The sequence below is a fragment of the Sus scrofa genome, chromosome 10, assembly GCF_054392235.1.
Source record: "Sus scrofa isolate SSC_HxYL_T2T_F1_AM1 chromosome 10, Sscrofa_HxYL_maternal_Yorkshire_Landrace_v2.0, whole genome shotgun sequence".
Lineage (NCBI taxonomy): Eukaryota > Metazoa > Chordata > Mammalia > Artiodactyla > Suidae > Sus > Sus scrofa.
Genome location: NC_139392.1, coordinates 1,313,960 through 1,458,138, shown reverse-complemented (window position 1 = coordinate 1,458,138; position 144,179 = coordinate 1,313,960). Strand labels below are relative to the sequence as shown.

Here is a 144,179-nt window from a genome sequence, read left to right as displayed (position 1 = left end):
CCTCATTATTAGAGAAATGCAAATCAAAACTACCATGAGATACCACCTCACACCAGTCCGAATGGCCATCATTAAGAAGTCCACAAATAACAAGTGCTGGAGGGGCTGTGGAGAAAAGGGAATCCTCTTGCACTGCTGGTGGGAATGGTAAGTTGATACAACCCCTAAGGAAAACAGTATGGAGGTACCTTAAAAACTGTACATAGAACTACCATATGACCCCAGCAATCCCACTTCTGGGCATATATCTGGACAAAACTTTCCTTAAAAAAGACACATGCACCCGCATGTTCACTGCAGCATTATTCACACTAGCCAAGACATGGAAACAACCCAAATGTCCATCAACAGATGAATGGATTAAGATATGGTTTATATAGACAATGGAATACTACTCAGCCATAAAAAGGAACAAAATAATGCCACTTGCATCAACATGAATGGAAACAGACACTCTCACACTAAGTGAAGTAAGTCAGAAAAAGAAAGACAAATACCGTATGATACCATTTACATCTAGAATCTAATATACAGCACAAATGAACCTTTCCACAGAAAAGAAACTGATGGACTTGGAGAACAGACTTGTGGTTGCCAAGGGGGAGGGGGAGAGAGTGGGGTTGACTTGGAGTTTGGAGCTAACAGATGCAAACTATTGCCTTTGGAATGGATAAGCAATGAGATCCTGCTGTATATCACTGGAAACTATATCTAGTCACTTGTGATGGAACATGATGGAGGATAATGTGAGAAAAAGAATGTGTATATATATATATGTGTGTGACTGGGTCACCTTGCTTTATAGTAGAAAATTGACAGAAGACTATAAACCAGTTATAATGGAAAAAATAAAAATTATTTTAAAAAATTTCCCTACCAATGTTGATTTAAGATAGTAATCAGTTTGTATATACAATAATGAGTTAGGTAAATTATTTGAAATCTACTGGTGCCACCACGTGGCCACCTTGGGAGTGCCAGAGATTATCTAAGTATATGGTTGAACTAGCCATTTTCCCTTCTTCCTTCTCAAAATGAGGAGATAAAGACTGACAATTTTTAAGTGATAACCCTGACGTCTTCCAGAGATTCATCATTTGAGGGCTTAGACAGAATCATAACTTTGGTTTAACTTACCTAGTTGGCATAACTATCCACTAGATTTTTTTTTAGTGGGCCTCAATCTTTGTTGTAGCTGTCTCTTGGTGTTCTGTCTAGTATTGCATCCAAAAGTTTCTTAACTTGTCCAGTTTTAATGTGGATTCCTAAAGAGGTTAGAAGTCCAGTGTTTCTAAAACAAACTTGTGTAATACTCCAAAAGCATACCTTATTTATCTGCATTAACCTTACAGAGCTGCTATAACGAAACAGAACATACGAGATGATTTAAACAGCAGAAATTTATTTTCTCACAGGTTAGAGACCGGGAGTCCCCTCCGAGTGTCCGCATGGTTGGTCTCTCCCAAGTCTTCGATTTGTGGATGCTGTCTGTTTGCTCTGTCCTCCTACGACCTTTCCTTTCTGTGCTGGACTCTGGTGTGTCTTCCTCTTCTTACAAGGACACCAGTCCTATTAGTTTAGGCCCCTCTATTATAACCTCAGTTAATTAAGCTTAATGAGCCCCTGCGTGGCCCTGTCTCCAAGTACAGCCACACTGAAGGTTAGGGTTTAACTCATGAGGGAGGGGCACATTTCAGTCTCTCACACCGTATTTATGATTTCTCTCCAGTCTTTAGCTAATTGACAACCTCCAGAAATGCAATAAATTCTTCCACCTAGGTTGACTGTACCTCAGGTAAAGGCCTATATGCTAAAGAAGGACTTGGACGAGCCTGCCCTGCCTGACAAGCTCCAGTTTCAGTTCTGAAGTAGGATGCACCAATAAATAAGACGAGGTGAGGTTTTTCCTTAGACTCTTGAATAAAACTGAGTGTGGTGCAGAAAGTTCCCTAACTGATGTCAGAGAATCCTAAAGGTCCCCCTCTTTTGGTAGTGGATGGCGGATAATGGAGAGATTTAAGGTGTTGTGGTGGTGAGTACTGATGAGGCGGGAGACAGTAACAGTTCCATTAGAGGTTAATTAGCTGGCTGAACTTTGTAAGGTTCTCAGTCAGCAGCAGGGCCTGTAATGAATCAGGAATCTTGAGTCCAAGCAGGGAACCTAGAACTGGTTCACCAGCAGTACCAGCAAGTTCTGCAGTGGCACTACTGCCCAAAGAAAAGTGAGGAAAGCCATTGTACACAGGTGGTGGGAGGCTACAGTAAGCAGCAGATATTTGATAGTTTAACAAAAATTGAGTTCAAACTCCAAGGGCTTGCCCAGATGTCTCATCCACTAACAGACAAAAGGCTTTTTGTCATGTGGGAAGGATACTAAAGAAGGTTATTTAACAGTTTTCTTTGAGTTACCCTGTTCCTGTTTGGGCTTGCAGAGGAGAGGGAGTCTTCTTGAGGATGAGTCAGTTCATAAAGTCACCATGCCATCTCAGAAAAATTTGGCACCTGTTGTCTGTAATATTCAGCTGAACTGAGAAAATTTGTTAATTGTTTTGTGAGGGGTCTGGGATAAGTCTGCATAGGACTTAGCCTTTCAGGAGAGAGTATGTTTCTCTCCTTGGATTTGTCACACACTAAATAATGGACTCTCTTGGCTAAATTGTAATCTGACTTGTGAGATTTATGTCTTTTTTCTGCTTAGGTTGAGAGCAATTAACAGAATCTTTTTTATAGGCTTCCTTGTTCTTTGAAGGCAGTAGAAGCTTGTGTATGTATTAGAACAGAATTACACAGAAAATCTAGATGTTTAATTTTTGATATGGGGCCGAGGATGTTTCAGTGACCCTTGGGTCATGACTGCCAAGGTGTATTGCTGTCCTCTCCTGGGTGAAGACTATATCGACCAAAAAAAAAAAAACCTAAAGTGCGTGGTTTACTTCAGGGTTTCACTTTGGTGCTGCCTGTTCTATGGGTTTGGTGCTGCATGTTCTATGGTTTTGGACAAAAGTATAATGACATATATCCACGGTTATAATGACTTACAGAGTATTTTCACTACCCCCAAAATTCTGTGTTCTTCCTATTTCTTTACCCCCACACTCCAATGCCTGGCAACCATTAATCTCTTTATTGTCTCCACAGCTTTGACTTTTCTAGAATATCATATAGTTGTAATCATACAGTAAATAGTCTTTTCAGATCGGCTTCTTTCACTTAGAGATATGTACTTCAGTTTTCTCCATGTCTGTTCATGGCTTAATTAGTTAATTTATTTCTACCACTGAATAATACTCCGATGCCTGGATATACCGTAGGACGTTTATCCATTCACCATCCTGAAGGACATCTTGGCAGCTTCTGAGTTTTGACAATTAAGAATAAATTCTTTAAACATCTCTGTGCAGCGTTTTGTACGAAAATGAGGTGTCTTTTTTTTTTTTTAATTCCTTTGGGTAAATAGCAAGGATTAAGATGCCTAAATCATATGATGAGGGTGTGTTTCATTTTGTAAGATGACATTACACTGTCTTCCAACCAAACTGCCTTCCATTTTGCATTTCAACCAGCATTATATAAGCTTCCTATCGATCAATAACCTCACCAACATGTGGGGGTGTCAGTGTTCCAGCCTCTGGACATTCCAGTAGGTATGGAGGGGTATTTCATTGTTATTTCAATTTGCATGTCCCTGATAACATGCCATGTGGAGCATCTTTTAATATGCTTATGTGCCATCTGTATGCCTTCTTTAGTGAGTTATCTGTTAAGATCTATAGCTCATTTTTAAACCAGGTTACTTATTTTCTTATAGTTGAGTTTAAGTGTTATTTGTGTGTTTTGGATAGCAAAACTTTAAAGATGAGTCTTTTTCTCAGTCTGTGGTTTATCTCCTAATTCTTTTGACATTGTCTTTTGCATAGAAGAAGTTGTTTTTTAACTTTAATAAAGTCCAGTTTATCAGTTATTTCTCTCATAGATCATGTCTTTTGTTTTACATCTAAAAAGGCATCATGACATGCAAGGTCGTATAGGTTTTCTCCATGTTATTATCTTCTAGGAGTTTTAGAGATTTGCATTTAATTTTACATTTACGTATGTGATCCATTTTAGGTTAATTTTTGTAAAAGATATGAGGTCAAGGTCTAGTTTCTTTCTCTTTTCTTTTTTTTCTTTTTGGCATGTGAATGTCCAGTTGCTCCAGCACAATTTGTTGAACACACTATATTTATTGCATTGTATTGCTTTTGGATTTTATCAAAGATCAGCTGATTATATTTAGAGGGGTCTGTATCTTGGCTTTCTATTTTGTTTCATTATCTATGTGTTCATTTTTTCACCAATACCACACAGTTTTGATTACTGTAGCTTTAGAGTAAGTCTTGAAGATGGGCAGCAGCAGTCCCCAAACTTTGTTTTTCTCCATCAATATTATGTTGGCAATTCTGAGTTTTTAATCAATAATTTTTTTTTTTTGTACATAGAATATAAACATTGTCAGCTTTATCTGGAGTGTGCATCAATTATAATAGAGAAGACAGTGATATATTCAAGATAGACACAACTTTGTTGTGAAGAGAAGAATTACCTGGAACTTCAAAACATTGTCCTGCTGCTGTGCACTGAACATTAAATTCCATCCGCAAAGTAAATCCTTATTAAATTTTCAGTGATAAGAACACATAGTGGGAATAAATGTATTTCTGCCAAGACCTCAAGTGCTTTAATTAAGGGCTATAAGATAGGGAAAATCTGAGTTGAAACATCCAAGACAGGTGTGGTATGTTTCTTCAGGAAGAGGTTAAGCAAGTTGGCACTGTAAACTAGGCACAAAAGCACCCGTATCTACTGGGAACTGATGAGGTCAACATTCTCTATTTAGAGTTGACTTGCCTTGAGTGTTTAAGGATAAGGCAAGGTATTGAGCTTTTTTTTTTTCTCCTTTTCTTGTATCACCCTCACTGATTTTTAATTGAGGCATTTTTCTGTGTTTCTTCTTTTTTAAGATGGGCAATATTTTTTTTAGTGCCCTTTCTCCTTACAGTATCCTTAAGAGTCTGTGTTAGGAGTTCCCGTCGTGGCGCAGTGGTTGACGAACCTGACTAGGAACCATGAGGTTTCGGGTTCGATCCCTGCCCTTGCTCAGTGGGTTGACAATCTGGCGTTGCCGTGAGCTGTGGTGTGGGTTGTGGACGTGGCTCGGATCCCGCGTTGCTGTGGCCCTGGTGTAGGCCGGTGGCTACAGTTCCACTTCGACCTCTGGCCTGGGAACCTCCATATGCCGTGAAAGCAGCCCAAGAAATGGCAAAAAGACAAAAAAAAAAAAAAAAAAAAAAAAAAAAAAAAGAGTCTGTGTTAACACATGGTTTGTTAAGAAGTACAACACTTGGCTGTTGGATCAGCAGGACCACAGTCTGTTTGGGGTCATGTGTCTAATGCCCTTTCAAAATGTCTTGTCAAGCGATGTCATTCAGATAAAGACCTGTTTCCTATTCTAATTCCATTTCTGAATTAGGTATCCAATTTCAGCTGAAACTATTGACAAAATAAGATGAAAGTATTACTGCTACATAAGTACTTTCTTGAACTTTCACGTATCATTGGAAAGTATTTTCCAGTCTATCATGAAAATTTATAGTTTCAATCTTTCTGTTTGCATGATCGAATTATGGTCCAATCTATTGTCAGAGACAATCAATTACTTGAAATGCCTCTGGAATTATAGACTGGGACTCAAACAGGAGCTATGTTTATTTTTTTAGACATTATGTACTACATGTGGGTTTTTAAGAATTAGTTTGCAAGTTGTTATTCCAGAATCCATATATTTTTCTGTTGAGACTGCATGCAAAGATATATATGTTGATTACATTGGCCATGAAACTGCCCATGTAAATAAAACCTTCTTGATTATAATGCCAAAACATAAAATTTTGTCTCTTGTTTGGCTGCAAACTAAGTTTTTATTTATAAACTTAGAGTAATAAAAATTCCTTGATGATGTCTTTTGAATAAGTTAATTTTAGTCAATTTCCACTATCAAGGTTACGGGGAAATAAAAACTACACAATTCTGATCAGATTTTTTATGCTTCATTGATCTAATATAAAACAAAATAATGATCTGGTAAAATTTTACAAACTTAAATAAAAGTTGCAGGAGGTGCTAGAATCTTGAACTAGACTCTTTCACTAAGGAAAGGAAGAATCAATGACCATAGTTTTTAGGAATTACCAACCAGATATGTATACCCTCATACACACACAAAGAAAGGATTACAGCTATTCATTTTCTTTAAGTATGCTATTTGGGGTCAGGGGATATATGTCATTTTCCCTTTCCATAGCTCTGCTTTCTAGTCTAGAGAATATTGTTCTCCGTGTTTGGCCAAGAAAATGCAAACTCTCTTTACACCTTACCGACAGCATAAAGTATGAGGATACTGAAAATAGCAAGGAGAGAATGGAATGAGGAGAGATTAAACATGAGTCTTTCTCGTGATCCCCCCACCCCGCACCCAGCACATCCTTAACTCTCTAGACAACATTTTTCCCTTGGTGACTTTCCTGTTATTATGCAGGTGTTTAAAAGAATTCATTGATATCCTCCAGATACCCTCTGACATGTAGGTTAATGGCGCCTTTTTATGCAAACCCAAATGCACTCAAATTGCCCATGTGGACACTTCCATTGAGGGTTCAAAATACATAACAGCGAGGCAAAGTGGAATAGGAGAGTGCACAGACTTCCCGGCAGGATCTCCTTCGCAAGTCTCAGTGCCCTCTGTGCAACTCCCTAACATCTTCATCCTGTTGGGTTCGAGGTTTCTCCACATCCACATGTCCAAATATAAATCTTTCTTCTCCTAAAGGAATGCTTCTCTCAACTTTTCCCTTCCCCTTAAATACATGGACTCAGTTCTCAAGCTAAAGGTTGAAAATCCTAATTGGTTCCTCCTTGTGCTTCCTCCTCTATATCCAGAGATAGTTTGTAGGCATGGCAGGGACACCTTGGAGAAAGGATGCTGGCCTTTCTGATGATCAAGACATTAATGCTTTCTTGATGAAGGATGGAGACACCTGGAGTGCTCCGGAGGAGAAAGTTCAATTTGATTGAGGGGAGGCACTTGGGAAGCTAAGGACAGTGATTATACATCACCCGGTATGAATGCATTTTACTGTTACCAATGTGATTGTGAATGATGGATGTTATTGCTAAAGGCCATCTACCTGAAGCCCTTCTGGCCTTACCTGTTCGAAACACCATGAATCTCTACTTCTCTCCATCATGATGGACACCGTCCTGGCCGAGCCCATCATCCTGTGTCACTGATTCGATCCCTGCCTGCTTCATGCTACCACAGAGTAGCAAGAATAGTCTTCTCAATAAACAAATCAGATTGTGTCATTCTCCTGATCAAAACCTTTCTATGACTTTCCTTTGAAATCAGAATAAAATACAAACTTTACCTATGCCAACAAATTTCTACATTACATCAACCTGGTTATGTTTCACATTTCACATCTACCATTGCCCCCCTGTTCACTCTTACTCAGTCACCTAATGTTACTTCTCTTTCTGGATCAAACCAAATCCATTCTTACTTTGTGACCTTCTATGCCTCCTCAGGTCCTTTAATGAGCTGGCTGTTTCTCTACTTTGGAGTCATACATAAATGCCACTGCTCTAGAGGACATACTTCTGAACAACTCAGGAGTTATTTACTATCACATCTAGCTGTTTATTTCATTCATGGTATTTATCAAAAAGCATTCTTTAGTCTTGTGTTTTCATTTGTATTGTCTGTGTTTCGCAAGAACATGTAGACAAATCTATGTGACAGAACTTGCATTACTTTCACAGCTCTGCTCTCAGCTTAACCACATGGTCAAACCTCAGCAAATTCTTGTTTAATAAAAGAATGATCACTGTTGTCAACAGTATAGAAAAAATCTTCTCAAGCCTCCAAAGGAGCCAAATTATGTAATAATGACATATTACCAGACAGTAAAAATTGCAATCTCCATTATTTTCACTTCCAACGGAAATTCTAGCAAGTGTCTCTTGTAATAAAGTTACACTTGTGAGAAACAACTGAATAGATATTTGTAGGGAGAAGTGAGATAAAAATTAGGACCCTTGAAATCTATACCCAACAGATTTTTAAATGGTGCCTAAACTACAGTCAATTCTCCTTCACAGGATAATTATTCAGAGAGAGTGACTGTTCACTGAATCAAATTCTTTCCATCTGGTCCAAACTCACTGACTTTAGAAATGATTTTGAACATAGTTACTGAGAATTATGGGGAGAAGGAAAGCAAGATTTCTGTCATAATGTTCAAAGCACTTTCAGCTCTTCCACTGCCCCACCTTGTCCTGCTGGATTTAAAAGTAAAAGTAAAAGGATTCACCAGGTTAGAAATAAACATGCTCATCATTCTATGGCGACCAAGAGAAACATTTAAAAATCAATTGTGGTTGATTTTTTTCTGCACAAAAGAAGTTGATACATTGTATAGATTGGATTTTATATTGCTTTTGAATGATTCATAAAGGCAACATGTGGCAAAGTTACCATATATTCAGGACTTTGGGCCACTGACTTTTCTCATTTACTTCTGACAACTATTAAATAATACTGAATTATCAGTTTTACAATGAGACCCTGAAGTATAAAAAAGTTAGGCAACTCATTCAAGGTAATACAGCTCTGAGTAATAGTGATGGACCTTACTCCCAGGTTTATCTGGCTATAATAAAGCCTGTGACTTAATCTGTAAAGTTATCTCACATTTTTTCACCTATAGAGCCAGAGTAATATATTCTTTAGTACTTATCGATGACTTTCCTCTTTATAATATTAAGCATTGTTATTATATCCTATTTTAAGAGAGGTTATTTTTAAGTTTCACAGTCATTAAGTTTAGAATAAAAAAAAGAGTTAAAAATGAACCTCTAAGGAGTTCCTGTCATGGCTCAGTGAAAACGAATCTGACTAGTATCCAGGAGGACCAATTCTTGGCCTTATTCAGAGGGTTAAGTCTCCAGTGTTGCCCTGAGCTGTGATGTAGGTCACAGGTGTGGCTCGGATCTGGAGCCTAAAACCCTAAAAAAAATGAACCTCTAAGATAGTCTCATTACAGCCTATTGCTGGAAGTATATATTGGAAAACAACATATAAATGATCACAATACAGCTACTTCTATAAATATAACTTTTTTTTTTTTTTTTTTTTTTTTTGTCCTTTAAGGGCTGCATCCTTAGCATATGGAAGTTCCCAGGTTAAGAGTCAAATCAGAGCTGCAACTGCCTGCCTACACCACAGCCACAGCAATACCAGATACAAGCTGCATCCTTGACCTACAGTGCAGCTTGTGGCAATGTCAAATCTTTAACCCACTGAGTGAGGCCTGGGATCAAACCCAAATCCTCATGGATAGCAGCTGGGTTCTGAATCTGCTGAGCCACAATGGGAACTCATAGAAATATAATCTTAAAAAAATCTTCAGGGAGTTCCCATCATGGCTCAGTGGAAACGAACCCGACTAGGAACCATGAGGTTGTGGGTTCGATCCCTGGCCTTGCTCAATGGGTTGAAGATTCGGCATTGCCATGAGCTGTGGTGTAGGTTGCAGACGTGGCTCAGATCTGGAGTTGCAGTGACTGTGGTGTACACTGGTGGCTACAGCTCCAATTAGACCCCTAGCCTGGGAATCTCCATATGCCATAGGTGTGGCCCTCGAAAGACAAAAAAAAAAAAAAAAAAAACCTTCAGGAAAATCTAATTTTATTATATCAGTATTTATGAAAGAAGAATTATAAAAACCTAAGTATAATCAACTAATAGAAGACAGGTTAAATAAATGATAGAATGTTATGTAGCCATGGGGAAACTGTGTCTTTGAAGAGTACTTATTTACATGACAAAAATTCACATATTTGACTAAAATAGGACTATGGAATTGAACAAAGGATACAGTACCAATTACAGTACCATATATGGAACCATACATTAGAAAGGAGAGAAATAAATATGTCCATTAAAGATGAATTTTCTCATCCAAAAAATAATCTAAAACTGAGTAGTTTCTGCATCAGATTGTTTCTTAGATAAACAAATCTTTTTTTTTTAGTGCCGCACCCACGGCATATGGAGGTTCCCAGGCTAGGGGTCCAATCGGAGCTACAGCTGCCAGCCTGCACCACAGCTACAGCCACACGGAATCCGAGGTGCGTCTGTGACCTGCACCACAGCTCATGGTATTGACTAATCCTTAACCCACTGAGCGAGGCCACGGATTATAGTCACAACGTCATGGTTCCTGGTCCGATTCGTTTCGGCTGCCCCACGACGGGCACAACGATAAATGAATCTTTAGAGAAAACCATAGATTGCTGGAGTTTAAAGAAAAAGAAACAGCAAAAAACAAAAACAAAAACAAAACACAGGTAGGCTCTAATATTGTCTTCATTTGCTGAGATAACATGGGAAAGATTTGCAATGGATCCTCAACCAAAGAAAAGAGGTGAGTTACTAATTCTACACTAAGCAGATTCTAGCGCCTTCCTACCATTGAGATGGGGGTGGAGCACTGGTGAAATCTGAGTAAAGCTGGCATTTTTAGAGTGATAAACTCTACCTCTCTGGTTTCAGCATCAAAGGCTGATAAAAGGGAAAAATACCATGTCCTCCCCCACTCTCGCTCTTTCCAAAACATAGAAAAAAATGAATTAAATGTGTGAGCTGAGTGGACTCTTATCCTTTCCGTAATATCAAGGCATTTGGAAGCAGACTTTTTAATCTTATAGAGGTGACCAGTGTTACACACACACACACACACACACACACACACACACACACACACACACGACAGTGGCTGTACTGTTATCTCAATGTTTTATGATGATAGGATATAACAAAATCACCCCAGGGTATATGAAAGGCAAAAAGCAGAATTTTTTTTTTTTTTTTTTTTTCTGTTCAGGACTTTTTTTTTTTTTCTTTCAAAATACAGGCAAATGAACCACCTGACTAATAATTTCCAGAAAGAGCAATATGGCTGAACAACACCAAAAGAAAAATTTATCAATTGATAAAACTATCTTCCTCAGCTAATTGAAATATGAAAAAAACTACATCAAATAAATTTTTAATTTATTAATGTGTTTTTTTCTTCCATCAATAACCCTGAGTTCCTTTGCTCTGGCCTTGATGTGAATACTAGGTGGCAGTTTGTCATGTTAATTTTTGGCATGTTTTTCTTCTAATCAATCCTGCCTAACCTATCAAAGAAACAAATTTTGGAAAATTAGAGCTATTTTTCAGAAGACTTAGTAAGGTTTATTCATGGTCAAGGTAGTCAATTGCTAACACCTATTTCTACTTAATATTTTTTATGTCAAACTCATGTTTTCTGTGTTGACACAATTCTACAGTGTCAACCAAATATCCATCTACAGGGAGAGATTCAAAGATTTTCTTTTGGAAAAATATTAGCCTAACTGTTGGGAACACTCTTAGCTTTTGCCAGTACTGAAGAGGAATAACTTTCTCCCTGGCCGCCACTGAATGAATTCTTCCCCATTCCAGCTTTCTCAAGTGCCTGACTAAAATTTCCTGTAGTCACAAATTCCCTCCCTCATACCACGCACAAAAATAAACTCAAAATGGCTTAAAGACCTAAACATAAGACAAGACACCATAAAATTTCTAGAAGAGAACGTAGGCAAAAAATTCTCTGACATCAACCCTACAAATGTTTTCTTAGATCAGTCACTCAAGGCAATTGAAGTAAAAACAAAAATAAACCAATGGGACCTAGTCAAACTTACAAGCTTTTGCACAGCAGAGGAAACTATTAAAAAAAAAAAAAAAGACAACCTACGGAATGGGAAAAAAATAGTTGCAAATGATACAACCAACAAGGGTTAATATCTAAAATGTACAAACAACTCATAAAACTCAACAGCAAAAAAACAAAACAACCCAACTGTAAAATGGGCAGAGATGTCTCCAAACAAGCCATACAGAGGGCCAACAGGCACATGAAAAAATGCTCAACATCACTAATTAATAGAGAAATGCAAATCAAAACCACAATGAGGTACCACCTCACAATGGTCAGAATGGGCATCATTAAAAAGTCACAAATAACAACTGCTGGAGAGGGTGTGGAGAAGAGGGGACCCTCCTACACTGTCGGCGGGAGTGTAAAGAGGAAAACAGTATGAAAAACAGTATGGAGGTACCTCAGAAAACTAAATATAGATCTAGCATGTGACCCAGCAATCCCACTCCTGGGCATATATATCCGACAAAACTTTCATTCAAAAAGATACATGCACCCCTGTGTTCAGTGCAGCACTATTCACAATAGCCAAGACATGGAAACAACCTAAATGGCCTCGAGAGGTGAACCGACTAAGATGTGGTACATATACACTATGGAATACCACTCAGTGATAAAAGAGAACAAAATAATGCCATCTGCAGCAACATGGATGGAACTAGAGGTTCTCATACTGAGTGAAGTAAGGAGGAGAAACACAGATACCATATGATATCACTTATATGTGGAAGTGATAATATGGCACAGATGTACTTATCTACAGTGCCGAAACAGACGTACAGAAATGGACAGCAGACTTGTGGCTGCCAAGGCTGAAGGGGAGGGAGGGAGAGATTGGGAGTTTGGGGTTAATAAATGCAATGCTACATTCAGAATGGCAGACAGTGAGGTCCTGTTGTACAACACGAGGAACTATGTCTAATCTCTTGTGATGGAATATGATGGAAGATAATACGAGAAAGAGAGTGTGTATAGATTTATGACTGGATCACTTTGCTGTACAGCAGAAATTGACAGAACTAGTTAAATCAACTATAATAAAAGTTTAAAAACATACAGAAGTAAAAAATAGTAACTCATACTTTCCAGTGTCAGAAAATGCCCTTCTGGAGTTCCCGTCGTGGCGCAGTGGTTAACGAATCCGACTAGGAACCATGAGGTTGCGGGTTCGATCCCTGCCCTTGCTCAGTGGGTTAAGGATCCGGCGTTGCCGTGAGCTGTGGTGTAGGTCGCAGACGCGGCTTGGATCCCGCGTTGCTGTGGCTCTGGCGTAGGCCGGTGGCTACAGCTCCGATTCAACCCCTAGACTGGGAACCTCTATATGCCGCGGGAGCGGCCCAAGAAATAGCAACAACAACAACAACAAAAAGACAAAAGGACAAAAAGACAAAAAAAAAAAAAAAAAAAAAAAAGAAAATGCCCTTCGATAGTTTCCAAGATTTCCCTTGAGACATCTGATAATTGAAAGGGACAGTCCAAAGATGCTACCTGGTTCTTCCTCTAGGTGAAAGCAGAATTTTCTATTACTTACAGCTTTGGAAGTGGGGGAAGCTGCTAAACAGGGCCACACAAGGGTTGCTGTGAGGAAAGGGTTAACAGCGAGCTAGAACTGTAGGAACTGGTTATGTACTCCAAGATGGATTGGTTATATTAAATATTCCTATGGGTTTAAAAAAGAAGTGTCCATCTGTAGATGTTTGGGATCTGAGATTCCTATCAGCTGAGTGTGTAAATAAATTGTAATCCAGGAGTTAGGGACCAGGAAGGGAAGTGGTTGGAGTGCAGGTTTAGCAAACTGCCTGCAACATAGAATTAGAGTGCTTGTTTGTTTATTTGGGGCTGCACCCACGGCATATGGAAGCTCCCAAACAAGGGGTCAAATCAGAGCTATAGCTGCCTGTCACAGCACATGCCACAGCAACATGGGATCTGAGCCCCCTCTGCAATCTACATCACAGCTCACGGCAACGCTGGACTCCTGACCCACTGAGCAAGGCCAGGGATCAAACGCGCATCCTCATGGATACTAGTCAGATTCGTTTCCGCTGTGCCATAACAGAAACGCCCAAAAACAAGAGTTTTTAAGCCATGATCTCAAAGCTGTGTCAAGACAGCACCTGGGAAATATATTACAGCTTTTCCAGGACAATATATTTTTAAAACAGAATCAATAATATAACAAACATAACTTAGATTCCAAAGTTCAAACTGCTTTATTCCAAGTAATTTGCATCTACAGATCTTAGAGGGCCGTGTGTGTGTGTTTGTGTGCGTGTGTGTGTGTGTGTGTAAAATTTTTCAATCTTTAACTGCTTTAGAGACACTTACCAAGAGATAGCAAAGTGTTTTTCAAAGAAGCAAGAAAAAGACAAGACCCTAGAAATGGATTATCTCAAAGCTTCATTATAAGACATTCACTGATATTGTAAGAATATTACCACTAGACTTCTTGAATGATTTTTTTTTATACATACTTATTTTTATGAAATTTTCAGCAATGTGTATGTTTAGTTTTTTATAATATGCCAAAAGAGTCACAGATAACATGATCCAATTTAAAAGATTATGATATTCATACATACGCTAAGCAATCTACTAAATATTAGCTTTCATATTAAAATGTTAATGTTTTCTGAAAGACTGCTCATTTTTACAGATTATCTGACATTTCAGTAATCCTCATTATCGTATTCTTTATTAAACATTTTCCATGGTCATAAACTCTGTTCATAAGGACAGGAGCTCCCTTCCAAAGAGATTTGACCTTTCTTTCTTTACGAAAGTTTTTATTTATCATTTGGACTTTTCATGTATTAATTTTCAGGTGATCTGAATGTATGATGACCTTTAAGATTTTGTTGATTATAAATCCTAGCTTCTAACTATCTTTTACGTTTAATTTCCCTAGAGAAGCACAGATACGTGTTAAGGCACTAGGATACGATAGCAGGGTTTTACTACTTCTTCGGTAAATAGGAAAGAAGATCTAACAACTATAGATAGTTGTCAAAACGAGGCAAATTTAGTTTCAGCATAAAACATTGTGACAATTGGAAAATTTGAAACACAGAATGGACTTGCTCAAGTTAAAAGTTAAATTATTCCATACACCCAAAAAGAGTGAAAGTTGGATGGTTGTCTTTAAGGTATATTTCATAAGAAATTCTTATGTGGAGGGAGAAGAATCAGATTATTTTTAAGATTAATTTCAAGTATGCTATTTTGTAATTTTAAGAGTTTTAGAGATTTGAAATATTTATCCTTTGAAAAGAGTGACTCACTAACACCTAAGAAATGATTTCACTAATAAGGCCTTTTGTTTTCAAATGTTTCTACCCTGATTATGATGCCAATGATGTGATATGTGTAGAGATCCAAATCATAAGAATAACATATCGATTATACTGCCAGATGCTTGCATTTACATCATCTTAAGCTAGCCCTCAGGAAACTGCATGTAAATTCTGCACTGATCCTGCTACCTGTTCACTTTTAGGTTGGTGTCGCTATTGATTTTGTTGTTGCTGTTAGTTGGGTTGTTTTCTTGCACATTCACATGACTTATGTTGACACTAAAGGTTAAACACAGTGACCTCACAGAGCGGTATTCACTGCATACAGTTCAGGGAATCTTGTATGCACGGCAATTCACTAAGCTGTACCTGTCACTCATTTACATCTCACTAATAATGAACCAGCTTTGCCTTAACCAACAGGAGCTGAAACAAGGAAAGCAAAAAAGGTTCAAAATACATCATATCGAATGGCCAGGTGGAGATTCTGGACAGACACCTGCTGGGCAGGTTTACCCCCTTCAAACCAAAATTTGACTGAGTGGCAACTTGAACTGGAGAGAAGAGGCAGAGAAACAATGATCCTAGAAGTGGCAAAAGCATGAAACACAAAAGAGCAGGGAGCAAAGCCTCAGGGACACAGTGGAGGCTCCTAGGTTCCACACCTGGAATTTTACCTGGAAAATCAAAATCGCATGCGGATGGTATGTCAGCCAGCAGTCCCGACACTCACATGACCCCCGGAATGGAGAGTAAGGACAATGTGAACCTCTTCTTAAGCTTTCGCTGGAGCCTCCTTACATTCTTGGCTGCGATGGATCTACTATATATAAGCTAATATATGATATTGTTTTGCTTTCGATTAGCTTATGAAAACATTATCAAACTGCGTATATACTTCTGTAATTTTCTTCATAACATTGATAATTTTAAGGAGATTCATACCTATTGACATATGCCATAGCAATTCATTTTCACTGTTGTACAGTATTTCATTGCATAAACACATCATGACTTAACTGTATATTCTTACATTAATAGCTAGCTGTTTCCCAATTACTTACTTGCTTCCCAAGTTGAATAATTCTTAAACAAGCATTTTTGTTTAAGTTTTAATTTAAGTTACTGTCCATAGTTTTGGGGAGTAGATGCTTAGGAGTGAAATTATTGGATCATATGGTAATTCCATTTAGGTTTTTGAGGAGGCAACAAACTATTTGCAGTAATGGCTACACCATTTTAAATTTTCACGAGCAGCTCAAGAGGATTCTAATTTCTCTACATCCCTACTAACATTTGGTATTTTCCATTTTTTGATTATAGTCATCTTATTATCTCATGATTCTGATTTGCATTTTCCTGACTGCTAGTTATTCTTTGAGGTATTTGCCAACTTTAATCATTTATTCACCACCTTTGGAATACTGCCATTTCTAATAATATCTACTTAACATCTTCTGTTAAATTAACTTACATATTTTACTGAGATAAGAATGTTTAAAGGTAATGTTTAATCACCACATAAGTGGAAGTACAGTATCTTAGGTCTCAGGTAGCCATAAAATCAAATTTATGTTTTTGTATTGTATAAGCTCTTTATATATTCTGGCTATCTAACTCATCAGATATCTGACTAGCAAATATGTTCTCTCTTTGTATAGGCTGTCTTTTCATTTTCTTGATAATGTCAACAATATATGATTTGATTTTAATAGAGAAAAAATTTATTTCTTTTGTTGTTCCTGATTTTATGTTCTAAGAATTCTTTGCCCCATCAAAAGTCATGAAGATTCATTCTAACTTTATTCTTCTGAGAGTTTTATGGTATTTAGCTCTTAAACTTAGAACACTGGTCCATTTTGAGTTAATTTCTCTATATGATGTGAAACCGAAATCCAACTTCATTTTTTTTCCTTGTGAATACCCAACTGTTCCATATTCTTTGCTAAAGAGGCTACTTGAATGGACATGGCACTCTTGTCAAAAATCAAATGGCCATGGTAGTGTAGATTTAGTCCTGGAATCGCCATTCTTTACCATCGGTCTATGTAGCTTTTGCTTTGCCAGGACACACTGTTTTGAGCACTGCAGCTTTGTGATAAACTTTGAATTCGGTACCTGTGAGTTTCTATTTTTGTTTTTACTCTTCAATATTGTTTTGGTTATTCAGTGCCCCTTAAAAATCACCTATGAATTTGAGGGTGAACTTTGTATTGCTGCGAATGATTGTTGGAGTTCTGACATAAACTGTGTTGAAGCTTCAGAATGTTTGAGTAGTTCTACCATTTTAACAATATTAAGTATTTCTACCCATGAACATGAATAATTTTCCATTTATTTAGGTCTTCATAAATTAGTTTCAGAATTCTTTGGTAATTTTCTACATACAAAACTCTCACATTCTTGGTTAAATTTATTTCTAAGTATTTTATTCTTTTGATTGTTACTGTAAATTGGAAATCTTTCTTAATTTTCTTGTCAGAGGTCATTGTTAGTATATAGAAACTCAACTGATTTCTGGTTATTGATCCAGATTGTACCCTGCAATTTTGCTGAATTTATTTATGAACTCTAATAGCTTTTTTGTGGTTCATTAGACTTATGTCTACATAGGAATTTTGCGTCCTTAATTAGAGATAGTTTCATTTTTTACTTTCCAATTTGTACAGTTTTTTTTTTTAATTTTTCTTGTCTAATTGTTCTGACTAGAACTTCTAGTACAATGCTGGATAGCTATGATAGAGCAGGCATCCTGATCCTAATCTTAGGGGAACAATTTCAGTCTATCACTACTGAGTATGACACTAGATATGGGCGTCTTATAAACACTCTTTATAGTATTGAAGAAGCTAGCTCTCTTTTATTCCTAGTTGTCTGAGTGTTTTTGTTTTTGTTTTTAATCACAAGTGCATTTTTGTAAATTTTTTTTTTTTTGAGCCACCCTTGTGGCATATGGAGGTTCCCAGGTTAGGGGTCGAATTGGAGCTGAAACTGCCAGCCCATGTCACAAACACAGCAATAACAGATCCAAGCCATGTCTGTGACCTACCACAGCTCATGGCAATGCTGCATCCTCAACCCACTGAGTGAGGTCAGGGATCAAACCTACATCCTCAGGGATCCTAGTCAGATTCTTTTCTGTGGAGCCTCACAGAAATCCCCAGATTTTTTTAAATGTTTATTCTGCATCAGTTGATGCATGGGTAATCATGTGCTGCCACTCCCCACCATCCAGTCTATTAGTGTGGTGTATTACATTGATTAATTTTCTTAGGTTGATCTATCCTTACATTCTGGGATAAATCAAGTGAGTATGGTATACAGGCCCTCTCATAGCCTATTGGATTTGATTTCCTCATATTTTTCTTTGAGTACTATTTCTTTTAGAGTCATAAATTGATCTTCAATTTTCTTTCCTTGTAATGCCTTTAACTGGCTCTGGCTTCAGGGTAATGATGGCCTGATAAAATGAATTAGAAATGGTCCCCTTTCTTGAAAATTTGAGTATGAATTGTTTAAGGCTTTTCATAGAACACCATCTGATCCTAGGATGTTCTTCCTTGGAATCTTCTGAATACTGATGTGATCTTGTAAAAGATCTGTTAAGATTTTCTATTTCTTTCAATTGCTTTAGATAATTTGTATTTCTAGGATTTTTCTTTTTTTGCTTTTTAGGGCCGCACTCACGGCATGTGGAGGTCCCCAGGCTAGGGGGTTGAATCAGAGCTATAGCTGCCTGCCTACGCCAGAGTCATAGCAATGCCAGATCCAAGCCATGTCTGTGACCTACACCACAGCTCACAGCAACGCCAGATACTTGACCCACTAAGCGAGGCCAGGGATCAAACCCACAACATCATGGTTGCTAGTCGGATTCATTTCTGCTGAGCCACAACGGGAACTCCTGGGAATTTATTTAATCTAAGTTATCTAATTTGTTGTTACATAATTATTCATCAAATTTATTAATGATCTTTTATTATTTCTGTATGGTTGCCAATAATGTTTTAACTTTTCATTTCTGACTGTAGTTATTTATGTGTTCACTCTTTCCTTTGTCAATCCAGCTAAAGGCTTGGTGATTTTGCTGACCTTTCAAAGAGCCAACTTTTGCTTTTGATAGATCCCTGCCGGAGTCCAGCTCTAGCAGCCAGGGTATTCCCTCCAGGGATGGACAGTGTTGGCGAAGCACACGGAGACAGCCTCTTTGTCCCTTCTTTCAGGGCACTGGACTGCTCAAATTTTATTAGCATAGGTAACAGTTTATATAGACAGCTTAATTGTAACTTACATCACAGTGCTTAGATCATATTCTCAAAGGTTAAATTTTAGACTACATGGTACAGCAGACATACAATGTGTTCTAAAAATTTTAATCAAAACTAACAGATACATTGCATCATGCAAAATTATAATGGCTACAAAACATTATGTGGAAAAATCATTATATGAAAATAAGGCAATTCGGTATAAAAACGTCTTGTGGTTACTTTTACCAAGCACCGCCCATTATTGTTTTAAGCTAAACCTTAACAACTACAAAGGTCAAAAGCACAAGAATTTAACATTTACAAAAACTCTTTTTTAGATTAAAACTTAAGGTACTAACTTCAAAGCATTATGGTCAGGGGACAGTATGAGAAAATATTTTTTTATTATCAGAGCAACTTAATTTCATAGAACTTAAAAGCTCCCTACACAACTTATTAAAAGCAAGATTATATTTTTCCATCAAGAATGATGTATGTCTAACCTATTGTACACTCCACAATTACCTAACTCTAAAACCTATTTTTACTTGTAACAAACCAATGAACACTTTGTTTTTGCTTGCATTAGATCTGAATAGGGGGAATTTCACCAAGGTGAAACTCTTATTATTTTATTACTCTTCCAATATTTGTTGTTCCAATTTTATTGAATCACAAAACAATATAGAAAAATAACAAGGAATAACAAACAACATAAAAGGCTGAGTAATAAGTAAATAACAGGAAAGACTGAATTTTCCAAGAAGCAATTTTTATTCTTGCACTATTGAGCAAAGCCTTCATTTTATTATTGTTGTCGTTGTTGTCGGGTTAGCAGGTGAGCCTCATTATTTTTATTTTTTTATTACATTTCTTTCCCTACCCTTTGTTCTGTTGCAACATGAGTATCTAGACAAAGTTCTCAATGCTACTCAGCAGAATCTCCTTGTAAATCTATTCTAAGTTGTGTCTGATAAGCCCAAGCTCCCAATCCCTCCCACTCCCATCAGGCAGCCACAAGTCTTTTCTCCAAGTCCATGGATGGCCAGCAAACACATGAAAACATGCTCAACATCGCTGCTTATTAGAGAAATGCAAATCAAAACTACCATGAGATGCCACCTCACACCAGTCCGAATGGCCATCATTAAGAAGTCCACAAATAACAAGTGCTGGAGGGGCTGTGGAGAAAAGGGAACCCGCCTGCACTGTTGGTGGGAATGTAAACTGGTATAGCCACTATGGAGAACAGTTTGGAGATACCTTAGAAATCTGTACATAGAACTTCCATATGACCCCGCAATCCCACTCTTGGGCATCTATCCGGACAAATCTCTACTTAAAAGAGACACATGCACCCGCATGTTCGTTGCAGCACTGTTCACAATAGCCAGGACATGGAAACAACCCAAATGTCCATCGAAGATGATTGGATTCGGAAGAAGTGGTATATATACACAATGGAATACTACTCAGCCATAAAAAAGAATGACATAATGCCATTTGCAGCAACATGGATGGAACTAGAGAATCTCATACTGAGTGAAATGAGCTAGAAAGACAAAGACAAATACCATATGCTATCACTTACAACTGGAATCTAATATCCAGCACAAATGAACATCTCCTCAGAAAAGAAAATCATGGACTTGGAGAGCCTCATTATTTTTAGAACTTGCCCTCGGAACTGTGCCGCTGGGTAAGCCCTCTTCCCTATTTCTAAACCTGCCCTCGGAACTGTGCCGCCAGGTAGGCTTTTTCCCCTCAGTTAGGAACCCTGCCTTCGCAACTGTGCCGTCAGGCTAGTTCCCCTCCTTGGCCTCCTGTATCTCCTCGGCTCCCCCACAGATCCCATTGTTTTTCTACTCATCATTGCATTTATTTCCATCCAATGCTTTATTATTTCCTTCCTTCTGCTATCTTTACGTTTAGTTTACAGTTTTCTCCTACTTCTTCAAAGATACTTATTTGAAAGAATTATTTTCGATGCAGGTGTTTATGGTTATACATTTTCCTTTAAGCTCTATCCTCACTCTTCTTCATAGTTACACTATGTCGTGCTTTAACTGTCGTGTCTCTGAATGTGTTTCATTTTTCTTGTTACTGCTTCTTTGACTCACTGGTTTTTTAATAAGCATTTGTTGTTTAATTGACACATATTTGTGGATTTTTTTTTTACTTTCCTATTATTGATCTCTAGCTTCATTCCACTGCAGTTAGAATCATACTTAGTATGACTTCAATATTTTAAAATTTATTAAAAGCTGTAATCTCATTTAACATATGGTCTAACCTGGAGAATCTTCTATGTGTACTTGAGAAGAAGGTATTTTCTGCTGTTGTAGTGTTGAATGTTCTATATTTGTCTATTTTTATCTGCTTAGTTTGTAGTATTGTTCATTATTTCCTTATAGATTTTTCTCTCTAGATATTCTATGCATTATTGAAAGTGTTTTCTTTTCTTTTCTACGGAAAGGTTCATTTGTGCCGTATATTAGATTCCAGATATAAGTGATACCACATAGTATTTGTCTTTCACTTTCTGACTTACTGCATTTAGTATGAGAGTGCCTTTGGAGTGGATTAGCAATGAAAACCTGGTATGTAGCACTGGGAACGATGTCTAGTCACTTATGATGGAGCCTGATAATGTAAGAAAAAAGAACGTAGACATGTATGTGTAACTGGGTCACCATGATGTACAGTAGAAAAGAAATAATGCATTGGGGAAATTAAAAAAAAAAAGGATAATGTCAAAGTTAATAAAAATATATTCTGAGTAAAAAAAAAGTGTTTTATTGAAGTGCCAAGCAATAATAATAATTGTAGAATTGAGTATTTCTTCTGTCAATATTTTCTTCATATTCTTTGGTGCATATATGATTATGTTATCTCTTCTTGAAGAGTTATTCCTGAATCAACATATTGTCATTTGTCTCTTGTAACATATATTTACTTAAAATATATTTTGTGTGATATTAATATAGCCACTATATCTCACTTTTGGTGACTATCAGAATAAAATATCTTCTTTAATTCTTACACTTTGAATTAAAATGTGTCTCTTGTAGACAACATACAGCTGGATTATTTTTTAAAGTTCATTCTACTAACCTCCATTTTTTCTTTTTGATTGAATAATTTTGTATATCTACATTAATGTGATTTTTGATAAGAAATAACTTATACTATTTGGCTTTTTTTTTTTAAATCTTTTTAGGGCTGCACCTGCAGTATATGGAGGTTCCCAGGCGTGGGGTTGAATCAGAGCTGTAGCCACTGGCCTACACCACAGCCACAGCAACACCAGATCCAAGCTGGTTCCACAACCTACACCACAGCTTATGGCCATGCCAAATCCTTAACCCACTGAGCAAGGCCAGGGATCAAATCAGCATCCTCATGGATACTAGTCAGATTCTTTCCGACTGAGCCAAGGTGAGAACTCCTGCCATTTTGCTATTTTTTTGGTATGTCTTAGACTATTTTGGATTTTCATTTCCTTCACTGCTGTCCTCTTTCATGTTTCCTTGAATTTTTTTTGCAGTGAACTCTTTGAGCTCCTTTTTCATATATTAGATATATTTTGATATTTTAATGGTTATAACGGAGGTTTATGATTATAATTAACACTTTAAAGTTACAAAATCTAGTTTTAATAGATACTGACTTAAATTTAATAACATACAAAATCTCTGCTCCTAGACAGCTCCAGAGCATTTTCATGTGTACTGTGTAGAGTGAACTAAATCAAGTCTCAAGTTACTCAGCTGAGGAGAGGTGGGTCATCTCAAGGCCACAGGTCTTTTCAGACCGTAAACTTACAAAGTCATAAGTTCAATTTCCTAGGCTGGAAGTTATCCTTATAATTTTGTGGATGGTTAGGCTACAGCCTCTTTTCAGGCTTTACCAACTCCAATTGTTATTATCTTAGATAGGTAATTCTAATTAGCTTTCTCTATGTATATGCTTCTAAATTTCATTTTATGTTTGTTTTTAACTTTGTTTTGATAAAGCAATATTTTAAGGCCACAATATATTAATGCATTGATCTTAAAATGTCATAAATTTGTTTTAACTAATTTCCCCGCTATGGTGAGAATCAAACCAAGTAACTCAGGAAAAACAACACATTCTGATTAAATAATATAAATATTGTAAGTCTTTAGTAGCAAACAAAGAAATCATCTGTATAGTACTTTTATTTGCCTTAAGAAATACTTCATAAAATCAAAAAGAGGAACATATCAAAAACAAAACCTATCTCTTTGGCCTTTGCAAACAAACTAAATATTAGTTTGCAATAGGATTTAAAGTCAGGATAAACACTCAGCATCGACTACATTCGACTCGTGTTAAAACTGTTTGGTGTTACCCCTTCCACCACTGCTAGAACAGCTAGCTAGCACTTGACCATGTACGGCCAAAATTAGTTGGCAAGAGCATGACATTGTCAATTAAATGCATTCTTAGTAACTTTTCTATCATGATTCAAGTCAGGCATGTCTTTTTTTATCTCACTTTTACACATTTTTATGAGTTTGAGTGATTCATACAAAGTCAAAAACACACTGCATATCTAGAAAGGACCAGTATTTCCTTTCTAAAGAAATTTTTTTTTGTTATTTCCCCACTGTAATTTTTTTCCTACTGTACAGCATGGTGACCCAGTTACACACACATGCATACATTCTTTTTTCTCCCATTATCATGCTCCATCAGTATTTCTTTCATCCTACTTGATTTTATGCATGCCAGACACACACATACTACCACCACCACCACCAAAACTAGAAAAAAAACAGAAATCCAATTTTTTAATTTGAGTTTATTTGAATTTTTCTATTATTCATTAATTAAATATTTACTAGTTATCTACGAAACACTTCAAATAAATTATATTTTGTTCATTTCAAAGGTTTTACTAAACCCAAGGTTGAATAAAATGATTAAATCAAATCTCTATTTAATGTAGTTATCATCTAAACATATCCCTCAAAAAAAAAGGATCCTTATGTATATATGAATACAATGGCTATTTGATAGATTGAGGAAATGAAAGCTGTTTCAATAATAATCTATATCATATCAATACTAATATATACCTGAATCTAATATTTCTAATACCATATTATTATAATGGACCATCTCATAAAAATTACTATATTATATCACACTGGATCATTTGATATATAATATCACAGAATAGTTAAAAATTACAAAAACTAAAGTATAAATTACTAAAAATTAAAGTATATGCCTATTAAATGTTTGAAGAAAACTGATGAAAATAACTTAAGATTATGCTGTTTAGAAAGTAGATAGTCCCATATAATTATAAACTACATAATTGCAAAGCAATTTGCTTATTTTATATACTCTAAATATTTCAGCACTTAAAACTGATAAGCAGGTGAACATTAGTATTTTATATTTTATATTCTACAATCTCAATCTCATAAATCTGTATTGTGAAATTAAATATTATACATAAAATATTATACATATTATAAATTATATATTTCTAATACAGATTTAAAATCCACTGTGGTTAGCATACCTCAAATGCTAATGGAAACCAACAAAATAAGCTTAACAATAAAGGAGTACAGAATTTCTACAAGTACTCTAAATGCAAAAGCACAGTTGCACCTTAAAAAGGAACTAGAACCAGAAGAGGAAACAGGATATTTTACAGATTCTTGCTTCTAACTTTTTCATCCTCAAATGACTCATTCGTTTCTATTAGCACACTTTTTTTTCCTATGTATAGTTTAGAAACTATGATATGGCTTATCCCTCTCCAGTATCAACCTAGATTCCTACCTGCACAAAGAAAGGAAATTTACTGAAAAGAGACTGGATTCTCCGCGGAAGCTTTGGGAATTGTAACAGGAGGCTCGGAAAAGAGGGAGGAACACACAAATCAAAGTAACAGCAGAGCTGAGTCTGATCGAGTGAGTTGATTTGGTGAGGGCAGTATCCCCACCACCCACACTTCCTGCTGGAAATGTGCTGAAGTCACAGTGACGGCAGCACTACACTACTAGGAGCTCCAGAGAAGAATCTGTCCCTTGCCTCCTTCAGCTTCTGGTGGCCGTGGTCCTATCATACTCATCTCTGTCTCTGGGGTCACACTGCCTTCTTGGCAGATGTGCCTGTCATATCTCCTACTCCCTCTCTCTTCAGAGGATACATCTGATTGCATTGAGGGGCCGCACATATAATCTAGGATAAGATTATCTTGAGCTTTAATTTAATCACATCTGCATTTCCCCCCCATATAAACCAACATGCACAGCTTCCAGGGATTAGGGCACAAACATCATTTGTGGGGGTTGGGAGTATGGCATTCATTAGACAATTACAGCCCACCCTCTGATTCCCAATGTCTACTCCATATGCTAAGTACATGCAATTCACCCCAACATGTCCCAAAGTCTCTACACATTAGTGTATCCATGCAAAGTCCCACATCACTCTAAATAGAAGCACAAACATCCCAAATGTCATCACTTAAATCAGGCACAGATAAGTCTCTTAGTATGACCTATCCTGAGGTAATTTTGTCTCCATTTGTAGCCCTGAGAAGTTATCTGTTTCCAAAATACAATGGTGGCACAGGCGTAGGCTAACAGAGACAGTCACATTCCCAAACAGAGAAAACAGCAGGAAGACAGGAGCCACTGATCTCAAGTGACTTCAAACTCTAGCAAGGAAAATGTTATTAGGTTTTAAGGGCTGGAAATAATTCTCTGTGGTTTTAACATTCTGTCCTCTGGGCTCATGGGGGGCAGAGGACCAGGGTGTAGAGAGAACAGGTCTCACCGAAGTTGTTATGATTAGGAAGAAATCTCAAGACAAATATAACCCCAAAAGAAAATGCTGGAGGACTTTAAAAATACCCTTTACACCATATTGTATCCTCTCAACTTGTCTTATTAGGGAACGTACCAATAAAGTATACAATAAGTAGAACTACTTTCAAACGCAGTAACTCATACATAGGAGCAATTCAGAAACTAACCTTATGATGTGTCTTCTTTTACTCACATGCTTTTGTAAGTTATCAGTGTATCAGTAAATTCAATATATATTTAAAATTCCAAATAAAGCACTTATGTTTTTTGACTACTTCTTCAGTCTAGAATTTTTCTAGTATGACTCCTTAAAGAAAGAAAAATTGGTTTTACTATAAAAGGTCATAAATTCCTAAAATCACAACTTTCTTAAAAATTCATGACAGCTTCTATTTGAGTCTATTTTATTAAAAAATGGTCTTGATTCTCTATTTAAAATCTCTTTATGTATATGTAGTATATATAAAGTGACAAATAGAGTATTATGCCATGAAAAGAAGTTAAACTTCCAAACAATGTGACAAACTCCAATTTTCCTATAACTTTGTATTCGCAAGACTGCCTGGTTAATGATTTGAAAAACAAATGTTTCACTGCCCCATTTGATCAGGGGTGAAATGAAGCAACTTTGTCATCCTTGACTGCATTTAGGCTCAACAACATCTCAAATTCTTTTGAGATAAACTGCAAACAGCTACTGATATTTTTTTTTTCCTGGCAAATCTTACTTTGGAAATAATTTCCTGTTATCTCCTACTCTTCTCATAGAGAACAGTAATTCACAACAAAGTAATTCTGAGAGCATAGCTATGATACTGCGATTTTCCAACATACATGTGTATTTTTATTTGTTTTGTTCGTATTTTGGATCTAATGACACTAAGAGCTACCATTTTATTTGTAGCACTGCTGGGTACCAGGACCCATGCTATATTTGGATTTCACACTTATAGGGAAAATAATATCTCCTTTTCTCAGATTAAAAAAAAACAAAACAAAAAAAAAACAAAACTGAGAAAATTAAGTTTCAAAAGGCCAAACTTCTACTAATAGCAGATTAAAAATGAAATATTATGTTTCTCTGGCTGCAAAATCTGTGGTCATTCCACTATAATCCATGGCTTTTGCAGCAGTGGATAAACCTGAAAGGCCTTCACACATGTTTCCACCTCCATTTCTTGCCCACGAGCAGGACAGAATTAGGCCTAGAGTAAGCTTCTTTGAGGGGTAAATGGAAGAGTCCTGGTTCTGAATCTTTTTTGCATAACTGGAAATCAAAAGGTTTTGTCTTTGGACACAGTAAGATTATTAAAAGCCAGTATGAAAACATAATCAAAGGCAACTCTGTGGCTCTCGGGGGATCATCTGCCAGCCAGATCACACCCCAGTCTGTGAACATGAAACTAATCCAACTTGCTGACAAGGCACACGTGGGAAAATGAATGAAGAACTATCTTTAAGGACTGAAAGACCTCAACTGTAGAATGGCCCAGAACATTTTTGTACTGGAGCAGGTAACATGTAACACCTTGGCCGGTTAATGTCACCGTTTCTGTCATGAGCTTCTTCCTTCCAGCCACATTTACAACTCCTACTATTCTATGCAGTTCTCTTTATGGTATTTTTATGACCAGGGACCCTACTCCATCATTCTGTCCCTCTTGGACATTGCACATCTCACCTACGCGGCTAATGACATTCGGCTTTATGCACATGGGAGTGCACTGATTCTCTCAAGCCAGGTGGCTGAGTCCAGGGCAGAGGCATTTCTTTTTTACTTTCTTTCACTTTTTTTAAGGCCACACTTATTCACTGCATATGGAAGTCCTGGCCCAGGGATTGAATGTGAGTCACAGCTATAGCAACACAGGACCCGTTAACCCACTGCTCAGGCCATGGATGTAACCCATGTCTCTGAAGCAACCTGAGCCATTTCAGTTGGATTCTTGACCCACTGCACCACAGCGGGAACTCCAGAGGCATTCTTATTAATCCCCAGAGGTTAAGAAGAACAACTTGCCACACCCACCCCCAAGTTAAGCCAGGGTATGCATTCTCTCTGGTCTCCTCACTCACACCTTCTAACATTTTTCTCCCTTAGACAGCCATTAAGTTGCCTTTTTGAAATGAGTCTTTCCTCATTGTGTTGGAGTCTGTTGCATGCATGCAACTAATCAAATATGCTAGTTTTATATAAAAGATAGACACAGAACAAGGAAAATAGTCTGCTGGAAATATAGATAGCTGACTAGTCAAATTTTATAAAGAAATATTCAGTATAATAGAAAGTTTGTCAATAAAGGATTTTTCGTTTTTTGTTTTGTTTTTGTTTCTGTGTGTGTATACGCATGCATTTAAATAACTCTATGCAAAAATAATATTTATCTTACAGGATTATTTGAAGTTTAAATTATATAACTTTTAAAAAATTCCCATATCTAAAATAAGGCACCACAAAAGATATCATTATTATATCTGGATTCCATTAATGATTATGTCAGTATTATGTAAGTTAAAACCACATATAGGTATTTTTTGGCCAGAAACAACAGGCTTTTTGCATAGATAATGACAGCCTCTCAAGAAACTGATTAATCCATTACATAACATCTTTTTGGTTTACAGAAATCAATAGCAACATTACTAAGCTTTTCAACATGTAGCTATGTTTTCCAGATCAAGATAAGTTCATTCTTGAAATTCTTGTCTTCTTTAACTTATATTTTACGAATCTATTGGCAGCAAAACAACTTGGAGATTTTCCAATTGCATTATCCTCTGTTCTCTAGAAATATTTCCTCTTTTCCATCAAACCATTCAGTCAGTCATTGCTGAACACTGCAGTTACCCCCACGCCAATCCAGGGAGCTGGTTTCTTTTATTCCAATGATCAACTAAATATGTTTATGCAAATTTGCCATTATTGAAACTGTTGGACATAAAAAAATATTAAAAATCTCCTGATTTTAAAGTAACACATCTGTTACACTTAGAAGGGATATGCAAAGAGGTCCTACGGCACAGCACAGGGAACTACATCCGGTCTCTTGGGACAGACCATGATGGAAGATGATACAAGAAAAGGAATATGTGTATATATGACTGGGTCACTTCGCTGTACAGCAGAAATTGGCACAACATTGTAAGTTAATCATATTTTAATAAAAAAAAGTAACACAGGAGCTGGTTAAAATTCTAGAAAAGTATGTATGTATGAAATAAATTTTAAAAATCTGCTATTATCATAGCCAGTTTAAATCATTTTATGTATTTCTTCCTGGGTATTTTTTTTGTTTTTGTTTTTTGAGTGTTTTTTTTGTTTGTGTGTTTGTTTGGGCTGCACCCACAGCACATGGAAGTTCCCAGGCTTTGGGTCCAATTGGAGCTACAACTGCCAGCCTATGCCACAGCCACAGCCACAGCCATGCCAGATCCAAGCCACGTCTGTGACCTACACCACAACTCACAGCAATGTCAGATTCCACAACTCACAGCAACGCTTTAACCCACTGACCAAGGCAGGCATCGAACCCCCAACCTTACGGTTCCTAATCGGATTAGTTTCCTGCTATGCCATGAGGGGAAGTCCAAGAATCAGAGAGCTTAAAAAGACCATTAGGATAAATTAAGTAGGAAGGGCTGAGGGTGAAACAGAAGTGGGGCCAAGATGTTATTTAGGTTCCAGAAGCTACCAAGTCGGCCTTCCAGAGCTGTTTTTTTCAGTCTTCCACTCCACTAAAGAAGAAGTTATTATCACCTTACCTACAGAGAACTGAAAATGACTCCTTTTTTTCAGTATATCCTAATACTAAACTAATGTTGGGGAAAACCACCTCAACTGAAATGAAAAACTTCCATCTATATGAGACTGTCTCAGATGTAAAGCATCATCTGCAGCAACCTGGATGGACCTAGAAATTCTCATGCTAAGGGAAGTCAGTCAGACAGCGAGACACCAACATCAAACGCTATCACTTACATGTGGAATCTAAAAAAGGACAAACGAACGTCCTTGCAGAACAGACACTGACTCACAGACTCTGAAAACCTTAGGGTTTCCAAAGGAGACAGGTTGGGCGGTGGGGGGATGTGCTGGGGGTTTGGGACAGAAATGCTATAAAATTGGGTTGTGATGATGGTTGTACAACAATAAATGTAATAAAATTCATTGAGTAATTTTTTAAAAATACAAAGCATCAACTTTTATGTATACCATAAAATTGATTAGCACATAAGACTAAAAATTGAATATAGTTCTTTCTAGGTAAACACAGTCTCAAAAACAAAGCACATACACACCCACACAGCAAAACAAAATAACAAAAAACTCTGCCCCAAGTGATCAGATAGTTGAGTTATACCTACAACAAAGTGGGTTGTTTTAGTTCCAGATGTGTAAGCAAGGTTATATAGATAATGAGAGACAATTTAGGCAACAACAACAAAGTGCTTCTATTTTCAAACAATAACTAACAAGTGGGAAAATTTAAGTATTGTATTTCAAAAAATTTTTTATCATCAAAAGTGTATTTGTATTAATGTTTATTTGATATAGAGTGAATTTAGTTTGGTATAATACTCTTGTTTCTTTTATTTTCAAAATTAGAAACATCAGAAATCACCTTGTCAGTCATCATCGTACAGTATTCTGTTTTCTCAATTTTAGTTATATCCATCCTAAAACTATTTTGGAGTAAAAATGCATAGTTTCCTGGTAGCTATTTATAGGATTGCTTTGACCACTACATTGCTGTAAATATAATATGATTTACTATGGCTCTGCTGAATAGCTCAATCCAATAGACTCATGAATATAAATCAGTTATTTAGTGCTTGCTTAGCAGGTAGTAAATTCATAAATATGTTTATACATTGGTTTGCAAACTTCAAGTTCAGATCTTATTACATTTTACAGATAATCCCATTTTGATTTACATAACACAGTTCTGGTTTCAAAATTTAGTCATTTATTTTGGTTGTACATGATCTATTCACACGCTTATGAAAGGAAACTATTCAACTGCTTCAAATTTGTTTTGCTTTTTGCATGATGCAAACTACAATATCAGATTGATTATTCTGGTCAACATTATAGGTGCAGTCTGAGTTCTAGGACTGTCCAATCAACACTTGCTTTTGTAACGCAGCAAAATGTGATGATATTATTATTATCATTAATGGATGTTGATCTCTTTGCTAGGTATGGTATATTTTCAGCAGAACATGTTATTGGTTCATTTATTTATCTTAGTTTGCAACTTGTTTTCTCCTTGTACCTGTGTCCTATTTTTGCTTACATCCTAGTTTCCTGTATTATCTCTGGGCATTTCATTTTAGAAAGCCTATCATTCATTTTCTAGCAAAAATACTGGATAAGTGAGTTTCTATTTTTATATCAAAAGGAGCAAAAACAAACTACAAACCTATTTAATTAGGGATGTTTATTTTTTTCATTTATCAAAAGGACTTCTTTTCCTGACATCCCAAAAATCTTTGATGCATGTTAGTACGAACCACATGCTTTACATTTAGAAGATACACCATCATTTCTTATCCTCACGATTGTCTGAGAAAAGCAAATTGTCATGTCTTCTTTTGGTTTTAGTCAAAAGAAAACAATACCTTGATTGAAAACAAATTAAGACAATGAGGCAAATTAAGGTTAGTTTTCAAGCCACATTTTAATTTATCTGGACTTTAATACTATTGACAATGAGTTTGAGGTACTTCTGTTATGTTTATAAGTTAAATACACGAGCGAAATCGAAGTCTCAACTCTACTCCTCTTGTCTAAGATCGGACACCAAACATAAGCCAACTTTATACATTTCACCCTCAACTCACAACACAAATCTCAGTGTCCTAGATATGGTAGATAGTTCAGTAAATAAAGTTAAATTTACAAGTCTACCTACCAAATTAATGGATGCATACCAGAAGACTGTGCTAAAAGGAATATATTTTAAATGATTTTTACTTTTTCCATTATAGCTAGTTTACAATGTTCTGTCAGTTTTCTTCAGTACAGCAGAAACCCAGTCACACAAACATATAAACATTCTTTTTCTCACATTGTCCTCCATCACGATCCACCATAATTTAATAGATACAGTTCCCAGTGGATCTCATTGCTTCTCCCTTCCAAAGGCAATAGTCTGCATCTATGAACCCGATTCCCAGTCCCTCCCACTCCCCCTTCCTTCCCCTTGGCAACCACAAGTCTGTTCTCCAAGTCCATGAGTTTCTTTTCTGTGGAGAGGTTCACTGTGCCATATATTAGACTCCAGATATAAGTGATATCATAGTGTATTTCTCTCTCTCTTGACTTACTTCACTTAGTATGAGGAATATATTTATATTAACATTTCAGAAAGCTAATATATTACATTGATTTTTCATACCCACCTGCAAATCACACTAAAGAGTTCAATACCTCTGCAATTTCCTTTGACTTTCATAAATCTTTACCAACTTTAAGAATTACACAATCAAGTAGTCATCATAGTTTCTGATTTCAATATTGTTCTGACAAACATGAAAAAAATTAAACAATAAGATATAAAGGGTTTTTATGTTCAAGTGAAGGGACATATTCTTAGGGAGAAAAACCAGATGCCAACTCCTTACTAGATAACAATAACTTTTTCAGCAAGGTTGATATAGCCAAAAATATCTACTGAAGAAACCAAAATAAAAAAGAATACAGGATAGTTTATTAGCATTTGATGTTATTGCTTTTTCTTATAAATACCTATATATAAAGCAGACTTGGTATTGTTCACAACATTTATATTCAAAATACTCTGATTTGACAATTTTCACAAAAGTAAGTTAAAAGGACACTACATACTAGGCAACTCTGAGCTCTGAAATAGAATAGGCAGTATGGTTTTTAAACATTTAGATTATCCATTGGAGTGTCCTAATATTTGCTTGTTAACTTGCATGAGTAATTGCTGATATTTACTTAGTACAAAAGCCATTGTTACTACATATTCAGAAACTTTTTATAGAGGGGACAAGACTGACATGGATCTTGGCTAAGGTGATAGATAAGACTGATCATTTAGATGGCAGAGGATTTAATAATATTTTGTGACCAAGATATTACCAACTATTATATGCACACACTAGATGAATTCCAACCTGAATGTGCACATTTTGTAAAATAGAGTAGTTGTTACTTACTAAAGCAGAACAAATATAAAGTATGTAACTGTTTTTGAGACTATATTTCTGGTTAATATTAACTCTGTAAAACTTCCTCAATTTTCTTCATTCACAAAAATGTATAGTTGCATAAATACTAACTTAGACAATAACTTCTTAGACTATTAAGACATGGGACTCTGAGTATTACAAATTAATAACATTTTTTAATGCAAAGCATTCTATTTTTATGAGGGACGGCTAAATGGTTGTTAGGAGTTCCCTTGTGGCATGGCAGGTTAAGGATCCAGCATTGCCATTGTGGCAGCTTGGCTTGCTGCTGTGGTTTGGGTTCAGTCCCTGACCCAGGAAATTCCATATGCCACAGCCATGGCCACAAAGAAAAAAAAAAGTGTATGAATTCATTTGCTTATTGTTTTATAATAATAAATTGTCTCTAGGCAGCTTGATCTTTGTAATTAACAGCCTGCATCTTAAATCAAAAAAACACTTTGGAAATTAATTTTTTCAAATAATATTATAAAGAATATTATTTAAAAGTTGAAAACTATTAAGTCTGAAGTGAAGCAAAATCTTGTTGAGAAAGAAGCTTGTCCTACTTTTCACATGTTGTTTTAAATCTGAGGTTTTTGAATATTAAACGAACAGTAGGAGTGCAGTTACTTCAGCGCCTTTTTGGGCAGATGCTGATACGGCACACCTGATATTGTTCACAGTAATGAGTACTGTCTACTTTGGGGCGACAACTGGGTATATGTCTTATTTGTTAATAGCAAGACAATTAGTCCAGATAAAGTCTGATAAATAAGATACTCTATATTTATTCAAATGACATAAAAGCCACTCGGTGTAGTTCACTGTATTTTAAATTTTGGAAAAAATATGTTTCCACATTTTAACATAAATCTCTCTCAGAGCACGATTTAGAACATGGGGAACTTGCAGGTGGTTTAGATACCCTCATCTCTGGCAAAGCTACGTGAATCTACACCTTTAAAGAGCAACCCATGCTCTGTGTAGGCCTCTCTTGCTCATTTTATTGGTACTAATTTCACCTATATTTACTGCAGTCTTTACAGGCAGATCTCTGAAGATTAATAAAATTTTAAAAATCCTTACTGATGTTATTGAATAAGGAAACCTGTTCACTGGAAGGAAAAGTAAAAACAAAAATATGAAGCATAAAATGGGAAGGTGCTATGGAAAACGCCTTAAGAAATGTCTCAGTAAACAAAAGGAAATCCATAAATAATGATTTCAACAAACCTTCAGATTGCAAATAGTCTTCATATTCTGAGAGAATGCGTCCTTGGTTCAGGATCACACTGAAGCATTATTGCTGGAGGCTCAAAGATGCCGCAGAGCACAGCATTTTTGTCAGAGGAAATAACAAATTTCCTTGGAGACATAGGATTTAAAACTTTTGTTTTTCTGTCCTACAAGGTCTTTGTAAAATATGCCAGTTTCTTAAGAGGTTACTTTATATACATGTATTAAGTACGCCCAATTCTTAGAAATTGGAATTTTCCTTTGTACTTCAATGCATTTAAATACAAAAATATACAATAAAATACCCAGAGCATGAAATGATTTTCTATATTTAGAGTGTTGGGAACATGCCATTGTTCAATACATTAAAAGCCTTTTCCCTCAGAAAAAAGAGACTATTAAAACAATAACTGTGTGACACTCAAGTATGAAATGACTGCTGCAGTTACGTGTGAAGTGTAAGAAAATCAATATGCTTAGTCCTTACTTCATTAACACCTCTTTCACGTGACCCACACACCCTCCTCTTCCGCGTCCATCTTCCTCTTCCCTCTTCCTCCTCCTATCCCTTCTTCTTCATCAACTTACTCTAGACGAAATTTGCATGCCACCTGAACTTTAAGACTTAATACTACACTTTAACACATTTTATAAAATGAATACATCTGTGTAACCCACACTAAGGTCTAGATATGAAACACCTTTATTACCCCCAAAAGTTCCCTCAATTCCTTTTGATGCCTTATCCACAAAACTGGTCCAATAGACTGTATCTGCCTATTTCAGAATTCTAGAGGGATGAAATTATATAGTGTGTACAATTTTGTGACTTCCACTTTCACTTGGAATAACTGTTTCCATGATTTAGTGTGTTTTATTCTTGTCGCTAAATACTATTTTGATAAACCCCAGTTTGTGTATCTATCCACCAGTTTTTTGCATTTTTTGAATTTGTGAGTGGATAGAAAACTGTCATACGGTCTCACAACAGTGGCGGTGCCATCGGACACTCCCTACAGCACAGGAGAGGTGTTCTGATTTCTCCCCTCATCCTCCTAACACTTGATTGGTCCCCACTCCACTTAACTATTCTAGATGCAGTGTAAGAGTATCCCACTGTGGTCTGAATTTTATTTTCCTGATAATTATATTGAGTTTTCTTTTCTATGTTGATTTGCCATATACCTATCTTCTTTTGTGAACTATACTATTTTGACTATTTTTTGAGTTGTTTGTTGTTTTATTATTTCTCTATATATCCACCACTGAGGAGAAGTGCTGAATTTACAACTATAATCATCCATTTGTCTAACCATCATTTCAATTCTATTAGAAAGGGCTTCACGTGTTTTGAAGCTCTGTTACAGCGACAATACATTGACAAATGCCACGGCTTCTGAAAAGTTCACCTTTAATCATTATGAAACGCTCCTTGTTATGGGCTGAATTGTGTACTCCCAAGAAGATATAATGAAGGCATAACTCCCAGTATCTCAGAATCTCCTTTGGAAACAGGGTCATTATAGGGTTATCACATTAAGAGAGGTAATTAATCCAAGATGATTAATCGTCCTTGCAAAAAGGTGAGGTTTGTACACAGAAAGAGACTCACCCAGAGGAAAGATGGGAGCACCGAGTGAATGTCATTTGACGGCTGGAGTTACGCTATCACAAGCCAAGGGGTTATCAAAAATTGCCAGCAACCTAGCGGAGACTAGGAGAGAGTCTGGACCACATTCTCCCCCACATCCCTCTAAAGGAACTGACTCTCCTCACACCTTGACCTCAGACTTCTAGCCACCAAAACCGTAAAACAACAGACAGATGTCTGTTTAAGCCAACAAGTGAATGGTATTGTTAGAAAGTCTTAAGAAACTATGCTAGCTATTCCTGCAGTGGTTTAGAGGAAACAAATCTAATTAGTATCCATGAGGACACAGGTTTGATCCCTGGCCTCGCTTAGTGAGTTAAAGATCCAGGATCTGGCACTGTCATGAGCTGTGGTGTAGGTTGCAGATGCAGCTCAGATCCCGTGTTGCTGTGGCTGCGGTGTAGGCGAGAGGCTACAGCTCCAATAGACCCCTAGCCTGGAACTTCCTTATGCTGGGGATGCGGCCCTAAAAAGACAAAAAAAGAAAAAGAAAAAAAAAAAAAGAAAAAAACTATTCTATCTATGTCTCTCTTTTTGCTTCATATCTTATTCTGTACTAGTTTTATTTGTATTTCACCTTTGTTCCATTATTTGATTATTAACTCTCAATTGTGACTAGGGTCAAGTATATGCTTTATTTATTAAACTCTATCTTCAAACTATACTATGGTGCTCTGCATATAATGCAATAAATGCAAAACTCACCATGTTCCTGACTCCTTTTAGTCTCTGCACTCCAACTGCACTGCACTTGTTTAGCCCCTTGAATGTGCCAGGCTTCCCGCCACAAAAGCGTCTTCTCACGTGTTGTACTCTCTGCCTGCCTCCATTTCCCCTGCACACATATAAAGTTAACTCTTGGATTATTCATGTTTACTGATATTACTACCCAGAATATTTCAGTTAGAGATGATGGCATATGTGCATATGTAATTACTATTATTGCTTCCATGCCTTGGAATTATATTAACTTGCCAAAAGAAAAATAAAAAATCAATGCTTAATTGAAGAAGATATCTAAACTCTTCTTCCTACTTAATAGGAACTTGTTTTAAAAGACTAGTGTGGATTTAACAAATACACCAAAATTTTGAGAGTGATTTAAATAATTGCTTTTAAATTAGATTCCCTGGAAATATCTTCCAACTACTATCCAAGAACGTGTGTGCGTGTTTCACTTAAGTCTCGAAATTAAACTTACTTCCAATCTAGATAATCACGTTCTGGAATGCCTATATTCATTTTCCTTTTATTTCCACAAAGACTTTGTAAGCAAGCGGCTTCTCCTTCATAGCCTGCTTTTCCTGAAGTAAAGCTTTAAGAGAAGAAGGAAAATACTTGAAGAAACTCTACTTTCCAAAGTATAATAATTTCCTTTGTTTTTCATAAATACTGAACCCTGAGAAAACGATGCATACAAAGGATATTTAATATTTTACCATTCTAAGGAGTTCCCATTGTGGCACAGTGGAAATTAATCCGACTAGTATCCTTGAGGATGAGGGTTCAATCCCTGGCCTCGCTCAGTGGTTTGGGGATCCAGCATTGCCATGAGCCATGGTGCAGGTTGCAGATGCGGCTCAGATCCTGAGGTGCTGTGGCTGTGGTGGAGGCTGGCAGCTGTAGCTCTGATTCACCCCCTAGCTTGGGAACTTCCATATGCCTCGGGTACAGCACCTCCCACCCCAAAAATGAATAAATAAGTAAATAATCAAATTTGGGGAGTTTCAGTCATGGCTCAGTGGTTAGTGAATCTGACTGGCATCCATGAGGATGCAGGTTCGATCCCTGGCCTTCCTTAGTGTGTTAAGGATCCAGTGTTGCCCTAAACTGTGGTGTAGGTTGCAGATGCAGCTCAGATCCCTTGTTGCTGTGGCTGTGGCATAGGCTAGTGGCTACAGCTCTGATTAGACCCCTAGTCTTGGAATCTCCATATGCTGTGGGTGTGGCCCTAAAAGAAAAGAAAAATTAAAAAAAATTTACCATTCGATTGGAATTTTGTGATATTAAATTATTGTCCTTGTTTACATTGGATAAATGTGTAATGTGTTCTAACACATGTCAAAAATATTCCTCCTGGAGTTCCCGTCGTGGCGCAGTGGTTAACAAATCCAACCAGGAACCATGAGGTTGCGGGTTCGGTCCCTGCCCTTGCTCAGTGGGTTAACGATCCGGCACTGCCATGAGCTGTGGTGTAGGTTGCAGACGCGGCTCGGATCCCGCGTTGCTGTGGCTCTGGCGTAGGCCAACGGCTACAGCTCCAATTCGACCCCTAGCCTGGGAACCTCCATATGCCACGGGAGCAGCCCAAAGAAATAGCAAAAAGACAAATAAAAAAAAAAAAAAAAACTTTAAAGACTTGAACTATGAAAATGAAAATAAAAGGAGTTTGACAGAGACAGCTATGTATCTTCCATTCTTCATTCTTCCCTTCACTTCCCCATTTATAATAAAACCCCCTTCAAAATGCAGTTTACATGGATACCAAAATTGAGATGTCATTTCTCCAGCAGCTAAATAAGGCCAAACGACTAATTTATGGCCAATGGGATGTGAAAAGATTTGAACTATGTAATTTCTCAATCATCCCCTTAAAATGATTGTCTGCTTCTTTCACTTTTTGCTTTCTGTGGGCTGGAATATAGCAATAGAGTGTCAAAACTTCTTATGCAAAGAGGACTATAACTTAGTGGCTGACAGTACAAAAATATCTAAGGCTGATGGGTCACATTGTAGAACCAAGCCACCCACTTGACCTGAACTCATGATCTACATTTAGTTCATCAAGTAAGAGAGAGAGGTCATGATTGCATTATATAATTTTGGTTACTTTTTACTATTAAGTCGTGCTTTTCCTATTACTTATCTTTGACTTTTCGTTTGTAAAAAGCTGGAAATCAAAACATCAAACATCAAAATTTCAAACACAGAATGAACACATCTTTAGTACAAACAGTTCACGTCTTTTCAATCTTCAGTTGGCTATCTTAGTGTACATTTTGGTAAAAACCTTCCTGCTACAACTGCTAAAAATGACAGTAAACAATATTAGTATACTTCAATATTCATTTTATATAAAATAACTTATTTACTGATTACAGTACAACATTTTACTCTTCTGAAATTGTTTTTTTCTTAGTGAGAAGTGAGTTGTACTCTATGGCATTTTTGTTATTTTATTTGTGTCCTTCTAACCAATAGTTACAAAGTAAAGCTGTCAGGATGAATCATGAATTCATTGAACTTGGTTGCCCCAAAAGCTATTTTTTTAAAAGAAAAGTTAAATAATTGTATGTTATTTGTGGGCAGAAAATTTATACTTTAATCTCTACATTTGAGAATCACTATCAAAATGATTTATGCATTTTCTGAGTATATTTTCTTACAAATACAGATTTGTATTTTGTTTTATCAAGATATAAAATTATATTTAGTCATAAACATATATAAAATTTTCTTCCATATAGATTGATCAATGTAAATATTTTACAAAAACAAAAGCTTATAATATATTTTTAAATAGATGGCTCTTAAAATCCGTGAAAGAACCCGAGCTTTTTTAGTGCCATTGTATTGTTTTCTATTATTTTGTGAATGAGTACAACTTTTATTATAAAATGGTAACAATGATATATATTTATTTGTATAATAAAGTAATTATTTCATTATTTATTTTTTCACCTTTCCTTTTTTGCCTCTGAAGACAGCTACATCCACAAGAAGCTGTTCAAGTAATTTAATGCTGGCTTTATCGGTCCCTACCTCATATATTTTCACTCAAGGATTAATAAAAGCATGCTCATTCCTCAAAGGGTGATAAAGTCTGGGTCTCTTATAGTGATTTATATTTAATGGAGAACACAAACATAGCTTTAGAAAAATATAGCAATCAATGTGGATGTTGGTTTTTAATAAGATAATAAGTATAAATGTCAAGAGTTCATCTGGCTTATTTAAGTCACTGAGTGAAAAGCATTTATTCATTTTTCTTTCCAGGCTTATTCAATTAAAAAATATTGTCTGCATATTTCATCAAGAGGGAAAGTAAATGAGCAAATAAATTATGGAAGCTGCAATCCTTTCACCGACTTCAAAATGTGAAGTTTTTGGTATTTTTCCTAATTTTTATATAAATTAACTTTTCAAGTTAAAAATTGAGTGAATTAATATGAAAACATTTAATAAGCTGTAAAGCATATAATATAAAATTTTGTAATGATGGATACAAATTCTTACTCTCTTCTAATTTCTGTACATTATATTGCAGATATACACTGTATAACTGAAATATTAAACACAGAGTATAATATATATTTTCCAAGGCTACTCAAACTTAGAGATACATAGTAATAATTTAATAAAGATACAAGTAATATTTTTAGCTCAATTTTCTCCAGTATAGTTTTAGGAATCCAAGTCCCGCTTCAAGTTCTTTTCAAATTGTTAAGAAAATCCCTTCTGCCTCTTAAAAAGGGACTTTATTTTATTAGGTCTATCAGTTTTATTAAAATGAATTTGCAGGCAGCCATTTCCACATGTAACAGATATTTTGCGTATATTTAAATTTTTTATATATGTTGAAATCTCAGAATTCCATTTCAAAACACTAATACATGAAATAACCAACTCCGACAGCTTCTTGAATGTACACAGAAATAAGCTAAGCTAATTTTTCCTTTTTTTTTTTAGGGTCACACTCGTGGCATGTGGAGGTTCCCAGGCTATGGGTCGAATTAGAGCTGCAGCTTCCAGTCTACACCGCAGCCACAGCAACACCAGATCAGAGCTGTGTCCACGATCAACACCACAGCTCATGGCAATGCCGGATCCCTAACCCACTAAGCAAGGCCAGGGACTGAACCCCTGTCCACACAGACACTAGCTGGGTTTGTTAACCACTGAGCCAAGACACAATTTCTTAAATTTCCACCTCAAAGAGTCTTTTCTCACAGTTTAACAAATCTCAGTAAGTAACAACCTATTTCTTCCTGCTTACCCCAAAACAAACAACAACCAATGCAAATGCCTCAACAAAACTGACCTCCTTACCCTCTACATCACATTAAAAGCATCATCAGCTAATTCTTTCCTTACCTCTTACAAAATAGTTCCTCCATCTTTTTTTTTTTTCTTTTGTCCTTTTAGGGCTACACTCACGGCATAGGGAGGCTCCCAGGCTAGGGGTCTAATTGGAGCTGCAGCCGTTGGCCTACACCACAGCCGCAGCAACACCAGACCCAAGCTGCATGTGCGAGCTACACCAAAGCTCCCAGCAACACCAGATCCTTAACCCACTGAGTGAGGGCAGGGATCAAAGCTGCAACCTCATGGTTCCTAGTTGGATTCGCTTCCACTGCGCCACCACGGGAACTCCAGGTCCTCTGTCTCATTTCCACTTTGCAATGTCTATCCTGGAATAGTCACTGCAGGAGTTTTCCGATAGCTCTCTTTTTTCCAGCTTTGTCCTACCACAGTTTCTCTTCATGTAGAAGTGAGGGTGTCTCCTTGTCTAAATGTTCACAGATGTCCCTCTGGGTGGAAACAGACAGTAGTTTGAGGTGTTACAACGGCTCTGCGTCTCCTTCAGAGGAAAACCCAAAGTTACAGCGGCCTCAAAGCCTAAAATATCTAGGCTTTTGCAAACTCCTGGGCTCCGTTGCCTTTCACAACAAACATGCCTCCACCTGAGGGCCTTAGTATTTTTCTCTTTCTAGAATTATCTTCCTCTATACATCTTTGTAACTCATGCCATAACTTTCTTTGGGTGCTGCTCAAACATAAGCTTTCCAGATAATTTTCTCATACACTCATAAGGAATATTCTACTCCTTATATACCCCTATCTACTAAGTTTACACAGCCTCAGCCTGTCATCATTTCATTTTATATAGATATAACAGACATAAATTATTTACTATCTATTCTATTATCACACACACACACACACACACATACACACAGTTTGTCTCCTAAACACCAGAATTCAATCTTTGAAAGAATGATAGAGATTTGTTCACATGGATTTTATTTCTAATGAATTCCTAGAGCCTTGAACACTACCTAGAACAAACAGGAATTTGATATACGTCAGTAGAATATATTAACTATAGAAAAAGAGTCTTTCTTTGAACTGTGTTAAAATTATCACCTTATCTTCCTTATGAGAATGTATACACAGCACACTTTTGAGAAATGTACATGTGTGACTGGGTCAAAATTAACACAAGGGCTAAAACATATCTCTCTCCCCTATTAGACATATTACTACTTTCCATTTGCTTCCTGTATTTCTTTGTCTCCCAGTCACACATTAACTTACAACCGCAATTCAAATAAAATCCTCAACAGACATCAACTTCTATTGCCAAGACTGCAAATACTTTGTTCTTGCTAAATTTAATAAATACTTCCATTCCTATTTGACTTGTTGGTGACATACAATGCTATTAAATACAACATTCACATAACACAATTCTCTTTTTCCCCCCGTCTGCCCTTTTTTCGCTGATACTTATCCTTTGAATGTTCTTTTTCAGGCCTCTGGGTCTGTATTTTATTCTCAGGTAGATAATGTGCTACATATATATATTTCAAAATAGATTTTTGAATAATATAAATGTTGAATAAAAAGGTAGTATGCATTTTTCTTTGAATCATTATTTATTACAGAAGAGAATATAACTATAAATTTCAAATACCATTTTATTATGAAACGTGAAGAATACAACTTTTTGAATAACAACCTTTCTTTCTCTATATATGTATATATAGACATAAAGTTTATCTACAATAACCGTACGTCTATATTGAATATAATCAGAAGTACATAAAAGGATTATTTACAAAAGTAACAAAATAATTTCATATGAAAACTGTCAGTGGGTAAAAATAATATTAAATCTAACATAAGAATGTTGATTTAACAAAATAAAATGTAATTTCCATAGTCATATAAAATACAAGTAATTAAAAATATCTGGTGGCAAAAAACATTTTTGCTATATTAATAAAAGCAAGGAAAATAATAACTTTTGAAATTTTATATTTGAAAACGATCTTGAAATAAACTTTTTTTTTTTTTTTACCAGAATGTAGATGTTGACCAGCATGAGGGTAAGTCTTTCTGTAGAATAAATATTAGGGGCCTCCACTGTTCTTTCAAGTTACAATCTAATTATTCAATACTTTATATTTGCTCCCCATATATTAGGATGTCTGAGATAGTTGCTGGGAGAGTATACTGCATAAAAAAATGAATGCAATTTAAAAATAGAAAACTACACATTTTTGTGCATAAAAGCATCATTTTCATTCTCTCAAGGGTAACTATTTGACCACTTACCTCCAATTAATTAATTGGAGAATTAACTTTTGGCTTTTCCCGAGTAAACACCCATAATACAAAACCTCTTCAGGTAGTTCTCTCCTTCATTTTTTTTTTTTTTTTTTTTTTTTTGGTACCTAACTCAAATTCTGGCATCACTTTCAACTCCTTGCATTATGAGTTCCAGATTTCCAACTTCATGAACCCAGTTTCCTACATTTGAAACAATTCACTGAATACTCCGCATATATTTATGCCTCACTAAAACTGTGGCCCACCTATAAGTGACACTACCCTTTACAGTACTTTTAGATATAAAACCTTTATTCCTACTCACCCTCTATCTGAAAGTAAGTAAATTCAGTCTTCCTAACTGATCAATTCCACCTCCAGACAATATTATCTCACTATTTTAAAAATAGTTTATTTTTTCTGCAGTGCTCTCTACCACTCCCCATTGCTGAGTTCTATAAACTGACAAAACACACTTTTTCATTCACTGCTATCCCATTCTTGACTCAGTTTCTCAAAGCTGACCAATCATATAGCAGTCTGTCCTCTCAGATCTCTAGTCTTTGATTATATTCAAAGAGTCAAAGACCCTCTTCTATGGGTTTGATCAGTTGCCACTCCCATGCCACATCCCAGAATTTGCCATTAATCCATACTCTTTAGGCTCTCATTAATGGCACACTAATTGAGAGGAACTTCTATCCCTCGTACCTCCATACTCAAGTGTACTTTGCAAGTTAATGCATTTATCCTCTGATCTCAACCAGACGAGGATCCAGGGTCAATCTGAAGGCATCCTTTGATGATCAACTAAATCTCCTTTGCCTTTTATCCTTTTACCACCTATAAGACAAAACCCTAATTCTAGATCAATATTCATGGTTTTTTCTATTCTATTTTGAACTTTCTATACTCTTAACCAAATACCTGACACTCTAAATCTCTCCAATCTCAGCTACTGATCTCCTTATCCAGTTAATACTAAATAAAATAATGTCAAGGAGAAGATATCAGAAGAGAACATCTTTAACTTTCTACCACCAAGTAAACAAACTACAAATAAACAGCCTTAATGTTTTCTTACTTATTTCTTAAGTGAATTTTTATTGGGTAAGATGACAATAATGTTTCTGAATATCTTCATCATTTTTGGCTAATGCCCTTTAATTTTTTTTTTCTGATGGCTTCCTTCCCTGTCTATCCAGCCATTATTTGTCGGAGTTCTTCAGTAACCTCTTATGTGTATATTCTCTTCTCACTTTATATGTCATCTTCAGGTGACCACAATGAGTCCAGTGACCCCAACTGTCTCTAGCCTTGACCAATCTTCTCACTCTCAGATCTACATACCCAACCTGCCCCCTGATATCTCAACTTGGATTGAGATACCTCAACTACAGGTGCTGTTAGGCATCTCATATTTACCAGATTCACAGACGATACTGTGACTGAAAAAAAATAAAAATACAATAGGAAAGTTGTGAGTTATGTTTTATTTGGGGCAAAATGAGGATGATAGCCTGGGAGACAGCATCTCAGTTCTGAGGTTACTAGCTCCAAAGAGGGAGGGGGACGTCAGTATTAACATGTGATATTACTGAAGGGAGGTATGTGCAGTCAATCATACATTCTGGAAGAGGCTTCCTGCTATCCTTGAGGAGCAGGTGCCACCATTAATGATTTCAGGGCCTACCTAGAAACGAGAAGACACAAGGATCTGGGTTCATAAGATCTCCTAAAATGTCTAACTATCCAAAGGTCTGTTTTACAAGTTTTTCCCAGAGCACAGAGAGCCTCATTCCTGATCTCCACCCTAAACTCCTTTCATGGTCTGTTGAAGCTTAGTGGCTGCAGAGGCTAATGATTCAGTCCTTACAGAGGCAGATGGTAAGTGCCAATTTTTAGCGGTCAATATGAACATCTCTTTACCAAAACTGCTCATTTATTAGTCTTCTCTATCTCAGTGCTTGATATTACTAACCAAGTTTATGCCACAAATAAAAAAAAGTGACACAGTTTTCAAAATCTAATCCTTTCTAAATCCAAATAGTCAATCTTTAAATTTGATCAATTTTACTCCACATATATTGCTTCTCTCATTCTCTCTAGTCCCACTGTCACTACTGCAGTCCATGCTAGAACCATTCCTTACCTAGACTATTAAGTTTCTTTCTGGTCTCCAAACTCAATTACTAAGCAATGCCAACAATTTTACACTGAAACTAGAGGAATATTATTGTTTATCATTATTAGTATTTTACTTAAATTTTCTGGCCACCCCACAGCATATGGAATCCCCAGGCCAGGATCAGATCACAGCTGCAGTTACAACTTATGATACAATTGTGGCAGTGCTGGATCCTTAACCCACTGTGCTGGGCCAGGGATCAAACCTGGCTTCCAGCACTGCCGAGTTGCCACCAATCCTGTTTGCTCTACAACAGGAACTCCAAGAGGGATATCATTTTAAATTTCAAAATATACTTCTGAACTCGGTAACTTAAATGTTTTTTACTTTGCGCAATCCTTAGGATGGTGTTCAGAAATCTGTACTGCGGTCGACAATACCCTTGCATGGTTTTGTACATTTGTTTTTGCTCAACTGTGGCCACAATCTCTGGAGTTGTTTTGCCTCAGCAATATGCAACTACATTTGTTTTTTTTTGTTTGTTTGTTTTTTTGAAAATTACCTTCTGTCCTGCTTTAGAGCCTTCCTGATGCTCCTTTTGCTATCTTTCCCCTTCCTCATTAGGTTACCTAATTCTTATTTGCGTTTTATGGCCCATCTAAATGCTGCTACTCCACACCAGGCTCATTCATTCATTTAGTTGCTTCTCATCTCTCTGCGTTTGTCTTTATTATGCTGATCATGCTTAAGTTAGTGGTTTTTCTTCCAGATGGGAAATATCTTTTTGGGTAAGAATGTGCTTGTCTTATTCATATTAGTGTATCTGGCATCTGTTACAGTCAAATATTGTTGAATGGTACATTTCTTGAAATAATGTCTCACTGTAATTTTGTTCACATTCTACTTTTTGTGGAATGTGTATGTGTTTGTGTATGTGCATGCACTTTACTGGAGGTGGATTCTTATTTCATTTCCCTTTTCCCTTTTACTAGAAAGTGAGCAAACGACAGGCTAAGTTAGCTCCCTTTCTGGTCACAGACTAAAATCTGACCTCACGCAGCTGCTGGCAGTAAGACACTTCTAGATTCAGGGTCACACCTGCCCAGTCACTGACTGCTGTCTGTTTACGGCATCCAGTATTTAGTGGACTCTGACATGTTTTAGTATTCACTGAAGCCCAGTATCTGCTACGCTTGAGATAGCAGGCGAGAACCCCTTGCCATGAATCAAATTCTTATACATACTTCAACATTATTTTTCTAGTCCACAGGTGTGGATTTCAGCCTTTGTTTCTTGATTTTTTATTTTTTTTCCTTAAGATATTCCACTTATGAGACCTACTCTGAATCACTTTTTTATCTGGCCATAACTTTTCTACCTACTACCAGCACATTATTTTTGTTTGGGAATATAGTCTACAGTAGGACCATCTAGAATGAAGATAATGCTTATGGATTCATTTTGAATATAGGTACTTCCTAAAGCTCTTCTGGCCAAGAATGGCAAATTTCGCACCATTCCGCATTTCTCATGAACCTTTAGCTGGTCTCAATTATGGGTAAAAACAGTCAGATAATATACTTCTAGTCAATGGAGCTATATATTTATGCAGGCTGGGTACATCAAAATTCCTATGTAGTGATCCACTCTCTCTTCCACATCTGCTGGCTAGACATCAACACACACAAAGATCTTGGACTTTCAGTAAGAAATATGTAGGCTGCCATTTTGTTAAGTTATTGTGATTTCAGTTCTAGGTATTTTGGCCATAAGATTCTTTGCCACAAGTAGTATCTCTGCAAGCAGTTTTGCCACACAACTAATTAGTTGTAAGATAATACTTACCTAAAAGATAAAATAATGAAAATAAAATAAAAGAGGGGAATTAGTAGGGGCATAATGAAATATAAGAAATTAATAAAATCTTTTAAATATTGCAGAAAATGAAAATGCAAGACCTATTTGAATACATTTAAAATATGTGTAGAATGTGACAAGGTGCACGTTACTGATTTTATTTTGTCAATTTTTACCTAAGCACTTATCTTCAAAGTCTTTCACTCATAATATGATTCAGTTTTGTCCCTGTTATTTTGTCTCCTCACTCAGTGTTGCATGACTTCTTTTATGCTAAAATTTTTTCCTTCATTAAGACAGGAATAAGCTTTCAAATACTAGGATGCATATTGTAATGAGCTTTGCACTGTGCAATGAAAGTATTGCACACTGTTGTGTTCTTGGTATCTTGTCACATGTCCACTAATAGACACTCGAAAGTTAAATGGGAAACATGGGCCCGATTCTCTGGACAGAGCCTTTGGCTTCTTTCTCCTCCAACGTAATATGTTTCAAAAGGAGAAATCCACTCTTGGGGTGAATCATCATCATCTGTCAGGTGGGTAAAGCCGTTGATAAAGTGGTAGACTGGAAGAAATTCTAAATCTGTAATGTATTTAATTTTTTGTGTTAAATTCAGCATCTGTTTGATAGTACAACTTTGGCCCAGTATCAGAGATTGTGTTGTCAACAAATTTTTCCATATTGAACAAACAGCCAGTTATAGTTTCACTTGGGTGTGTCTTAGAGAAAGTGATGATATTCTTTTTCTCAAAGTTGATTGTCAAGGATTAAGATCTAATGTTGGACATAAATTCTTTATTAAACAAAAAAAATCTACTCTAGCCTATTATCTATTCACATTTCCCTGGAAGTAAAAGAAACAGATGAGGAATGTTGCTATTTCTTACCAACACAGGTAACATATGTAACTGTTAGTATGTATCTGGGCGACATTTAAATTTTCCATGCCCTCTCTTTATATCTCACCAAATTATCTAAGCCAAATGTTATGCCAAAACACCAAAATTCTGTCTACATTATGTTTTCTACTATCAAATAGCAAAAAAAAAAAAAAAAAAAAAAATCACCATTTTTAAGAAACTTACAGCCTTAAGGAATCACATAACCATTTCTTTTGAGGGACAGGAGGGGCTTAATTCTTCCTTTGCTTCCAGATCCTAGTATTAAATGATAGAGGTGGTAAAGAGAGCAGTAGAGAGCAAGCTATTGCACCTAAATCATCCAGAGCATTAATAATTAATGCCCTCAAAGGCTGTTGTGAGTAAAGCTGACGCCCACATCTGCCACAGCTTGCTGAGCTTTGGGTTTGGACAGGTGGAAGGGTGACTATGCTCACCGAAGGATGTGCAAACCGTTGTTACCATTTTCCAGTATACTGTGCCGTCCGCTTTACACTCCCTTATGTCATATTTCTGGTAAGTTTTCTTATCACCTCATCTTGGAACGAGCTGATTTACAGAGTTGTTATCATGCACTATTTGAAGAATGCGTGTCTACTCTTCACTGCATAGATCATTAAGGTTTCTTTAATGTAAAAACGGGAATACTGCATCAATGGAAAAATGAAACCACTGTCGACCAGCTGAAATCAAGCTGTCAGTTATTTTTTAAGGCAATATTTCCCTTCAGCTGATTAGTTGTGCAGCAAATTGTTTGTGGTAAAACTGTTTTCACCAAAGATGTTTCCAGTAAAAATACTGGATACTGTGATTTCAAGATTCTATGTGTTCAGCAATTCGTATTATTTTAAGGAATATATTCACCACCATTTAGTTTACTTCACTGGAAAATTCTGGCCTGAGATTATCTTTTTGTTTGCTGACGAAGAGGGCACTGCCACAAGGTGTACTGCCAGACATTGCTTCAATCAGCTTTGTCTCGGCCATAGGTGGGCCCATATATATCAGCAAACAGGCAAATTTTCACGTGCCTTGCATAACTTGCATATAGCTGAAGATATAATTTAATATATTTAACATATAACAACATATTTCCTTTCATAGTCTTAATAAATAATCAGACAAAAAATCATTTGTATTGAGATTTAAGAGCAGATATATGATATGAACAATGATTCACTTTGCTGTAAACCTGAGGCTAATACAATATTGCAAATCAATCACACCCCAATAAAACTTAAAAAACAGAATTGAACAAGGGAGTTTCCCTTGTGGTGCCATGGGAATGAATCTGACTGGTATCCATGAGGATGCGGGTTCAATCCCTGGCCTTTCTCGGTGGGTCAAGGATCCAGTGTTGCTGTGAGCTGTGGTGTGGGTCACAGATGCAGCTCGGATCTGGTATTGCTATGGCTGTGGTGTAGGCTGGCAGCTATAGCTCTGATTCGACCCCTAGCCTGGGAACTTCTTTATGCTACAGGTGCAGCCCTAAAAAATCCAAAAAACAAACAAACCAAAAAGAATTGAAGGGGAGCAAGTGAGTTTTACTTTATGAATACTAATGATTAACATTTTCCTGGTAGTTACTATGTGCTAGGCATTTTTCATATGATATAAAACTAAAACTGTGAAGAAAATTGAAAAGTGTAAAGACATTTCTTTTATGATAAACCCAGCTATTATAGCGTATCTCCAGCCAGTCTTTGTATCTACAAACCTCATTATGAATCTCTCTTGTATATTTCTCATTCACTCAATTTTGGTGTGCACGAATTCGCTAGACATTCCGTTTCCAATCCAGCAGTGCAAAAGGAATAAATCAACCTTCTGACAGTCAACTCCCACAGCCAATGTGGTTGCACCACACACTTGAAAATAACTGTCATTATTCTGTACCAGAGGAATATAGGCTAGTACTTTCAAACACACCTACCATTTGAATTGGAAATTTAAATTCACAAATGTCCATCACTGCAACACCTTAGACTTAGGACTCTTATGATCAGATACTTTGTGTGAAATGATTTTCACATATTGGAAGATTGTCATTACACACTGAGGTAACCATTCTAAATAATAGAAGAATGTGGTGAATGCATTAAGCAAAAGAGAAATGAAATATTTACCAGAACATTCATATTGATGTGCCTAAGAAATATACCACAACAAAATTTCTATTAGTTACAGCACAGTTTTTAGGTGTAATAAGGTTTCTCGTATACAAAACACAGTCAGATAAATGAAAAAAAATATGAATCAGAAAAATAGGGCAAGATTTACCTTCTATTCAATAAAAAACCTAGAGATAGATGCTGTGAAGCCCTGGGGTCCTGGAGTATTACCAGCACTGGCTCCTTTATGAACTCATAAGAGTGTATGTTAAGGGACAGGGACAGTTGTTCAGGGAACTAAAGAAATCAACTCAGAAATTTTCTTTCATAGCACTATCTTTACTAAATCTCCCTCCGTCCCTCCTTTTATTCCGTCCTTTTATTCTCCCTTCTTTCCTTTCTTTCTTCATCTACTTTTCACTGCCTTTCCTGCACAAGATTTATTCGAGTGCCTTAAAGGAAAGGCAAAGTCTAAATACTGACACACATACCCATATAAGTATATGCTACTAAAACAAAAGCTCTATCTTATACAAACTGATGAGGAAAAGAAATAAAAACATGCTTGGGTACAGCCTTATTCCTGGAAAGGAATAAAGCATCATAATTCATATATAGCCAAAACTTCATAGATTAGAAGTAGCCCAGAGGAAAGGGAAGATACATATAACTAGAAAAGTCAAAAGTGAAAGTTTTCTTGAGTAAATAAAAAAATTAACTAAACACATAAGTGGAATTTAGTTTCAATTTACTGTCTTACTGCCCAATATGTATTCATTTCATTGCACACATAGGGCATATTAAATTGCAATAATGTTACGTCTGATATAACATGATGTCTATATCTGCAATGCAAATTATAGCTACCCTTTCCCAAAGAATTATAGCCACAATTTTATAAGGTGCAAAATATTTTAACAGTCTTACTGTTTTGATACTAGTTGTGATTTCTAATGGGTACATCATTCTGAGGTTGAACACAACTTCATCTTACCCAATGCACCCAAACATAATGGCGGAGTGAAAACAAAATGTCTGCAGAAGTAACTTTCCTTTAAAAAAAGAATGAAGTTGGGGAAAAATAATTTATAGCATATTCTCTATTGAAGTCTAGGAAAAAATAACAAAACAAAGCAAATCATTTTCATGCCCAGTAGACTAGTATTGCTTAGGTCAGTCAATTTAGCTGTCTCCAGATTTGTTTACTGGAATTATACTCCTTAAAGTTTACCTATTAGGAGAAAGAGAAATTAGGACCATCTCGGTCTGTATTGGATGCTGTAACAAAATACCTGTATGCTGCAAACAGTAAACACTTATTTCTCCCAGTTCTGTGGACTGGGAACTCCAAGAACAAGCTGCTAACAGGATTATGGTCTGGTGGAGAGGCTCTTCCTTACCTGCAGCTGGCACCTTCTTCCTGAATCCTCCCCCGGGGAAGAGGATGGGATCGCCAGGGAGCCTGGTAAGTGCAGGAATCCTATTCTCTGGGCTCCACTCTCATGATAGACAGAAGTACTTCCCAAAGATTCCACTTTCTAATGCCTTTGGGCATAAGGATTTCAACACATGAATTTTGAAGGGAGGCAAATATCCAGACCACAGCAAGGGGAGATATTTGACAGTTGTGAGGTTTCTCCAACAAGACACCTCCTTTAGTATCTCACTGAGCTAGATTTCTATTAGGAATTACGTTTTAGTAACCAACACCAGAAACTTGATAATGGACTTCGTAGTTTTCTCTCTAATTATCAGACTTCATAGATATTTGCGTCTTTTCAACCCTTGGATTACTGGCTTTTATGGAGGTACAGAGCTAATGTTAATTGGCATATGTCTCTAGAAACCATGATACAGCCCAGCTGATAGTTAAAATGAAACCAATCTTTAGTTATTATAGAGATTTTCAGCAGCAAGATATGCAATTCTATATTCTAATTCTATACTGCAAGCAAATATTTAGGAAAAATCTATAGTAGTGATTTAAAGGAGAAATATATATAAATGTGTATGTGTATAAAATATTCTAATAGTAATCTTGAAAAAAAGTAAAAATTACTGGTGTTGATAAGTGATTTATTTTATTTAATCCAATATATCTAAAGTTCCAAAATCTTCTCATCTCAACATATAACCAATACAAAGCATACTCTACTTTGTTTATGTAATTTCTTTTTTTTTTTTTTAATGGCCGCACCCATGGCATATGGAAGTTCCCAGGCTACAGGCTGAATTGGAGCTGTAGATGCCGGCCTACACTACAGTGACAGCCACGCCAGATCCGAGCCACATCTGCCACCTACACCACAAGCTCACGGCAACGCCGGATCTGTAACCCACTGAGCGAGGCCAGGGATCAAACCTGCACTCTCATGGATGCTAGTCAGATTCATTTCCGCTGAGCTATAATGGGAACTGCTGTTAATGCAAAGTTTTTGAACTGCAGTGTGTATTGCGTTTTCCACACTTAAAGCATCTTTTAAGTGCTCAAGAGCCCTAGCATTCTGCTACTGGACAGTGCAGAGAGATCAAACTTTTCCATTTCTTCAGATCCTATTTTTATCCCTCACCCACATTCATGATTCTCACTCAATTGTACTGCCACTAAGTTTATCTCAGAGTAGAACAGTTATCTGCCCCATTATTATTTGCACCCATTCCTGATTTCTGGCTAGAAACAACAACAAAACAGGGATGATACTGAAGGTTTTGATCTGCTTTCCTAAAGACCATCTTGCATGACTGCAAGAAGTATTCAACCAACTTCAATGTTTTACATATTTCTCCAGCGTTCTAAACCTCAAGTCTCAGTCAATCCTGAATCCCAAACCAAATCAGTAATAATACGTTTTAAGGCCATCACTTGTCGCATTCTGGGCCCATGTACCTGTTTTCTATACTACGTATGCTGTCTTCTGTTCAGAGTGAACAATCCAGCCGTGACTCTGGTCAGAAAAGGGTGTGCACTGGAACTAATAACCACAGTGCAGGGCAGGCTGAGCCAAGACCGGAGTCCAAAACATTAAATATGACCAAGGCTCTGATTTTTCTCTTTCCCTCTGGTCCAGCTTGTCTCTGTCAGTATTCTTCGTAGAAATGCTCCGTATCAGGACAAATACAATTGTGAGACTTGTGCTCCACAGCTTCCCTGACCCTCAGAAAAGGAATCTGTCTTCTCAGCATCCAAGTATCAGTCAGATCCTACCCCTACTTAGTAGCTTTTGCACCAAGGCATCAAGCAGAGGGGGTACCCAGCCAGTCAGGGACGCAATGAGTGTGGCATCTCCAAAGTGGTCCTACAGGTGTAGGAAACAAAAAGACATGAAACCCAAAAATCCTTACAGTCCACTAGAAAGAGGCTTTCATCTGGAGACATAAGGTTCGACATTATCTGTTTGGCTTAAGCAGTCAAGACAAAATATCTCAGGATAGTTCTTTTATAACAACTCAGAGCAATCCTAATTAGCTACTGTTTTTCCTAGCTGCAATACACATATGGTAGGAGTATACTTTTAATACTTAATATGTATTCTTATCAGTGTTTCATTAATTTTTTCTATCCTTGCCCAAAGCCTTGAGCCAGCCGTATGAATACATGCCAAATACTACCTCACGCACGATTATCAAAGTGGAAGTAGAGATCAAACACATACATCTTGGTTTGTTGTTTCTACATTCAAAGCTGTGGCCCAAGTATAAAACGGAAACTATTTTAAAACAGATTCAGGTCATTTTTCACTGCCTTGAGGCTAGATGACTATTCCACAGACTTCAGAATGGCCTCAAGGGAAGTCCTGGGATGTGCGGTGTAACAGCCGTGAAGGAACTCACACCCCCACATTAGCAGGTGCTGATTTAAACCAGGGAGCCTCATGGGGTCCAGGGTCTGGAAACCACCAGCCTCCCCCCTAGAGCTCAATGCATCTTACATTTGCAAAACATCTCACATTTCTACATGTACCTGCCTCAGAAATGGCGTCTCTCAACAAAAGTCTGTACTTCATTCCTTGGTGAAGCCTGTCCTTGCCTTGAGATCTGGCGCAGCCACTGTTTCAGGTTTCCCGTGCTGACTAAATATTTTTCCGTGTCCCAGGAAACATTTATAAGATGCCCAGAACAGAGGATGGAATCTGGTATCCCCAGGGATTCAGTCGTAATGGAGTATCAGGAAAAGAAGAGGCCTCCCTGTAACCAAGAGTGACTTCTTCACTATTTCCCATCCAGCCCAGAGAGTGGTGAATAAAACCCTCCCTCAGGCATCTATGTGGTAGATTTGGAGGTAAAGTGGCATGGATGTCAGGCAGGACATCTTTCAGGAAGATCTAAAACCAATCTCTTTTTTAGCAGGGCTGTTGATGTAACCATCAGGCTTAAGAGCTGATGTTGCTATAACGAGAGACCAGGATTAAATTTCTTTGTTAAAAAATATTCATATCATCCTGAAAATTTCAATATCCATGATGACTACCTATCAAAAGTCACACAACTCAATACCAAAAACTCACAGACAATTCAATTTTTTAAAAAATGGGCAGCAGGTTTGAAAAACATGTTTCCAAGAAGACATATGGTGAGGCCAGCAGGTGCAGGAAAAGGTGTTCAACATCACTCACCATGAGGGAAAATGCAAGTCACAACTACAACGAGATACTATTTCACACTTGTCGGAATGGCTATTACCAAAAAGCCAACAAATAGCCAGTAGTGGGGATGTGGAGAAAAAGGAACCCTTGTTTCTGTTAGCGGGAATGTAAATTGGTGTAGCCACTGTGGAAACCGTAATGGAGATTCCTCAAAAATTAAAAAAAAAAAAAGAAAGAACTACCAAATGATCCACCAATTCCACTTATGCGTATTTATTCAAACAAAACAAAAACACCTCAGAAAGATATATGCACCCCACCCTGTGCTTTTCAGCATTATTTCTAATAGTCAAGCTAGGGAAACAATCTAAGTGACCATCTATATGTGAATGCCTAGAGAAAAATGCACATATGTATATACACACGCACACACATAATATAACTGATTATATTGTGTACATTATGTATGCATAATACATAATCTAATATAGTAACATGTATCTTACACATATTAGAATATTACTCGGCCATGAAAAAGAACGAGATCTTTCCACTTGAAATAACCGGGACATATGGCTGGGCCCTGAGGGGCATCAGGCTTAGTTAAAAACTGAGATACAGAGAACAGGTGGGTGCCTTCGAGAGGGAAGGGGCACAAAGCAGGTGACGCGAGTGGGCAAGCCCAAGGCTGCAAGGCTACCGCAGGGCGTGGTGCCCGCAGTTCCCAACGCCGCCCCGCGCAGGCGACAGCTGCCGCGTGAAGAGACCTGCAAAGGCCACAGGGAAACAACGTGCAGCTCTCCGGGGACGCAGCTACCCCTGCGGTGACCTTTCGCGACCTACGTACACCAGCAGCAAGTCGTCCCGCTGCGCACCCGGAGCTACGAGACGGGGTCGGTCAACTGCGCGTCCGCAGAACAAGACAACCCTCGGCGCTTTCCTACCTCGGGCGGCCTCAGCGTCGGGCTGCGGGCCCTTCTCAGGCGGCTGGCGGAGGGCGCTGGTCTTCGGAAGGAACCACGGAACACGCCTTCGGCCAGCGTCTCATCCGAGTTGAGGAGCAGCACGTCCAAGAGCAGCCGAGCCGCACTCGCTGCTCCTCCTCCACCACCGCCTTCTCCGCCGCGGGCCTCGCCCTTTAGCGGCGCGTCGGGGTCGTCGACCCGGCGTGACCCCCGCGGGGGCTGCTGGGAGAGGAGCCACGCGCCTGCGCAGGGCCCAGCCAGCCTGCGGCCCGGGCGGCCGAGGGGCCTCTGTGTCGCGGCTCTGGGCGCCCCGTCTGCCCAGCCTGAGGAGGGTCTTTGCCCCCAAGCCCTGTTAGGCGGGTTCCCAGAAGGGGGTGCTCAGCTTTGGGTCTGTCGCCGCCGGAAGTCACGGCTCTGGGCGGCCGCCCGCCCCCGTCCGGTGATGTCCAAGAGGAAGGTGACCCGCAGCAGGAGAGGTCGGCCCGAGGCCCGCGAACGTCGGCGGGGCGCCCGGCCTGTTCTCGCTACGGTCAGCCAGGTCCTCCGCGGCAACGGTGTGAGCTGGAAGATGCTACCCAGTTCTCCGGATTTAGAGGTAGTGCCGCCACTTCGTTCTTTTTCTCATATTCTTTAGAGGCGTGTGTGTATGTGCGTGTGAGTGTGTGTGTGTGTGTGTGTGTGTGTTTGCCTTTTCGGGGGCTGTTCCCGCGGCATATGGAGGTTCCCAGGCTAGGGGCTGAATCGGAGCTGTAGTCTCCCGCCTACACCAGAGCCACAGCAACGCGGGATCCGAGCCGCATCTGCAACCTACACCACAGCTCACGGCAACACCGGATCCTTAACCCACTGAGCAAGGGCAGGGACCGAACCCGCAACCTCATGGTTCCTGGTTGGATTCGTTAACCACTGCGCGACGACGGGAACTCTGACTGCATATATTCTTAAATTTCTCTAACTGAAAACAAAACAAAGCAAAAAATACTCCACTATCTCCCTTTAGAAAGGACATCCCAAATGGTCTGTGGCAATTAAATTTAAGGTACAAGTAGAAATAATTATCCCCAGAGCCTAATAGGTAGCCTGGACGAACACTGAGTGGTTTGGATCCCCTGGGCTAGTTTCCTCTAGCAGTAAACCATTTTATTTTGGTTTCGCAAGATTCATTAGGTTGTGTAAGCAGGCTCTATGTGTGCATGGGGGCATCCAGGAGCAACTATGCCGCAGGGATCAAGGAAAGACTATGTACCTTGGAAACCTACCTTCCCAACCAGCTGCAAAGCACAGTAGTTATCGATGATAAACCAGGCCGTGGACCTGCTGGTAAAGTTCGTATTCCAGGTGTCAACAGTCTTCTGGGGTCCAAGGCAGCAGTAGATGTGTGTGGAAAGGTAGGATAAACAATTGAATTTACTCATTTAAGAAGAAAAATACTGTGCTAACCATATGTTTATGTAAGCAGTCTCACATTTTTCACTTCCTAAAATTAAATAATGAAATGATTCCATTGGCACGTTGACCCAAATACAGTTTTCATTGTTTTTTTTCTCTAGTAAGTTATATGCATTGTTCTTAAGATAATTACGTGATATAAAGAAAACAGGACTGATAGTTTCTCACCAGCTCCCTGCACATGTCCCTAAATTCCCACATTTAGATGTGTTCCTAAAGTCACCCATCGCTTTCTTCGGTGTGCCGCACAAATGCTCATTTTCACTGAAAGCTGTAATATGAAAAAGTTAGGAAACATTATTCCAACATCTCCTCCACACCTTCCCTTCGTAGCTGGGCTTTTAAGAGGAGACTCTGGATGATGAGGCATTCACTTCACCACCTGCGGTTCAATACTAGGCCTCCATGAATTTTCCTTTGTAACCATTACTTCATCACAAAGTGATTTGCCCTCATCAAACATCTTCCGGGGCCACTGCGGCAGACCATTCTTAGACTTGACGTATGTGGTCTCTCCTCCGCTTTTGGCACCATTTACTACTCCTGCCTGTTTCAGAATTTATAGCCTTGCCTTGTGTGACACCATTTTTAACCCCTAGCCCTCTGGCTGTTCCTTATCCCCCTCCATCATGGACTTCTTTTCTTCCGTCTACCCTTGACTGATGGGGTCTGGGGTTTCCCTTCAGTCTTCCTGTTTTCTGCTACCTGCTCATATCTCAGTATCACTTCTGTGCTCATGATTGTATGTGCTCTCTCTCCAACCCAGACTCCTGTCTTGAGTTCCAGACTGTGAAAACTGAGTCCTTTTTGACGTGGTAACCTGGGTAGGTACCATCAGCTCAAAGTGTGGGAAAGAGAATGTGGCATCTTTTCTCTCTGATTAAATATTCTCCTATTGTGCATCTTCTCTGACAGTCAGTCCCAAACCTCAGATCCCCCTTGACTCTTTATCTCCTTTACCTTTTATATTCAGATTCATCCAGGTGAGCAATTCTACTTCCTCTGGTCTCCTACAGAATAATCATTTTGCTTTTGATCAGGCAATAGTTTCCTCTTGCTAAGCCTTGGGATCTGTTTGTCATATTGCTGCACAGATGTGCTTTATACAGCTCAAAAGGTGTCATATAGCTTCTCATATTTCTTCCTGAAATATTCTGTTTATCCAGCCGCCTAAACATAGTATATAGTATCTTTTAAAGACTAATGATAAGAGTCTTTAATCCCCAATATGAATGATGTATCCTCAAAATTTATGTCATAGACATGTGAAACTACTGGAAGATAAGCAAATGTGTAACTCTGAAGTCTCTGGGCTGTCACTCAGCCTGGAATGACCTTAGTAATTACCCCTCATTCTTAGATTTATCTAGTTATCTCCTCTGCTATAAAACTTTGATTTAGAAGTCACCTTTTGTGACTTGTTGAAATAAAGCTTTCAGTATTCACAAAACATTTCTTCTTTGTATCCCTGATGCATTCTTGATCATTCTGCATTGTATGCATTTATTTCCATTAGTTTCTTGAAGTTAAGAATTTTTGCATTCCACATAGGTATTTTTAGTGAAAGCATAAGACATAAAAAAACAATAAAGTATTATTTATTGAAAAAATGAAATTAACCTGTTCCAGCTAGATTCTAATACATCACTTAATCAAGTGATCTTCCTTTGGCTGCTTTTTGCTGATGTTCTCACTCTTTGACTTTTGTCATTGTATTACTTTCTGTCATCATAATATGAAGAATACATTTGAAATAACACTGAAGCATAAATGTATTAGAAAATGAGATAAAACATCAATTAAAATACGTTTTAACATACGGAATTCTAGATTTTGTTCATTTTAATATATTATTATTACATTTATGCAGTGGCAAGTCTTGGATTTATTTCAAAATTGTCTTAAATTTGGTACTAGATAACATAGCTCAAATTTCATAGCTCTAGGGAAACTTTTTAAAAATTACAATGGTTATTTATTGAAGATTTCTCAATGGAATAACAAATGCTTAAAAATAGTCATTGCATAAGAGGGAGACAAGCTGCTCACTTTGCTAAAGGTAATTAGCAAATTTGCATCTTTCTTTGTGCATATTGTGCCAGGAGAAAATGCTTATAAGGCTCTTTCACTTACCTGAATATTTTAATGTGCACTCAATTGTGCATGGTAATGTAGCTGTGGCTTCCTTATAATAATAAGGACTATAATAATAACAGTGAATAACATATATATGTATACATTTAATATAACAAACTCAGTACCTCATTAGGAACATGATTTCAGCTAAATACATAGCATCTAAATTACAGTTATCATATTATTAAGCAACTGCAGTACGACATTTTCAGCAACAGTTGTTCATAGCAATGAAGAAAAATAAATGCTTTCTAGTGAAATTTCACATGGGCCATAAAGTAAAACAAGAAAAAGCATGTGGTTAACGTATATCATACATCAGTATGTATTTCAGAAAAAAATATAAATTCCAAATTTTCACCATATGTTCCTTATAGGACAGTAAAATTTTATAATCTAGACTAGGTTGATTAATACTGAATTAACATTTGATCTTTGGAGCTCTCTGCAGTAAAAACCAGAGAAGATAATAAGTCTGTAAATGCACTTTGTTTTGACAATACATTTTGGTGTCAGGCTTTAAAAAGACTGTTCTGTTGCAGTGTGTATGTATACACATGAACATATACACGTTTATACACACAATCTAAATATATATGAACATTGTTTTGATCTATTTTAATCATAATTTAAAGACATGATTTTGAGGATAAATGCATCAGATATACCCATTTAAGTGCATGCGGAATTAACTTATTTTTACCACATATTAGTTAAATATTGAGTTTATCTAGGTTAAAAAAATGGATTGAAATCTGTAAGATTACCAACACTAGAAACTTAAACCTCAGAAGAGTTTGATTGCAGCTATACGTTAGTTTTTAATTTTAAAAACAAATTTCAAGACGAGCCTACACTGAGAAGACCGATAGCTTGAGTCTCCCATCCTCAGCTTATACACCACAAGTATCTACTTTTAGTATCTTTTTTTATGTTCTCCTGGTGAATTATCTCCTCATATTTTTGATATACATTTCATGATAATCCTCAACTATTTAAAAAATAAACACAAAAGCTAACTCTTAACTTTTTCTTTGGTACAAGTTTCTTTTTTTCTTTTTTTTTTTTTTGTCTTTTTGCCGTTTCTTGGGCCGCTCCCACGGCATATGGAGGTTCCCAGGCTAGGGGTCGAATCGGAGCTGTAGCCACCAGCCTACGCCAGAGCCACAGCAACGTGGGATCCGAGCCGCGTCTGCGACCTACACCACAGCTCAGGGCAACGCCGGGTCCTTAACCCACTGAGCAAGGCCAGGGATCGAACCCGCAACCTCATGGTTCCTAGTCGGATTCGTTTTGCCACGACGGGAACTCCAAGTTTCTTTAGTAGTAGTCTTGGGGATAAATAAACAAGGATATCCAAGTCATTCTATCCATCTACCTATCTCTTTATCTATTTGCGAATATAGAAACTATATTATCTATTATTTACCTAGAACTTTGACAGTTTCCTCAAAGTCATTGAAAGAGTCAGCACATACTGACTTATTTATGAGTTTAATTAATTAAAATACATAGCTTATAAGCTAAAGACTAAAAATTCTAAAGATAATAAGTTCTGGAATTTAAATATACCATATACAGTCCATAACCGCGTAGTGAGGATAAGAAGGGAAAGGGGAAGAAAAATACACCAAGCTGATGGGGAAAATGAAACTAGAAAGAAGCATAACAAATAATTGTTAAATGAGAACAGTTTCTATAAAATTATTTGCATAAGATTAACTCATGAACTCATAAAGACTGGTCCTCAAATTGCTTTAAAACGTTAAAGTCATAGCAAAGTTATTTTTCAGAATTGTCAAAAAATACAAAAAACAGACAATCGAGTTTTAGAATGGTGAAACTACTCTGTTTTATGCTATAATGGTGGATACATTTCATCATGTGTTTGTCAAAACCCTCGGAATCTGCAACACCGAGAATGAATCCTGTGAGCTATGGGCTCTGGGTGATTAGGATGTGTGGGGTGTAGGTCCATCTGTTGTAACAAATGTAGCATCTGGAGGGAAGGTTGGTTTTGGGGTAGGCTCTACATGTGTGGGGCAGGGGATATAAGGGAAATCTCTGTACCTTTTTCTCAATTTTACTCTGAACAAAACCCATTTGTAAAAAATACATCTGTTTAAAAAATTTTAAGTTAGAAAATGTAAAAAAAAAAAAAATGAAAACTTGCATACCATCCAAGTAAATGCAAATAGAAGGGATAAGGACAAGTGATAATAGTACAAAATTTTGTTAGATCTGCAAACGAAGGAGTGATCCCTTTATGAATAAACATGGTGCAGTTTGTATCGCAGCTATAACTGTTAGACACCTCCATGCGCAGCTGACACAGAGGCAAAGACATGGAAAACAGAGCCCTTCACATAAAACACTACTAGTGGGGTATGTTAAACAAAATGGGAATACTCAGGTACTAAAAAACAATTGTATGTCCATTTAGGAACACAGAGAGAAGACAGAAACCTTAAAATGTGCATGTCAAAAATCTCCAAACAGTGGGGCAAAAAAGGCTGCTTCTCTTATTATAAGCATACATGGCCTCTTTTCTAAAATTTATTTTGGGAGTTCCCATTGTGGCTCAGCAGTAATGAACCCAACTAGTATCCAGGAGGATGCGGGTTTGATTCCTAGCCTCCAGGATCCTGCATTGCCCTGAGCTGTGGTGTAAGTCACAGATGCGGCTTAATCCCAGGTTGCCGTGGCTGTAGTGTAGGCCACCAGCTGCAGCACTGATCTGACCCCTAGCCTGGGACCCTCCATATGCAGTGGGTGTGGCCCTAGAAAAAAACAAAATTGGAAATAGTAAGTTGGATTTTAAAAGCGCCCTTCAGGAGTTCCCGTCATGGCGCAGTGGTTAACGAATCCGACTGGGAACCATGAGGTTGCGGGTTCGGTCCCTGCCCCTTGCTCAGTGGGTTAACGATCCGGCGTTGCTGTGAGCTGTGGTGTAGGTTGTAGACGCGGCTCTGATCCCGCGTTGCTGTGGCTCTGGCGTAGGCCGGTGGCTACAACTCCGATTCAGCCCCTAGCCTGGGAACCTCCATAGGCCGTGGGAGCGGCCCAAGAAATAGCAACAACAACAACAAAAAGACAAAAGACAAAAAATAAATAAATAAATAAATAGAAGCGTCCTTCAAAAAATGCATACCAGACAATAGCCAGAAACAAATTGTTTAAATTTTGCAAAATAAAAGGGAGAAACTTACATGAGGTGAGAAAAGAATAATTTACAAAAATAAAAATATTTTAAATTATTTTATAGAAACTTAAAAGAATTCAAAGGTATGGAATAGAAGTTGCATAAGGGACTAATGTATAATATGTAAGCTATAATAAAGTTGGAAGTAAAGTGAGTAAATTTGGACTTTCATTTTTAAAAGCTTATTAAATACTACTGTTCATTTGGAAAAAAATGTAAGAGCAGATGCCTGATTTATATATTCATGCATCTGATAGATATTTCTATCATGTATTGTGTTCCAGGCAGAATAGTAGTTATTAAGAACATAGTGGTGAACAAAACAGATAAGATAAAGACAAAAGCATGATATAAGGACAAGTTTAATAAGTGCTTATGTTCTTCCTAGGTTGTAAAGTACTATGTCAGGAACACGGAATATCCAGCATTTAGTAGAATGTGTTAATGTACTAGGTTTTAAATTTGTATGTACTGATTGTAAGAATAAGTGCAAGTATAATGATAGAGTAGCATTTACAAGTGATAGTGGTAAAAGAAAAATGTTACATAGGGTATATCAGAAAAAAAATTGAAATTGGTGAAATATGGTATGTGGGAGAGGTAGGACGAGTAGGCAGATTTATCCATATAAAAGTATGGGGTCTATTTAAGATACTATTTCAAATTATCCATACAATTATATAATGCACTTTTTATCCTTTTGCCCTCCTGTTTCCTGACTTCTCAGTCATGAAAAACTATTAGAACTAAATATTTAAGAAGTACTTGAAACCTTGTAAATTTTTTTTGGCATCAGTGGATGCTTGCAGAGTGTTAAAATAAGGTGATTTGACTTGAAAATTCTTATCAGCCCTTAAATCAGGATGTAATCTCTGGAGAACCTTGGGACAGAGTTTAAATGAGCTTTTAAAAAGTTGAGGGAAGAAGAGCATACACACATGCAACACATACAAGGTCACTTCTCTCAACCTTAGAAAAATCTTTGGAGGTTGCATAACGATGTCTATTATAACATGAACAATAGTTAAAAAGGCACTTTTGATCCCAGGTGGCTTCTTTTGTAAAGGGGATTCCATTGTCTTATTCTGTATTAATTATGCTCTGATTTGCTTGCTACTTAGAAGATATGCTTTTTATTCTGTAGAACTTCTGTGCTTGAAATTGAACTTTAAAAAAAAATCTGATCTTCAAATATGTTTGAATTGAAATAAAACTTTAAAATGAGAAACTGATTACGTAAAGAATGCTGATATTCGAGACTGCAGTTACATTACTACAATATTTGATTAGTGTAGTTAAAATGTATTTGATATTTGATTAGTGGGCTTAAATCTAAGTCTTTGTTTCCCAGACTGCCACTTACTGGGTTTATACTAAATAGGACCTTATTTTCTGTGCTTGCTTATGAAACTGCCTATAATCTGTTAATATTGCTTGGTTCTAAGGGAATGTCTTTGGGTTCGTTGTAAGATAGAGCTTGAAGCAAAACTTAGTGTTGATGTTTTCTTTATTGTGTGATGTAATTCCAACACAGGAGAAAGGGAGAAAGGAAGTAGAGAATGCTAGAAAGCAAGTAGAAGGTTTCATGAGCTTTTAGTTATTGACGCAGGCTGGTTCTGAGTCTGTAATTGAAAATTTTCATCTAGCTTCTCTACCACCTATCATAGAATTCCCTTGTTTTTAACCAGTAACTTGGCTCCTTTGCGTTGCCTGAGTGGTTTTGCCTTGGTGGATTATGGTTACTGTAATTGTTATTGACAGTTATTACTGAATATGGCCTGCAAAGTGATGGCCCCAGGAATCTCCTATATTCCGGACATATTACCTTTGCAACATTTTGTATTTAAAACCCTTGATCCATATTGCAATTCAGGATGAATGCCCCAGCTAATAAGATAACTCCATCTACCTATTGATAATTGGAGCTCCAAGCAGCCAGATGGTACTTAAAACTTCCAAGCAGTGTCCTCTGTCCCTTGTCAGAAATACTCACTTCTAGGAAACTGGACTCCTAAACCAGCATGACCTAATGTTGTTGAAATGAGAGTCCCAAATGGAGCAATGGCTGTGTGAGGGATGGGTTCTTTTCCTTTGATACTTAAATAGTCTCTCCACGCATAGGCTGTTGGCAGCTCTGTGCATATTTTGCATTCTTGATGGCAGTGCCCCAGCCCTGCATAGTGACATTTCGAGGGTACTACCCTAGCTCAGTCTTGAGTCGATTGTTCTGTTAATCTATCATGTTCTATAAATGAATCCTGTGTCATGAAGTGACTCCTATACTTTAATTAGTCTAAAATATTTTGGTCATAGCCCATTTACTTTATACTTGCCTCACTATATTTTTTTAATGTGAAACTCATTCTCAAATGGGTTTGTTACTTGGTCTCCTCCCTCTTCTAGTCCTTTCATTCCAACAAAAGAATAATCTTGCGAAGCTCTCAGAACCTTTTTTACCAGTTTACCAAAATAAAAGGGGGGGGGGGTTGCACTGTTCCATTTTGTAAGAGGTTGGAGTTTGCTCTGAATCAATGAGTTCATAGTTTGGAAACTAGATTTTAAAATTCAACAAATAATTATTTTTGTCTACCCTAGAAATAAATTAGGTATTTTTAGTTCTTGTTCTTGCTATTCCAAAAATGATTAATATGATTTCTGTTTCTTCTACTTACCCTCACTCACATATTTTATCACATCTGCTTGGACTAGCTAGGAAATTGAGTTTAATACTCTGGCTAAAAATATTACCCTTCCCAATATTTTATTTTAATTAGAATCAAATCCTTAAATTAGAAGTGATGAAGTAATGAGAATGAACTAATTGGGGGACTTAATATTTGTGTTTCTTAGCACATTTAAATAAATCTTCGCTTGACTTAGTTTTCTTCTAATGCATACAAGTAAATTCCAATCTTTATGTTCCAAAACATTTTACAGATTCAGTCTAAATTAAAGTAGCTGATATGTTTTGTATCATAAATAGCTAATAGATTTCTAAAACAGATAAGAAAATAGTATGTGCCCCAAAATGCATTTTCTTATCTATTATGCAAAGTAGTTATGAACTTAGTTTTATAAATATTAAGAAATTCTAATTGCATATCAGTAGCCATAGGGAATATTATGTTTCTTTTTCAGTATCTTATATTCTAAATAAAGCAATGCCAGAAATCATTCCACTTTTATTTAATTACTTTAAACTTTTCTCCTAAGATGTGTGAAGTTCGAGAATTAAAAGAGGTATTTGGAAAAGTTCTGGGAAAAATATATTCATAAGAAATGAATTTAGAAATCTGTTGATAATATAAGACAATAACTGTTAATTTAAGAGAAACATCTTTGAAGCAACCAGTTGAAACCAACATTGTTTCTAGAAATGTCATTAAAGTGTTTATAACTTGCATACATTATGGTGAAATAATATATGATTTTTCTGTATTATTTAAGTAGGTGCATAAAGTTTAATGATGTTGGAATAAACATAGGATAAATATTTCCTAGTTATATGTTGTTTTTATTGTATTTTCAACCAAATCTTCCTGTTTTTTACACTTAACTTGGAAGTAATTGTGCATGGCCATTATGAAAAAGGAAACGTACTGAAGATTCCAATGAAAAACATAATCACACAAATGTTACAATACAAATTCTTGTAAGTTACAGAAAAATGAGACTAAAGGAAAGCTCATAAGTGCTAGTTGTGAACTAGACTTTATTGAAGCATTGTTGTCCTTATGGAAGGGAAGTCAGTTTGCCTCTGTGCTGGGCTGATGCGTCTGGGGCTAAGAGGATTCACCCCAGCCTTTGGGTGAATCCACATGACTAATAGACACTTAGATAAAGCCACCTTGACAAGAACATCCTAACTGCATGCGGTAAATCAATGGTATTGACTTCAATTACCTCTGATTTCTGCCTTGAGATGAGCAACTTAGAGATCCGGCTCCCGTCAGCCATTAAATATGATTTCATGGCCCCTTGCTCGCCCCATTTCTCATGATTCCCACTGAAGAATCGTGATTCCACTGATGCCTTAGCAAACTGTATTAGCTTAGTTACTACTATGGAAGGTAGAAAACAAATACCTCAAGGACATACTGGACTTATGTGATGGAGGCTTACATGGACTAAGCAGAGTCCGGCTACATGCTTGATCGCATCTGCCTTCTCTGTATCTTTCTAAAATACATAGTTCAGGAAGCTTGGGACAAGTGAACGTTCCTTCTATGATTCAAGGTTGTTCTGGTGTAAACTGGTTTGACACATAATGGACGTAGCCTGTGTTTAGAGTTACAGTTCTCCTCAGTCACTTGCAGATGCTAATGAATGAAAGCGAAAAACCAAATCCTGCCCCCAGGCTGATGTTGTTAAGCACACGTTATTTTGTAGCAAGCTGGTATAAAACACTACATGTATTGTATTGCAGAAGCTTGGTTTTAAAATATGCTCTTTCAAGTGCTCTGATCAAAACTTACTAAATAATGATTCATTCTAAGAAGAGGAAAAGTATTATAGAGGCAGAATTCTCTAATTCTTAGGATCAATATCAGGCCACCAATACTTAGATCTGTTGGTTGGTCATAGAAATAAGTAGTCATCAAGCCTTGGGTTTAATGCCTAATGTTGCATGCTACATGGTGTGCAAGATGCTTCAGGTCTGGTCATTCAGGGATATGGGAGATTTCTAAATATTGTAAACAAATCACCTGTACTCCTAATTTCAACAAAAATGTCTTGCTTTTATGACCCCGACAAGCCACTAATTTTAGCCTTGGATATGTACTTATAATGCTAACCATATTAGCAAACCTTCTAAAAGCAAATAAAACACAGCCATAGCACATCAAGTAGTCACAGCTGAAGTGTTCCTAGAAAGTTGGTAGACTCCACAGGAACAGACACTGACCTAACACATACATGGTGGCATCATGGTGGCACATCCTCCAATAAGACATATTTTGTTACTGAATATTTATTCACTTGTCATTTGCCCAGAATGAAGCACAAATGGAAAACTGTTTATCTTCCTTTACTTTGCCTACGTGAGACAAAACAGTCATGAGGAATGAACACTGAGTATTAGTAAACAAATTTCAAACACAGGATGGAATGTATTTGGAGAAAGCGTCTATTCTAGGTATGCTGAGTTTGGAAAAGAGCTTCTTCCATTTCTTATTTCAGAAAGAGGTAACTATGAAGCTGGGCAGTTAAAATTAAGTGTGTATGACTTACCTAGGACTGGAGGTAAAGTATTAGAGGCCTCTGAAGTAAAGAGAAGTTTTGTAAGGGAGCCACAGATAGTTTCTCCTTGGAAAGAGTGTTTTTCTCTGTATTTCTATTAAAGGCCAAGGCAAAAGCCACATTGAAGGCAGCAGGGAAATTGACATTTTTGAGACATAGGCATGAAAAATACTGAGTTTCTTTGTATGTGATTAGCCGGACTTATCAGTTTAGTGAAACAGTCAAGCATTTAGATTCCAAGAGCTTTTAATAAATCCAAAGTGCATGACTATAAGGGCCAATGTTTTGTATCCTCACAGAAATTAAGGATGGCTTTGGTTATCTCCAGGAATCATAGCAGGAGTAGAAAAAGAAAACAGCCTCACTAAGACAATGCTACTGATTGATCTCTTCATATTTATAAATTAATATAAATTTATATATGTATATGTGTTTATAATGCATTGTATGTGTAAACATGTACTTAAGTACTATTACCAGGGGCTCTGGAGTCCTGATGACCTGACCTTGCTAATGACTAGACTGTATATTTTACTCAAGCACAATACATAGACCCTGTGAGCTCCATTTCCACTTAAGTAACAGTCAGGAGACAAAGACACAGGCTGTAAGGTCACCCAGGTTCTAATACTCCGATTTTTTTTTTATCTTTAAGACTAAATATTATTTTAAAACTTTGTACTTTTTGCAGATGCTCCTCAATTGCTGACACTCAGCAAAAGAAAGCTTGGAAGGCTGGGACTCCTTGATAGCTTTGAAAGCACTTGCTTCTTCAAGAGCTTTGTTTGCAGAACTTACAGCAGGAAACTGTTGCCCTTTGGGGTCCTGCCTTAAAGCAGGATAAGACTTGGCTGCTCAGAGAAGGTAGGAAAACAAAATGTGGAGGTATATGACTTTTCTTATTAAACACTGATCATATCCTCAATGCCATGTAATTTTTGTATAATAGTAATACTTTAAAGTGACTCTCTTCTTAATGCCTACACTGTATGTCTCGTTTGTATGGGTATGCATTTGCAGTTTATGAGATTATATATATTAAAATTCTCATTAATATTCTGGATCATTAAGGAGTAAAAACAAAGGAGAAATTCACGAAATAAGTAACATCTTAAGGGAGGTCATGGGATGTCTTGGTAGTTGTCTGCGGAGTCTCAGGTTTTATGAAATGGTGAACTGAATGGACTAGGCTGTGGAAGACCTAGTAGTGTCACTTATTCCTTTGCCCCTGTAACTAACATAATTTCAGCCCTTCCTTTACTGCTGTGTGCATGTGAAATAAGAACGAGGCTGAATTCATGGGAGAGCTTGTGCTGTGGTATTCTTGATCACAGGATGATACGTTAATAGACATAGATGCTTGGCACATTGAAATTACCCTCTTGTCCACAGAGTATATTTCTACAATCTCAGCAGGATATAATAATTTCATAAGAAATTAAATGAAAGTGGAAATTAAATGGACATTTAAAGTATCAAGCAACTGTGATTCAGAACACAATCATTCATTTATATTCCATTTAAAATTATAATGTGTAATTTAATAATCCATGATTTATAAATATATATTTTAATAATTTATAATATTAAAAAGGACATGGAGCTTTTTAAATTTTGTAATTAAGCATACACATATAAATTTTAAAGACTTACTCTTGTCAATTTGCTATGACATTGTTCTAATATAATCCAGACATGATTATCACAACTATTAGTTTTTTTTAGCTATAAGTTAGAAGGTTCTTTCTTTCCTTTTTATCCCAAATTATTTTATTGGTTCAGAAATCACTTTACAATTGATGTTTTGGAGGTAAATATATAGTTTGTTATGTAAGGGAAAAATTTATCTACTTGAAGATAAGTCATTTGCAATTTTAACTATGTTGCTAAAATATTTGATGGATTTCAATCTATAAAACCAACCATTAACACAGTGAAATAAATTTTCATTTTTATTGTTAACAGGAAAGGGTAAATTACAAATTACTGTGCATATTGTTATTGAGTTTTGTTACAAATATTTTATGCACATACATATGCACAAACCAAGAAACAATTACAGTAATACTTCTGCTTTTAATTTAGTTAAAACTTATTATGTGCATTCTAGTTTTCATTTATTATATAACATATTTTAAAAGGAATAATTATTAAAATCACGAGGTCAAATATAAAAGTTAAAATGTCATATTTAAACACTAGAAGAGAACTAACTAGTGAATTGCTTTTTTTATTTTTTATTTGTTTTTGTCTTTTTGCCGTTTTCTTGGGCTGCTCCCACGGCATATGGAGGTTCCCAGGCTAGGGGTCGAATCGGAGCTGTAGCCTCCTGCCTACGCCAGAGCCACAGCAACGCAGGATCCGAGCTGCATCTGCAACCTACACCACAGCTCACAGCAACGCCGGATCCTTAACCCACTGAGCAAGGCCATGGATTGAACCCGCAACTTCATGGTTCCTAGTTGGATTCGTTAACCACTGAGCCACGATGGGAACTCCAGTGAATTGCTTTTTATTTGCTTTTTCAATCTTAAATCTCATGTTTGTATCTCCAAATCTTCATATTACAGTTTGCCTCTTGTCAGAATATGTCTCAGTTAATCAATACTTTATGAATATTTACTGTTGGATAAAAATAAATATTTTATAGGCACAAAGTAGTTTTATAAATATTTATATTAATGTTTTATATTAGTTTGAAAATAGATCGTTATTTATTTTATAAAATAAATATTTTATAGGCACAAAGTAGTTTTATAAATATTTATATTAATGTTTTATATTAGTTTGAAAATAGATCGTTATGGTATCACATACTCTAAATGATATTGAAGTTGAGATATTTGTTGAGATGGATTCTAACAAGTATATGTTAAATGAGAAGTTAGTTTCAAAAGACAAAAACCAGGTTATATTTGTAATACTTGAAATAGACAAATCTTTCTTATAAGCCAATAAGAAAACTCAGAAAGCTAAAAATAAAAGACACAACATGAAAAGGCAATTCACAAGTGAAAATTCAGTGAATAATATACAACTGAAACATGAATTTAAATAGGACATTTTGATTCTAAAAATCAAATACTGTTTTTAAACTTATAATGTTGCCCAATATTGAAACCCTGTTTGTAACACAGATCATTTACATTCTGAAAATCAATTACTATTTTTAGTATATAATATTGACAATGTATATTTTACAGTACGGGAAACATTCACAGAATGTTTCTAAGTGCTGAACCAATGCGATTTGTGATAAGTTCACTTAAGAAAAAAAAAAAAAAAAAGACTGAGGAAGGGCCCTGAGATGACACAGCCAGAAAGCTGGAGTTGAAAGGTGCGAAGAAACCCATGTAGGGGAGAGAGAATTCTCCACCCCTCAGAGTTTCTTTTGGCCATTCAAAGAATCAAATTGACGTAAGACAGATGACAGGAGAAAAAAATAAATGCACAAGAACCCCACCTACACAAGAATTTCAAAGGTGGAAAGATACACATGGCATCCTGAGCTGAGGGACAGACCAAATCGCCTGGGGATTCCCAGAACAGGAGGGAAATTCACGTGACTGTAAGAAGAACGGATGTTGGGTGATTAGGTGTTCACCACTCAGATAAAAATTACCCTTGGTAATGACTCTTCCTGTGGGGAAGACCCCCAGTATAAATATATTTCTAGGTAGCTTAGCGGAAGGCAGGGGTTTATCTTCAACCTGCAGGATCTTGCCTGCCATTAGCTCCAAATAGTCCTCAAGCAAAAGTGGTACATTGTGGGGAGACTCCTCCGGAGCCTCTTCACCTGTCACAGGCAAATAGGGTGACAATGCAAGCCGCGTGTGTTGGGGGAGAGCTTGGGCTTCTTCTAAGAATTACTAGAAGCATCACTCTGCATTAAAAAGAATGCAGTTGTCAGTAGCTGTCATTCTGACTGCCCACACTACCTGAAATGGTCAAAAGACAGAGATGAAGGCAACATCTTTTTGATACTTTTGGCACAACATTTGTGTTGAAAAGCTTCAAAGAGCTCAACCCATTGAACTGCCCTATTTTCCGGGCTATGCTATACCACTGATTGATTGTGTAGGATATACAGATAACAAACTTGATGCAGTTATTTTATTTTGTGAGATAACCAGGTAATCCATCTGTGGAGCCCTTTTTAAAAAGTGTAAGGATTTAAAAGGAAGAAGAAATTGGGGTCAGTCATGACATGTTATTGTGATGATTTACAGAATCTTTTCTCAATGAGATTTGACTTTCCACCCATTCACTTGGTCTGTGACTAGATCAGATTAGAAAATGATTCTCCAGTGAAATGATTCAAGTTACTTACCCTCTGACCTAGGGATTTTTACCTATACAATTGAGGAAAGGTTTTTTTTTTTTAGGTACCCCATCTGTTTCAGGCTTGAGTTCATTACGATTAATTAGGCCAGGACAGAATGTTTGCAGGTGAAAACACTCGGTTTACTGAGCCAGCCTGTTTTCCATTACAGTAAACAGGCCTACCTTGACTCCAAGCCTTAAGACTTGTTTCTTGTGGTCTGCCACTTCAGGAACTTACTCTGTTGAAATCAGGGAATGCATTCAAATAGTAGCATCTCTCATAATCAGTCCCTGCTTCCAGTGGGCAGATACTGCCAGACTTTTCAAAGGTATTTTCCCCACACACAGCTCAAACCACAATGCATTCTTTCCAGTGCCTTTCGTGGGGAGAGTGTTTTCTGTGAAATCCAAGGGAAAATGCTCTTTTTTTGGATGTTGAGCAATTTGCACACACATCAGGTGTCCTCCTATCCCCATAAGCTCTGTGACTCCTTCCTACCTATCACATGGAGTTAGGCTGTTTCAACCTCATGTAATACAAGCCATATTTGAATTCATGCTCCAGTTAAAAATCATCTTGATAGAACTGTTTCCCGCAATGAAGCTAACACCATGAATCCAGAATACCCTCTCTGTGTATGCAAGGAAGCCCACCTGGATGGGTTCAGCCTGATTCAGTGTTCTGTTCTTTCTTCCCTGATCTGGCATCCGGTATTGGGCTACATCATAACTTATTAAAATCATACCAGATATTTGGTGTGTATGATATACTCCAATGCAGACTTTGTACTTGGCATTGATCCCCCAATGAGATCTATTTAGATTGAAATCTAATTATAGGTTTTATAGCAATGATACATGCTAGAGGTAGGTCCTAAGGAAAGATGTTTATGAGGCAACTACCCAAGTGAAATCGTTAGAGTTAAAGGGCCATTAACTTCAGAATGGGAAGGAGAGATTCCTTATCCAGGAAAAGAGTTTCAAGGCAACTAGGATTCAAGGAGCATAGATTCATCAGAATCCCCCATATTGTCCCACTGCTATCCAAACACTAATTTGTTAATTATAGGGCTAGAAAGGATGTGAATTGTAATTAAGCAAACTGTAGCCTCATAATCTGTGTCTAATTTCCTGAAATATTTGTATTGTGTCTAAAAAGCGCTTTAAAAGAGAATGAATTTAGGGGAAATCATAGAAGCCCTCTCACTTTCTGATCATTGCTTGAAACAGAAATTTAAATTCATGACATTGTCCCTTGCTTTCTGTAATCACTCAAAAAGAACTAACTCAAAACAGTATTCTAATCATTTATGCCATATTATCTTATTGCACAAGTCACTTGTCTCTTACTGAGTGGATTTCAATAGCAGTCTTATTTCATTCGCCTTCAGATAGGCATTTGTAAAAGACCCTTGATGCTGCTCTCTACGTTCCTCAAAGGTCCCATTTTTCACTGCTGATTTTACTCCTGCCTTCAGATCTCTTCGTGTCGGATAACCAACCCCAGATTCCTAAATCTGTGGCTCTATTTTCATTCCTGAATAATGTGCTCAGTAAAACAGAAGACCCTCTATTTTAAGTGCCAGAGCCCACACCCTGGGGCAGTCTTCCTGTTGATTCTGAAAGTGTCGAGTTGGTTTTGCACTAACAGCTGCAATATGTTCAGCACTAGAGGGCAAGCAGCTCATCTTCCGATTTCTTTACAGGTGTGAGAAGAAGCAGACTTGCCTTTCTAAACAATTGCAAACAGGTTGAAGTGTAGGTCTTGTCTCATTTCAAAGTGTCCTTTTTACCTGATGAAACAGAGGCTCCCTATGACATAAGGTAGTTCAGCATCTTCATGTCCCCCTTTCCTACCAATAGACTGTAATTCTATGATGCATTAAGATCTTTCAGATGACTTTTAATGGATGGAGCAACATGCAAAAGGAATGAAGACAAATACCAGAAATAACCATCAGATCTGTGAAAACATACACCCTAGAGACAAAATTATATTCAGGAGATCAGAAACTGGGTCAAGAACTGAGCTTTGAGTCAGAATTCTTAAAGGATTGGGGCTAAAATGAGTTCGATTTTATATTCTGTAGCTGTCTACCTTTCCTGCAACTAGAGAAAAATTTTCTGATTATAAAATTACACATCTCAACTTTTGAATATTTGAAAATTACAAAATTCACATAAAAGTAAAATCATATACAATCAAATAATGAAGAACAAGACTGGACCTATTTTTCTTGTTCCCTGGCTTAAATTATATTTGTAAGCATTTTCCCTTAATGTAACAATCATTATAAATTTTAGCATATACATGTGTTTGCATCAGAATGTTGTAGAATGCCTCTTACCTGTTTAATACCTTTATGGAGTTAGTGGAATGATGCACCGTTACTTGTTAATCCATATCACCACTTCAGATGTTCAGGTTCTTGCTGACTTAACCATGTTCAATTGTGATCAATTTTGATGTAAAAATATGTTTCAATTACCATTCCAATTGCTAATTATTATCAAAGACCTCTTCCACCCAGAAAAAGGTTACATGGAGTTCCCTTGTGTAGTGGGTAAAGGTTCTGGCATTGTCACTGCGGTGCCTTGGGTTGCTGCTGTGGCATGGGTTTCATCTCTAGCTTGGGAACCTTCATGTGGTGCAGGCAATGACCAAAAAAAGTTATAATTATTTACACTTTCATACTCTGACTACAACCTAGGATAGAATAATTCCACTGCAAATTTTATATCCAAGAGGAACTCATAAATGTATACCAGAAAACATCAACAAGAAAACTCATAGAAGTGTTTTGCTTAAGAACAAAAAATAAGAACAATCAAATGTTCTTTAATTTGTGAGTGTATAATAAATCCTTACAAAGGAATATTACAAATCAGGGAAATGAAGAAACCTTACTTGCAGACACAAAGCAATATGCAGTTCTGAGTGTAAAAAATATGTATCGTCTTTTGAGACGGGCTACCGATGAGAAATAGCACACTCAAAGCAGAATAATTCCAGGCAGATGTACTTAATGAAGGGGGGGGTGGGGAGTGGGTAAACTAATGAGAGAAAGTGGTACCTGGGATGTACCAGGCACTAGCGGCTACTTCTCTTGTGCACAGCCTCTGGCACTAGTATTCAATACCCACTGGAAGCCTCTGTCTCAAAATCTAGTGATAAATTTCAGCTTCCTTTTTAATTACATAAAATGGAAACTTAGAATAACTAGCCTAAGTCCCTTTACTTTGATTTAAAGAAACATGTTTTAGGAGGTACGCTACAAAAATTGTAGAGACAGCTTTGGAAAGAAGTAATGATTTCCACACAGAATGTTGTGTTTTGAATTTTTAAAATATTTCTTATATTTTTTTCTGAGAAAATAAGAATTATTTTACAGATATGGAACATGAAGGTTTGAGAAGAATAGCTGAGCTGCATATGTTCCATACAATAAGCAGAGAAATTTGAATTCAGGGCTCTTTTCATTATGACATCAATATTCACATTGTATAACAACACCAGCAAAATTTTTTAAAAAATCTCACACAGTATGATAACGGACTTCTGATATTCCTGAAATATTTTAATATACCATTTTGATAAATGCACTTAGATTCAGAGGTGACCACATTCATTTATTTTCATGCTGTAAGGATGTCTTTATCATTCATGTGTACAAAATAATTCATTGCTTTTGTAAACCACCAACAAAAATTAAGAAATTCAAAGAGAGGCCATGAAATCAAACCCATTATTATATGTTTCCATGTAACCATACTACCTGTACAGTTAAATAGCTTCAATTCCTGTGAGAAAATTGGATTTGTATAATAAATATAGCATGTGCTTACTCAAGATAGTATCCTTTATACTTCATTGTTCCATGCATTTTTCTTTTTTTAAAAAAAAAAAATCTTTGAGGACATGTAGTCAAGCTGAAGACCACTGGAGGAAACAGGAAATGCATCGGTCAATATATGGCAATTAAATTAAGTTCCTCAGCATAGTTGCCAATATTTACCCACTCTCAATCTCAGCCTATAGATTTACATTTTCTGGATATACACATAACTCACAATTCAGTATCTGCGATATTACTTCTCAGACTGCTCTCCCAGGTTTGTTGTGCACAGTACTGCAGTTTCTGGGATAATGATACAAATTACTTTCAATTAGCCAATGAGCTCTTAGAATATTTTGCCACCAAGAATCTACTTCTTTGGATTTAATTAGATTCCTCTTTGTTTAATCAGCTAAATGAACTAAAAGACATTTTCTCTACTTTCCTACAAAAAAAAAGTACTCAGTTTATGGTATAGCCACTATGGAGAACAGTTTGGAGATACCTTAGAAATCTATACATAGAACTTCCATATGACCCCACAATCCCACTCTTGGGCATCTATCCTGACAAAACTCTACTTAAAAGAGACACATGCCCCCGCATGTTCATTGCAGCACTATTCACAATAGCCAGGACATGGAAACAACCCAAATGTCTATCAAAGATGATTGGATTAGGAAGACGTGGTATATATACACAATGGAATACTACTCAGCCATAAAAAAGAAGGACATCATGCCATTTGCAGCAACATGGATGGAACTAGAGACTCTCATCCTGAGTGAAATGAGCCAGAAAGACAAAGGCAAATACCATATGATATCACTTATAACTGGAATCTGATATCCAGCACAAATGAACATCTCCTCAGAAAAGAAAATCATGGACTTGGAGAAAAGACTTGTGGCTGCCTGATGGGAGGGGAGGGAGTGGGAGGGATCGGGAGCTTGGGCTAATCAGACACAACTTAGAATAGATTTACAAGGAGATCCTGCTGAATAGCATTGAGAACTTTGTCTAGAACTTTTTTCTGTGCTGTAGGGCAGGACCTCACTGCTTATGCATTCTAAAGATAATAGTTTACTTATACTAACCCCGAACTCCCAGTCCATCCCACTTGCTATACCTTCCCCCAGACAAGCACAGGTCTGTTCTTCATGTCCATGAGTCTGTTTCTGTTTTGTAGATAGGATCACTTGTGCCATAATTTATCCACTGTTTTTTCTTTCCTCACTGGATTGAGGATCCAGTGGTGCCTTGAGCTGTAGTATAGGTTGCAGACATGGCTCGGATCCTGAGTTGCTGTGGCTGTGGTGTGGGTATACCTGTAGATCCCGTCCAACTCCTAGCCTGGGAACTTCCATGGGCTGTGGTTGTGGCCCAAAGAAGCACACACACACACACACAAATTCCCTTATGACTTGAATTGGTCTCTTAAGGAATTCTTCTTTCCATCCATATCTGCTTAATATTTTGTCAAATCTTCTAATGTTTCAAATTTTACTTTCACATTTAAGATAAAATTCAGTTTACTCTGCATATGGTGTGTGAAAGAGGTTAGTTTTTTCGCATGTAGAAAATCAGTTTCCCCTCCATTGTTATTGAATAATTCATCTTTTCTCTGTTTATCTGTAACTTAAGCTTATTCACAGATAATGTATTTATGAGCTCTCTCTATTCTGTGCTGTGTTACATTTGTAATTCTTAACTAATAATATATCTTTCTGGCCACAGCCTTATTAAAATGTGTGGCTATCTAATAGCTTGTTCACAATCATATTTTTATTCACTTTTGGATTTTTACCAGATATATCTTAGAAATAAATTTTGATGCTCTACCCAAAAGATGCTATAATTTTGATTGAGGTCACTTTGAATTGATGATCTAGCTGCAAAAGATTTGACATCTTAGTATTATTGCCTGCTAAACTTTTAACATTGTTTCTCTTTTCCATTTATTGAGCCTCCTTTGATGTACTTTAACATGTAATTTATAATTTTTGTATAAAATCTTTGTATGTATTTTATGATAATTACTGCTAGATTTTCTTTCTTTGGTACTCTCCTGAAATTTGTTTGGAAGTTAGATTAATGTGTTCTACAATGGAAGCAATTTAACCACTTAGTTAAAGCTGATGACAGTTATCCAGTAATGACAGTGATGGACTTAAGTAATATTAGTAGAGAGAAACCCATTTTCTTTTTCACAATTTACTTCCATATCCCAGTCTTATTGTCTCAGAATTGTCTTCACAAACTTTGACCACTACATTTTTCATATTTATTAACAACATATGGAATGATGACATAAGAAAATGCCAGAATATTTGTGTATGTGTGTATAATTCATATATAATTAGTAGAAAATATATGTGAAACTTATAAAATTTAGTTAAATATCCATATGACATTAATAATTCAAAAAATATATGAAGAGAACAATGTGCATAACACTGGAAAACTTACCGTAGACCATAAACTAGTGCTGAAAACTACTGGTTTTATAAAGACTTTATGTTTTATAATGATAAGCCTCATTATTTCTTTTAGTTAGTGAAGCTCCCAGAAGAGAATACTTCAGTGATTTTCATTGTTGTGGTGCCGCAGTCAAACAGACTGAAGGTATCAAGAGCTTCAGGGTGATCGGTGAACATTTACTGAAATATCTTAACTCTAAAAGGTTTGCTCCCACCATAGTTTAAAAGAGTTTTAAAACAGAGCATATTATATAAAACGTATTACCTGACTAAATACAATACAAGTTTATATATACATTTTAAAAGACAGTGTGTTATGCTGGGAGTAGGGGAATATCCAGAAAAGGGTTCACAGTAACAGTACTGACAACACCATTGTGACTGTCCTCTTGATTACTTAGTACATCTACTGTTCAATGAGTTTTACACCTATATACCATGTGAAAACGGCTTATACTATAACCACAGCTTGTATCATAATGTGCATACAATACAGATTGTGTCTTTTGCCTACATATCATGTATTGTTATAATCATAGCAATGTAATTATGAATATATCATGATAAAAATATGGGGATATATGGCATATACATGTTGCAGCTATAATATATTTTCTAATAATAGTTATTAATCCCCATCAATATTATTAACCAGATTTGAAATATAATCTTTGTTTGTTTTGGGGGTGTTTTGTTTGTTTTGCATTTTCGGGCCACATGTGTGGCATATGGAAGATCCCAAGCTGGGTGTCTCATGTGAGCTGCAGTTGCTGGCTTATGCCATAACCATACCAACACAGGAACTGAACTTCATCTGTGACCTACACCACAGTTCACAGCTAAGTCGAGTAGCCCACTGAGAGAGGCCAGGGATTGAACAGGCCAGAGATCGAACCTACATCCTCATGGACACTAGTCAGATTTGCTGCCACTGAGCCACAAGGGGAACTCCGAAATGTAATCTTTGTTAACTCTAATAACATTTACTCTTTTCATAAAGACATTATAACTCTCAAGACATCTAACACGTATCGAAATTTATTTTTCCTTCATTTAACATGAGAGATGAGTTATAATTCATATATCAACATTAATGCTACATTGTGCTGTAAAATTTTATTGTAATTTTTGTGCAGAATATATCATGTTTTAATTTGTCCTTACATTCAAGACTTTTAAAGTATCCCACTTACTTTCATGTAATTTTTTAAATGCAAATTATTTAAATAACTTTAAAAAAATTAATTTTCTGATATAAACCTTGATTGATATATTTCACATTGACATTATTCTCTGGAAAAAAAATGTGAAAAATTGACATGGCTGTTCAGAAATAACTGTGTTTTCAATATTTATACTTTTACTTAACTTGAAGGAATATGTTATACATCTGGCATTTTAAGTTGAGACTTTTGGTCATACTGTATAGTTTTGAGTCAGTGAAATATGAATTTCCAGTTCACTTGTGGATTATTAGGACTAACATTTTAACCTCTAAAATTTGCTAAGGAATTACGTTCCGTGATCAGAAAGATATTTTATGTTTCAAAGATTTAATCATCTATCCTGAACTTATTTTTATTCATAGTAACTAGGCAAAGTCTAAATGTTCTTTTCATGAGCTGTCCATCATTTGCATTACATGAATAGATAAATAAATATAAATCTGGAAGAATGTAAAAAATCAATTAACCAAACAAATCATGTGTAGATTTCAAAGGATGTAAATTCCAACTGCTAAAAATGCATTCAGCCAAAAATTGTGGCAGTTTGCCTACATAATAATTACTTTATTTTTATTTAATATAGATTATTTTATTGTGACCTTTTAATATGAGTCAATCTGAGTGTCAACAGAGCTAAACAGAAGAATTTTGTTCTTAATACTTCATTTCTTAAAAGGGGAAAGTATAAGATTTTCTTAGATAATTGTGTATACCAATGAATAGCTCACACTTCTCAAATATTAGAAGAAAAATCACTTTAAAATAAGTAGGTATAAATGGAATATTGTGTGTTTTTATTCTTAAGTACAACAATTAAAAATAAACTTCATGGCGTTCCCTTTGTGGTTCACTGGGTTAAGAACCTGGCATAGTGCCGATGAGGAGGGGCGTTCAATACCTTCCTCACTCAGTGGGTTTAGACCACATGTTTCCATGAGTGGTGGTGTAAGTCACAGATGTGACTTGGATCTGACATTGCTGTGGCTGTGGTGTGGGCTGGCAGCTGCAGCTCTGATTCAACCCTTAATGCCAGGAACTTCCATATGCCACAGGCACAGCCCTAAAAAAGAAGGAAAACAAGAAAGGAATAAACTTCATCAAACACTATAAATTTTAAACTATATAGTACAAATAGAATGGTCACTAATAAAAAAGGTAGAATTTTGGCTATTTGAATTTGTATTAGTGAAATTAATTTTTAGCCATATATGAAAAGCCAATGGCTAACATCATTCTCAGTGGTGAAAACCTGAAAGTATTTCCATTAAATTCAGGAATAAGACAAGAGTGTCCAATTCTCACTGCTTTTATTCAATGAAGTATTGAAATTCCTAGCCACAGCAGTCAGAAAAGAAAAAGAAATACATGGATCAAAATTGGAAAAGAAGTGAAACAGTCGCTGTTTGCAGATGACATGATACTATACATAGAGAATCCCAATGATGCTACCAGAAAACTGCTAGGACTGACTCATCAATGACTTCAGTAAAGTTGCAGGATACCAAATTAATACACAGAAATTTCTTGCATTCCTATGTAGTAACAAAACATCAGAGAAATTAAGGACACAATCCCATTAATTATCATATCAAAAGTATTAAAATAAGTAGGAATAAACCTACCTAAAGAGGCAAAAGATCTGTACTCTGAAAAGTATGAAATGTGGGTAAAAGAAATTGGCGACAGCACAAACATATGGACATGTATCCCATGCTCTTGGATTGAAAGTGTTAATATTGTCAAAATGACTATACTACCCAAGGTAATCTACAAATTCAGTGAAATCTCCTATCACATTACCAATGGCATTTTTCATAGAACTAAAACCAAAAAATTTTGAGTTGGTGTGAAAACACAAGAGATCCTGAGTAGCCAAATCAGTCTTGAAAAAGAAAAGCAGAAAGTGAGGAATCAGGCCCCCTGGCTCCAGACTATACTACAAAGCCACAATAATCAATACAGTATGGAACTGACACAAAACCAAACCTAGATCAGTGGAACAGGCTATAAAGCCCAATCATGAACCCACTCACTTTTGGTCAACTAATCTATAACAAAATAAGGCAAGAATCTACAGTGGAGAAGACAGTCTCTCCAGTAAGTGATGCTGGGAAAAGTAGACAGCTGCCTGTAAAAGAATGATTCTCTAACACCATACACAAAAATAAACTGATGAAAGTGATGACAGTGAGCATCCTTGTCTTGTTCCATATTTTAGCGGGAAGGCTTTCAGCTTTTCTCCATTGAGTGTTACATTGACTGTGGGTTTGACCTCAATGATTTTGATTATGTTAAGATATGTTCCCTCTATACCCACTTGATTAAGAGTTTTTATCATGAATGGATGTTAGATTTTGTCAAATGCCTTTTCTGCTTCTACTGAGATGATCATGTGGTTTTTGACTTTTCATTCATTAATGTGGTGTATTATATTGATTGATTTGCATATGTTGAACCATCCTTGTGAACCTGTGATGAACCCTACTTGGTTCTGGTGTATGAGCTTTTTAATATGTTGCTGGATTCAGTTGGCTAAATTTTGTAGAGAATTTTTGTGTCTATATTCATTAAAGATACTGGCCTGTAACTTTCTTTTTTAGTAGTATCTTTGTCTGGTTTTGGTATGAGGTTGATGGTGGCTTCATGGAATGTCTTTGGGAGTATTCCTTCTTCAACCTTTTGGAAAATTTTAAGAAAGATGGGTATAAGTTCTTCTGTGTATGTTTGGTAGAATTCACCTGTAAAGCCATCTGGTCCTGGACTTTTGTTTGTAAGGAGTGTTTTTATTACATATTCAATTTCATTTCTAGTGATTGGTAAGTTCAGTTGATCTATTCTTGATTCCATTTTGGTGGGCTGTAATTCTCTAGAAAGTTGTCCATTTTTTCTAGGTTATCAAATTTGTTGACATAAAAATTGTTTATAGTATTCTCTTATTTTTTTTCTATTTCTGCAGTATCCATATATATTTCTCCTTTTTCACTTTTTATTTTGTTTATTCGAGTTCCTTCTCTTGGTGAATCTGGGCAGAGATTTATCAATTGTTTACCCTTTCAAGGAAACAGCTCATGGTTTTATTGACTTTTTTCTATTTTTTGATAGTAATATCCTCTTCTTGAATGGATCCTTTTATCATTATATATTGTCCTTCATCTTTTCTTATAGCCTTCATTTTAAAGTCTGTTTTGTCTGGCAAATATCAAATGCTACAGAGGGTGTGGAGAAAATGGTACCCTCCTTCACTGTTGGTGGGAATGTAAATTTGTACAACCAGTATGGAAGACGGTATGGAGGAGCTGCAAAAAACTAAATATAAAGCTACCATATGACCCAGCAGTTCCACTCCTGAGCACATATCTTGGACAAAACTTTCCTTGAAAAAGACACATGCACCCATACGTTCAATGAAGCACTATTCACAATAGCCAAGAGATGGAAACAGCTTAAATGTCCATCTCCAGATGAATGGATTAAGAAGGGTGGTGTATATATACACAATGGAATACTCCTCAGCCACAGAAAAGAACAAAATAATGCCCTTTGCGGCAACATCATATGGAACTAGAGACTCTCATACTAAGTAAATTAAGTCAGAAACAGAAAGACAAATACCATATGATATCACTTATATCTGGAATCTAATATTCAGCACAAACGAACCTATCTACAGAAAAGAAAGAAACTCATGGACTTGGAGGACAGACTTGTGGTTGCCAAGGGGAGGGGGAGAGCGTGGGATGGACTGGTAGTTTGGGGTTAATAGATGCCTGCTCTTGCCTTTGGAATGGATAAGCAATGAGATCTTGCTGTAGAGCACAGGTTGCTATACCTAGTCACATGTGATGCAACATGATGGAGGTTAATGTCAGAGAAAGGATGTGTGTCTATCTATCTAGATAAATATATATGACTGTCACTTTGCTGTGCAGCAGAAACTGATAGAACATTGTGAAGTATAGTAGAAAAAATAAAAGTCTTAAACTCAACACAGATTAAAGACCTAAATGTTAGACCAAATACCGTAAAAACATAGGCACAACATTCTCTGTCATAAATCTCAGCAATATCTTTTTTTTGGGGGGGGGGTGCACTCATGGCATTTGGAGGAGGTTCCTAGGCTAGGGGTCAAATTGGAGCTATGGCTGCCAGCCTACACCACAGCTACAGCAACACAGGATCTGAGCCACGTCTCCGACCAACACCACAGCTCATGACAGTGAAGGATCCTTAACCTCCTGAGCTAGGCCAGTGATCGTACCTCATGGATACTAGTCAGATTTGTTTCTGCTGAGCCATGATGGGAACTCTAGCAATATCATTTTGGATTCACCTCCTAGAGTAATTAAAAACAAAAATAAAACCTGATTTAACTTAAAAGCTTTTGCACAACAAAGGAAACTATAAAATATGAAAAGGCAACCCAGAAAATAGAAAATCTTTGCAGATGAAGGAAATGACAAGGGATTAATCTCCAAAATATACAAACATCTCATGCAGCTTTATTGTAAAATAAACAGGAGTTTATTTACTGATATACATTTTTTGAGCAATTCCGAATTTTTAATAGGGGAAAATGTTGGCAGAAGGATAAATTAGGAGTTGAGGATTACTCTTACATACTACTATGCAAAAAATAGGTAAATATCAAGGGCCTACTGTATAGCAGAGGGAAATCTCAATATTGTGTAACAAACGATTGGGAAAGAATCTGAAAAAGAATGTATATAGCTATGACTGATGCACTCTGCTGTACACTTGGAAGGAGCAAAACATTGTAAGTCAACTATACTATGATACAGTTTTTTCTTTTTTTTTTTTTTTAGGGCCTCACCTGCGCAAGTCTTCAGGCTAGGGGTTGAATTGGAGCTGTAACTGCTGGCCTATACCACAGCCACAGCAACACAGGATCTGAGCCATGTCTGCGACCTACACCAGAGCTCGGGGCAAACCATATCCTCAACCCACTGAATGAGGCCAGGGATCGAACCCACATTCGCATGGATCCTAGTTGGGTTTGTTAACTGCTGAGCTACAACAAGAATGCCCCAGTTTTCTTTAAATGAATTCTTAACCATTGTCCTTTGCAGAGGTTGGTATTTTTGAAATTAAAAATTTTGAATTGCTCAAAAAATGTATATCAATATATTTTTTAAGGTGAATATGTCTTTGCCTTTATACTATAATATTTTCTCAAACTTCTGGCTATTAAACTTTATAAATGAATAAATGAAGGTAAATCATATCTCAGCTCTGACCTCAAAACAGTTGTTTTGCCACCTAGCAATCTAACTGTAGCTCAGTCTGTGGAGGAGGTGATTTGAATGTGTAAGACCTTCTTGAGCCTTGACTTTTCGCTGTTTTCTTGGCTGATTATCTCCACCACGACTGAGTTCACTCTCATGCACTGTATGAATCAGCGCCTTGAGTAAGTACTTGTTTATCTTAACTCTCCTCACAGGTACTTTCTCAGCACTTAACTAAGAGGCTTCCGCACCCAGCTGACTTACAGAGGTTGTTAAGTGACCATGAATCTAATTAGTTGCCAGCAAAATTCCCCCAATACACTCTTGAGAATTTACTTCTCCATTGAAGCAATGGATTTGTGTTTCTGAATAGTACAGTATGCTCACAGTTCAATAAATTATTAATATGGACATCTCATTAATAAAAAGAATATTTTATATTTGAAACCTCATTTTAAAAAATGAGGGAAGTTTCCATGCTTATGTTTCTATATTATTTCATTTGAGCTTTGCAATGTTTGATGGAACAACTTTAATTTTCCTTTAATATAGTGATTAAACCAACCCAATTTTGATGGCTGAAACTAATTTCTACACATTATTCTTCTTTGTTGTTTTCTTAGGGTTTATGTGTTTATTTCACTCCCCATCAAAGAATAGTGTTTATTTTTTTTCTGTCATCATTTATCTTCAAGGTTCAGTGAAACGTCACCTGAGAGATTAATCCCACTGAGAACTCTAAGCTGAGTCCTCAAGTGGAGGTAACTCTTCCAGAGGCAAGAAAAATGAATAGACTGCTGAGCCTTATTTATTTGCCTGAATATTTTGAATTTTGTGGCTTACATGCCACTGCTATTAGTTATCCTGTATTATAACCAGCTGTGCACGTGCTTATTTGTTTTATGAAACCTCTGCCATATACAGTTGTTATTTAATACATTTTTCATCAACTCTACCTTAACCTTGACATTATCCTGTTTTTCTTGTTGCTCATCTCAATTCATCACAGCTCACAGTTCTCTTTGATACTAATATATCATGATTCATGGTGTGCAATAAATTTTCAGTTGCTTACACCAGCAACTGCCAGTGTATGTGATTTCAGATGTCTTTGATATGTTTTTGATCTATTTACTTAGCAATAAAACTATTCCAAATTCTAGGAGAATTGCTGGCCCTAATTTTACCAAATGACAGTAAGACTGCAGCCCATTGTTTTTTATATATATGTTTCTGTGGTCTGGGACCTTTGATGTTCTGTCCAGCCTTAGTGGAAGTGTGGTTCTTTTATTATATTTATCGTATATTATTTTAAATAAACAAAAATAGAAATATAATACTTACTTTCCCATACTCAAAAGGAGAGGAAATTAAGCTCTAAATCCTGGTAATGGAATAATTAAATAATATTTTGATGTGTTCAAATTCACCACTGAAATTAATATCTCTATTGGGAGAGATACTTTGAGACTATGCAGATATACTGTTTCTCCTTAAATATTTGTTCACACATTTTATCATTCATCATTGGCCTTGCCTACAGTGATTATTGTGGTATTCTCATGGTGATTTTCTATTTCCCACATTTCTTCTTCATTTGTTATTTTAAATTGTTTCCTAAGAAAGATCTGTCCTTTATTTAAATGGGATGGATTCGTGGATTTAGCTTTCTATTGTGTTTTTAAAGATATTGCATTTAGCGACTTAACAACAACATCCATTTATCATCTTACAGTTCCCATGTGTCAGAGTCTGGGCAGACTGTAGCTCAGCCAGTTGCCCTGCTCTAAGACCCACGAGGCAGAAACAGGTATACACAGCGCTGAATAATTTTCTAGAGTCACTTCCAAGTTCACTCATGTTGTTGGAAGGATTCATTTATGCGCAGTTGTGGGCCTGAAGTGTACTTGCTGGATTTCAGCCAGGCATCCTTCTCTGCATCTAGAAACCACCAGCTTCTGCAGACTGACAGTCCATTTCCAAGCCAGAAAGGATGGGCAGGCCATCTCATGCTTTGAATCTCTTCTCTACCTCCCTCTGCCTCCCTCTGTGCTGCATCTCTCTCACTGAGCCCTGATGGATAGAAATCTGCTGTTAAGGGCTCAAGTGATTAGATTGGGCCTATCTGGGGAACTGAGGATAATCCCCTTATTTTAAGTTTCATAACCTTAATTATATCTGCAAAGTTCTTTTTGCCAGGTAACATAAAGTGTTCCAGGCAACAGAGATTAAAGGAGCCACAGTCCTCCTACCACAGTTATTTATTTTATTCTTTGGTATATAAGCAAATGATTTTGTGCTGTGTTTTGTTACTCACATATTTGCAGCTTTGCTCATTAGAAGCTTTTTTCAGGTTGGTTCCTAGGTCCTTTATCATACCTCTCCTCCTTTTAAGCACTGTTTTATTTTGTGACACTACTGAATGCCCCCAAGCTCATCTAGTATTTTCCCTGCCCTGGCCGCTGTGGTGAGAAATTTCTATAAGGAGCCTATTCAGTTTCTTGTAATAATTTATAATGGAAAAGAATCTGTAAAGTGTGTGTGTGTATGTGTGTGTGCATGTGTGTGTATAAATTGAATCACTCTGCCATGTACCTGAAACGTTATAAATTAATTATACTTTATTAAAAAATAAAAGTTATAAAAAAAACAGATAAAACACAAAATGAGAGAATAAAATCCAATTATCTATGGATGTCAGACGACCAGGAGACCGAGAACACTGCAATTCACATTACGTGTAAACAGGTAAATAGACACGAATCCTTTAGAGTCTGCTCTGGAGTCTGCATCTGATTTATGACGAAAAGAGACCGTGATTCAGATCTAGATGCCAGTGTTCTCCTGTTACTACCTCCTGACTTCCTTAAAATCAGGATCATTCTTTGACGTCATGCCCTTGAATATGGCCTATCTCCTTTCCTCTCTCTTTTTTAAGAGTACTTCTTTAAATTTTAAATAAACTTTATTTGAGCATAGGTGATTTAAAATGTTATGTTAGTTTCAGGGGTACAGCAAAGTGAATCAGCCATGCATGTGCATGTACATCCACTCTCTTTCGGATTCTTTCTCCATATGGGCTATCACAGAGTATTGAAGACATTTCCCCAGGCTGCGTAGTAGGTCCCTGTTACTCATCGATTTTGAATATGTAGTAGTATGTCTATGCCAATCCCAACCTCCCAATCCCTTCCTCCATTTCTCCCCCCACAGTGTTTCCCCTTTAGTAACTATAAGTTTGGTTTTGAAGTCGCTGAGCCTGTTGTTTTGTGAATATGTTTTGTACCATTTTTATTAGATTCAATGTATAAGTGATAGCATGTTATCTGTCTTTCTCATTCTGACTTACTTCACTTGCGATGATAATCTCTAGACCCATCCATGGCGCTACAGATGGCATTACTGCATTCTTTTCTAGTGGGTGAGTAACATTCCGTTGTATATATGTACCACAACTTCTTCATCCATTCCTCTGTCGATGGACATTTGGGCTGCTTCCATGTCTTGGCCACTAAATAGTGTTGCAGTGAACTTTGAGGTGCGTGCCTACTCTGGTTTCTCTTCCGATCTTATAAATCTTTTCCTTTTCTCTTGGTTTTGTCTTTCTAGAACTTCTTGGAGCATCGTGTCTCTTCTCTTTCATATTTACATTTTTAAAAATGTCTATATTTTTTCCAAATCATTGACTCTTTATGACCTACAGATTCAATTAACTTAACTTTATCTGGCACTATATACATCTACTGGGTTTTTTTTTTAATGTTTATGTTTTATCGTTATTTATAAATCAGTATGGACAAAGACATAACAGCTTATGTGCTGAAAAACTTAATAAAATCATTTTTACCCTTATGACTATTTCTATTGTATACATATGTATAAATTCTGTTACTGCCATTTTAGCAATGGAGTCCCTTAAATGATAATTTGCTTTAATTTTTTCCAACATTCCTAATTTTAAAGTGTACCTTATAAGCTATACCCTGTGAGAATACTCCATATCAAAAGTTTGACATTTGAACTTTAATACAGAGTAATCTGGCTACTGGTTTAGACTTTACCAAATCCTGACTCCCATCTAGGTAAATGTTTGATAACTCACATTTTATGCACAAGAATCCTGAGAATGGCGATGTTAACTTTCCATAGGTTAAAGAATAAGTGGTAAAATTAGAATTCAAGTCCCCTGGTAATCTCTTCTCCTTACTCCCTCCTTTGCAGTGAATAAATACTGAGGGTTTCTGCTAGATCTTTTATGGTGTAGAAAAGCTGTCTTGGTCCAAAGAGGAAGGTAAAGCATGTGACATCCGCCTTCACAGGATTTGCATCCTTTTTAGACTATTTCTGGAAAGTCTCATCCCCATGTTGTAGACGGCTACATGCAGTGCGAGATCCCTGCACTCTGCTTGTGGACCACATGGAGATGGAACTGATGGTCGGTGCCGTCCAGAAGTTAATAGTGGGCAGTCTGTGGATTGAACCTAGAAATTAAACGCATGTGGCGTAATGGAATGATAGTTTAGAAATGAGGTGTAGAATGCGCCTATATTTTTTTCAGTCACCAATCTGATATGCTTTCACGCTCCTTCTATTTTTTGTTTTCCTGAAGACTTCTCTAGCATTCATGAATATGTACACCTCAGTTGGTTTGTAATCTTGCAGCACATATCAACCCCTCAGACTGTTTATCAAAGTTACATTAATTGTGGTAAGGCCTGAATTATATCCATTCTTCCAACTACACTATAAACTCCATGAAAGCCGGAGACAAATGTACAGTAATGTTTAGTCTTACATCTTTTCTCATGACATTTAGATGTCAATAAAATGATTACTAAAAAAACTAACATAATTTAGCCAATTTCACATGAGAAAAAATAAACATATCTTAAAATCATGCTTTTCCCCACTTTCTGCATGAGATTTTTTTCTTTCATACAATTTGTCATTCTTTTGTCATTCCATGTAGAATGACAATCTCTTATACACCCAGAATGTCAATTTCACAGTAATGATTCTGTAATTTAGAGTGGTCATCATCTTCCTTAACCAAAGTATGGGTATTTAAGGATAAACTCCACTTCTATTAATATAAATAAAATGGAAGTATATTGAAATGCATAAAGCTTTTCTTATATTTAAGAATTTTTTCTTGGGCTAGATTCCCAGCATTGTAATTGCAAAAGCTGAGCAGGCACGTTGGCATATTGAAATAGAATGATTTTCAGATTATGTAAAACACTTCCTGAATGCACCTCACGTGTGATAGTAATAAGGCATCTAGAGTTTATAATTACAGTATTTTGTCATAGGAAACATGGAAATACTTTATTAGAGAAATTACATTTTTAAAAATTATATTTTATTGCTGTACTTTCTTGTGTCTGAATGTAGTGTACAGAAAGAATTTGTTATTGACTGTAGTATTTACAACAGCAGTTCATTCAAAGGAGAACCATTCATGCTTATATGCAATCATGAAATGAATAGCCATTTAGCTTCCTGACATGGTGTCTCATGTATTGTTTCTTCTTATACTACATCAAAGTTTAGATGGGAAGGAATTTTGCTAAATTTGGGATCCCAATACTTGCATACTTGAGATTTACATTTTTCTCCAATTAATTTCTATTCTTTGAGCTCTTCTTTAGTGTATCAGTATAAATGGGTGGTGGGAAAAAAGAAATATTACAGGTGTAAAGAGCAGTAATAGAGTTAATGCAGGAAAGTTTAAGACTTAAAAAATCAACAGATGAAGTGAGAATCAAGTTCCAGCACTAGAATTAATGAGTTCAGGCATGAATGGTCACAAAAGAGCTGGAGCATGATAATTTGAGAAAAAAAATGTATACCTGTATATGTAACTGGGTCACCATGCTGTACAGTAGAAAAAAAAATGTATTGGGGAAATTAAAAAAATAAATAAAAAATAAATAGATTAAAAAAAAAAGGAAGAGAGAGATCCGTGGTTGCCAGGGTTGGGGAAGATGGACAGACAGACTGCAGAGGACTTTTAGGACCTTGAAAATAACTCTGTACAGCAGAAATTGACACAGCATTGTAAATCAACTATAACTAAAAAAAGAAAATAACTCTGAGATTATAATGTTGGATATACGTCATTATACTTTCATCAGAACTCACTGAATGTCTAAATCAAGAGTGAAACCGAAGGTAAAGGATGAAACATGGGTGATGATGATGTGTCCACTGCAGGTTCATCCTCCATGAAATGGTGCTGGTGGTGTGACATTGACAATAGGGAAGACTGTGGGGTAGGGGGCAGGAAGTATAAGAGAGAAATCTTTGTACCTTCCTGTAAATATTGTGGTTAACCTAAAACTGCTCCAAAAATAAAGTCTTCAAATGAAAAAGAACCAGTGGTCACTGCTGTGATCCAGAGTCACTGCAGATGACCTAGAAACCCGCCAGCCAAATGCTGGTTTGCTTGCTGGAAGAAATAATCAGCATTGGTTGGCTCCCCTTCTTAAATATTCCTTCTACATATCAAACAAATGCTTCTTAGCCTGGATTGTATCTCTTCTCCAAATGAAGCCGTAGGAAATAGAACAACAACAACAACAAAAAAAGCAGTTTTGACTTTTTAGTCTCTAAGTTCAGGAAGACACACTAGAAGAAGATAAGAATGGACATGGAGAATTAATGAGCCATATCCTACCCTGGCTTCCTACTGAAGATCTATACAACTTACTAAAGACGTAAAATTCCACTAATAAAGAAACAAGTTCACACCTAATGTACTGTACTTACTCCTGGCATGTCCACACACACATGCATGCATTTAACATTTTACCAAGGAGTATCTGAATGTCCTTTTATTTACTTCATTTGTCTGTGAGTGATCCTTATTTCTGTAGTTCAAACATCGGCACACAACCTCTAGCGCGTGACGTCCTTATAAGGCTGGGTGAGAAGGATGGACAGCGTCTGCTGCAGTCCTCACTTAGGCAGCTGCCCAGAGTTCGCATTTGAAAACCTTTTTTTCCACTACATTTCCTCTGTTCCATTAGCTTTTTGGATGGCCAGGGTTATTTGTTTGGGGATAGAGGAGACCAGAATCTCGCCTACTGAGGAGTCATAGCTGTCTGGATCTTATGACTGCTTGGGATCTGTAATAAGTCATTTTCTTTCACCACTGGACATAGCAGTTATTAGGAGATGCTTTGATTGTTTCAGGAACATTGTAGAGGAAATTTGAAATAAAGTGTTTTTGCAAAAATTGGGAACAAAATGTATGTCATTTAAAATTTGACATCTAAAACTTCGTAATTAAAACCATTCCAAGATGTGTGGTTTCTGAGGTGCTGTAATTATTGATATTTTAAAATAAAACTCCTGCTTTTTCTTAGGATATAGCTACAAGAGAATGTTCTTACACCCTAGTGACATGATCAAAATATCTGAGAGCTTAGTTTCAAAGAATCTAGTTAAAATCCAAAAAATGGCAGGTTTGTTGGGGAACGAGGGGCCGACAGCCACTGTCATTCTTGGCAGGGCAGCAGGAAACAAAGGGAACTGCCACAGATGCAAGAGCACTGATGACGTTGATAAAAGTAGTAAAACCTTGAGGGCATTCTGGCATGAGAGTCCAGAATCCCTGGGAAGCCCAGACACCACAGAAATCACCTGTGCACTTTCCACTTTTTACACAGCCTTCCACAGACAGCTCCCGAGAGTGACTGGAGGCTGAAAGAGCCCTCCCCTGAGGAAAGAGTGCTAACTTCTGAGGGGTGTCAAGAGGGGAGACGTCCACCAGGCACATCAAGTCTACTCTGAGGAGGCAGCAGTCGCCTTCAGTTTGAGAGGAGGAGAGAAGGCATACGGAGCCTCCCCCAGGTGAATACTCAGGGCGCCTTTGGAAATCTGATGTTAGAGACACAACTGGGAGAAACCCATGAACATTCTTAGCCACTTGCTCATGATAGATGGCTGAGGACTTTGAAAAAATTCCACCCAGGAAAGATGAAGCGCAGAGTGTTTGTGGAGGCCTAAAGGTTGGTGGAGGAGGGACAGAGAGAAACCACACAGGTGTTCTGGGCCCCAAGCGGTGCCAAGCAGGGGCACCATTCATTGGGGTGGGAAGACACCTGGAGAAATGTGCCCTGGGATGCAGGTGCAGGCGCCTGCTGAGTCTGCAAGTCGGGCAGGAGAGCTGCAAGTCAAATCAGAATTCCACTCAAGGAAACTTCTGCTCCCAAACTACACAACCCAGACTGGCTTAGTCTCAAATAAATTGACTTCATCGCACATGCGAGTAGCCTGACAGGGGAAGCATGACATTTTATGGATACAAATATATATAATACATTATATTACTTGCTTCAGTTTCCATTGTTTTATTATTTATGAAATCTTACATTCAAACCAAATATTAGAAAATCTATTAAAAAGTCATGAAATATGACAGGCTCTCAAGAGAGGAAAAAGTCTGGAACCCAATTCAGAGATGGAACAGGGAATTTTAAATATAAAAATATTTAATGATATGTCACAAAAGTACAATAAGCATGCACAGTTAAAGAAGTTTAGCAGGGAGATAGAAGAATAAAATAATTCAGATTAAAAGGCTGACATTGAAAAAAAAAGTTATCAGTGAGGAAGAATATTTTGTTGGGCTAATCCACTGAACAAATAGAGGGAAAAAGTCAGTACAACCGAAAAATAATCAATAGAAATTATCCCAACTAAAAAAAAAGTAGATTAAAGAAGATTCCTGGAGTTCCCTTAGTGGCTCAGCAGAAATGAATTTGACTAGTATCCATGAGGATGCAGGTTCCATCTCTGGCCTCGCCAAGAGTATTAAGGATCCGGCATTGCCCTAAGCTGTGGTGTGTAGGTTGTGCAGCTCATATTCCATGTTGCTGTGGCAACATGTAGGCCGGCAGCTACAGGTCAGCTTCAGCCTCTAGCCTGGGAACCTCCATATGCCACAGGTCTGGCCCTTTAAAGAAAAATTCCTTATGCCACAGGAGTGGCTCAAGAAATGGCAATAAATAAATAAATAAATAAATAATTCCTAAAGCAACCAGATGAAAAGATACATTCAGGGAGTTCCCATCATGGCTCAGTGGTTAATGCATCTGACTAGGAACCATGAGGTTGCGGGTTCGATCCCTGGCCTTGCTCAGTGTGTTAAGGATCCAGCGTTGGCGTGAGCTGTGGTGTAGGTTGCAGACTTGGCTCTGATCCAGCATTGCTGTGGCTGTGGCGTAGGCCAGCAGCTATAGTTCCAGTTAGACCCCTAGCCTGGGAACCTCCACATGCTACAGGAGCTGCCCAAGAAAAGGCAAAAAAAAAAAAGACACCAAGAAAAATGGTGAAAAGTTCTTATCAGAAATAATAGAGATCAGGAGTTCCCCTTTGCCGTGAAGTGAGTTAAGGACCCTGTGTTGTCACTGCAGCAGCCTAGGTTTCTGCTGTGGCAAGAGTTTGAACCCTGGCCCAGGAACTTTCACATGCCCAGGTGCATGGGCATGGCCAAAAAAAAAAAAAAAAAAATAGAGATCAGAAGGCAATAGGAAAACATTTTTAAAGTACTAAGAAAAAAATTTTTAAACTATCAATCTAGAAAACTAAGGACAGTGAAAATATTAAAAATAAGACCTAAATAAAAATACTGTAGGCAGGCAATATTGAAAAAAATTCATCTCCAGCCAAACTGTACTACAAAAAATACTAATAGCATTTATTTGTAACAAAGGGAAATGTTACTAGACAATGTTTCAAAAATGAATATTTTCAGATAGAATAATATTTCTTTCTGTCACAAAACACACACATCTTTGTAATTACTCCAGGTGTATTAAATTCATGTGACTAAATTGCTCTAAAGGCTGTGTTGCTTGCTTGATAGAAAAATAAACAGCTGTATATTTATTTATGGGTTACTACTCATAGACACATTTCCTAATTCTGTCCTCTGAGGAGGTTTAAAATCAGCAAAACATCACTAACAATGAACCTACTTTATGCTCAGATCTCTGATGTTAATTACCATTCTCCAATAAAGGGAATGGGGGCTACTTGAAAAATGCCAAAATCCAGGGCTGGATCAGGGGAAATACAAGATAAGCCCGAAGCATCTTGCATTGGTAGAAGCTAGGGGATTTCTCAAAAGAGAAGAATGGGTGAGGCTTGTCTAAAAGGAAGGGAAGTCGATGTGGAAATCCCCCGATTGTGAAAGTTTGAATAATTTGCACAACAAAATAACGATGATCATCAGTTATTTACAGATATATTGCTTTCCACCTACTTGTGAAGTTCCCAAATTCCTCTGTCATTCTTTTTTAAAATTCCAAGTTGAGATGTAATTGACATATAACATTGTATAAGTTTAAGATGAACAGTGTGTTGATTTATATATATGGCAAAATGATTACCATGTAGCACTAATTAGCTAATGCCTTCCTCCCATCATATAATTACCAGGGGTGTATGTGTATTAAGAACATTTACAATCTACTCGCTTACAAACTTTCATGTATATAACACAGTATTATTAGCTATGATCACTATGCTGTATATGCAGATCCACAGAACCTGTCAGTCTTACAACTGGAAGTCTGGACCCTTTGACTAATGTCTCTGCATTTCCTCCACCCTCTGTCTCTGGTAACTTATCTTTCTACTTCCTCTTTCTCTGGGTGTGGCTGTTTGAATCTACTATGAGTGATATGATATACTATTTGTTTTTCTGTACCTTATTTAGTATAGTACCCTCAAGTTTCATCCAAATTGTTACAGATACAGGATATTTCTTCTTCCTCATGGTGAATAATATTCCATTGTATATCTGTAACATCTTTTTTTAACCATTTATCTGTTGACAAACATTTAAGTGTTTCCATATCTTCATTATTGTCAACAATGCTGCAGTGAACTTAGGGATGCAGATACCTGTTAGAGATTTTTATTTCAATCCCTTTGAATATATACCCAGAAATGGGATTGTTGGATCATATAGTAGTTTTATTTTTGTAATTCTTTAAGAAATCTCCGTATTGTTTTCCGTAGTGACTGTACCAATTTACATTTCCATCAGCAGGGTACAAGGGTTCCTTTTCTCCACCTCCTCACCAACACTGTATCTTTTCACGGGTAGCCATTCTAACAAATGTGAGGTGATATTTCATTGTAGTATGATGATTAGTGATACAGAGTACTATTTCCTGGACCTGTTGACCATTTGTATGTCTTTGGAAAATTGTCTACTTTTCCTTCATTGTGTTGCCAAGACTTCCTAAGTGGATTCTGGTTTGTTTATAATGTTTCCAAGTTTTCTGTATCTTGTTGATCTTATGCCTGATTGTGCTCTTCACTATGGAATATGGGATATTGAAATTTTTAAATCTTATTGTTGAATTGTCTATTCGTCCTTTCAGTTCCATCAGTTTTGCTTCACATATTCTGATGCATTGTTACTAGGGGAATATAGGAGTTTAGTTTTTATATCATTTTGATTGATTGACACTTATTATAAAATATGGACAAGTAACTTTTCTAATTCATTTAATATTAGCACAGCCAGTTTATTTCTTCTGGTTTCTCTGTGTGTGGTTCAGCCCTTTAACTTTCGATCTATTTGTAACTTTGGATCTAAAGTGTGTCTCTGGAAGTTGTTGTGATTCAGTGGTTAAGGAACCCAAGGACAGGGCTTCGATCCCTGGCCCTGCTCAGTGGGTTAAGGATCCAGCGTTGCTGTGAACCGTGGTGTGGGCTGCAGATGGGGCTCAGATCTCATGTTGCTATGGCTGTGGTGAAGGCCTGCAGCTACAGCCCTGATTCTACTCCTGGCCTGGGAACCTCCATATGCCACTGGCGTAGCCCTAAAAAGACAAAAAGTAAATAAATAAATGCAGTGTGTCTCTGGTTGACACTATACAGTTTACTGGATTAGTGTACCATGACTGCCTGGAATAGCTTCTCCACCATAGAGCTGAGGGTGTGGTGAAATATGCAGGTGTCCTGCCCCTCCTGGAGCAAATATGCTTAGAGGCAAGAAGTTCTGTCTTCTCCTAGAGTAGAGTTCTGTCATGCTGAGCTGGGGCAGGGCTAAGGAGAAGGTGTGTTGTGGCTCTCACTGCTGTTGCTGAGATGGAATCCATTTTTGTGAGTATGTCTCTCTGTTTTCTCTATGCTCTTAGGGCAATTTTCAGAGGCTCCAATTTTATGTATGTGTAATTTTCATCCATTAAATTTCTGTTTCACTGGGATGAGGGTCTGTCAAGCACTCACACTTCCATTCTGGAAATCTTTGTTATTTTCACACGAATGCTTATCTGCTGCAATCTGCCCCATTCTATCCTAAAGCAGAACCATTGCTTATCTTTTTATTTCCTTACCTATCACATTTTGTTACATGCATTAGACTCTTGACCAGTCCAAAAAAAAAAAAAAAAATGAGAACATATCAAAAAGCTTAAGAGACAGTGTCAGGCTCACCTTTCAGAGGCTCCGTTTTCTTTGGCATCTTGGCCCCTGAAGTCCAGTGCACTTTCAGATCCCTGTTCTCCAGTGTTTTCCCAGCTACAGACGATGGTAGTTCTGATCTTCTTTTTCTTGAATTCTGTGCTGCATACCAATCAAGAACCAGTATGTGTCTCAAGGAAAAGGGAACAGAAAATATGGGGCTCACCTAATGCTTTTTGTTTGTCCTACATCGACCCTTAAATCTCAGCTGTCTTGGATGCTTTCTAGTGCTGTCACATGTCAGCATGTTGGTTTTTCACCTGGCTTTTACAGTTGTCTTATTGTGATGTTTGTGTGCTACCCAGTCATAACCAGCACGTAGTTAACTGTCTGAAAAGTGCACCTTGGAGCATGCTTTGGAAGAAGTATCTGGAATAGGTCCTAACAACTCTTTTAGGGTACCTGCTATCCTTAGAACAGACATGTTTTTCTTTGAGTATATAATTTTATAATCAAATTGATGCCTGATGTTTTGTGGGGAGTTGTGTCAATGATCACTTTATGTTTCTCGTCATTATTTTTTTTTTTTTCAGATATATGTCTGTGGTATCACAGTTCTTCCAGATGTTGGGAAGCTATGGGAATTTGGGAATAACCTAGAGGAAGAAATACATTTTTTGTGTAGTTTGGTTTAGGATGCATTTGCAAACCATGTGAATCGTGTGTGAGTTTGGTCGTAGTTCTCCACATCATCCTCCTGTGAGTTGAAGGACATGCACTGTTGTCCATCAACACGTTAAATTGAATTGACATTTAAGTCTTCAGAGAGACTGACCTATTTCAGCATTACCATGGAAAGTTATTGCATAAAATGTCAGGAAAACAGAGCAGAGAAACCTAATTTGATAGAAATTAAGCAAGCATTCATCTTTAGAAAAATAACTAGAATTATATATGTATGTATATATTTAAAAACCAACAAGAGCTTACTGTTGATGAAGACAGGTGTGCATTCACGGATAAATAAAACATGGTTATGTTTGTTACTGAGTCACATGCAGAGAGATTGCCTGTCACATGTTACACAATGCAAGTGAAGTAAGAAGAAGAGAAAGTCAGTGGAATAAGTGAAAAAAGATTCATAACAATGAGAGATATATAGGAGCAATTTTTTTTAACTGTGTAGGGTTCTTTTTAAAGTATTGTATCACACTTAATTGTAGGATTTTTCTTTCTAAGTTGTATAAAAATTAATGGTGTGTCTTAATGGTTGATGACATTCTCTGTGAAATGTGGCATCAGTCAATATTTCTTCTGTGTGCTGAGTACACCGTGCCTTGTATATAGCATATACCAAATGAATATTTATGCATATTTAAATTTAGGGTCTCTAGCTTTTATTCTCAAATTATGACTTGTTATTTTGACATAATTTCTATTTTTACTCTCTCTTGAAAAGCTTAAGTGGTTAAATATTTGCGTGTGAAATTTTATGTGAAGTTTACTACTTTATAAACACTTTATATTTTAAAGTCTATTAAGAGTTTATGGTGAATTCAATAATAGATCACATTTGAGGTTTTCAGAAAAAAATTTTTGGATTATTTGCTTAAAAACTGGTTACTTTTGACTATTTTTATAGCAGAGACATGTCATTAGAATTTTAAGTTTCAGCTGATAAAATGCTGAAATGAAAAGTTTGAGTATCAACATGTAGAAAAAATAAATTTTCCCTTCCTACTGATTTTAAATAAATTTTTTCTCTGTGATATTTCTTCATATCCTATTCAGGGAACCTCAGCAAATGTGATGGAACTTTTCTCAAGTTCTGGTTTGCACAATATAACTCTACGAGATATAGGTATGAAACTGCTCCAAAAATAGGGTGAGCGAGGGCCTATGTTTAGGTAGCCAAACAATAGTGAGGTATTTCGGACAAAGGGAGCCTCTTCAGGATTTTTTTTATGCTCATCTAAAAATTGAATGTTCTCACTAAATCATGTATATTCACTAATACAAGTATTAAGATTCTTAGTACAAAAAATATGTTGATGTTTTTTCTAATAATTATATTTCAGGGAAAGGTGCCCCAATGACAAAGAATTGCCCTTTATTAATCCAGTTGGAAAATTATTCATGATCTGTGAGTGTGGTGACAGCAGTAATTTTTAGAACAAAGATTTGTCCATTTTCAGATTATGTGATATGTCTATTTTTAAAAATGTAAGAACATTTAAAAATCAAGGGATATTTCATCAACAATACATTACAGGAGTTCCGTCGTGGCCCAGTGGTTAACAAACCTGACTAGCATCCATGAGGATGCGGGTTCAATCCCTGGCCTCGATAAGTGGGTTAAGGATCCAGCCTTGCCATGAGCTGTGGTGTAGGTTACAGACACATCTCGGATCTGGCATTGCTCTGGCTGAGGTGTAGGCCAGCAGTTGTAGATCCAGTTAGAACCCTAGAACTTCCATATGCCATGGGTGAAGCCCCTGCCCCCCCCAAAAAAGATGAAAAGAATACATTACACAGGCAGAGGCTTTTATATATTTCTCAGCATAGATGTAGAAAGTCTAATCAAAATTTGCAGCAAAATCCATTTTAATATTTTTTATTACTTTTGTCTTAAAATTTTGTCAAGTGGCAAACTGATAAAAGATAGTCTTGGTCTGCCCTAAAATGTATATTTATCCCATTATTGTCATCATCTGCTTTTTAGATATAACAGTAATAAAAAATTGATAGTGAAATGATGTGTATCAGTCATTTGGAGCCATTATTGACCTAAATGGTCTACTCTGGAAGGTTCGTACCAGCTTTCTTGCAAACCCTAATGAAGAGTGTGCCTACTCACCATAAACTAAATCATTTGAAGAATCATTTGACTACAAACAGCTAAATATCTTGCATTTTTTCTCATGTTTCAACTTTGTAGACGCAAGTTAAGCCTACCACTCCCATCCTCTCCCTCTTTGTCAGTGTCTAATATACTTTGAGTGCAGAAGAGAAAATTCAAGTAATTTATCCCTCTTCCAGACAAAACCAAATCACTACTTTATAAAATAAGAACATAGCTCCTTAATCAATACCGCATATAGTTAAACATGCCACAATGATTCTGAAACATCTGATTATATTACATGGCCATGATACAGCTGATTAAAATAAAATATATGCATTTTTGAATGCTCTGGAATTCAGAAGTTTACTACCCAATTTTTTTTCTTTATTTTAATAATGTGGTGCATTGAGTCTAATGAAGTATATCTGGGTAGATGGCAAATTGAATTCATTCATTGCTGCTATCAAGTGTTGATTCAAAACCTGTTTCTTAATGGTCTTGCTTTCATAATCCCTGTGACACTGTAAAAACAAATAAAATATGAACATAGATTTTTTAACAAACTTCACTGTATTTACTAAAAATAAACTTCTCATTAAGACAGCAATTTGTGAATACTAACCAGTGATGGATAAAAAGCTGTAAAACTGTCTCTTATAGTGGTTTTTTTAAATGTAAAATTGAGCTCTTGATTGCCCTAATATATCTCTGAATATAAAGCCTTGCTTTACCCAGTACATCAAATTCCAGTGAAACACTGCTAGATACAGTGGATTGCATAGAAGTTCCCTTCATTATTTTTATTATAAGAAAGAAGATGTTGCTCAATGAGATTTGCATTCTGCATACTGATGATTGCAGAGACAGTGACTCTGGAGCTTGGACATTCTCAGCATCTGGCTTTGAATAAAGAAACCAGGGACCAGGGAAACAAAAAGACAGTTAATTTAAGAACAATGCCTTTATTAGCACTAATTGTTGCTAGTCACACACTCCATGACTAGAAGTTAGTACTATAAACCTATCTAGCCACCAGGAATGATGAAAATGGGAAAATTTAATAGTTTACCAGAAGCAATTTGCCATGTTAAATGTATTTTATTATGGAAGCAGAAGAAAACACGTGAGTGGGGAGTGTATAACTATCTACTCCAAGAACCAAAGGGCTGCCCTAACTATTTTTATTATAATTTTAAAAAATACAAGGGAAATTCTATCTCTAACTGCAGCAGAGAAGTTTGAAGAAATAACTATCATAAATAAATTATCTTTCTGAATAATCTTGATATTTCAAGCATCCAAAATAATTTCAAATATCTCTCTATCTCTCATATTAGAGACGTCCTCAATCAGGCTTTACCGGCTTTCCATATTAGAGATGCTATGTCACCAAACAGGACTTTGGATGCATGGACTCTGGGGATTAATTGCTTAGATTTGGTCCCTCTCCCCATGTCTGGCTCCTGTGTGAATTTACACACATATCTTAATCTCACTGTGTATCGATTTCCTCACCTACAAAATTTAAAATAATACTGATTATGGTGAAGATTAGATGAATTGCTGTTTAGATTTGACCCTAACAACCACTGTGTGTGAGTAAACTCTGTTTCTGTCATCCTGTCATTAATATCTCTAAGCTGTTTGTTTTTTAGCTGCACCCATGGCATGCTGAAGTTCCTGGGCCTGGGGTCAAACCTAGGCAATCAAAACCACAGCAGCAACCTGAGGCACAGCAGTCACACCAGATCCTTAACCTAAGGAGCCATGCAAACTCCAACATCTTTAAGTTTTTATAGCTGTTTCACTTGTGTAACTTCATAGAAATGTAAACTGCATATTAATTTTGAAAATAACAATATTCCAAAAGACATTTTTTAAAGTGAAAACAAAGAGTGAAAATATATGCTATATAGAACAGCTTATTTTTATAAAGTGTCTGAATCCAGAAAAATATTTACCATAAGAGAAATTTTTCATTCTCACAGTGGCAGCTATAAAATATTATTTATATGCATTATGTTTTATAACAATTAAGTATTTGTCCACCATTTTATTGTAACAGGTAAGAGAGAACCATAACTTAAGCAGTATTAATACAGATTTGGCTTTTATCCTGAAGGAATAAAAAGCTCTAGGAAGCCACATGAGAAATAATTGAAATATTCAGCCTCAGTAGCGAAATAGAGAAAGAGATACACAAATAATGGTCTATAGACCCCTTGGGGCACTACATAAGGTTCCCTGAGTTACATTTCTACTATTGCGTCAATAAATTCCCTGTCAACTTTCTTGATTATTGCAACATGCTGGTCAATCCTTGCACTTGTCAGTACCTTAACTTCTTTTTATTCAAAAATCATGTCTTATACCTTACTTCATCACTCACTTCCATGGCTATGAACCAGTGTCCCAACCATTGTCTTCATACAGTGATTTCCTCAGCAACTGGGAGCACACACAAAAAGTCAAAGTGTCCAGAGCATGGAAAGAGTCATCCATGGAGCTCTTTAAGAGGATGGTCTAAACAGAATAAAAATGATGCTGTGAACACAGTTCCAAGATGCAGCCCAGAGTGCAGAGCCAGCATTATATATTCAGCAAAATCTATGAGTCATAGCTTAGAAAATGGTTATGACTTGGACATCTTCAGTAGGCACCTGCTGAACAGATACTTGTTTATCATGGAAAAGAAGCCTCTGATTGCCTGGACTAATTTATATTCCATTTACTTAATGAAGAAAGAGCAAGAGTTCTCTTGTGGTGCAGCAGGTAAAGGATCCCGTGTTGTCCCTGCAGCTCAGGTTGCTGTTGTGCTGTGGGTTTCGTCCCTGGGCCAGGAAATACCACAGCCAAAAAAAAAAAAAAAAGAAAAGAAAGGAGGAGTAGAAGAAGAAAAAGTAATGTCCAAAATATAGATGACTGGTTTGAGAGCTGAAAAAGTAGGAATGAACACGTGCTTAGTAAACCACTGATCTCTTTTCAATCTGGAACCTGATAATTGTGCCTTCTGCATCTTTACATGGCTTTTAGGGTTTATATAAGACAATTGCTCTGAATTAATTATTTTGTAAATTGCAGAGTCATAATTTAAAATACTCAATGTAAAATTTTTGTTTCCAAATTCACTCACATTATCAAAAGAAATATTTCTCAATTTAAAAAGGAAATGATGATAGGTCACTATTTTAAAGTTACATGACTGTAGTTCAATTTAATTTTTTAAATTTTTTATTGTTATTTCCCAATACAATTTTTTTTCTCCTGTATGTTTAAATTTTTTGAATGGTAAAAACTTGATATGGAAACATTCATGAAAACTGTTTCAGATTATAATTTAAAATGTTGAAAATAATTTTGCAAGTGTTTACAAATTCAGTATATAATGATATTTAGCATCTTCTCTTATCTTAAGCATTTAAAGTGTATTTAAAATGTTTAGTCAAGGAGTTTGCATTGTGGCTCAGCAGAAAAGAAGCTGACTAGTGTGAGGACGCAGGTTTGATCCCTGGCCTTGCACGGTGGGTTAAGGATCCGGCCTTGCCGTGAGCTGTGGTGTAGTTCACAGACGCATTTTAGATCCCACGTTGCTATGGCTGTGGTGTAGGCTGGCAGCATAGTTACAGTTCAACCCCTAGCCTAGGACCCTAAAAAGATGAAAAAGAAAAGTTTAGTAAAGTCTATATAACAACAAAATTCCCCAACACTTTGTCCTCTATTTTGTGTAACTATTAGCATTATCTGTATTTCCCACATCTGCAGGTTTAAGAAAAAATTGCCTTTGGCACATTATTACCAGTAGCTGTCTTTGCTCTACAATCTCACTTTTAAGCATCCTTGCTGTTTGACTGTGACCTTTCTTTTCACTCTTAGTGGTAGATGTGAAAAATTTTTTAATTCCACTGGGACCAAAAATATGTTGATCAGAACAATTTTTTAAAGGCATTTATTCCCATTGTCTTCATCTCCTCCCTACCCAGCATAGGTTTTATGTTCAATATGATGCTCACTCCTTTGAATATACAGTTTTGTTGTGTCATGCCTCATATTCTAAACAACTTGCTAAAAATAATGTAAAATAAGTCATAAACCTAAAATTCATGATTTAAAATACTGAAAATATTATGATTAAATATTAGAGGAAATTGTAATGACTTTTATTTTGGCAAATGTTTCTTAATACTTCATACAAAGCATAAAGTATGAAATAAAATTAACAAATTTTATATAATCAAAATGTTACAAATGCTTGCTCTTCATAAACTCTGATAGAAAAAGAAAGAAGTCTTAGATTTGGAAGAAATGTTTATAAAACTTATATCTGAAAAAGGCTTTGTATCCAGCACATATAAAGAACTATTAGAGGGAGTTCCCATCATGGGTCAGTGGTTAATGAATCCAAATAGGAACCGTGAGGTTGCGGGTTCGATCCCTGGTCTTGCTCAGTGGGTTAAGGATCCAGCGGTTCCCTGAGCTGTGGTGTAGGTTGCGGATGTGGCTCAGATCATGGGTTGCTGTGGCTCTGGCTTAGGCCAGAGGCTAATAGCTCTGATTAGACCCCTAGCCTGGGAACCTCAATATGCCACAGGTGTGGTCCTAGAAAAGACATAAAGACAAAAAAAAAAAAAGAACTCTTAGAACTTAATAATGAGAGTAGAAACATTGCATACAAAAATGAATGAAAGATTTGACACAAAACATCTATTTACAGTTTGGTTTGAATTGGAACTTGACAAAGTACATTCATTATATTTTTCCTTTTCAATAATGGTGTGTACTTTACAGTATAAACGTAACTGTTTTTTAAATTAAGTATTTTAAAGGTAACAGTTCAGTGGCATTTAGTACATTTAGTACATGCACAGTTTTGTACAACCACCACTTCTGTCTAGTTCCAAAACATTTTAATCACATCAAAGTAAAACTCCAGACCTCTTAAGCAGTTATTCCCTACTAACCCTCCTCCCAGAGCCTAGCAACGATCAGTATAATTTCTCTGAAGAGTTACCCATTCTAGACACTGTGTGTAAATGGAGTCATACAGCAGGTAACCTTTGTGTCTGTCTCCTACCCTTAGCTTAGTGATTTCCAGATTCATCTCCATTGTAATGTATTGATGCTTTATTCTTTTTAATGGCTAAATATATTAATAGTACAATAATAACACTGCAAGTGCTCCCCAAATAAATGAAATATTTGAAGACATGCTTTACCAAAGAAGATATATGCCTGACAAATTAAGAAATAGAAAAATGAGCAGTGTCTTTAGGGAAATGTAAATTGCATTCTTAATATAATAGAACAAAACACCCACTAGTTGGTAAAACTAAGAAGACTGACCATATATTTTGAATGTTTTATTTATATTTATTATTGTGACTATAGTATGATGAAAGAGAAACAGGTTTTGGGGGATCAGTGGCATACTTTTGTTTTTTATGTTAAGAAAGGAAGGAACTAAAAATAATGTCAAAATAGTTGGTAAGCAAAATTATCATCTTAATAAGTGGGCTTACTTATTTTCTGAAGGTGTGGATAAAGAATATATAAAAAACAAACTTCAGTAGCAATGAAATTTTTGACTTCTCAATGCTACCCTTTATCCTAGGTATTCTCATAAGAGTAACATAATCAGTCAGTTCATTTACACCCTTAATTTCACAGTTAAGGAGCTATTACAACAGAAAAGGAGCAAATTCATATTATCATTTCTGCTTCAGTGTTATGGACATTGAATTCATACTATTTCTCACTGTCAAAGCCAATGCTTTTCAGTAGCATATAACTTGCTAGAATTGATTTAGGGAATGGATAGGCAAAAAACAAAATCACCAGCAAGAAATATTGATACAAGCTTTTAAATAAATTCAAGTGTATCAGTGGCAGCAATAATATGCTTAACTCTTGGCAGCAGCTAAGTAATATGCAGTAGTCCAAACTACATTTACTCCCATAATCTACATTTTTGTCAAAGAATAAGTCATCTTTAAAGGAAAAAATAACATGATTAGAATTAAGAATATTTTGAATAGAGTGGAATATTCATAATTTGAAGGAAAGGAATAAAAGTCCACTGATCCAAGGAATTACCACAGTATGTCTCTGTTACAGGTTCTTTACACTTTTTTAAGAAGAAGAAAGCCAATAATGTTCCTTTTTTCTTTAGATGCTAACATCAGAAATCCATTTATTATTGAGCTTTGTCTCATAATCTCTAGGGATTAAACCTCAGGATGTTGAGAACAATCTCCATAGAGATGTGTTACATCTCTTAATGCTTGACTGAGCACAAAAGCCTGAGGAATAACTCTGGGGGGACTTACCTCTCACTGTGTACTTAAAAACATTTTTGCTCCCTGGATTCAGCACTCAAGCAGGCCATGCTGACATAGCAACGTAATTAACCTTTCCTATAAATTAAAAGTGCAAATATATATAACAGTTGCTTAGAATAATTTTCTAACACTTGCATAAAAGGATAGGAAAGTAATTTTCTACCAAAGGCTAGGTGGTAGGAGGTTTTAAGATTAATTACAAATACACTTTTCTTTTTTAACAAGTTCCTGTTTTCAGGAGAAAGAGAATGACTGTGTGTGTGTGTGTGTGTGTGTGTGTGTGAACTGTTTTACTCCTTTATTGCATTTCAAAAAGCACACATTCCTCTCAAGAAAATGAGATTGAACTTTGCATTTATTTTTTAGAAAACATTCATGGTTTTGTTTTGTTTTTTAATTTTTTTCCGCTGTACAGCATGGGGACCAAGTTACATGTATACATTTTCCCCCCACCCTTTGTTCTGTTGCTATATAAGTAACTAGACATAGTTCTCAATGCTATATAGCAGGTTCTCATTGTAAACCCATTCCAAGAGCAATAGTTTGCATCCATTAACCCCACGGTCCCCACCCCTCCCACTCCCTCCCTCTCCCCCAGGGCAGCCACAAGTCTATTCTCCAAGTCCATGATTTTCTTTTCTGTGGAAAGGTTCATTTGTGCTGTGTATTAGATTCCAGTTATAAGTGATATCAGTTATAAGTGATATCATATATATGGTATTTGTCTTTGTCTTTCCGACTCATTCCACTCAGTATGAGAGTCTCTAGTTCCACCCGTGTTGCTATTAAGTGGTACTATGTCATTCTTTTTTATGGCTGAGTAGTATTCCACTGTGTATATATACCACATCTTCCTAATCCAATCATCTTCGATGGACATTTGGGTTGCTTCCATGTCCTGGCTATTGTGAATAGTGCTGCAGTGAACATGCGGGTGCATGTGTCTCTTTTAAGGAAAGTGTTGTCTGGGTATATGCCCAAGAGTGGGATTGCGGGGTCATATGGAAGTTCTATGTACAGATTTCTAAGGTATCTCCAAACTGTTCTCTATAGTGGTTGTAGCAGTTTACATTCCCACCAACAGTGCAGGAGGGTTCCCTTTTCTCCACAGCCCCTCCAGCACTTGTTATTTGTGGACTTCTTAATGATGGCCATTCGGACTGGTGTGAGGTGGTATCTCATGGTAGTTTTGATTTGCATTTCTCTAATAATCAGGGATGTTGAGCATTTTTTCATGTGCTCATTGGCCATCTGTATGTCTTCCTTGGAGAACAGTCTATTCAGTCTATGGTCTTTTGCCCATTTTTCCATTGGGTGTTGGGCTTTTTTGCTGTTGAGTTGTATACGTTGCTTATATATTCTAGAGATTAAGCCCTTGTCTGTTGCATCATTTGAAACTATTTTCTCCCATTCTGTAAGTTGTCTTTTTGTTTTCTTTTGGGTTTCCTTTGCTGTGCAAAAGCTTTTCAGTTTGATTAGGTCCCATTGGTTTATTTTTGCTTTTATTTCTGTTGCTTTGGGAGACTGACCTGAGAAAATATTCATGATGTTGATGTCAGAGAGTGTTTTGCCTATGTTCTCTTCTAGGAGTTTGATGGTTAAAAAGGCATACTTTTTAACAGATATTTTTGTTACATTTTTTCTGGCATTATATATTTTTGAGAGTACTACAGCATAACCCGGTCTTTCATACCACAGGCACTGAAAAGTCTTAGTACTATGACTTCATGAGACTAGATTATGCCTGCATAGTTAGAACAAGGTCACTTTAATTATACCTGAATATAAGAAGATATTCAATGATATGCCACATTAAAATTTTGATAAATTCTTTAAAAATGCTTTTCTCCAAAGATATTAAAATCAGGATTTAGTAGGACATTAAAGTGATTCTAACTACACCCCCAACCTGGCCCAAAATCCCCCATTCACCTTTGAGTTTAACAAGAGCACCCTGATAAAGTTAATTCACATATCGAGGCCCACACAGCGAAGGCCACGCTGGAGGCCCGGCCCACATTACAAATCTAAACCTAAGTCAACCTATGCTTACAGAAAACTTCGCTGTCAAGGAAATCTAATACTTGTCACAGCCCTCCAATTCAGCATCAGCGAGCTTCCCTCACCTGAGAAAACAGGACCTTCTGGCCTTATCAGGCAATCCCCACCTCCTAGCCAATCATGCCCTGTTTCCACGTTGCCTCTTGTAAGGCTCTAGGAAACTCACTCTCCCCCAAAATCCTCAGGAAGAAAGTCCCATCCCCCACTTGTGAGGCATGGTACTCCTCCCCCAACCCCCTTCCCAATCCATGGATTACTTTTCCCTTAATACAGGACTTCAAATTCATTATTAAGTTGTTATTCTTGTCAGTTAACACATTCCCTTTGCTTTAAGAACTTAGGGGAAAAGATCACACATCAACATTTTTGCTATTATCAGATATCAATGTTTGCTGAGTTCGTGGCTCAAAGATATTATTTTACATATAACTTAGTTTGCATGTCCTTGACAATATATCTTCATGAGATGAGCCCTGCTTTGATAAACTGACTGTTCATGAGTTTTACCAGTTAATTTTTTTATATTTTGCATCAATGTGTAGAATTTCTTCATACTTTATTTATTTATTTATTGTTTTAGTTTATTTATTTTTTTTCAGGGCTGCACCCGCAGCATATGGAGGTTCCAAGGCTAGAGGTCAAATTGGAGCTGTAGCCACTAGCCCACACCACAGCCACAGCCATACCAAAACTGAGCCATGACTGCAGCCTACACCACAAGCTCACATCAGTGCTGGATCCTTAACCCACTGAGCGAGGCCAGGGATCAAACCTGCAACCTCATGGTTCCCAGTTGGATTCATCTCCTCTGCACCATGATGGGACCTCCCTGTGTCATGACAGGAACTCTGAATTTCTTCATACTTCATTCTTTGTACTGCATATCTCACCAAATATATTCTTTAATATTGAGCAAAACCATCTGATGCATAAAAGTAGAAAATCAATTGTTCTATGGTGAGAGTGCAGTGGGTTCTTAATTCCCCTTTTGGCTATTACTCTTTTTTTCCACTTATAGTCAAATGACCCTTTCTATCTTGCTCCAAGTACAATTTCTTCCATACTGTCTGCTTCCTGTTATTAAGTGGTGAGTAGAATCACATCATCATTCAACATTTTTGCCCACTCTCTTTTAGAACATTTGCACAATTGTCTACACATATTTTTCCATGCGCCAAGTTCTCTTCATGGTTCCCCACTTTTATCGAGACTTAACTGTCACATAACATTGTGTAAGTGTAAGATGTACACTGTGGTGATTTGACACAAGTGGGCACTGCAAAATGATTGCCCCGATAAGGTTCGTCAGTGCGCTGATCACTGCCCAAGGTTACGTTTCTTCCCTTGACATAGTGAGGATTTGCGAGACATTCTCTCTTGGCAGCTTTCAAGTAGACAATATGGTGGTGCTACCTACAGGTGGCCTTTGAAAAATGAAGTGGAACTTACATTTAGCTCTCTGTGTCCAGGATTCTCTCACATCCTGAGATTCGAACACTCATGGCCATGCAGCACTGTGGTGTTTGCTACTGAAAAATATCCATGTGTAAGTGGGCCTGCACAGTTCATACCTGTGTTGTTCAAGGTCAACTGTGTAGACATCAGGTCATGCATTAGATTCTCAAAAACTAATTCACCTTGTGATTGGCAGTTTGTATCCTTTGCCCAAAAAATTGTTGTATTGATTTACCAAACACAATGTTCACTTCCTGAAAGTGATAAAGCAGCTCAAAATACACTTTACTGTCACTTTTAGTAAAATGCTCATCTGATTAAACTATTCTAAGTTTCTCAATCAATGCATTTACATATATATGATCTATTAATAATTCATATATTGGAGTTCTATGAAATAATTTTACAAGATTAGCTGTGAAAAAAAAGAAAACATCATAGCAATTATGCGTTTTATGATATAAACATTAATTTTTCAGAACTAATTAATAAAGATGTAAAATTTCTAAACTTTTAAATACTGGAATGTATTCCTTTAAATAAAGAGTGTTATTACATATGGTGAAGCAAACAATTTTGTGTCAAATTCTAATTCTAAATTAAAAAGTGATAGCTCACACTGATAGAAATTAAGTGATATTAATCCCACTAATCTAAATTGTTCCTATCCCTTCACCCTACATCTATTGTTCCAGCATAATAATGAGTGATCCACAGAATGTTCTCTGTTAGTTAAGAAGCTCCTCTAAAATGTTATCCATATTTGGAAGCAAAGTTCTCTCATTATTTTCCTTTGTTTATATAAGTAATAGGTCATGATCATTTTTCTCAAGCAAAAAAATAATGTCATAGACACTGAAGACAAAATGTATAAAATCTCAAACTATTTAAGTAGCAAACTTTTAAAACACAGTAAAGTTTATCTCCCCATCACCAATTTTCAGTGTTTTTATATTCAGGAAGGATGTAAATTTTCCCAGAGGTTACTAATAACTTGTAGACTCGTATCTCCACTCTGTATATAATTAGAAAGGCTTTAAGGTTTTTTAAAAAAAACAAAACCAAAAACCCTTCCAAACCCAAATGCCTATTTGTCTTAACTTCCCCCAACATCCTCCAGTAGTCACACTTTTATACTCAGCACATGGCAGGACACAGCAGTGGTGGTGGAGTAGAGAGGAAAGAAGCCAGAGAATCACCATTTGTCAAGAGTTACTGTGAAGTAGCTTTGGGCTAGTAGATCTCCTATAATAGCTTTTACAAAAAAAAATTATCACATCTATCTCACAGATATACCAATGATATTTGGAAACACTAAATGACTTGCAAAAGGGCAAGTATATTTGACATTGAGAAACATGTTGTTTCTAGTACATTATCTTGGGATTTTCTTGGCCTTCCTTAGGCTATGTTCAAATATTCTTATTTACTCTACCACTGGATTCATCTAATGCAGACAGAAGTAATGTGGTGGAGAGGGTCAGTAATTTGGAGAAGATCAAGACAAATGCCTGGTAAAAGTATTGAAAAAAATGTAAGCCTATGAAATTTCTTCCTTTGACCAAAGAAATTCCATTTTGTAAGAAGGTAAGCAGTAGCAGCGTTGTGGAGCAAAGACTGAATACAAATGTCATGATTAGGCAGTGGTGATGGGTGGTGCTGGCTTTGTGATGTCGGGTCGAAAGTTTGAACACATCAGGGTGTTTGGTGGTTACACTATGGATCGTATGAGAAAATCCTTTGGATGTGTGTGAGCAAAAGGCTGTGATGTGCTTTATTTCATACTGTCACTCAGTGTTGACTGTGTTCTCTATAGTGGCTTAAGAAATAGAGATTCAAAAAACAATAGAGAAAATTGATAAAACCAAGAGCTGGTTCTTTGAAAAGGTAAACAAAATTGACAAACCCCTGGCCAGACTCACTAAGAAGAGGAGAGAAAGAACCCAAATAAACAAAATTAGAGATGAAAAGAAATCACAACGGATACTGCAGAAATACAAAAAAAAAAAAAAAATACAAGAATATAATGAACAACTATATGCCAAAAAATTTGACAGTGTGGAAGAAATGGACAACTTTCTAGAACCTTACAGCCTGCCAAAACTGAATCAAGAAGAAGCAGACCAACAGAACAGACTGATCACTAGAAATGAAATTTAATACATCATGAAAACACTCCCTACAAATGAAAGCCCAGGATCAGAGATGGCTTCACAGGAGAATTCTACCAAACATACAAAGAGGATTTGGTGCCCATCCTCCTTAAACTTTTTCAAAAGGTTGAAGAAGAAGGAACACTCCCAAAGATATTCTATGATGCCACCATCGCCCTCATTCCAAAACCAAAGATACCACCAAAAAAGAAAACTATTGGCCAATATCTTTGATGAATATAGACGCAAAAATTCTCAACAAAATTTTAGCCAACAGAATCCAACAACATATCAAAAAGACCATACACCATGACCAGGTGGGTTCATCCCAGGTTCACAAGGATGGTTCAACATATGCAAATCAATCAATGTTGTACACCACATTAACAAAAGAAAAGTTAAAAACCATATGATCATCTCAATAGATGCAGAAAAAGCATTTGACAAAGTCCAACATCCAGTCATGATCAAGACTCTCACCAAAGTGGGTATAGAGGGAACATTCCTGAACATAATCAAAACCATTTATGACAAACCCACAGCAAATATAATACTCAATGGAGAAAAACTGAAAGCCTTCTCACTCAAATCTGGAACAAGACAGGGATGCCCACTCTCACCACTGCTCTTCAACATAGTTTTGGAAGTCCTAGCCACAGCAATTAGACAAACAAAAGACATAAAAGGCATCCAAATAGGAAGAGAAGAGATAAAACTGTCACTGTATGCAGACAACAAGATGCTATGCACAAAAAACCCTAAGGACTCATCCCAAAAACTACTTGGACTGATCAATAAATTCAGCAAAGCAGCAGGATATAATATGAACATTCAGAAATTGGTTGCATTTCTGTATACCAACAATGAAATATTTTAAAAGGAATACAAAAATACAATACCTTTTAAAATCGCAACTCAAAAAATTGAATACCCCCTGAAGTTGCCATCCTGGCTCAGTGGTTAACAAATCTGACTAGGAACCATGAGGTTGCGTGTTCAATCCCTGGCCTTGCTCAGTGGGTTAAGGATCCAGAATTGCTGTGAGCTGTGGTGTAGGTTGCAGACGTAGCTTGGATCTGGCATTGCTGTGGCTCTGGCATAGGCCAGTGGCTACAGATATGATTCAACCACTAGCCTGGGAATCTCCATAAGCCACAGGAGCAGCCCAAGAAATGGAAAAGAGACAAAAAAAAAAAAAAAAATCAAATACCCCAGAATACACCTGACCAAGTAGGTAAAGGACTTATATGCCGAGAACTATAAAACTTTAATCAAAGAAATTCAAGAAGATGTAAAGAAATGGAAAGATATTCCATGTTCATGGATGGGAAAAATCAAAATTGTAAAAATGGCCATACTACCCAAAGCAATCTACAGATTCAATGCAATCCCCATCAAATTACCCATGACATTTTTCACAGAACTAGGACAAACAATCCAAAAATTTATATGGAACCACAAAAGACCCAGAATCACCAGAGCAGTCCTGAGAAACAAAAACTAAGCAGGGAGCATAACTTTCCCAGACTTCAAGAAATATTCCAAAGCCACAGTCATCAAAACAGCGTGGTACTGGTATCAAAACAGACAGGCAGACAAATGGAACAGAATAGAGAACCCAGAAATAAACCCTGACACCTGTGGTCAATTAATCTTTTCAAAGGAGGCAAGAACATAAAATGGGAAAAAGAAAGTCCATTCAGCAAGAATTGCTGGGAAACCTGAACAGCTGCAAGCAAAGCAATGAAATTAGAACACACCCTCACACCATGCACAAAAATAAACTTAAAATGGCTGAAAGATCTAAATATAAGACAAGGCACCATCAAAATCCTGGAAGAGAACATAGGCAAAACACTCTCTGACATCAACATCATGAATATTTTCTCAGGTCAGTCTCCCAAAGCAACAGAAATAAAAGCAAAAATAAACCAATGGGACCTAATCAAACTGAAAAGCTTTTGCACAGCAAAGGAAACCCAAAAGAAAACAAAAAGACAACTTACAGAATGGGAGAAAATAGTTTCAAATGATGCAACAGACAAGGGCTTAATCTCTAGAATATATAAGCAACGTATACAACTCAACAGCAAAAAAGCCCAACACCCAATGGAAAAATGGGCAAAAGACCATAGACTGAATAGACTGTTCTCCAAGGAAGACATACAGATGGCCAATGAGCACATGAAAAAATGCTCAACATCCCTGATTATTAGAGAAATGCAAATCAAAACTACCATGAGATACCACCTCACACCAGTCCGAATGGCCATCATTAAGAAGTCCACAAATAACAAGTGCTGGAGGGGCTGTGGAGAAAAGGGAACCCTCCTGCACTGTTGGTGGGAATGTAAACTGCTACAACCACTATAGAGAACAGTTTGGAGATACCTTAGAAATCTGTACATAGAACTTCCATATGACCCCGCAATCCCACTCTTGGGCATATACCCAGACAACACTTTCCTTAAAAGAGACACATGCACCCGCATGTTCACTGCAGCACTATTCACAATAGCCAGGACATGGAAGCAACCCAAATGTCCATCGAAGATGATTGGATTAGGAAGATGTGGTATATATACACAGTGGAATATTACTCAGCCATAAAAAAGAATGACATAGTACCACTTAATAGCAACACGGGTGGAACTAGAGACTCTCATACTGAGTGGAATGAGTCGGAAAGACAAAGACAAATACCATATATATGATATCACTTATAACTGATATCACTTATAACTGGAATCTAATACACAGCACAAATGAACCTTTCCACAGAAAAGAAAATCATGGACTTGGAGAATAGACTTGTGGCTGCCCTGGGGGAGAGGGAGGGAGTGGGAGGGGTGGGGACCGTGGGGTTAATGGATGCAAACTATTGCTCTTGGAATGGGTTTACAATGAGAACCTGCTATATAGCATTGAGAACTATGTCTAGTTACTTATATAGCAACAGAACAAAGGGTGGGGGGAAAATGTATACATGTAACTTGGTCCCCATGCTGTACAGCGGGAAAAAAAAAAAAGTATGTCTGGGTTTACAAAAGAAAAGGGAATTCCCATATTTCAGAAGAAAATAAATTGCTGAAAACTGTAGCTTTGCCTCATGAGCTAGCATTTCGGCAGCTATGCTGGAGATTATTGGATCCACTTAGTCCTTGGGTTTCACGCCCACACAGGACTGGGACAGAGGCTTGGAGACTCAGTGGAAAACTGAACACAGTGGTCAAACATCATTCCAGAATGAGGGAAAATAAAATCCTACAGTTCATAATAACCATAGTTAGCATTGACAGAAGTATTGAAGAATATTCTTCATTAAAAAAAAAAATGCAGGGGTGGAAGGCAATTAGTAATGATGAGGGGGAAAATGGGCACTTATGTTGACAAAAGTCAATAATGAGGAGTTCCCATCGTGGCTCAGTGGAAATGAACCTGACTAGTATCCAGGAGGATGCAGGTTCAGTCCCTGGCCTCGTTCAGTGCCTAAAGATCCAGCATTGCCATGAGCTGTGGTGTAGGTCACAGACATGGCTCGGATGCAAGTTCAATCCCTGGCCTCGCTCAGTGGGTTAAGGATCTGGTGTTGCCATGAGCCGTGTTACAGGTTGCAGATGCGGCTCTAATCTCACATTGCTGTGACATAGGCCTGGGAAATTCCATATGCCGCAGGTACAGCCCTAAAAAGACAGACGAAAAGACAAAAAAAAAAAAAAAAAAAAAAAAAAAAAAAACTTGATCGTGAGGGCGATAGCACTAAAAGTGAGATAAAATTTCCAGGAACCTCTTCTGTCTACATCACATCGGACCTGTAGGTCACTGAAACATGTAGTAGCAATGAGCAAATCATCTGATGCCCAAATTCCGCTGAATGCTTCTTACTGGCAAAAATGGTCCTCTCAGCCTTTGAAGAAGAAAACAGACATCCTTTGTTAGGAAAAGCACAAAACAAGATGATTCAAGAGCTTTGCTTTTTCCCTCTATCTCCAAAACACCATTTTCTATGGGCCAGTAACCAGGGGAGTTTTAACTGAAGCCCAAGTAGAAAAGTGCAGTCTCTGCTCCCCAAGGAATTGTAGGACCTGGCTAATATTTAAAGAACTCGGGCTGCATGTTTGAGCCTTTAGCTTGGCGGTGATGGGTGAGAGGAGTAGATGGTATATAAAATTACATGAAAGAATTTACAGAGTTATTCAACCATGGTTCAGAATTCATTGTAGTGACCAAACATCTTGAACAATTCTAATTGTGGGGAAAAGTGGATAAGAACAATAGCCTGACATTCCTTTATTTAATAAACTAATGACTACATTTTATATGCCAGGCACTGCTCAAGACATGAAGATATTATAAAATAGATAAAATTTGCCCTCACAGAGCTTACATGGCATAGAAAAGAGAAAGAAAATGAATTATATGTGTAATAAATATAAGTACATAATGCTGTTATAAGGCTATAAGAATTATAACATTAGGCTAGGGTCAGGTACACTGAGAGTGATAAGAGTAAGGCTTGAAATTCCAAGTGAGGTTTTCAAGACATTACTCTATGTGAAGTTAGCATTGAGGAAAATCTTAAAGGCACTGAAGGAGTTAAACATTGCATGTCTGGAGAAAAAAAAAATGTTCCATGAAGAAGAAAAATAAGTAAAAATGCACTAAGGTTGAAGTGTATCTAGCTTGGTCAAGGAAGAGCAGAGGCCAAAGAGCCTGGAGCAAAGTTAGCAAAAAAGAGAAAGAAGACATATAGGGTCAGAGAGTTAATGGAACCAGGCAGGTGGGACCAGACCTTGCTCATGATTTTGGTTTTGGTTTTGACTTAGTACAGAAAAGAGAGCTCTCTGGAGGGTTCTAAGAAGGAAAAGTGACTTATCTTGTACTTTAAAGGGATCAGTCCAGCTGCTGTGTAATAACAGATAAGGCATGTTTGAGGAAGAGGGTGGTCAGGGAGAGTTCAAGTTAGGATGTTATCACAGGAAACCCGGTGAGACATGATGATAGCTTAGGCCTGCAGGTAAAATATGGTGAGGATGATAAAAAGACAGACAAATAATTTGTCCTTCTTGTATATTTTCCTATTAGCAAAAAAAAAAAAAAAAAAAAAAAAAAAAGTGATGAAGTAATGATAATGGAACAATGACCTCGAAGTATTTAAATATAACTGCCATTCTGGAATTCTCTACTAGGATAAGTTACCTTTCAAAATTAAGGTCAAATTAAACCCATTATCACACAAGCAAGAGCTGAGAAATTTTATTAATAGTAGACTTTCACTAAAGGAATTTCTAAAGAATGGACTTCATACGGAAGGAAACTTACCATAAAATCTCAGAGGAAAATGTTTTAAAAAGAAATAACAGACCCATAATGGAGCTAGTTGTGCTGAGCCCCACATCAGCAAACCAAGACTTAATACCTATGAGTTCCAGCCTCTTCCAGGAATGTCATCTTTTACCAGTCATTCTGGAATTACCTGGTTAGCTCTACTGAGGTAACCTGCCCCATAGAACCACCATCCCCAAAAGAAGGTGACCCTGCCTGAAACTACCTGCTCTTTATTAGATACTTTTCCCCCATGGCATAGGCCAGCAGCTATAGTCTGATTCAACACCTAGCCAGGGGACTTCCGTACGCCCTTTTTCGGTGGGGCTTCTGCCTATAAAATCCTTCCATTTTCTACAGCTCCTCAGACCTCCTCTCTGCTTGGCAGACAGAATGCTACCCAATTCATGAATCACCGAATGCAGACATTTAGATCTTTCAATCAGTTGGATTATGTTTTGTTTTGGTTTTTATTTTTTCTTTTTACAGCTGCACCTGCAGCATATCAAAGCTCCTGGGCTAGGGGTCAAATTGGAGCTGCAGCTGTGGCCTGTGTCACAGCCACAGCAACACCAGATCGAAGCCACATTTGCAACCTACACCACTGAGCCACGATGGGAACTCCCTGAATTATCTTTTTTAACACAATAATTAATGTTGAAGGAATTCCCATCATGGTTCAGTGGTTAACGAATCCAACTAGGAACCATGAGATTTTGGGTTCGATCCCTGTCCTTAGTTAGTGGGTTAAGGATCCAGCATTGCCGTGAGCTGTAGTGTAGGTTGCAGATGCAGCTCAGATCCCATGTTGCTGTGGCTGTGGCGAAGGCCAGCGGCTACAGCTCTGATTAGACCCCTAGCCTGGGAACCTCCATATGCTGTGGGCGTGGCCCTAGAAAAAGTCAAAAAAGACCAAAAAAAAAATTATTGTTGAAAAATGGAATCATTTTGATAAGTCAGAAATATTTTGTATAAATGAAAAGATAACATTTATATACCTAATGCTGAAATTTATCAATTACTACAGAACTAAAGTTAAAAAAAATGTCAGGAGTGTATTGTAAAATTAAAGAATTCTGGATTTATTATATAATTAGGAAGATAATACTTAACATTTTAGCATGTAGATAAAAATACAGTATACATAATATCTACAATAGTATTGCAGAATAGAATTATAGTAGTATATAAGTGAATCAATCCAAAATCAGCACAACACAGTAAAACACACACAAAAATACATGTGAACAAAAGAAATGTTGAACAAAAGAAATGTTGAAAATTAGATGAATGGAAACTAAGCACAAAATAAATATGATTGTAGGAATGAATAAATGTATATGAAATCAAGTGTACAAAAGGAATAAATAAATCATCCAAGTTAAAAATGTTAATTTAAAAATAAAGTTATATACTTTTTTGCAAGGTGATAAGTTTTAGGATATATATATACATATATATATATAGAACTTGAAATTGAAAGAGGATAAAATTATAAGAGCAAGATAGATTATTAATGATGTATTAATGTTCATATCAAACAATAATAGTAGAAGTATTAAAGTCATCACTCACACTGATAAGAGTGGCTATCATCAAAATGTTTATAAATAATATATGCTGGGGAGTGAGGATTAAAGGGAACTCTCCTATACTCTTGGTGGGGATGTAAATTGGTGCAGCCACGACAGAAGATAGGTTCCTTAAAAAACTAAAAATAGGAGTTCTCGTCATGGTGCAGCAGAAATGAATCTGACTAGGAGCAATGATGTTGTGGATTTGATCCCTGGCCTCACTCAGTGGGTTAAGGATCTGGCATTGCTGTGATCTGTGGTATACATTGCAGACACAGCTCAAATCTGCTGTTTCAATGGCTGTAGCATAGGCAAGCAGCTACAGCTCTGATTCGACCCCTAGCCTGGGAACCTCCATATACTGCAGGTGTGGCCCTAAAAAAATCCCAAAAGGACAAAAAAATTAAAAAATATAAAATAGAATTACTCTCTGACTCAACAGTCTCATTCCTGGGCATATATCTGAAGAAAACCTAAATTTGGAAAGATACATGCACCCCAGTGTTACAGCAGCACTGCTTACAACATGGAAGCAACCTAAATGTCCATCAGCAGAGGAATGAATAAAGTGGATTACACGTATAAAATGGAATATTACTCAGCCATAAAAAAGAATGGAATAATGCCATCTGTAGCAACATGGGTGGACCTAGAGATTATTATACTAAGTGAAGGTAGGCAAAGACAGACATCATATGATATAACTTATATGTGGAATCTAAAAAATGATACAAATGAACTTATTTACAAAATAGACCCACAGGCATAAAAAACAAATTTATGGTTGCCAAAGGGGAAAGGGTAGTGAGAGATAAGTTAGGAATTTGGGATGAGCAGATACACACTACTGTATGTAAAATAGATAACCATCAAGGTCCTGCTGCACCAGGTCCTCTCTCTCTCTCTATACATAGAGGACCTAGTATAGTATGTGTGTGTGTATATGTATTAATATGTGCCTTAAACTGAATCATTTTGCCTGTACCAGAAACTTACACTAAATTGCACATCATGTACACTTCCATTAAAAAAAATAAAGTCATCAGGATGATAAAAATTATAAATATGCATGGAACTAATAATAGCATCACGTGTATATAAATGTGACACTGTAGAAATGCTAAGAAAAAAATGATAATTCCAAGCCAGGGACATTAACAAGATGTTAAATATTTAATAAAGATGTGTAAGATTTAAACTAAACAAAAACTTGATATAATGAATATAAATACAACGTGACACCAAACAAATGTAGAAAGTATGACATTTTCGAGCAAACATATCATATTCATAAAAATTAATCAGCTACAAGGCAATAAAGTAAGTCTTATTGTATTTTCAGAATCAGAACCCTAAGAGCACATTCTTGACCAGAATGCAATATTGATATTCAATATAAAAAACATAAAGTTGATATTCAATACAAAGACATTACTCGAGAACAACCACAACACAAAGTTAGGGGAAGTAAATTCACTCTTGTAAGTGACCTTTATGTAAAAGAAGAAATAGTAATTAAAATTGAAAATAACATGAGTGGTAATGAATATACTGCAGAGTGAAAATTTTCTGTTAAAGCTAAAGTGGTACTGTGTGTAAATATATATGTATATATATTTAATTTAAAGGAAGATAAAAGAAATCAGTTTGGCACTTAGCATAAGTTAGAAGAGCAGAAAACACTAAATGAAATCAATGTAAGAAAAATAACTATAAAAGCAGAAAATAATAAATACAACATAAAAAATCAGTAAGCAAAATTTCATTCTTTAGAAAGACTATTAAGATGTACGAAGTTCAAGCAATTAGAAAGTGTAAGAAATTAGCGTAAAGAGCAATAAGCAATGTTAGGAATGAAACAGAAAACATCATGGCCTAATTGTTGCAGAGATAATATAATGTCACAAACAAAGTTATGTAATGAGTAGAATAACTGAATTTCTTATAATAATAATAATAATAATAATAATAATAATAATACCACCTATACTGGGCAGAATAGAAAATCTAAATAGTCTGTAACAAATCAGTTGAAATAATAGAAATAATAGTTTTCTTTTCTTTTTCTTTTTTTTCTTTTTTTTTTTTAGAGCCACTCCAGTGCATGGAAGTTTCCAGGCTAGGGGTGGAATCAGAGCTGTGGCTATAGGCCTGTGCCACAGCCACAGCAACACAGGATCTGAGTCACACCTGTGACTTATACCACAGCTCATGGTAATGCTGGATCCTTAACCCAGTAAGCGAGGTCAGGGATCAAACCCACATCTTCATGGATACTAGTTGGGTTCATAACCTGTTGAGCCACAATGGGAACTCCAGAAATAATAGTATTTTATATATAAAGAAAACACAGGAGTTCCCATCGTGGTGCAGTGGTTAACGAATCCGACTAGGAACCATGAGGTTGCGGGTTCGGTCCCTGCCCTTGCTCAGTGGGTTAAGGATCCAGCGTTGCCGTGAGCTGTGGTGTAGGTTGCAGACGCGGCTTGGATCCTGCGTTGCTGTGGCTCTGGCATAGGCCGGTGGCTACAGCTCCGATTCGACCCCTAGCCTGGGAACCTCCATATGCTGCGGAAGCGGCCCAAAGAAATAGCAAAAAGACAAAAAAAAAAAAAAAAAGAAAACACAAACCACCCAGTTTTATTAGGAAATTATAGTATTCAAGGAACACATATTGCTAAGATTATTCAGACATTTATGCTCAGTATTATTCCAATAAAATATTAATAGCAGATAAATATATGAAAAATAAGGTTAGTCATCAATATAACAAATTTCTAAACAAAATGTTATTAGTAAATTGAATGCAATAGTGTCCAAGAGATTGTTATGCATATGTGTCTATACTAAAAATGCAAATTAGTTCAACTTTAGAAAATAAGATTATCTGTTTATAAATACAGTAAATAGAGACATAAGTGCAGTAAAGGAAGAAAAATACTACGTGATGAGTAGGATGAGGTAGAACAGAACGTGTCCTTCAGTGCTGGTGGGAATGTGGATTGATACAGACACTTTAGAAAACAGTGTGATGTTGCACAGTGTACTGCATGCTCCCTATGGTACAGCCATTCTGCTTCCATGAATACGCCCTTACACACGTGTCCAAGGAAGAATTTTTATACTGGCAATGTTTGTAAAAATAAAAAACTTGGAAGTTAACCAGATACCATCACAAAAATGAATACGTTGTGGAGTATAAGATAGTAAGGAAATCAGATGAACTATAGAAATTTAAAACAGCACATGATTTCCCACTGTGGTGCAGCGGGTTAACAATCCAACGGCAGCAGCTCAGCAGCTCAGGTCACTGCTGAGGTGTAGGTTCGATCCCGGGCCTGGTGCAGTGCATTAAAGGAACGAGTTGCTGCAACTGAAGCTCAGATTCAGTCCCTGAACTGGGAACTTCCATAGGTCACAGGTGTAACCATTAAAAATGATAATAGTAAAATAAATATAAAGCAGCATGATCACATCTCAAAGGCAGAACATTAAGAAATAATAGCCACAAATGAATCCGCACACTATTTTTGGGATATGTTACTTAAGTAAATACAACTGCATGATAAAAGGTATAGAGGAAGGTAGAATGGGTAATAAAATACTCAAGAAAGTCCATTACATCCCGTCAGAAAAACGCAATGGCTTAAAGATGAAAATGGGCTTCAAGACACTGCTGATATTCTTTCATCAGTTAATTGAAAGGTAAGAGTAAATGATGTTTGCATTATATATATTTTTTGTATAACTTATTTAGGTGTAGCTGATTTACAATATTAATTTCACATGTATAACATAGTAATCCAATATTTGTATAGATTATACTCCATTTAATGTTATTCTAAAGTATTGGCTGCATTCCCTGTGCTGTGTGTTACATCACGTGTCTTATTTGCTTTATACATAGTAGTTTGTTATGTGTGTGTGTATATGTATATTTAATGTCCATATTGCTTATATGTGTATGTGCTTATATGTTTAATATATTCAATTATATAGTTTAGGAAGAAAATGATTTTCAGCATATCGATGCACTTTTGCTGTTTATCTTCTGAGGGAATGTAACATCTTGGATCTGTTAGCTTTTGCCTGTTGGCATTGGAGGGGCAGCATTGCCGGACTAGTTTGGGCACAGGACAGTTTCGCTGTTAATGGAGTGCACTACAGTCCCTCACCTCAAGTCATCTCCATTCCCCTTATTTTTGAGAATAGGGTGCTCCTCAAACCTATCGCTCTCTTAAAAGATACATACATTGAAAATTTACATACACGTCTTATAGCCCTACCATACCCAAATGAAAAATGAAAATGGCACGTTGCTTCATAAAGTTGGAATCTCAAGGCCAGCCCTCTCTCTGCTAGGGAGAACAGCCAGGAAAGTTAAAATATGTTCATCTGTAGTTAAGAAAATCAGTAACAGATGCCAAGATAAATGGAGCATATCAATAGTATGTAAATTTTGACATACATAGTAAACACGTTGCTTCCAAAATATGGCCTCTTGGCAACCTTTTACTTTAAGAAATTGAATTTGTAGTTCCAAATCTAGGCTATTTCCAAAGGATTCAAATGAACTTACATTCAAAAGAAAAGGAATGGGGAAGTTTGCTGGGTAAACATGATAAATGTAGAAAATCTATTCCTGGTGAATAAAAGGTAGTGGCAGAAAATGCCGCAAAAAGAAGAGTGTTAGAGCTGACACGTCTGCAGCTGCAGCGGGGAAGACAAAAGCTCCTTTACTGTCCAACCAGCAGCGAGTGTGTGGAAGCCAGGAGAGACCTGGCTCCTCTCCCAGCTGAATATAAATGAAATGAAAGGAATTACAAGGCACAGGTTACTGCTCACCAATAGACTTGCATGCAGTACCAATCACGTAAGAAAATGTATAATTGCTCCTACTGGGACACAAAATCATTCCAACCAATATGTTCCTGCTCTCAGATATGTGAATTATGAAGAAATATTAAAGGAGTTAAGCTAGCTCTCTTGGGAAATAGAGCGGTAGTCACTTAATTGAAGTTTTAAACCCAGCAGGAGTCAACAAAATTCTTCCAGATGAACTCCTCATATTTGTAAAATGGAAAACCAGGTGAAATGCTACCAAGATGTTCATTCAAGATTAACCAGTTTATAAATCAAAGGAAGCACATCATATTATTGCCACAGGACCCTTTATTTTACTAAATCTATTTCTTAATTTTTATTATGCCTCTTATCTAACAGATTCGAAATCATTTACTAAGTTACCATATAATATAATTAGGGAATCACATGAGACAGTTTGAAGTGAATACATTGCAGTGGGTGTTACAAGTCACCGAGAATGAGCTGTTATAATTGGGCTCTAAATTTGATTTGTAGCTTCATGGCACTAGACTCTGGGCACCTTGATTGCAGAACTAAGGTAACATTCTTTTTTGTATCCCCACTGCCACGTTACCTGAACTGAAAATATCTGAGTTAATGAATGAAATGAAATAAAAAATAAGTTATGATGATAAATTTTATTTATTTTTTAAAATCTTTTTGGCAGCACCTGTGTCATGTGGGAGTTCCAGCCAGGGATCTAACCTGCACCATAGCAGTGACCTGAGCCACAGCAGTGACAGCGCCAGATCCGTAACACTGTGTACCGCCTGGAAGCTCTGAGAAATTTTATTTTAGAATTTTAAAGTAACGCTTGTTCAATAGATACTGAGTGTGTATTTTTGTGAGACAGTAGCGAGCAAGGCAAGATTCCTTCCCTCAGGGAGCTCATGGCTTGGTGAGTCGGAGCTAAGGTAATCTCCATACATTGTAAGGAGTTCTACGAGAGAGCAGGTTCCAGTGCCCCATAAACACATAGAACAGAACCTAACCAAGAGTGGAGACCTAGCAAAGAAGCCCTAGACACATTTTATGTGATGAATAAGTAAAAATTACCAAATTATAAACCACACTCTGATTAGACAGAGTAATAAATTCATTTACAAAAGCATTTCTTTACAGAAGCTTGTTTTATGAATGTTTCTACATACAAAAAATGACAAAATATTTTCCTAATTTTTAAATTATGTAAAATGAATAATTTTAATTCACCTTTCTCTACTGAATTCATAACAGTAAAAAGACTTGTGGCCATAGAAAAGTTAGCTCTAATTCAAGACATAGGTAGGAGTTCTGGTGGAGCACAGCAGGATAAGGATGTGGCATTGTTTCTGCAGCAGCTCAGGTTGCTGCTGAGGCATGGGTTCCATCCCTGGATTGGTGTAGAGGGTTAAGGATCCAGTTTTGCTACAGCTGTGGCATAGATTACAGTTGAAGCTTGGATTCAATCCCTGGCCCAAGAACTTCCATGTGCCATGAGTAGGGCCAAAATAAAAATAAAGAAGACATAGATATACACTGAGTTTGTAAAGCAGCAAGTATGTGAAAATAAAATTATCTTGAGAGTGTATTAAGTCACCTGAACTGACTGCATGGCCATACCCCTGCCTCACTTAATTACCCTTGTGTGTTTCTGAAGAAATCCAACCCAGCCCTGTTTTCCTCCCATGTGTTGTAAACAGATACATTTGTCTGAGTTTGAACATGAGGTGATGCTACTGACTTGGCTTTACCGTCATATTTAATAGAAAATGGCTTTTCCTAACTTTGCTTAATCAAAACAAGTGTCTCGGTAATGTGCGAAACTCATTCTGTGAAAGTTACGGTGACCCTAGAGCATCTGGAGGCAGAGCGGTGGTATCTTCTACCACAGGCCCAGTCTAAGCTAGGCTCTCCCTGAGTGGAAACAGAAGGAACTGCAACTCTTTTCCTGCTATGTAAATCTTTCTCCTTCCCCCCCCGCCACCCCTTCCCTCTGTCGCTGTACCTCTCTGTGTGTGTGATGTGGTAGCTTTTATTGCTGAGGAGCAAATTTGCACACACTTGGTGATTTATAACAGCTCCAATTTGTTATTTCACAGCTGTGTAGATCAGAAGCTCAGACAGCTCATTGCTGAATTCTCTGCTCAGGGTCCCATAAATCCAAAATCAGAGTGTGGGATGGGCAGCCTTTTCACTTGGATCTTGGAGTCCTCTTCCAAGCACATGTGGTTTGGCAGAGTTCAACTGCTTACAGAATTTTTTAAAAACATTATTCTAACAAGTTACATTGAAATGATATGCAAATACAAAAAATTTTAAAGCTAATTTCTGCATTTTACTCCTTCCCTCTAGCCTATTTCCTTGATGAAGCACAACATTCTTTCATCTGTTTATACAAGACAAATATAAAGGGTGACTTAACGACTTGTAAAAGTCAGAAATAGAGTTATCTTTGAAAGTCTGTGGAGAGGGGAGAGAGTGGGCAGGAAGTTGCAAATGTCAAGTGTCCCCAATAGGAATCTAAAGGCATTGTGTGGCAGCCACCCATATATGAAGTTGGAGCTCCCATATGAAATTGGGGTTCAATATTTTGTTGATAAGTTCATAAGGGAACACTTCATTAATCACAGAGGAATCTAAAGGAAAGACCAGTTGTCTAAGGTGGAGATACGGAATGCAGACCATGAACATGAGGGACGGGGTTTGTCTTCAAAGGGCAAGGGAAGGGTTGAAGTCTGTTGAAAGTGGGGAGCTCCCGTTGTGGCTCAGCAGATTAAGAAACTGACATAATGTCCGTGGGGATGTGGGTTCGATCCCCGGCCTCAGTCAGTGCATTAAGGATCTGGCTTGCCACAAGCTGCGGCCTAGGCCCTAGCTCAGACCCAGTGTTGCCATGGCTGGGACATAGGCTGTATCTGCAGCTCCAATTCAGCCCCCAGACTGGGAACTTCCATATGGCACAGATGCAGCTGTAAAAAGAAAAGAAAAATGCGGAAAACAGGTAAAGGATCCTCCTGTGAGGAAGAATGATCCAGGGATGGGTTATAATGGTTTGGCTTAGAAAGTTTACTGACATAGAGCAGACCATCACTAGTAAAAACTGGAAGAGCCCTGACCGGAGCCAGAGACAAAACATAGAGCCAGCACAAGCGTGGGTTCTTGATCCTATGAAGTCTCAAGGGGCAACAGAATCAGGCATCCTCAAGGGATAAGAGCAGAAGAATTTCACTTCTCAGGAAGCAAATGTATTTCTCTCATATAAATGATAGAAAATTGTTTTTTTCTAATAAAAATGTGAAGAAGTAAATGACAGGAATCCAATGAATAGAGTTTTCAGTTGAAGCCATAGAGTTAATACTTGTAAAAGTAATACCACAAGGTGCATGAGGAGGTTGAAATTCCAGACACTGACTGAAGTACACAACATGCATTTGCATGCTTCATCCCCTAAAATGGGTACATTTACACCTCACCCATGGGATGCATGTGTTGGTGGAGACAGCTTCCAAATGCAAGCCAAATTCTTCTCCTGGTATTGTTGACTGCTACATTTTTCTGTATAATGTTCCTTATTTTCAACCAATTCAGTATTCCTTAATGACAACAGGTAACCTAAAGGCATTTATCATATTTGTTTAATTTTAGGGTCTATTAGATAATAGTTTACCACTAGAATGTTTAAAAAATACTCAGCAACTGTATGAAGGAGGATATTATTTTTGAGCATATTTAAAGTTATTTCTGTGTATTAATGCACAGATATATAAGAAAAGAATTAGATTCCTCTTTGTATCCCTGAAAATTTTCAGGCTTAGCAGTTCATTAAGAACATTACAATGAATTCTAATTAAAACAGTATTAAGGAATAAAATTTGTTTAAATATGTATATCAGTGTATTCTTGTAGTAAAGCTTATAAAAAATGTCTTTAATGTCAGAATCTGCAAAACACAAGAAATTTAATTTTTCCCTAACCTATTTCACTGTGTTGGATTTTATATTTGAATAATTGAAGCCTAAACCCTTTTTCTGTCTTAGCAGAATATTTCCTTGATGACTTAATTTGCAATAATTATGAAAGGAAATTATATATATATTTTTTGAAAGATTTGATAAGATAATAGTATTTTAATTTGAGGATAAGACAGTATGGCAATTAAAAAGTGAGCCCTTACTTGAATCAAATTCAGCTTGGCAGTGCTATAAGACTTTTTAAAAAATCATAAAGCCCATTGCACCTTTGGAGCACATGATCTTGAAAGGCTGGAGGATAAGAAATTTCCCCCAGACCACAATTTCTGTTGAGTGTTTTAACAAGCTGTGTTATATAAGAGATTACAGAAAAATACCCTATTCAAAATGAACAAAACTCAGCACATTAAGGGCAGTTGATATTCAAGGTGTTAAAAAGTCACACTATTCATGATAGTTTGGTTTTTTTGCTAAAAGAAAATATTTTTCACATGCACTGATAAAAATCAAATGATTGTTAAGGCATAGAACTTATGAAATAAGCTATGAACATAAACAGTGATTAAGGCAAGGAAGAAAAGAGGCAGCTTCCTTGAAAAATATAAAATATCTGTTCTTCATTTAGTTAAGAGTCTCAAGAATTTGAAAATCCATATTTTGGTATGACTGTCCTTGGCTCCTAATACTTCCAAAGCATAAATATTAATTGTCTCTGAAACAGCAGTGTTAAGGATTAAAATAAAGGTCCCTTTAGAGGCTAGGAATAAGAAAGAGAACTAAGTATGATAGCCACTACCTTTGACACTTGAGGGAGGCATTCCTGAAAAAGTACTGGATTTAAAAAAGCTTATCAAAAGCAATTTTCCGTTAAGATAATTTTCAAGATGTCAGCCGCTGCAGCTGACTATGTGCTAGCCTGTGGGCTGTGATGAAGGGTTGCTGGAGTCATCCTTGCATCTGCCTTCTGTCCAAGGAACAGCTGGTACTCTGAGCAGAGAGGACCTACTCACAAACTACCCGCAGCTTCCTTCCATACTCACCTTCTACCTGGAGAATGCTAGTGATTAAAAGCAACTTTGGTGGATGGCTTGCAAAGACTTGGGCCATCAGAATTTCTCACGAACCAGAATGAGGCTGTGTTGACAAGAGGTAAGAAAATCCTGGGTCTGCTGCTGGTGACCATAAAGAGCTCTTCTAGGCATGAGGTGAAGTGAGGCCATGTAGGTTGTGAAGCTGCATTTTATCATCACTGGTGATGACTGGTTACTAGTTGCTTAACACCTGTCTTTTGAGATGCAGCCTATGATTACAGCATTTAAAACACCATTATTCTAAGCAATGTGTAGCAGTGCTATTCTAGCTGGGATATAGCAGTAAGCAACATGGTTAAATCTTACTTTCAAAAGGAAATAGGAAATACTGACAAGATAAGCAAATAAACATGTAATATACAATAAATTCTTTGTAAGGCTATAAAGAAAAATATAGAGAAAATTTGATGATAATTACTACATTAGATAGTTATGGAAGTCTCATAAATAATTTTATGGGTGATGTAAAAGAAACTCCAAATGCAGAAGCCAGAGTGAGGGGAGGATATAGAAAGTGTGGCTAGAGTCTTCTTGCCTGGGGAAGAAATCATTTCCCAATAAATCTGTCAAATCCATCTATATTTCTCCAGACTGGTGATCTAATGCCCCAGCACCTCTCCTTTCTGTAACACACACCAATGCTTTTTACGAAATTTTGTCTTGTAACTTTGTGCCTTAACTCATAAAATTCACTCTGCCTGAACTGTTTTACCCTTCTGTCTTTCCCTTTACATTTGAAAGATTAACTGATGTATATCTCTTCAATTTCAATCAGCTGAGCATTTTCATACTTTATTTTTATTTTTATTTTATATCACATTTTTTCTTATTGTTATTCCCCCAATACAATTTTTTTCCTACTGTACAGCATAGTGACCCAGTTACAATACATGCTTACATTCTTTTTTTTATCTCATTATCATGTTCTGTCATAACTAGACATAGTTGTCAGTGCTTAACAGCAGGCTCTTTTATTTATTTTTTTATCACATTTTTAAAAATTATTTCCCCAACACAATTTTTTTTCCCACTGTACAGCATGGGGACCCAGTTACAAATACATATATATGTACTTTTTTTTCCCATTATCATGCTCCATCATAAGTCTCTAGACATAGTTCTCAGGGCTACACAGCAGGATCTCATTGTTAATCCATTCCAAAAGCAATAGTTTGCATCCATTAACCCCAAGCTCCCAATCCCTCCCACTCCCTCCCCCTCCCCCTTGGCAACCACAAGTCTATTCTCCAAGTCCATGATTTTCTTTTCTGTGGAAAGGTTCATTTGTGCTGGATATTAGATTCCAGTTATAAGTGATATCATATGGTATTTGCCTTTCTCTTTCTAACTTAGTATGAGAGTCAGTATGACTCTTCACTCAGTATGAGAGTCTCTAATTCCATCCATGTTGCTGCAAATGGCATTATTTTGGTTTTTTTTATGGATGAGTAGTATTCCATTGTGAATATGTACCACATCTTCCGAATCCAATCATCTTTGATGGACATTTCGGTTGTTTCCATGTCTTGGCTATTGTGAATAGAGCTGCAATGAACATGTGGGTGCATGTGTCTTTTTTAAGGAAAGTTTTGTCCGGATATATGCCCAAGAGAGGGATTGCAGCGTCATATGGTAGTTCTAGGTATATTATTCTAAGATACCTCCATACTGATCTCCATAGTGGTTGTACCAGCATACATTCCCACCAACAGTGCAGGAGGTTTCCCTTTTCTCCACAGCCCCTCCAGCACTTGTTATTTATGGACTTATTAATGATGGGTATTCGGACTGGTGTGAGGTGGTATCTCATGGTAGTTTTGATTTGCATTTCTCTTATAATCAACGATGTTGAGCATTTTTTCATGTGCTTGTTAGCCATCTATACATCTTCTTTGGAAAAATGTCTATTCAGGTCTTTTGCCCATTTTTCCATTGGGTTGTTGGTTTTTTGTTGTTGTTGTTGAGTTGTATAAGTTGCTTATATATTCTAGAGATTAAGCCCTTGTCCATTGCATCATTTGTATAAGTTGCTTATATATTCTAGAGATTAAGCCCTTGTCCATTGTTCTGTAAGTTGTCTTTTTGTTTTCTTTTTGGTTTTGTTTGCTTGCAAAACTTGTCAGTTTGATTAGGTCCCATTGGTTTATTTTTGCTTTTATTTCTGTTGCTTTGGAAGACTGACCTGAGAAAACATTTGTAAGGTTGACATCAGAGAATGTTTTGCCTATATCCTCTTTCAAGAGTTTGATAGTGCCTTGTCTTATATTTAGGTCTTTCAGACATTTTGAGTTTATTTTTTGTGTGTGGTGTGAGGGTGTGTTCTAGTTTCATTGATTTGCATGTAGCTGTTCCAGTTTTCCCAGCAATTCTTGCTGACTAGACTGTCTTTCTCCCATTTTATGTGCTTGCCTCCTTTGTCAAAGGTTGATTGACCATAGGTGTCTGGGTTTATTTCTGGGTTCTCTATTCTGTTCCACTGGCCTGTCTGTTTTGATACCAGTACAATACTGTCTTGATGACTTTGGCTTTGTAATATTTCTTGAGGTCTGGGAGAGTTATGCCTCCTGCATGGTTTTTGTTCCTCAGGATTGCTTTGGCAATTCTTGGTATTTTGTGATTCCATATAAATTTTTGAATTGTTTAAAGAAGATATAAAGAAATGGAAAGATATTCCATGCTTCTGCATTGGAAAAATTAATATTGGAAAATTGGCCATACTACCAAAAACAGTCTATAGATTCAGTGCAATCCCTATCAAATTACTCATGACATTTTTCATTTTCACACTTTAAAAAGCCAGTCTTAAAGATGAAAGATTCCAACTGACATCTTCTGGTTTGTCTTCCCAGTTTCCCTTTCCCATTCCCTCCTGTGGTAAATACCTCTTCTCCCATTTGTGAACTCTGCCTCCCCCCACTCCCCATGATTCTGGGGGATCTGTTAACACAAAAGTGATTTCCCCCTCCAGAGTATAAGGGTATTTGCCAGGCTCTCCTTAAAGAGCCCCTTATCTTCCTGAAGTCAGTGATTGTCCTAAGAAAAGGCATCAGGTCCATGGATGGGCAATCAAATAAACTTGTAACTTTTTTACCAAAATGCTGAGGAAAATGTTATAAAAAGGAGCTAATCCCAGAAGACAGATTGAAAAGATGGAGAGCAAATGACACAGTCCTGATAAAATAGTATCAGTCTGTGCACCCAGCCTTTTTTGAAACTAGTCATCCCTTAGAATCTAGAGTTATATTAGGAAAATCAAAAACTAAAACATCAATTTGATGGTCTTAAGAATTAAATTTAAAATTGAACTTACTAATATTTCTGTCCCATGTTTTCACCAGCCATACAGGTAAGACCTTAGGTTGTGCCTCTGATTCCTTGTCTGTATTCCTCAATAGACTTTAAAATGTGGGAGAAGGACGGTAATGTTTGCCAGTTTGCTGTAACATTCCCAGTGATAACGAAAGTATCTTTCACATGGAGTCATTTATAAAAATCTGAATCAAAGCACAACAGTCTTTCTTGTAATTTATGTGTCACTTGGTATTATAACCCTGAGGTGGACATCTGTGAGTCTGTGTTGAGGTTTTTCACTTTTCTTTTTTTCTTTTATTTCATGGAATTATTTCCTCCCCTTCTGTTGGTCCCTGTAGCCACACACTATAGGAGCAGCAGGGTATTCTCTTAACTGCAGAAATAGTTAGGAAAGTCTTAAAAATCAGTGGAGATTTCCTAGTCACTTTATGATGTGTCATTAAGAGGAACTTTCTGGTTATTTAGATCACAACTGAAAAAATAACACAGAAGAATCTAGTGACTTTCGCTCACCCATGGCTTCTTTTGTTAAGTACCAATTCTCTACCATAAATATATTTTTGCCTGAAATACCTAAAATAGATTGTTGTTTCTTCACACAAGTGTGAATGAAATAGACTAGAGCACCAAAGTGTTTCCAAGAACAAGAACAGCAGAAATGGCAGATAAGGGTGGTTTTGCTTCTGCAGTTTGTTTTGGAAGATCCTAAGTGGAAAGTACTGGATTTTCATGGCTTGAAATAGCAAGTAACTCCTTAGATTCTCAAGTGCATCTGAACAAAGTGCCCTTTGAAGGCGAGGCTTAGGGAGACTAACTCAACTATCTTTTGGATATTAACCCCTTCCTTGTCAGATACATGTTTCACAAGTATTTTCTCTGATTCCTTAGATTGAGTTTTCATTTTTTAGATTGTCTCCTTTGCAATGTATACCTTTTAAGTTTGAGGTAGTCTCACTTACTCAATTTTGTTGTCTTTGCTTTAGTTGTTGAATCCAAAAAGTCATTGCCAAGATCTTTGTCAAAGAATGTGCCTCCAATGTTTTCTTTTAGGAATTTTATGATTTGGGGTCTGTGTTTAAATATGTGATCCATATTGAATTGATTTTTGTGTATGACATAAGAAAGGTCTGGGTTCACTTGTGCATGTGTCCATTTTTCCCAATATGATTATTGATGAGACTATCCTTTTTGTGTTATGTTCTTGCTTCCTTTGTCGTAAATTAATTGATCATTGATATGTGGGTTTATTTGAGGCTTTTCTCTTCTGTTCCATTAATCTCTCTCTGTTTTTATGTCAATACTATATTGTTTTGATTGCTTTGGCTTTGTAATATAATTTTAAATCAAAGAGCATGAAGCATTCAGCTTTGTTTGTCTTTCCCAAGACTGTCTTAGCTATTTGGGTCGTTTTTGGTTCTGTACACATTATAGGATTGTTTGTTCTATTTATATGAAAAAATGCCATTGGAATTTTGATAGAGATTTCATTGAATCTGTGTATTGCTCTGGGTAACATGGATGTTTTAACAATATTACTACTTAATCCATGAGCACATAATATCTATTAATTACTTTTTAACATTCTCAATTTCTTTCATCAGTGTCTTGCAATTTGCAGTATAAAGATCTCTCACTTTTCTTTGCTTAATTTACTCCTAGGTATTTTATTCATTTGATGCAATTATAATTTATCAAGTAAAGCTCTGGTCACATTTTTTGCTGATATTACCTCTTTTCTATTAAATAGAACTTCCAGCTGTTAGCGAGACCACCATTTATCAAGGGAGGTTGCTCAGATATTGATCATGCAACTCTATGCAAAACACTCTAATAAGTGACCTTTTGGGAGTTCCTGTCATGGTACAGTGGGAAACGAATCTGAATAGTATCCATGAGGATGCAGGTTCGATCCCTGGCCTCGCTCAGTGGGTCAGGGATCTGGCGTTTCCGTAAGCTATGGTGTAAGTCACAGACACAGCTTGGATTCCATGTTGCTGCTGCTGTGAAGTAGGCCCTCAGCTGTAGCCCTAATTTTGACCCCTACCCTGGGAACTTCCATATGCCACAAGTGTGGTTCTAAAAAGAAAATCACAATTAAAAATAAAAAAATAAATCTTTATTAAGATATAGCTTCAAATATATATGTATATACACACACACACATATACACACACACGCACACATACATATATATGTATATAAACTAAATATATTGGGTAAGTTAGGTAGGTAATTAAAAAATAAAATACTATCATTTGATTTTCTTTATTCTGGTAAGATAAATGCAGTTTTTTCCTATCAATTTGATCAAGTTATTTTGTGAATTTCTACTTTGGAAAGTTTTATTTCTACTTAGGAAATTCATAAGTTTTTTTTTTAGTTTTTTTGGTTTTTTTATTTTTCTTTTTGCCTTTTCTAAGGCTGCTCCCATGGCATATGGAGGTTCCCAGGCTAGGGGCCTAATCAGAGCTGTAGCCACCGGCCTACGCCAGAGCCACAGCAATGTGGGATCTGAGCTGTGTCTGCAACCTACACCACAGCTCACAGCAATGCCAGATTGTCAACCCACTGAGCAAGGCCAGGGATCGAACCCACAACATAAAGTTTTTTATATGCCCTGAGATGCACTTCCTGTATTCTCATTGCCTTCTACCTTATTGAATTCTCTTAAAATTACTACAGTGGACCATGACCGCAAAAAAGGATAAAGTGCTATCCAAGAGTGAATTATTTTATGTAGATGTTCAGTTTCTCATAAGATTCTCTCTGATTTATCATCTTATAAAAAGGGTAAAGTACAAACTCACAGACTGCCTGAGAAAGAGCATAGGGTTTGCTATTCAAGAAGGGAAAACAAGTTCTCATTACATTATTCAAGATTTTCGATGGAATGTTACAGATAGCATAAAGACGATAAAGACTTCGCCCAGTCATATTGCATATGAATGTCCCATATTTGAAATAAGTCAATCAAGGACTTAACTCTAAACACAAGATCAAAATTCAGTGTAAGAAATATTTTTGAGAGATTTTTGAGTGTTACTGTTGCTGCTATTGTCACTGTTGTTACAACACCTACTAGCTAGAGAGGTCATGTTTTAACACCTAATATGCCCTAGAACTGTAATGAGCTATCATACAAAAGCATCAGGTATTCCTCAGAACATGTATGAAAGTAAGTGGCATGGTTAATTCAATTTTATTTATAAAATGCTCATGCATAAAGGCATTAAATAGTTTATACAGTGTCAAATGGTATAATAATTTTTAGATTTAAAACTAAGACCAAGACCTTTCACAGCCAGCAAATTATAGTATATAGGATGTATGTTCACTGAAAAATAAGTGATGTCAGGTACTCTAGGCATCATTTAGTTATCATCTTAATGCCATATAGCATACACCACTACATTTTAATAAAAAAGTGTTCTTAACTTCACCCTGGATAATATGCTTGAGAATAAGAAATAAGTGGCCATGCAAATGTGTTCAGGGGTCTGGCGCCTGGGTGGAATCTCAAGCCCATAGAGAAAGTCTGGCACATGCCCAAATGTTATTTCCAGCCACTTACACTGTTAACCTTAAGAACAGTCATCAGGAAATATGCTATAATTATCATATGGAAAAACTCCAGAAGCTGTGATTATAGTTATTATTATACCTATTCCTCATTTAAATGTAGAATTATCATGTGTTAATAAGAGTGTATTTTGGGAAATGTTTAGAGCTTATTTTTGCTACTTCATTAAAACAGATGTTCCTCATGAATAATCCACAAGGTAGAATGATCATAAGTGCATCTCTTATCAGGTCAACATATATAATTTTGTTGAAATTTGCCTTTCTGTCAAGTATCTATAGTCAAGAACAAGGGCCTTAATACTCCCACAGCTTAACTAAACTTCAAATAAGTTTTTTTTTTTCTTTCTTTCTTCATTACCGTATTCTTGGAGCATTTATATTAGAAAACAAAATTATAAATTCCATCTCTTTTGCTTGGATATGGGAAAGTTTTACAACCCAGGAATGTCTTGTTCAATAACCTGTGAGCCTTCCTTCCTCAAAGTAATAATCTAGAAAAATAAGTCCCCTTTATCACCGTCTCTACGGGAAGGTAGACCCCAACTTCCATTGTGCCAGTCAGTAAGCACAGAAGGCAACCCTACAGGCTAAGGACCTGCAGTCTTTTTTAATTAGTTCATTCTCCTTTACAAACACCCGCCTTTTGTTTCAGAGAAGCTGAATTCAATCTCTGTCCTTGCGATAATCTTGACCTTTATCACAAAGGCTTGCATTAAGTATTCCTTGCCAATTTAATCCATTCTAGTGCAATGTTTTGTTTTGTTTTTGTTTTTGAAATATCTGACTTTTCTATCAGGTAAATATTCAAAATAAGAAATCTTACTCTCAAAATCCATAATGGTGGCTGCCTTATTGAGTTTTGGCTGCTGCAACAATATACTGCATGAGGCAGCTTAAACAAAAAGTATCTGTTTTGCATATTTCTAAAGGTTGAAAGTTCAGGATCGAGTGGAACAAAATCAGGTTCTGTTGAATGCTGTGTTTCTGATTTACACAGGGTCATTTTTCTTGTGCATCCTGACAGGACATAAACCGAGGAAAGGGTAGAGCTCTGTTCCTCCTAGAGGAGCTCCACCTTCATGAAATAATTGCCTCCCAAAGGCCCCAGCTCCTGGTACCATCCCTCTGGAGGCTGGTGTTCCAGTATAGGAATACAGTATGGGGGCACAAACACAGAGATGCAATCCACAAGCACAGTAGCTCATGCTGTTTATAGTCAGTGGGATTTGGTTAGACTGTTCATGATGCTAGGCATGTAGGAGTGATAGTCTCCAAGTTGGCCTTATTTCATCTTTCTTACATCCTTTACCTTGATTCATTATAAATAGTCACCAACTATAAAAACAGATGTCGGATCAAAGATAGGAGGATTTGCAAAAGAAAAAAATAATCACCGGGTCAAAGAAATGCCAGTCAGGTTGGCATTTGAATCTATATTAAAACTGTTAATTCTCCACTGCTAAAATCAATAATAGGACATTTACAGATTTATTTTCATCACAAACGCATTTAATATGTTAACTAACATTTACTGAGTGTGCCTCTCTTTCCCAGCAAACACCTACAAGTTCCTTATTGGATAAATAGGCACATCATAAACCTAATCTGTTTAAGTGGATGAATCATTGGTGCCCCATCATTATCACATCCAAAATGTTCCGAGATTTTTATTTGAGATGTAAATTACCATGTGTGCTTTACAAAACATTTTATGAATGAATTGGGATATTTCTAGCTGTATAACTTCTGAGGAAAAAGTCATATCCTCTTCCTAAAAAATCGATTGGCCCCCTTTGACATGCACCTTTAGAAATGCAATTGTTTAACAGAAAAATTTGTCTTGAAAGCCTTCTACTTATTGTCCTAATTAGAAAAAGCTTTTCTTAAAGGTGTATTTAACCCTTAGTATGAATAATGGTCATAATATTCTTCATCCTTTTCTTTCTCCAAGCCAGAAAATACAAAAATATTTACTGAATTTTTTGGCAAATGAAAAAAAAATTTCTCTTGATCTAAGTACAAGTAACTGTAGTAAATGAAAAGAATGTGACAAATTGGAAAATTACTTGCAATACACACCAAAAACATAAGTTTTTGTGTGGAGAAAAAGTGTATTTATAGGACACAGAGAATAGCAGTTGACATGAAACATGAAAACATTAACTTTGGTTATAATAAGCTTAAATCTCACATTTTGAAATGGTTTGATCTGTCAATGTCCAGTGACTCAGGAAGAGCACAAATGGAGGGGTACGGTAAGTTAAACAATAATGGGACGTCTTTCAATTCTCCACATGCTGGCTTTTTGCCTCTCCACCCTGCAAGGTTCACTCTCAACTCTTCCTGGGGGACAGGTCATTTTCTCTCATAGAAAATTATTTTCTTTATCAGAGTTATGTGGGAGCCTGAGATTCAGTTTTGGAAATAAAAAGGATCCTCTGAAAAGCCGAACATGTCCACGGAAACAAACTTTCCGGTGGCTGCCCCCAGACCCATCCTGGGCAGGGTTGACTTCCCTCTGAAAGTTCTGTTATGACACATCAGCATGGTAATGCGATTATGCACTTCTTGCCTCATGGTCGGACTGTCGCTCTGTGGACGGAGTGCTTGGTGTCTGCCAGCCAGTGTGAAGCTCCGACTTCAAAGCTCACGATTTAGGAGCGGGAACTCTCAGTTGCTGTCCCACAGGTAAGTTTACATGGATCCCCTGTAGTCTCTTCCTTCACATTGGCTCGCTAATTTTGCTCAGACATTTTCCTCATCTTTTATTTTTTTTCTCATTTCTATGACTCTAAACTATCTATGGAGTTATAGGTGTAACTTCCAGTTTTGTTGTATTAATTAATATGTCTGGTCCATGGCCTGAAATGTTTTCCTGAATGTAGAGAACCGTATTATTTCCTGAGGCCAATTTTGTACACTCTCGACCAGAGAAAAGACAAAGGGGACGAACGCACCCACACTGCTTCCCCTGAAACAGGTGAAACTGGATGCCTCCCCAGGAGTGGGCATTCCAGGAGGAACAGGGACTTACTGCTCAGCTCTTCTGAATGTAGCTGTCAAAATCTGAAACCAAATAGTGGGGATCTAAATACAGAGTGTGTTAGAAAGCAAGGAAACCAGGATTTACCGGCAGGATTCTCATGGGTTGACGTGGACAGGATCCCGGGCTGTTTGGGTGTTGCCAGGGTGTTTGATGAGAAGGAACAGTGCGATCACTGAGTGGAATGAACATTTGCTCAGTCATGGAAGGAGGGCCAGTCTGGGGATCCTCAAGGAGCACTCTGGGTGGCATTTCCAGCCTCGTGAGCATGAACGTGGCTTTCAAGTGGGTGTGGGACACTGTTGCCTTCCTCTACAAGGGTCTAGAGATGGATGAGGAGTTGATAGAGCAGAATTTTGGTGAGGACCTGAGCCCTGCCCATCCTTAGCCAGCCCTTTGTCCAGGCTGCCCAGATGGATACTCAGATCAACTATCAGTGAGACTCTGAGCACCCCAGACTCACTTGCCTCAGCCCCCAGGGTTGGTCCATTGAAAGGAAGCTGGTTCTTGGCAGAGATATCATGTGGAGTTCAGTTTAGAATACTCTGAGTTCTGGGTCCAGTGGACATTGGGAAGATCCTCTGGACAAAGACAGCTGACAGGAAGAAGATTCTGGGAGAACAAGAGCAGTCAGAACCCCCAGGTCCTTCAGAAGGGCTTTGTTTGGAAGAAATGTGTATATGGTGGATCAGGGGTTGAAGGATGGGCATCGAAGGCAGAGTGAGGGTGTGGGCTCTTCTCCAAGCTCAGGCAATTCCTCCAGGACATCAGAACCCACCCACAGAAGCCGTGGGGCAGGAGGGTTGCGATTGAAGGGAGCTACTGATTCAGGTGTCCAGGACGTGATCTCAGAATGCCGGGCAGGGATTTCTGGCCTCCGGCAACCGGCTCCATTCCTGCCGCATCTCTGTCACTCACATCGTTGTGACTCTTGGAAAGTCACCACATCACTCTAGATGTTCGTGCCCCCCACTGTACTCTATGGGTTATAGCCCCTGTTTGCACTTCCTCCCCTACAACTGGACTGGGTGTCAGAGGAGAGGAACATAGATCTTGTCCATGAGCTGGGAAGCATCAGTCCCATGAAGGTGCTGGAGAGGAAGTGTCCACTCTTCCTGACTTGGAGCATCCATTTACCTTCCCTGCTTTCAACCACCACTGAATGTCTAGCTTACTCTTGCCATCGCTCAAGGCTGAGCACATGCTGAGCATTGACGGAGCACCCATCCGTCCTTTTTCTAAAATGCTACCTGTACTTCCTGAAGTTGTCCTCATAGCATAATACTTAAAGTCGGCCAGATTACCATTTCTACATCTTAGAACAGGGCATCGAGGCACTTAGGAATCTAGAACCTTCCCCAGGTTCATGATTCTTCTAAATGTGTTTGAACCCAGACCATTAGGCACAATCACTGTGCTTTCCTGTGTTTCTAGAAGGTCTTGGTTAACCAAATTACTTGTTTCATAAAGCCTGTCTATTTGTTGTTTTAAACTGCTCCATCCTCTATGTCTGTTCTGACCTAGGCAGCTCTCCTGGGAAGCTGGTGAGCCAGGGGACCGAAAGGTTAAATGGAATGAATGAGTACTAATTTCCCCTGTCGTTTTCTGACAGCAAGTTGTCAACAGTTCTCTCTGTGGTAGTACATTTTGTGGGATCCTGCTTCCAGATTAGAAGTTGCTGAGCTCTGAGGTCACAAAGATCTACCTCTGGCTGGGTGAAAAACTTATGCTGCTGTCACCACAAATGTGTGGTTCACACGCCACATGAGTCTGATGAATGTACTGTAGAGAATGTTTCATTCAGTTCCTGAAAGAATAATTTTACATTAGTGTCCTCTATATAAGGAAGAACCATTACATATTATGCGATGTCCTTTTTTTTCCCTGTGATTCCAAATTGAAAGATACTTAGTCAGTGGTCATGTTATAACTGTGGAAATGAAAGTACATTGACATTTCAATGGCTGGTTGAGGTTTAAGAGGGAAGATGGTCTCTGGCTAGGGTGTAGATATTAGCTGGTTTTTGGACTTTAGCTGATAGGCCTCCATCAGTGAAAGCGTGTTTCCAGATTTCTTTCCATTATTAGACATTGTTTAGAACTGGATTATATCGACAAATAAGTCAAAGAGATGACACAGACGGTTCCTGAATCCCATCGCTCCAGGTTCAGCCACTGATAACATATAACATGCTTGTGGTACCTTTATTACAGTTAGTGAGACAATATGGATACATTTTTATTAATAAAAAGTCTATAATTTGCTTTAAGATTCATACTTGGTGCTCTTATTTGTCATATTTGACAAATGCACACTGTTACCTGTCACCGTTATACCACAGAGAAATCTAAACCCTAATGCTCCCTGGCATATTTCTCCCAAGAGTCAAAAGATGGGCAGTACCCAAAGGCTGTGAATAATGTGATGATGAGTGGAAAGACTGGAAAAATAAAATGGGAAGTATAACACAAATGGCATAGTCTTCAGCCACAGAATGGAGTTAAAGCTTGAAATATTCTGGCGTATAGGTGGAACAAATAATATAAAAATCTGTTGTGATGAGAGAAGTAAGGCTGGCACACCCAGACAAATACTGTGTAATTCCACTTGTATAGGCAAACTCATATAGCAGAAGTAGAAATTACCAAGGCCGGGTGGCAAGGGGAAGGTGAATTGTGACCTAATGGGTATAGAGGTCATGTTGGGTATGATGACAACGAGTGGGTGTAGCTAGCATTGATGGGTTCAAAACAGGGTGGAAGTAAAAAAAAAAAAAATGCAACTGTATACTTAAAAGTTATGCAAAGGGTACATATTATATCTGTGTAATCACACTAAAGGAAGTAAAAAAATCATCAAGCAGAAGAGATGCTGAGCAGAAGCAGGGCATGTGAGTATGTAGGAGATAAAATGGTCTCATAACATTTCAAGCAGTAGCAGGAATCGCCATGGGATTTAAAATAGGCTGGAGGAGTCATTGGACTCTGTCCTGGAAACATAGCATGAGTTATTTTTGTTTTGTTATGTTTTTATGGCCACACATGTGGCATATGGAAATTCCTGGGCTAGGGATTGACTCAGAGCTGTACCCAGCCATGGCAACACAAGATCCAAGCCACATCTGCACACTTCACTGCATCGTGCAGTAATGCTTTATCCTTTACCCTCTGGGGGAGGCTTGGTGTTGAACTTGCATCCTCACAGAGACAACACTGGATTCTTTCACCTGCTGAGCCACTCACAGCAGGAACTCCCCAAAGCATGAATTTTTAATTCATCTTTTTTCAATTTCCCTAAATTGTATTGATGAGGTTGGCTTTAGCTAGCAAGCTTAAGGCCCCCTTTCTCCTGTTCTTCAGTGGACTGCTCCTTTGCCATCCTCAGTCCACTGGAGAGGTTGGCCAACAGCATGAGGGCCCATGCTTGTTAGTCACCCACATCCTTACTCACCCACCTTGTGTTCACACACCACCCCAACATCACTGCTGGAATAATTCCTGAGCAGTGTCAACAATATCACGACCTTTATTCTATGTCCTCCTAGAATATCCTGAGGAACTGGGGGAGGAGCCACCCAGCATCAGGTCAAATGTGGCAGCTCCTTCTACCACCATGGTAAGTGACATTTATTTATCTGCTGAAAAAATAGCCTCATTTCCTGCTTTTCAAACAAATGCAAATATGGAAGTCTACAGTGTTCCGAGCAATGGCAGCATCAGTTACAACATGTATGTTTGGTTGTGAGAATTTTCTCAGAGACTAGGGTTTTGTAATTTTTGGTCATAAAATTGAGTGGAGAGGTCTTCTGGGAAAAGTTGAAGCGTTTCTCACAGATGACCTCTTTATTTTCCTTGGGAACATGGGCTCAGGGACAGTTTCCCATTTGGCTTTCTGTGGACGGACAGACAGGGAAATCCCTCGTGTCCACAGAGCCCGGGAAGCTTAGATGCTCACCGTTGAGGATGTCTTCTTCTCTCTAGGTCCTCGTGGATGAGGGAACTGATGAAAACGGTGTGTGTACAGAAATCATCACCCCAGTGACGAACAGTCAGGGTGAGAAGAAGAAGGTGGGTCTTCCTTGCTGGCATTGGTTGGCGAGCAGCCGGATCCAGGGCTCCTTTTGGAAAGTGGGTTGGGGGTGTAGAGCACGAGGCTCTTTCCCAGTCATAGCGATGCCCAAGTCGTACATGCCCTGGACGCAAGTCTATCCTGTAGATGGTGCTTTGTGGTAAGATATGAGGCACGGGGAGTGAGGTCCATGTGTGAGTGCACATGATGTGAGCATATGTTTCCTCAGAACCTGTTGCCTGTTTCCACCACAAATAGACCTGCCAACTTCGTGGAAGACAAATCCCACCGCCTCTGCACAGCTTCTCTGCATTCGTGCAGTCTCCCTTCACCTCCGCTCTTCCCGAGTGGGCTTAATATCCCTGTTGCTCCGGTGGAGATGGTGCCGAGTCAGATGGCCCAAGATCCTGACCTCCTACATGGAAAAGCCAGAGTGGGAACCAGGCCAGGATCCCAGGGGATGCTCTGGACCCCTGACCTACCCTTATCACTCAGCAGGGAATGACCAGTCATGGAACAAGAGGCTGAGGGTCCCTGCTCAGTATCCATGCCTGGGCCTCCAGGGTCTGCACAGCTCCACAGCTCCTCTAGACCGTGAACTCTCAGTGCTGGTGTCATTTCTTAAACATGGCCAAAACAGAACAGCATTGGGGATATATATGTTTATTCGTATTGGATAGGGTCCCTAAAAGGCTTACAATTGGTAACCCTACATAGTGCACACCCAGGGG

The 144,179-nt window shown here is 37.1% G+C and overlaps 1 protein-coding gene and 1 long non-coding RNA gene across 3 annotated transcripts in view; both read left to right on the top strand.

The window, feature by feature from the left end:
• The first annotated feature begins 48,990 nt into the window (after positions 1 to 48,990).
• On the top strand, positions 48,991 to 89,206 carry LOC146398751 (uncharacterized). The gene is made up of 4 exons (XM_084980967.1): positions 48,991 to 49,077; positions 56,111 to 56,815; positions 68,940 to 69,112; positions 84,937 to 89,206. The coding sequence occupies exons 1-3, from the start codon at positions 48,991 to 48,993 to the stop codon at positions 68,955 to 68,957; spliced, it is 810 nt and encodes a 269-aa protein (XP_084837093.1). The 3' UTR covers positions 68,958 to 69,112; positions 84,937 to 89,206.
• A 49,522-nt stretch (positions 89,207 to 138,728) lies between these two features.
• The window catches only part of LOC146398750 (uncharacterized), a 21,104-nt gene continuing 15,653 nt past the window's right edge, over positions 138,729 to 144,179 (top strand). The window contains exons 1-3 of one of the 2 annotated variants that reach the window (XR_014817213.1): positions 138,729 to 139,025; positions 142,925 to 142,995; positions 143,361 to 143,447. This is a non-coding gene — a long non-coding RNA (uncharacterized LOC146398750). The remainder of the gene's footprint in view (positions 139,026 to 142,924; positions 142,996 to 143,360; positions 143,448 to 144,179) is intronic. The other variant, XR_014817212.1, reaches the window with a different exon arrangement.

Bases quoted from the DNA above. Each gene is read 5' to 3' on its own strand.
- LOC146398751 (XM_084980967.1), top strand. From the start codon at position 48,991: ATGCTCACCGAAGGATGTGCAAACCGTTGTTACCATTTTCCAGTATAC. The intron at 49,078-56,110 runs GTAAGTTTTCTT...GTACACCAGCAG, and splicing joins TCCCTTATGTCATATTTCTG to CAAGTCGTCCCGCTGCGCAC.